Consider the following 144179-nt stretch of genomic DNA (forward strand, 5'->3'; position numbering starts at 1 on the left):
TCCAAGAATGGATGAATGTTCTAGGGCACGGGTATTTTTCAGATTCTGAGTATTGTAAATATTGCTACAATAAACATATAAGTGTAGATGTCATTTCTGTATGTTTTGCATCTCCGAGATATATTCCCAGAAGTAGTATTGCTGGGTCAAATGGGAGTTCAATTTCTAGTTTTTTTTTTGAGAAACATCCATATTGATTTCCAAAAAGGATAAACCAGCTAGCATTCCCATGAGCAGTGAAGGAGAGTCCCCATCTCTCCACATCCATGCCAACACTGCTTGCATTTGTTCTTTTGGATGTGTGCCAGTCTCTGTGGTGTGAGATGTTATTTCATTGTTGTTTTGATTTGCATATCCCTGATGATTAGTGACGAAGAGCATTTTTTCATGTACCTTTTAGCCATTTGGATTTCCCCTTTCAGAAAATTTCTGTTCATTTGATCACCCCATTTTCTGATGGGGTTGGATGCTTTCTTCTTGTAGAGTTCAACCAGTGCCTTGTATATCCTTGATATTAACCCCTTTTCAGAAGGGTATTGGGTGACCATCCTTTCCCATTCTGTAAATTGTCTTTATACTGGGGTCACTGTTTCTTTTGAGGTGAAGAAGCATCTTTGCTTAAGATAGTCCCATTTGTTTATCTCTGTTTCCACTTGCTCGGTAAGTGGTGTTTCATCTTTGAAGATACCTTTAGCTTCAATGTCGTGGAGGATTTTGCTGACCTTTTCTTTGATGTACTTTATGAATTCTAGTCTGATGTTGAGGTCTTTAACTCATTTAACTCGTTAGAAATAAAAATAATAAAAATAAAGTAATTTGAAAATACAAATACAAAGTAGAATAACTAAAATGATATATCCACCAAAATGGGATCACACAGAAGACTTATGCTGAGAAAGCAAAATAATCAGTGGTGGCTTTGGCAGCACAAATACTAAAACTGGAAAGATACAGAGAAGATTAGCATGGCCTCCTGAATATATTCCTTTTCACTCTCTCTCTCTTTTTTGGGTGTTATAGTTTGCAATACAGGTAGTAAGTGGCCATCATGTTTGGACTATAGTTTACTTTTAGCACGCACCCCCCATCCAAAGCGATACTTCCAAGCATCCTTCCCTCAGCTGCCTTTTTCACTGGCATGTGAGACTGGCTTACAAGCCATGGAGGAATCCTCCTGACCCATATCCCTACTATCCTTGGGTGTTAGTCTCCCACTATGTTACTTTATATTCCACAAATGAGTGAAGTCATCCTATGTCTGTCCCTCTCTTTCTGACTAATTTCACTTACATGATACTCTCCATACCGATACACTTGTATACAAATTTCATGACTCCATCTTTTCTAACAGCTATGTAGTATTCCATTGTGTAGATATACCGAGCTTCTTTAATGAGTCATCTTTCTTGGGTACTCGTTTTTTTCCATATTCTGGCTATTGTAAATAGTGTTGCAATAAACATACAAGTGCAGATATCATTTCTACTGTACTTTTTGCACCTCCAGGATATATTCCCAGAAATGCGCACCATATTTTTTAAAAGAAAGAAAGAAAATAATAATAATGAACAAACTTGAAGCTAGATTTCTATAGATAATGTAAAACAGGGACGAAAATTTTAAGAAAGAATTAATGAATGAGTAAATGAATGAATAAAGAAGTCACAGTACACATACATAGTGGCATATTACTGAGCCATAAGAAAAGATAAAGTTATAAAATTTGCTGCGACCTGGAGGGACCTGGAGAGTATCATTTAGAGTGAAGTTAGCCAGAGAGAGAAAGAATGACACAAAATGATCTCTCTCATATCCTGAGTTTAAAGAAACATAATAACAAATACCCAAAGACAATGAAAACTACAAACATGGGAACTGGTATTCAGTTAGAAACATGTCACTTTAGGAGACTGGGGGATAGGACAGGGTGGGGGACAATATTTATGGTTGAGGGAAGCATTCAACTTGTAAGATTGCGCTGAAAGGTGGTAGAGTGTTATGTATGAAACCCCACAGGCAACAATACAGTACTGTAAACTACAGTGCCACGGTGCATATATATATATATATATATATATATATATATATATATATAGAGAGAGAGAGAGAGAGAGAGAGAGAGGGAGGCGGGAGACACAGGACAGCGGGTAGGTGCTGGCCTTGCACACGGCCAACAATGCGGGTTCAATCCCTGGCATCACATATGGTCCCCCAAGCACCTTTAGGAGTGAGCCCTGAGCACTGCTGGGTATGTCCCCCAACAAAACAAGAAACACAGGAACAAGAATAAATTTGAGGGAAAAAATTGCATACTTTCAAGATATTCTGGATAAACTAAGTACCATCAAGTTCATTTCACCTTTTTTAACCTTATTATTGAAAGGTTCAAATTTAAAAACAAAAAGAAGAAAATAGTGTTTGCCTTGCATGTGGCAGACCAGGGTTTGATCCCTGGAATCCAGTAAGGTCTCTGAGAACCATCAGCAGTAACTGCAGAGTGCAAAGCCAGGAATAACCTCTGAGCACCGCCAGGTGTGGGCCCCAAACAAAAACTGAAACAAAAGGTTCAAAGAGACCTTTCCCTGGCCCTGTACTTCTAGTGTTGGTTCAGACCACTGAAAAAATCAAGAAATTTGGGAATGGGGAGATAAAATACAGTATCTCTCCACAATGGAAGACAAGCCAAGTATAAAGAGGAAATTAGCCAAGTTCTTTTACAGACCCAAGTGAAATAAGCATCCTCACATATGTCAAGGACACACACCCAGAGAAAGCCCCGCTGCCATGTATCAGGCAAGAGACACGTTTGCTCATGTCACCTAGAGAACACCCGTGATCTATACCTACGCCGGTGTCCCTGTATGCCAGTGACCTACATACGTACATTAGGATGCAAGAACTGGTCGTATCAGTTGTGTGTGGACAAAGACTTGGCTACACATCTGTGTAGTTTGTTTAACCATGCCAGTGTATTAACCGAGCTTACACAGGAGTCTCCGGACACACACACATACATGTTCTGCATGTGCTCGGCCACACCTAGAGGCGCTCCAGGGGACCAGGTGGCTCTGGTGCTAGAATCCAGGCCACGCGCCCCAGCCCTGTGAGCTACTCTTGGAACTAGGATTTGGGGGGAAAAAAGGTATCTTCAAAGATGACACGGAACTAAACAATCTAATAAAAACAGAGATCAACAAATGGGACTACATTAAACTAAAAAGCTTCTGCACCGCAAAAGATACAGTGACCAGAATACAAAGACTATCTACAGAATGGGAAAGGATATTTACACAATACCCATCAGATAAGGGGTTAATATCAATGGTATATAAAGCACTGGTTGAACTCTACAAGAAGAAAACATCCAACCCCATCAAAAAATGGGGCGAAGAACAGAAACTTTACCAAGGAAGAGATACGAATGGCCAAAAGGCACATGAAAAAATGCTCTACATCACTAATCGTCAGAGAGATGCAGATCAAAACAACCATGAGATACCACCTCACACCACAGAGACTAGCACACATCCAAAAGAACAAAAGCAACCGCTGTTGGAGAGGATGTGGGGAGAAAGGGACCCTTCTACACTGCTGGTGGGAATGCCGGCTAGTTCAGCCCTTTTGGAAAACAGTATGGACGATTCTCAAAAAACTAGAGGTTGGGCTCCCATTTGACCCAGCAATACCACTGCTGGGAATATATCCCAGAAAAGCCAAAAAGTATAGTCGAAGTGACATATGCACTTATATGTTCACCGCAGCACTGTTTACAATAGCCAGAATCTGGAAAAAACCCGAGTGCCCTAGAACAGATGACTGGTTGAAGAAACTCTGGTACATCTATACAATGGAATACTATGCAGCTGTTAGAAAAAATGAGGTCATGACGTTTGCATATAAGTGGATCAACATGGAAAGTATCATGTTAAGTGAAATGAGTCAGAAAGAGAGAGACAGACATAGAAAGATTGCACTCATCTGTGGAATATAGAATAATAGACTATAAGACTAATGCCCAAGAATAGTAGAAATAAGTACCAGGAGGTTGTCTCCATGGCTTGGAGGCTGGTCTCTCATTCTGGGTAACTCAGGGAAGGGACCACCAAGTAAAATGTGGTTGGAGGTCATGTGGAGGAAGGGTGATGTGGGCCGCCGAATACAGACTAGAGACTGAACACAATGGCCACTCAACACCTTTATTGCAAGCCACAACACCTAATCAGAGAGAGAGAACAAAAGGGAATACCCTGCCATAGTGGCAGGGTGGGGTGGGGGGAGATGGGACTGGGGAGGGGGGAAGGATGTTGGGTTTACTGGTGGTGGAGAATGGGCACTGGTGAAGGGATGGGTTATCGAACTTTGTATGGGGGAAACATGAGCAAAAAGATGTATGGATCTGTAACTGTACCCTCACGATGACTCTCTAATTAAAAATAAACTAATAAAAAAAAGAAAACAAAAAAACTATGTTTAAAAAAAGCACAAAGCAGCTAAGTCAGGAGCCGATTTGCCCTTCAGTGGCCAGGCCCAGAGACGTCTAGTTTTTGGGACTCACAACCACGGGCACAGGGGATGGTCCCCTGCCCGGGCCCCTCCTGCCCCTCAAACATGAGTTTGAAGTAGCAGTATGTCAGATACTCTCTGTCACCATGGGTGTCCTGGTGGTTACCTATAATTCCTGGTATCTTGTTTCCAGTGACCTCCCCACCTCCCTTCAACCATCACCGCTGTTGCAGTGACACAAGAGTCCCACACACACCACACAGTGGGGCTTGCTGTGTTCGCCACGTTTGCACTCAGATGGTAGTGAAGTTGCCTTGGTGTTGGCCGTGGCTCGGCAGAGGTCACAGTTCCCAGGCGGGGCGTTTGATCCTGGTTCCAGTATGGCCAGAAATTGCTGGATCAGACAGCAGAGTTGCCAGGATCGTACGCCACGTATGGGGGACGCTGGGGGTAGGGATTCATGGCCTTTGGCCTTTAAAGGCAGGCACTCGGCCCTCCACGATTGCTCCAAGGCTGGGACTAATCCTTTTGATCAGTCTGGGGATAAAGGACCTCAGAAATGAGCTTGTGCAGGTGTGTCTTTAAGATATATGTAGAGGGAAAGTGCTGTGTCTGTGGAACTCGACTCTATAGTTACGTTTTCTTCTTGGAGTTTTGGCCAACCGACCTTTGTTCATGCTGGAGAGATAGCACAGCAGATAGGGCGTTTGCCTTGCACGCGGCCGACCCAGGTTCGATTCCTCCGCCCCTCTTGGAGTGCCCGGCAAGCTACCAAGATTATCCCACCCGCACGACAGAGCCTGGCAAGCTCCCTGTGGCGTATCTGATATGCCAAAAACAGTAACCACAAGTCTCACAATGGAGACATTACTGGTGCCTGCGCAAACAAATTGATGGGCAATGGGATGACAGTGATACAGTGATATATATACATGCATATGTGAAAGACCCTCTTGTAAAAGCAGACTGCTGGATTGGTGGAGGGAAGTAAACACAGGTGAAGGGATTAGTGTCAATACATTGTATACCTGAAACCCAGTCATAAATAATTTTGCAGTTTCAAAATTGCAGAATTTGGAGACAAAATATTTTAATTTTTAAAATCATACACCAGGGGTATATGATGCCACACCAGCAGATCAACCTGTACCTGCAGGGCAAATGCACCAGCAATCTGATGGTGCCTTCAGGCTTCTTGACACCCCCAAATTGCCGTGCCTTTGGCCAGACCCCAACAACTTGGGACCAAGTTTACCAAGAAATTAAACGGCCAAAAGTTAGGTATGTGGGAGCCATGCCCACAAACCACCTCTGGCTCAGCTATATAAGCTCATTTATGGCCTTATCTCAGAGACCCATAGATAAATCTCAAAAAACACCAAAAACCACAGTCAATCTCGAACCCACACATGGCGGAACTGGGGTAAATCTGGAGGGGGGGCAGCTTGGCCTGTGCTTACCCAAGCAGAGCCCTCAGCAGCCGCTTGCTTTCACAATCCAAAATCGCCGCCATACACCCAGCCTGACTCCACTGTCTCAGGACGGACCTCACCAAGTTATAATCTGCTGAAAATTCAGGTATGTGGGTTTTGTGACTGAAATCTCCAGGCTTTCATGGAGGCTACTTCCCCCCACTTCCTAATACACATGGAAACACTAGCAGTCACCCTCACAAACAAACTCCTGCGCCACACTGTCAACTCTATTACTGGCCTTGCTTCAGAGACCCATAAATAAATCTGGAAAGAATTCAAAAGCCAGAGACACAGCAGCAAGTCCCAGAAGACACCACAGAGCCGGAGATCTCTCCGGGCCCCATACCAAGCCAATTTTACCTAGGCACTCCAGATGGAGTAGGTACACGCTCCCTGCCTACTCCAGATGTAATTAATACCGGCAATCAAGCGCTTCCACAAGCAAGGCCCAGGTATGTGGTTTCCAGGATTAAATCTCCATGCTGCGTGGCAGCAGAGGTGCCAGGCTGTCCCTCCTCAGCTCCCTGCCTACTTGTCGCCCTGAATGTCACACCCACAATGTGCCTCTGGGTGCCATATTAGCGCACCAACAGCCCTTGTCTAGAGACACCCAGTTGAATCCCAAAATGGATTAACGCACTACAGAAATGTCTCTGGAACCCAACCATTTATAATCTAAGATTCCAAAAGTGTACGGCTGCAGCACCCAAGATATTCAAAATGAGCAATGGACAATGAATGATCTAGCATCTGCCCCTGGCAGGCAGACTTGAATGGTGGTGGGAAATTTGAGAAAATATAATACCCCCAAGTAGAGGGAAAATATTGGGGAAATTGCCTGCCATGGAGGCAGGGTGAGGACTCGGATGAGGGGTGCAATATTCTGGAAAATTGGTGGTGGAAAGTGTGCACTGGTGGAGAGATGGATGTTTGATCATTGTATGGCTGAATTTCAAACATGAAAGCTTTGTAACTATCTCACGGTGATTCATTTTTTAAAAAAAATAATGTAGAGTTTATGGATGATCCAGATGATCGGAGCCGCGGCACGAGAAGTAGACCCTCCACGCCTAAAGACTGTGATCCTGAGGTCTCCTAACCCATTTTGGCACCAGGGCGGATTCTTGCAGCCATGCATTTTGACTGTGAACTGAGCTACAACCTCGTGTAGCCCGGGGAGGGATTTTTCCCTCTCCACCCCATTTTTCTGAGCGAAAATGGCGGCAGCGGCAGCACCTACGTGGTGAGAGCCACCCTCTAAGACCCCTCAACCCGGAGGTAGGACTTTCTTTAGTGACGTAGCCTGTAGGTGGTCCTGGGAGGGGGGGCGTTCCCGGCGTGCCTTCCGCCCAGAGATAATCCGGAGCCGCGGCACGAGAAGCAGACCCTTCGCACCTAAAGACTGTGATCCTGAGGTCTCCTAACCCAATTTGGCACCAGAGCGGATTCTTGCAGCCATCCATTTTGACTGTGAACTGAGCTAAAATATTAGAAACCCAAAACCGAGCGGCCGCGATAGTCATCATCTCCCCTGAAGTCTCCCCTGAAGACTCAAAGTCTTCACTCTCAGCAATGAAGAGAAATTATTAGATGATGCCTATTCAGCAGGCCTGATTGTTGGGGAAAATTTCCAATCAATAATAATGAGTTCTGTATGGAAATATGGAATGTACTCAAAGTATATAGAGAATAAAGGGAATATCATTAGCTACTTAGATGGGGGGTGGGGTGGGAGTGTGGTGTATTGGGGTTCTTGGTGGTGGAACATGTGCACTGGTGAAGGGATGGGGGTTTAATCAGTATTTGACTGTGACTTAAACCTGAAAGCTTTGTAATTTTTTTCTTTCTTTTTTTCACGGTGATTCAATAAAATATTTCTTTAAAAAATAATAATAATGTAGAGTTTATGACCAATTCAAACAGCTTGATCAATGGCTGAATAAATAGCAGTACTCCTACGTTTAAAATAAATAAAATCATATAAAATAACCTAGTGGGATTCATCTCAATAATGCAAGGATGGTTTGCTACTCAAATTAATTAATATAATATACCACATCAGTAAAGGGAAAGACAAAAATCATGTTATAATATCAATCAATGCAGAGAAAGCTTCAACACCCATTCATGATTAAAAAAAGAAGAATCCTCAATAAAATAGGGGGGAAGGAAGCTTCCTCAAAATAATAATAGGTATCTATTTTAAAATAGCCATAGCTGGAAAGATAGTACAGTACAGCAGGTAGGGCTCTTGTCTTGCGTGCGGATAAGCTCATTCAATTCCCATCATTTCACATGGTGTCCTGAGCACCACCAGTAGTGATTTCTGTGTGCTGAGCCAGAAGTCACACCAAAGCACTGCTGGGTGTAGCAAAAAATACCCAAATATTTTTAAATTAGCCAATATTATTCTTTTCTGTATTATTGTGTCACTGTGAGATACACAGTTACAAAGATTTATATGATTGGGTTTTAGTCATACAGTGTTCCAACCTCGGTCCCTTCACCAATGCACATTTCCCACCACTAATGTCCCCAGTTTCCGTCCCGCCACTCCACACCCAATATTATTCTTTTTTTTTTGCTTTTTGGGTCACACCCGGCAATTCTCAGGGGTCATTGATGGCTCTGCACACAGGGATCACCCCTGGCGGTACTCAGGGGACCATATGGGATACTGGGAATCGAACCCCGGTCGGCCGCTTGCAAGGCAAACGCCCTACCCGCTGTGCTACCGCTCCAGCCCCCCAATATTATTCTTAATGGTAAAAAATTGAAAGCTTTCCTGCTGGGATCATACACAAGGGAAGGATGTCTGCTGTCAACGTTGTATTAGAAAACCTAGCAACAAAATTCTTGCCCAATCAGGCAAGAAATAAAACCAAAGGGTTACAAATCGGAGAAGAGTAATCAAATTATCTCTATTTGCAGATGACATGATGATATACATTGAAGACTCTAAGGAATACACCAAAAATATATCCTAGAAACAACAGACCAATATAGCACAGTGGTTGACTAAAATCTCAATATATAAAAATTCCATCCCATTGAAATAGAATAAGTAAATATAAATCAACAAAGAGGTGAGAGACCTATATCACTAAACCTTAAAACACTTTAAAATGGAAGAAGACTTTAAGAAATGGAAAAGCATTCCATGCTCATGAGAATCAATATTGTCAAAGTGATCATTCTACCTAAACAACTATATAGATACAATGCAATCCCTTTTCCAATTAAGTCAAAATTCTGTAACGACTTAGAATAGCCAATTATAAAGTCTGTGTGAATCATAAAAGACCTTGGATAGCCAAAATCACACTGAAAATTAAGAAACTGGGAAGAATCTCATTACCTAACTCAAAGTTATACTGTAAAGCCACAATGATCAAAATAACATGGTACAGGAAGACAGACTATCTGACCAATGGGTCAGAATAGAATATCAAAAGACAAACTCCAAATAATTTTTAAGAAAGGAACTGAGAGCAAGAAATGGAGTAAATACAGCTTCTGAAATAAATGGTTTTGGGAGAATTGGATATCCACCAATAAGAAATTAAATTTGGATTTATATCTCATACTGCACAAAAAAGTCAAGTCAAAGTGGATTTACAACTTGTAGATCACTTGAATCTAAAAAGTATTTTGAAGAAAATATGACCATTGGTGGCTCTCGGGAAAGTGGGCGGCACCGGCCCTGCTTGCCGCCAAGATGTGATCCTGGGGGCCGCATGTGTGCGGCCTCTCCGCAGTTGCACGAGCATGACTCCAGAGGCCAGCTAAACTACTTTTAGTATAGGCAGCTCCTTGCACAATGTCTCCAGACTTGAGAACTAAGCCGCGGCCCCATGCCTGTCCAAGGAGGGGAAAGGTATTTCTCTCTCACGCGCCTTTTTCCTTGTGAAGGATGAGCGTGGTGACCGCCATATTATGAGGATCACAGATGAGAGTTACAAGCTTGCAATGATCCAATATCTGGAAGAAATTTCCCTGGACTTAGTTTCTAAAATAGAGAAATCCAAAACCGTATCGCGGCCGCACGACCTCATATCTCTTCACAACAGGTCTGACTCTAGTGGGGAACTCCTAACAATAATAGTGAGTTTTTTGTTGAAATATTGAATGTAACCAAAGTAAAGAGAAAGTAAAGTGAAATTTATCAGTTGCGGGGGGGAGGGGCGGGATGGAAGGTATACTGGGTTTTTGGTGGTTTTTTTCTTGTGGTGGAATATGGGCACTGGTGAAGGGATGGTTGTTTCAGCATTGTATAACTGAGACTTAAAACTGAAAACATTGTAATTTTCCACATGGTGATTCAATAAAATTTAAAAAATTAAAAAATATATATATGACCATTGGCAAAGGTTATAGAATAAAAGTTTTTAAAAAGTAGGACTACATCAATCTTAAAAGTTTCTGTGTGGGTAAAGGAACATGGGCTTAAACTAAACAACAGCTGAGTAGGAGAAAATATTGCATTCAACACATCAGATAAAATGTTGATATCCAGAACATGTAAATTACTCACAAAGATCAACAAAGAAAATCTAAAAATTTTATCCAAAAATAGAGAAAGGGACAGGGATAGTGCAGCGAGTATGGAGTTTGCCTTGCATGTGGCAGACATGGGTTCTAACTCCCACATCCCATATGGTTCCCTGAGCACCGCTAGGAATAATTCCTGAGTGCAGAACTAGGAGTATCCCCTAAGAATTGTTGAGTGTGACACAAAAAGCCAAAAAGAAATGGGGATAGCAAATGAATAAAAACTACTCCGAGGAAGACCAACTGATGACCAACAGGCAAATGAAAAAAGTGCTCATCATCACTTATTAGGAAAATCCAAATCAAGACAACAATGGAGTATCATCTAACACCAGTAAGAATGGCACATATCAAAAGTACTGGGGACAATATATTTGCAGGAATATGATAAAAAAGGAACTATTACCACTGCTGGTGGAAATGCTTCCTGGTCCAATCGCTATGGAAAACAGCATGGTGGGTTCTCAGTAAACGCAGAATTGAATTGCCATATGATCCAGAAATTCCACTTTTGGATATCTATCCCCAGTCAAGTATCCTAAAACATGTTTTGATAATCTTAACCAATCATCATTTTTAATCATTTTTTAAAATCATCTTACCTCTGTCTGCTTCCCCCAATCTCTGGCGACCCAGGGGTCACACCCATAAACCACCTCCTGCAGGTGCCATATAATCTCATCAGCCACCATCCAGAACTCACGTTGCTTCTCCCTGAAGAGAGCATAAAATGAGGCCCCCATATCCAAGCCACAGGACTCTGAGCCAGGCTGTTTACACTCGGGACGCCCAAGTGTACACTCGGGCGAGTGAGAGGCCTCCCCACCTCAAGGGACCCAGCCCCGGAAGCCGACTTCCACTACTCAACTGCTGCCATGCTCTAGGTCGCTTTCCACATGCTTGGGCCGAGCCTCTCACATGAGCGAACATATTCCTGGACATATCATCATAGAGGGAAATTTATATATATGCCTCTTGGAGAGCCCAGCAAGCTACCAAGAGTATCCTGCCTGCACGGCAGAGCCTGGCAAGCTCCTCATAGAGTATTCAATATGTCAAAAACAGTAACAATAGCAGGTCTCATTCCCCTGACACTGAAAGAGCTTCCAATTGTTGGAAAAGATGAGTAAGGAGAGGCTGATAAAATCTCAGGGCTGGGACAAATGGAGACATTACTGGTGCTTGCTCAAGTAAATCGATGAACAATGGGATGACAGTGATAAAGTGATCCACAGGATAGAAAGCATTCATTTAAAATTATGTGTACACACCTTATTCATTGCAGCTCTCAGTACTATGGCTAAGATTTGAAATCAACCTAGAAATCCAATGAGAGATAAGCAAATCATGAAGATATGGTATATACACATAGTGGAATACTAAAAATTTTAGGGAATTATGAAAGCATGCAATTCACTGTAACATGGATTATAAAAAATTAAAGCATGCCGACAGGCGTGTGCACTCGTGGGCTCTCTGGGTGGCTTTGTCTCACCACCCACGTTCGGTGCTCTGGAACCGCTGTGTGGGGCTGTTGGTCAAGGGCAGGCTACGGAACGAAGAAGGCCAAACTGGTTGCTTGATCAGTTCATTTCATTTTTTCTCTCTGCTCCTTTCCCTATTCTGGATCTCTCTCTGGACCTCTGGATCTGGCCCCCCAAGCCACTCTTACAGACTAGTTAAATCCCCCCCCCCCAGCATGAGAGGTTTGGGGCATACACATTAGTGTGGTCACAATCAATAGGACTAAACTTTTTTTTTTTTGCTTTTTGTGTCACGCCTGGCCATGCACAGAGGTTACTCCTGGCTTTGCACTCAGGAATTACCCCTGGCAGTGCTCGGGGGACCATATAGGATGCTGGGATTCGAACCCGGGTCGGCCGCATGCAAGGCAAACGCCCTACCTGCTGTGCTATTGCCCCAGCCCCAGGACTAAACTTCTTCTCCCTCAGGGGATGCTTCTCCTAGGACTGATTCTCTTTCAGCAGGAGGATCCACCCAAGGGCGGAGTCCCATGCGTGTGTTTCTCCTCTCCTCATCCACCAAACATATAAGCATTCATAATATTAATCATTTTGTATGGACACAATAATAAATGCATTAAAGCTTATAGAATTGCTCTCCCAGGGCCATCTCGATCTCAGACTACAGTGCTCAGGCCAGATTAGTCTTTGCTATCCCTATCAGGGTCCTAGTCTCGTCATTACTTTTGGATCATGACAGCATTTGTCTATGATCAAGGTCTTAACTTATAGTTAAGAATTAGGCACTTTGGCCAGGCCCATATCTATGGCAGAGTAGCACATAACTCAACGCTTGCCCTGGATCCATCCCGTCCCTCGTCAGGACCCTGCTTTTGGGGTGCTAGGAACTGAGGGCAACTGAGGCTTAAGTGGAGAAAGCAGATGCCTGGGAATGAATAATATTTGAAGCCAATTAAGTCCCAAGTTACAAAAGCATAATATTGTCTTCTTGTGTCTATACAAAAAGGATATTGATTTAAAGTAAATTACTCAAAAGGCATAAGGAGAGGACAACATGAAGAAACAGCGCAAATCCCCACCTCAAGGAGAGGATGATGAAAGGAATTCAGAAACCTCAAAAGGCGTTTCCTGAAAATTTGAATTCAAAGTTGAAATCCTCAAGATGTTCAATAAACTCAATGGAAAGTTCGACAAGTTAAAGGAGGACCTGACAGAAGCAGTACAACAGAAAGCTGAGAAAATACGGGAAGAAATGAGAGCAGAAATAAAAAAAAAAAACTAAAAAAATGAAGATTTCGGTAGATGAAATAAAAATCTCTGTGGCTGCCCTCAACAATAGAATGACTGTAGCGGAAGACAGAATCAGTGAGTTTGATGATGAGCTGCAAGAAGCCTACAGGCAACAACAAACAATGAGAAGAGACCTCAAAATAGCTCTAGGGCAACTCAGAGTCCTAGGGGATGATTTCAAGAGGAACAACATTAGAATCACTGGAGTACCAGAAGGACAGGGAACCAACCCCAACGAAAAAGCCACAGTCAAACAAATGATTCTTGAAAAATTCACAGAGCTGGAGAATGCAGGCATCCAGATTCAAGGCGCCCGAAGGATGCCAGCTAAAAGAGACCCTAACAGAAAAACTCCAAGACATATCATAGTCAGAATGATGGACGTCATGGATAGAGACACAATAATGCAAGCAGCAAGGTTGAGGAAGGAAATTGCATAAAAAGGAGCACCCCTTAGACTCACAACAGACCTATCAGAGGAAACCCTCCAAGCCCGAAGGCAGTGGTGGGATATAGTGAAAAAACTCAATGAAATGAACGCTTCACCAAGAATACTTTATTTGGCTAAACTCTCATTCAAACTCGAAGTAATGATACACTATTTTGGGGATAAACAACAGCTCAGGAACTTCATAGACTCAAAACCAAACCTAAAAGAAGCACTAAAGGGGCTACTGTAAGACAAGAAAACCCCTTACAAGCACAACAAACCCTTACAGAAAGATGGCACAAAATCCCATAACAATAATTTCTCTTAATGTCAATGGTCTAAATTCACCAATTAAGAGACACAGAGTGGCAAAATGGATTCAAAGACTGAACCCAACATTTTGCTGCCTGCAAGAAACGCATCTGAATAACCAGAACAAACACAGACTCAAAGTCAAAGGATGGAAAACAATCCTGCAGCAAACAACTCTCTCAAAAAAGCTGGGCTGGCCTTACTAGTATCAGACAATATAGATTTCAGGTTGAAAAAGATTAGAAAGGATAGGGAAGGCCATTCTATATTAATCAAGGGACATGTAAGGTAGGAAGAAATCACACTCCTAAACGTGTACGCACTCAATGAGGGACCAGCCAAATTCCTACAACAACTGCTAACAGACCTTAAGAAGGACATCTCAAGCAACACAATAGTAATTGGAGACTTCAACACTGCCCTATCACCCCTGGATATATCAAGAATATTAAAACCCACCAAGGAAATACTGGCTTTGAAGGAAGAAATAGAAGAGATAGGGCTGATAGATATATACAGGGCTTTATATCCCAACAAAAGGAAATACACATTCTTTTCAAGTGCACATGGAACATATTCCAGAATAGACCATGTGCTGGGCCACACAACATACCTCAACAGAATCAAGAAGATTGACTTTGTATCAGCTATCTTTTCAGACCATGATGCACTGAAGATAGAAGTGAATCACACACAGAAGCAGAAAACCAAATCAAACACCTGGAAATTAAACAACTCAATGTTGAACAATGAGTGGGTCAGGAAGGAAATCAAGGAAGAAATCAAACGGTACCTGAAAACAAATGAGAATGAAGACATGAACTACCAGAACCTGTGGGACACAGCTAAAGCCATGTTAAGGGGAAAATTTATAGCTCTGCAAGCATTCCTCAGGAAGGAAGAAAGGGCCCACATAAATAACTTGACTTCACAGCTTAAGATTTTAGAAAAGGATGGAAAAAATGAGCCCAAACCAGACAGAAGAAAAGAAATAATAAAACTTAGGGCAGAAATCAATGACATGGAAAACCAAAAGACAATTCAAAAGATCAATGAAACCAAGAGCTGGTTCTTCGAGAAAGTAAACAAGATTGATAAACCATTAGCAAGACTCACAAAGAAAGAGAGAGAACCCTTATAAACAGAATCAGAAATTAAAAAGGAGACTTCACAACAGGAACCAAAGAAATTCAAAATATTATCAGAGACTATTTTGAAAAGCTGTATGCCATGAAACAATAGAACCTAGAAGAAATGGATACATTCCTGGATTCCTACAATCTCACAAGGCTGAACCAAGAAGACCAGGAATACCTGAACAGTCCTATTAATATCAAGGAAATTGAAACTATAATCAAAAGTCTTCCCAAAAGCAAAAGCCCAGGTCCAGATGGACTCACTAGCGAATTCTTTCAAACATTTAAAGAGGACCTGTTGCCAGTTCTTCTCAAGCTTTTCCAGGAAATTGAAAGAGCAGAAAAACCCTCCCAGTTTCTAGGAGACTCATATCTCCCTAATACCAATAGCAAACAAAGACACCACAAAAAAGAAAATTACAGGCCAATATCCCTGATGAACACGGATGCAAAGATTCTCAACAAAATATTAGCAAACAGAATTCAACAATTCATCAAAAAGTTCATACACCATGACCAAGTGGTATTCATTCCAGGGATGCAAGGATGGTTTAACATTCAGAAATCAATCAACATAATCCATCATATCAACAAAAGAAAAGATAAGAACCATATGAACCATATGATCATATCAATAGATGCAGAGAAAGCATTAGACAAGATCCAGCACCCATTTATGATGAAAACTGTCTCCAAAATGGGTATAGAAGGGACGTTCCTGAATATAGTCAAAGCCATCTACTACAAGTCTAGAGCAAGCATCATCCTCAATGGGGAAAAGCTAGGAGCCTTCCCTCTGAGATCAGGGACGAGACAAGGATGCCCACTCTCTCCACTCCTGTTCAATATAGTACTGGAAGTACTTGCAATAGCGGTTAGGCAAGAAAATGGTATTAAGGGCATTCAGGTAGGAAAGGAAGAAATCAAACACTCACTATTTGCAGACGATATGATACTATACTTAGAGAACCCTAAAACCTCTACCAAGAAACTCTTAGAAACAATAGACTTGTATAGTAAAGTTGCAGGCTATAAAATCAACACCCAAAAGTCCATGGCTTTCCTATACGCAAATAATGAGAGAGAAGAAAGTGAATTGATAAAAGCAATCCCATTCACAACTGTGCCTCAAATGATCAAATACCTCAGAATAAACTTAACTAAAGTAGGTAAAGGACTTGTATAATGAAAACTACAAAACGCTACTTCAGGAAATAAAAGAGGACATGAGGAAATGGAAAGATATACACTGTTCATGGATTGGAAGAATTAATATTATCAATATGGCAATACTCCCCAAAGCATTGTACAAATTCAGTGCAATCCCTATAAGGATACTCTTGACATTCTTCAAAGAAATGGAGCAAGCGCTCCTGAAATTCATATGGAACAATAAGCCCCCACAAATAGCTAAGAAAATTCTTGGGAAAAAGAAAATGGGAGGAATCAACCCCCAACTTCAAACTCTACTACAAAGCGGTAGTAATTAAAAGAGCATTGTACTGGAACAAAGGCAGAGCTGCAGACCAATGGAACAGGGTTGAATATTCTGACATACCACCCCAAATATATGATCATCTTATCTTTGTTAAGGGAGCAAGAAATGTGAAGTGGAGCAAGGAAAGCATGTTTAACAAATTGTGCTGACAAAACTAGACAGCTATATGCAAAAAAATGGACTCAGATCTCCACCTATCACCATGTACAAAAGTCAGATAAAATGGATTAAAGACCTCAACATCAGACAAGAATCCATAAGGTATATTGAAAACAAGGTCAGCAAAACCCTCCACGACATTGTAGCCAATGGTATCTTCAAAGCTGACATGCCACTGGCCAAGCAAGTAAAAACAGAGATAAATAAATGGGACTACCTTAAACTAAGAAGCCTCTGCACCTCAAAAGATACAGTGACCAAAGTACAAAGACAGCCTACAGAATGGGAAAGGATATTTACCCAATACCCATCAGATTAGGAGTTGATATCAAGGATATACAAGGCACTGGTTGAACTCCACAAGAAGAAAACTGCCGCCCCGATCAAAAAAATGGGGAGATGAAATGAACAGAAACTTCCCCAAAGATGAAATCCAAATGGCTGAGAGGCACATGAGAAAATGCTCCACATCATCAGTGAGATGCAGATCAAAACAATGAGATACCATCTCACACCACAGAGACTGGCCCACATCCAAAAATACAAAAGCAACCGCTGTTGGCCCAGATGTGGAGAGAAAGGGACTCTTCTTCATTGCTGGTGAGAATGCCGACTTGGAAAACAATATGAACAATTCTCAAAAAATTAGAAATTGAGCTCCCATTTGACCCAGCAGTACCACTCCTGGGAATATATCCCAGAAAGGCAAAAAGATATAGTAGAAATGACATTTGCATTTCTATGTTCATTGCAGCACTGTTTACAATAGCCACAATCTGGAAAAAAAAACGGAGTGCCCAAAAACAGATGACTGGTTTAAGAAACTTTGGTACATCTACACAATGGAATACTATGCATCTGTTAGAAAAGATGAAGTCATGAAATTTGCATATAAATGGATCGACATGGAAAGTATCATGTTGAGTGAAATGAGTCAGAAAGAAAGAGACAGACATAGAAAGATTGCATTGATATGTGGAATATAAAGTAGCAGAGAGGTATAAGCTAATAATGATGCAACTTCTGGCAGAAATTTCTCTGGACTTAGTTACTAAAATACTAAAATACAGAAATCCAAAACCTCACAGCCGCTATTGTGGCCAAACGACCTCAACTCTTTTCATTCTCAGCAATGGACAACAAATTATCAAATGCTTCCTTTCCAGCAGGTCCGACTTTGGAGGGGGAAAACTCCAAACAATAATAGTGAGTTCTTTGTTGAAATATTGAATGTAATAAAATTAAAGAGAAAGTAAAGTGAAATTTATCAGCTACAGAGGCGCGGTGGGGGGCTAGGGGGTGTGGGGTGTTTTACTGTGGTTTTTGGTGGTGGAATATGTGCACTGGTGAAGGGATGGGTGTTCAAGCATTGTGTAACTGAGACTTAAGCATGAAAGCTTTGTAACTTTCCACATGGTGATTCAATAAAAAAATAAAATATTTTTTAAAAAAGGTAATTATTGAGACAGTATGCAGGGCATAGGGAGTATGAGAAGGAACCTAGGAAAACTGTTGGAGAGAAGTTGATACTTGTGATGGGATCAATGCTAAAATATTGTATGCCTAAAACTCAACTGTGAATAACTTTGTAAATCATGGTGCTTTAATAATATGTTTTTAATATATACTTCTGAGTTATATATACTTCAGACTGGAGCAGTGAATAGGGTGTTTGCCTTGCACACGGCCGACCGGGGTTTGATTCCTCCATCCCTCTCAGAGAGCTCGGCAAGCTACCTAGAGTATCCCGCCCACATGGAAGAGCCTGGCAAGTTACCCATGGCATATTCAATATGACAAAAAACAGTAACAAGTCTCACAGTGGAGACGTTATTGGTGCCCACTCAAGAAAATCGATGAACAACAGGACGATAGTGCTACTTCTGAGTTAAGTTAATACACATATGGAAAAATCATCATTGCATTGAATGATATTTTGAAGATAGTGAACCAGGTCTCTAGCAAAACAAGTATATAATTACTAGAAATTGTTTTTGAATATTCAAAAAGTCTGAAAATGTCAAAACATTGAAATGGAGAAATGGTTAATTAAAAAGATAAGCAAAATGCAGTAAGAACAATGACAGTTTGTGGCGGTTGCACCCTGACATGTTTATATCTTCTCCACTACCACAACCCACTCAATGTGAGGGAAACTACTCCAGATATCATCAGGAATACACACGGAGTCCACCTCCACCTAGTTTCAAATCTAGGATAACAGCCTTACTTTGGCTCATTACCGTAAGTGTCTTATTGCATGAATTATATCCTGGGCAGTCATAGAGGACCAGTATTCTTTCCCTCACTCAGTCACTACCTCAAGAATGAAGGGCCTGGCACATAACCTATGTTCAGCCCAGAACACACTGACCCAAATCTCTAGAATGGCAAAGACAACTGACTAAAAGATTCAAGCAAATAGAATCACGGCCTTTTGTTTTGTGCTCAGAGATCTGCTCCAAGATTTGGAGTTTCACTGTACAAAGGGTATACTGATCTTCTTATGCCTTTCACCTTTACAAAGGCATATAAATGTTTTCCAGTGGTAAAGGCAGATATGAGGATTGGAGAGATAGTACAGTGGATAAGGTACTTGCCTTGCATATGGCCAACCAGGGTTAAATCCTGGAATGGGTTTGACCATAAAAGAAATAAAAAATTGGGAAGATTTGAGAAAAAAATCTCCATGGCTACAAGATACTGGTTCACTTTGAAACAAAAATAGGGAAATTCAAGTGTAGTGAATTGTTTAAAAACGTTCTAATTTTACTGGGGAAAATTAGAGAAAACTAGTATCCCTGTTATAATAATATGCTAAGGAGTAGAACAACTAGAAATTTATCAAAGATAACCAAGATAAGATTTATTTTTCAGTGTTTGAATTTGGCCATATCCTTTTCATTAATTTATGACATGGCCAAGTTTTATAGTCTTTAAACAATTAATATGCTGTATCTTCTTGAGTTTTCTATGTTAAACCTATAATCTCATTTGGAATTGACCATAATTTGCAATTCTTTTATGTTACTGTATTTTGCTTACTTTGTTTGATTTAGTTTTGTATTCTTACATTGCTTGTCTCTGGTTTTCGTGTCAAGATAATATTGGCTACAATGAATTAGTTGGAAGCATCCTATCTATGTATATGTATAAAAGATAATATTTGGAGGGCGAAGCGATAGTATGGTGTGTAGGGCATTTGCCTTGCATGCGGTTGACCTGGGTTAAATCCCTGGCATCCCATAGGGTTCTCTGAACACCCGCAGGAGTAATTGCTGAATACAGAGCCAGGAGTAACTCCTAAGCATCCCTGGGTGTGACCGAAAAGCAAATTAAAGTATAATACTTAAATGTCTGTTTCAACAATTTTTGCAGGTAAATTTAAAAAATGGAAATTATAACCTTGCTCACAAGAGAAAAAGAACAAAATAGAAGTCATTGAAGGTATGTATATATGATATTTTCTAGACAAAAGTTTTAAGCTAAACTTAAATATGACGATGTTAACACTGGATAAAATATCTAAAGAGAAGTTCATAATGAAATATGGAATTTGGGGAACTGAGAGATAGTACAGCAGGTATTGCACTTACCTTGCACTCAGCTGACTGATTTCTATCCCTAGCACCTCATATGGTCCCCTGAGCACTATCAGAAGCAATCCTTGAGTGCAGAGACAGGAGCAAGTCCTGAGCAATGAAAGATGCAGCCCAAAATCCAAATTTTGGAGGACTTTACATGAAAAACGCTAGATCTAACAGGTATCTATAGAGCTCTGTACCCATCATAGTCTTCAAATGTGAATATGAAACACTTTTTAATAAAAATAGCTTAAATAATAAATAGGGGATAAAAAATAATTTCAGAAAAATAGCATAAAGGTATAAGGTGCTTTCCTTGCATGCAGCTAACGCTAGACAGATACCCCTGACCACACAGAGTCCCCAGAGCTTCACCAGGATAGACCTCTAATAACAGAGCCAGGAGTAATCCCTAAAGACAACCAGATGTAACCCCAAAAATCCCATAAATTAAAAAGAAATTTTTAGATAAATCACTTTGAAATATACAATAACAAAACTTATAAACGGTGCTCAGAGGAAAATGTAAATGTAAATGCCTATATTCAATAAGAAGTCTCTCAAATCATTACTTTTTTCACTTAAAGTGAAATCTTAAAGTGGATCTAGAAAAAAGAAGGGGAAATTAAATGTAATTTAGCATGTGAGATTAAATAAATATTAAAGCACAAAATAGTCAATGTAAATATAGACAACACAACCAAAAGATCAACAAAACCTTAGCTAGACTGAGAAGAGAAAGAAGGCAACATAACTATCATCAGAAATGAAAGTAGGACATTACTATATTAAATAAAAGATTATAAGAAAATATTAAGAACTCTAAACCTGTCTAGGTAAAATGGGAAAACTCCCAGAAAAACTAAAGTAACTCAAGAAAAAAAATACACAAGACTTATAACAAGAGATTAAGTCAGTAATCAATAAGTATTTCCCTATCTCCTTCCAACCCCTATAAAAACCTCAGTACTAAATTACTTCATTGGTAAATTTTACAATTGTACCAATATTAAAATTAGAATCAGTACTGATCAGAGAAAAAGTACAGAGGTGAAGATGCTTTCCTTGCATGTGAATGACCCTAGTTAAATCCTTCACACCACATATCCTGATCCAGTTCACTCTCTTAGTACCTCCAGGAGTGATCCCTGAGCACAGAGACAAGAGTGATGCTGTAGCAGGAGTGATCCTATGAGGGCAGCACTGACCTAACAGCAAATCCAGACAAAGGCATGACGAGAAAATAAGATCAGGGGCTGAAAACTATAGTACAGCAGTAGGGCATTTGCCTTCCATGAGGTTGACCAGAGTACCAGTCCTGGCATCCATTATAGTACCCTGAGCACCGTCAAGAGTAATTCCTGAGTGCAAAGCTAGGAGTAACCCCTGAACACAATCAGGTGTGACCTCCACCAATAAAAAGAGAGACAACTATATATACATCAATAAGCTTTATGAATATAGATGCAAAACTCAACAAAATACTAGCAAATCAATCCACACACTTCATTTGATTTATATTTACTTATATTACATTTTTCATATGTTGACCCACCCTTACATTGTTGATTTACCTCACTTGGTTCCTTCAATATGTGATATAAATTTTTGAGTTTTGCATTTTATACCAAGACAAAGTGGAATTTATCTGTAATTCAAGGGTGGTTTAACATATGAAAAGCACACTATGAATCAAATGAAATAAAAACATCTCAATTGATGCTGAAAATTATTTTATTAAAACCAGAACCCTTTTTATGAGAAACTTTCAATATATCCTGTACCTTAGATTAGAATGTAGGAAAGTACTTCCACCTTACCAATGAGAACAATATGAATAACATACAAAGAGGATATTTTTCTAATAACATCCAAGAATTGAAGGTATAACATAACAAAAAATGAATTATTTTCCAAAAAATGATGGGGCTTTCCAGGTCCATTTAATTCCTAGAGTGTCATGAATGGGGAAAGTAGAAGCCTTTCAAATGGAAAAAGACATTAAATGTCCCATGTTGGCCAATGTGATGTCTTAGATTCCCAAGAAGCCTCATTCATTGAACTATTAATCCACTAACTTTTACAAAAATCTTCACTAAGTACATGAGAGTAATACAATAAAAATCTCATGACTGATCAATCTGACAGAGGTATCCTACCCCATGTTGTGCTGTGTGGGAGAGCTGAGAAATACCATTATGAATCACTGCAGGTCTCCTAAGAGTACAAGTCGGATTCTGATGAAAGCTAAGGAATAAGTGTCAAGATAGTTGAAAGACATCTCTACAATACTCCAAAGCTTCAACTAATACAATATAGGAGCTAAAGTTGTTCTTTGAAGACTGCAGGTAGGGCATCAGTGTAAAGCGATATCTCCTGAACCACAGAAAATCTGAGGCAGGACTAGAAAGCTAATAGAGTTAATCAGTGAATTGAAATGTTGACATTTATGCTCTGATATGGAGGTAAATTTTCCATGTTTTTGAATTGGGCAGCCAACTGTAGTGCACAAAGAAATTTCACAGTTCATTATGGCTCAGATCCTAAGCTCTGGTATAGGAAAACCCTGTAAACAAATGTTTACAGCAACTTTGCTCATTATTATCAAAATTTGGAAGAAATCTATATGATCTTTAATTGGTGAAGGGTAAATAAACTGTTACATACATAAATAGGATCTTTATATAATCACTTTAAAAAGAAATGTCATGAAGATATGAAAAGACATATGTGAATTTGCATTGTTAAGTGAAAGAAGTCTATCCTAAAAGGCTCCATATTGTATGAGTTCAATCACAGAACATTCTGGGAGGCAAAATTATGGAGACGGTAAATATATTAGAAATTTATAGAGTACTGAGAAGTGAATAATGTGCAAGAAATCAAACTCTTTTGGTTTGGAAGCCACACTATGAATGCTCAAAAGTTTTCCTGGTTTTGCTCTCAAGAATTACTCGTAATGGGGCTGGAGTGATAGCATAGATGGTAGGGCATTTGCCTTGCACACGGCCTACCCGGATTCGATTCCCAGCATCTCATATGGTCCCCTGAGCACTGCCAGGAGTAATTCCTGAGTGCAGGTGCCAGGAGTATTCTCTGTGCATCGCCAGCTGTGACACGCCACCCCCCAAAAAAATAAAATTATTACTCCTGGTGATGTTCTGGGGACTAGATGGGATGTGGAGAATCAAATCCAGGTTGGATGCATGGAACACAAGCATTCAACCTGCTGCACTATTTCTCCATTCCCAAAATTAAAGTTTGCTATAACTGAAAAATAATAAATACATCAAATGAACAACTTAGTGTTCCATCTTGAGACATTAGGGAAAGAAGGATAAAATTAATTCAAAAGATTTGGTCTTCCAGTTCATCTATCTGATTCTATACCTGTGTAATTCTGCTACTGTGTGTTGCTATTGTGTTCTTTAGTTACTTCAATTTTTCTTTTAAAATTTTTTAAATTTTATTGAATCACCATGAGATAGTTACAAGCTTTCATGTTTGGGTTACAATCTCACAATGATCAAACACCCAATTCCCACCAGTGCACATTCCCCAACACCAATATATCGGGTATACCTCCCCCTGTCTCTACGGTGGACAATATTCCCCATACTCCCTTTACTTTGGGGCATTATACCTTGCAAAACAGACACTGAGAGTTCATCATGTTTGGTCCATTATCTACTTTCAGCATGCATCTCCCATAACGACTGATTTTCGTAGTGATCCCTTCTCTATTCCAGCTGCCTTCTCTCCTCCGCTCATGAATCAGTCTTCCAGCTATGGGGCAAACCCCCTGGCTTTTATATCTATCGTCCTTGGGTGTCAGCCTCATGTGATGTTACCTACACTCCACAAATGAGTGCAGTCCATCTATGTCTGTCCCTCTCTTTCTGACTCATTTCACTTAGCATCATACTCTCCATGTTTATCCATTTATAAGCAAATTTCATAACTTCATATCTCCTAACAGCTGCATAGTATTCCGTTGTGTAGATGTACCAAAGATTCTTTACCCAATCATCTGCTTTAGGGCATTAGGTTGTTTCCAGATTTTGACTATTGTGAACAGCGCTGCAATGAATATATAGGTATAGATGTCATTTCTACTGCGATTTTTTGCATTATCAGGATATATTCCCAGAAGTGGTATTGTGGGGTCATATGGAAGCTCAATTTCTAGTTTTTGAAGGACTGTTCATATTGTTTTCCAGAAAGGCTGGTCCAGTCGGCATTCCCACCAACAGTGAAGGAGCGTCCCTTTTTCCCCACATCCACGCCAGCACTGGTTGCTTTTGTTCTTTTGAATGTGTGCCAGTCCCTGTGGTGTGAGATGATATCTCATTGTTGTCTTGATTTGCATCTCCCTGATGACTAGCTATGTGGAGTATTTTTTCATGTGCCTTTTGGCCATTTGTATTTCTTTTTTGAGGAAACTTCTGTTCATTTCTTCTCCCCATTTTTTTGATGGGGTAGGGATTTTTTTCTTATACAATTCTATTAGTGTCTTGTATATCCTTGATATTTATCTCTTATCAGATGGGTATTGGGTAAATATTCTTTCCCATTCTGTGGGCTATTTCTGTATTTTGGTCACTGTTTCTTTTGAAGTGCAGAAACTTCTTAGTTTGTTGTAGTCCCATTTGTTTATGTTTGCTTCCACTTGCATGGTCAGTGCTGTTTCATCTTTAAAGATGCTTTTAGCTTCAATGGCATGGAGATTTCTGCCTACATTTTCTTCTTTGTACCTTATAGATTCATGTCTGATATTGAGGTCTTTAATCCATTTTGATCTGACCCTTGTGTCTGGCATTAGACAGAGGTCAGAGTTCATTTTTTGCAGGTAGCTACCCAGTTTTCCCAGCACCACTTATTGAAGAGGCTTTCCTTGTTCCACTTTGCACTTTTTGATCCTTTGTCAAAGATTAAGTGACCATATATTTGGGGGTCTGTGACAGGATATTCAACTCTGTTCCATTGGTCTACAGGTCTTTTTTATCCCAATACCATGCTCTTTTAATTACTACTGCTTTGTAGTAGAGTTTGAAGATGAGGAAGGTGACGCCACCCATCTTCTTTTTTCCAAGCATTGCTTTAGCTATTTATGGGGGGTTATTTTTCCATATAAATTTCAGGAGTGTTTTGTCTATTTCTTTAAAAATTGTCATGGGTATCCTGGTATGGACTGTATTAAATTTGTTTAGTGCTTTGAGCTTTATTGCCATTTTGATCATGTTAATTCTCCCTATCCATGAGCAGGGGATGTGTCTCCATTTTCTAGTGTCCTCCTTTATTTCTTGAAATAGCGTTTTGTAATTTTCCTTGTATAGGTCCTTCACCTCTTTGGTTAAGCTGATTCCAAGGTACTTGATTTTCTGAGATACTATTGTGAAAGGGATTATTTTTTTAATGTCTCTTTCTTCTCTTTCATTATTTGTGTATAAGAAAGCCATGGATTTTCGGTGTTGATTTTGTAGCCTGCCACTTTACTATATCGACTTATTGTTTCTAGGAGCTTTCCTGTAGAGTCTTTACGGTTTTCCAAGTATAGTATCACATCATCTGCAAATAGTGATAAATCGATCTCTTTCTTTCTTATCTGTATGCCCTTTGATATCTTTTTCATGTCTAACTGCTATGGCCAGGACTTCCAGTACTATACTGAATAGGAGTGGTGAAAGCGGGCAACCTTGCCTTGTGCCCAGTCTTAGAGGGAAGGCTTTCAGTTTTTCCCCATTGAGAATGATACTTGCCGTGGGGTTTTGGTAGATAGCTTTGACTATATCTAAGAAAGTTCCTTCGATGTCCATTCTGCTGAGATTTTTCATCATAAATGGTGCTGACTCTTGTCAAATGCTTTCTCTCCATCTATTGATATGATCATATGGTTTTTATTATTTCTTTTATTAATATGATGAATTATGTTGATTGATTTCCGAATGTTAAACCATCCTTGCATCCCTGGGATGAATCCTACTTGGTCATGGTGTATGATCTTTTTGATGAGTCGTTGGATTCTATTTGCTAATATTTTGTTGAGAATCTGAGAATCTTTGTGTCTGTGTTCATCAGGGATATCGGTCTGTAATTCTCTTTCCTTGTGGTATCTTTGTCTGTTTTTGGTATTACGGTGATATTTACTTCATAGACACTGTTTGGAAGTGTTTTTTGATACTTCAATTTCCCGGAAAAGCTTAAGAGGATTGGGAGTAAGTCCTCTTTAAAGGTTTGTAAGAATTCACTAGTAAATCCATCTTGGCCAGGACTTTTGTGCTTGGGGAGAATTTTCATTGCCATTTCAATTTCTTTGATGGTGCTAGGTCTGTTCAGGTATTCCAGGTCTTCTTGGTTCAGCCTTGGGAGGCTATAGGAGTCTAGAAATTTATCCATTTCCTCAAGGTTTTCATGTCTCTTGGCATAAAGATTCTCAAAGTAATCTCTGAGGATCCTTTGAATTTCTGTACTTTCTGTTGTAATGTCCCCCTTTTCATTTCTAATTCGGTTTATTAGGGTTTTCTCTTTCCCTGTTTTTGTGAGTCTTGCTAGAGGTTTATCGATCTTGTTTATTTTTTCAAAGAACCAGCTCTTTGTTTCATTGCTCTTTCGGATTGTTGTTTTGGTTTCCATCTCATTGATTTCTGCTCTGAGTTTTATTATTTCCTTCCTCCTGTTCGGATTGAGCTCCTTTTGTTGGTCATTCTCCAAGCTCTTAAGCTGTGAGGTTAGGTTACTTATGTGGGCTTGGTCCTTCCTGAGGAATGCTTGTAGAGCTATGAACTTTCCTCTTAACACAGCTTTTGCTGTGTCCCATAGATTTTGATAACTCGTGTCCTTATTGTCGTTCGTTTCCAGGAATCTTTTGATTTTCTCTTTGATTTCCTTTCTAAGCCACTCATTGTCCAATAGTGAGCTGTTTAATTTCCAGGTGTTTGATTTCGTTTTCTGTTTGTGTGTGTGATTTATTTCTAATTTCAGTGCATCGTGGTCTGAGAAGATCATTGATACAATCTTTATTTTCTTAATTTTATGGAGGTATGTTTTGTGGCTCAGCATGTGTCTATCATGGAGAATGTCCCATGCACACTGAAAAGAATGTATATTCAGCTTCTTGAGGATGAAGTGTCCTGTATATAACTACTAAATCCTTTTCTTCCATTTCTCCCCTCAGTTGCTGTATGTCCTTGTTAAGCTTGAGTCTGGTTGATCTATCAATAGGTAATAAAGCGGTGTTGAAGTCTCCCACTAGTATTGTGTTGCTATGGATGTCTTTCTTCAAGTCTATGAGTAGTTGTTTTAAGTACTTTGCTAGTCCTTCATTAGGTGCATATATTTAGTATTGTTAGTTTTTCCTGTTGTACAGATCCCTTTATCAATAATAGATGACCTTCACAGTCTCTTGTGACCTTCTTCAGTTTGAAATCAATGTGGTCTGATACTAAGATGGCTACCCCAGCTTTTTTATGGGAGTTGTTCGCCTGTAGGATTGTTTTCCAGCCTATGACTTTGATCCTGTGTTTGCTCTGACTGTTGAGATGTGTTTCTTGCAGGCATCAGAATGTTGGGTTCAGTTTTCTAATCCATCCTGCCACTCTGTGTCTTTTAACTGGTGTGTTTAACCCATTGACGTTGAGAGAGATTATTGTTATGGGGTTTTGTCCCATTTTTCTGCTGAAGTTTGGTGTATTTGAGGGTCCTGTCTTGTCTTAAAGTAGCCCATTCAGTTGTTCTTGTAACCATGGTTTTGAGTCTATGAAGTTCCTGAGCTGTTGTTTATCTGTGAAGCTGTGTGTTGTTCCTTCTATTATGAATGAGAGTCTAGCTGGGTAAAGTATTTTTGGTGAGGCATTTATTTCATTGAGTTTTTTTCACTATATCCCACCACTGTTTTGGGGCCGTAAGGGTTTCATCAGACAAGTCGGCCGTGAATCTTAAGGATGCTCCTTTATAGGTAATTTCTTTCTTTAATCTTGCTGCTTTCAGGATTTTGTCTCTATCTAAGGTTTTGGTAATTTTAGTCAGGACATGTCTTGGGGTATTTTTATTTGGATTTCTACTAGCTGGTACCCTCCAGGCATCCTGAATGTGGTCACATGTTTTCTTCAGCTCGGGGAACATGATAGCAATGATGTCTTTGACAGTTTCTTCTTCATCAGGATTTTCTTCCTGTCCCTCTGGGACTCCAATAATTCTTATATTACTCCTCTTGGCTTCATCACGATCTTCTCTTGCCATCTGTTCCTGGATTGTCAGTCTCTTTTCCATTTTCTGTGTTTTCTAGAGAGTCTCTGGACTTCATCTTCGAGCTCACTAATTCTAGCCTCAGAAGCTGTTACTCTGCTGCTGAGGCCATCCAGTGAGTTTTTTAATTCACCTACCAGATTTTTCAAGTCTGACATTTACATTTGTATTTTCCGCATCTCTACCTTCAAATCTTCTTGTATTTTATTGGTATTGTTTTCTATTGTTTCTTTCAGCTCCCTAAACATCCTTAGTAGCTCCTTTCTAAATTCCATGTCAGAGAGGTTGTATAGCACTTCATTGCTGGTGGGGTCTTCTCGGCTAGAGCCTCTTCAACAAGTAAGCTTGGCGGGGATCTACGTTGCTTTACCATTGTGACCAATGTGGCTCAGCGTTCACACTCACTGTTACTATTCTGTTTATGATGCAATATTAATTAAGGTGGGATTAATGAGATATTGGCTAATGTGTTTCTGTTGGTTAAGCTAACCTGGTGAAAGTTCCAGCTAAGAGGGTAACTTCTGGTTCTTGTGGGATATGGAGGGGAGAGAATAATTCGCGGCCCGTTAGTGGCCGCGGCTCCGGCAGGAGCCACGAACTGTGCTGGAACCTGAATAGGGTGGCAGAGAGTGAGTGGAATTATTCAGCTTTGGATGCGGTGTGGTGTCCCTCAATTCCCGTCCCCTGAAGACCAAGGGTGAAAACCAGCTTTCCTGGGAACCGGGTAAAAAATGCGACCCTGGGCAGGAGCCCCGACCCTGGCTGGTACTTGAATAGGGTGGCCTACTTCAATTCTTTATGTATGAAAACTATCATCCTCTGAATCAGTTCTTCTTTGAGTTGGTTGAATTACTCATCTAGTGATTGCTTAATTTCACTGGCTAGTACTTTATTAATCTTTTGTTGCAAATGTAGTAAGTTGATTTCAGTACTGCACCGACCAGGCTCAAGAATTTTAATGGGCTTTAGGGTTTTCCTGAGTTTCTATCTTTGTCTAACACAGCAGTTGTGTTCCTTAGTTTCCCCATTGTTCTTTGAGGTTTTTTTGTTAATGTTGTAGGTTTAGATTCCCAGTTACTTAAGAACTGATATGTTCTGTTGTTTAAACCAGAAGGCTACTGGTTGCTCAGATTTTTCCCTTTTCTATGCTGTGCTATTAGGCAATGACAAAGGGGTTTGAACTAATCACTGTTTAGTTGACTGATATATATGACTGTATAAGGTCATGGAAGTATGGGTGTTGCATTCATTGTCTTCAATATGAAGAGTATGTTCAGTAATAATCTTTCAGGAGTGCGTTAGTGTCCCCACATTTAGGCGTTTGGGGAATTAAAGCTGATGTTAGATGGGCTGACTTCCTAATCTAAGGGCTGGGGTCCATGAGGGAGAATCAACAGGATCCTGGGAACAAGACTTTCTATACAGAGTCTGGCCCTGGTGAGAGAAAGCAGATGGGTGAAGTCCCTGTGCTCAGAAGCACACACCTGAGTTTGGAGAATTAGAGCTGATGGCAGACAGGGTGACTCCATGATATAGGGGCTTGGGTTTGTGAGGGAGAAATCCACAGGGTTCTGGGCACAGGACTTTCTGTCCAGAGCAAATAAATATATAGAAGAGATAAATAATGATTAGAGAAAAAATAAAGACAGATGTAAAAAAAATCACCAATTGGCTCTTCGTAAAGATCAACAAAATCAACAAATATTTAGTTAGAAAGACTAAGAGAGAAGACACAAATTACTAAAGTAAAGAATTAGAGAGAATGTTTCACACCAATTTTTAAGAAACAAAAAGAATTATAAAAAATGACATGAAAATTTGTATGCCAACAAGTTAGATAAGCAAGATAAATTGGATAATTGCCTAGAAAGATATACACTATTGAAAATTACTCAAAAATAATTAAAAATGTACATAAAAACCAAAGAGGTTAAATCTCTAATTTAAATAATGTCTAGCTTCTTTCATTTCTTTGCTTTTCTTTGGGTCACACCTGGCTGTCTTCAGGGCTTACTCCTGGGTCTGTGCTTGGACTCACGACTGGTGCGCTCAGGAGATCATATAGGGTGCCTAGGATCAAATCCAGATCAGCTATGCAAGTCAAGTGCCTTACCAGCTGTACTATCTCTCCAGCAATATTTCTAACTTCTTATAAATAAAAGCCAAAGACTAAATGGTTTTGTTTTACTAATGAATGCCATGCAACTTATTTAAAGGTTAAAAATTTCTTTTTCTAATAAATTAACACCAATTCTTCTCAACCTCTTCCCCCAAACAGATGAGTCTCTTCTGTCTAATTCAATAAAGTCAAGTAATATCCTAATATAAAAATCATTAAAAGATATACAAAAAATAATATACTTTTTAAATTTATTTTCACTCAGGAGCCACACCATGCAATTATGAGGAGCTACCGTGCATGCAAGGAAGAGCTTTAATACTGGTACTATTAGCTTTCTGATCTGAGACTAATAATATTTAGGAATATAAAAAAATCAGAAAAGTGTCAGTCCAGAAACAAAGAGAGTATAATACAAGTTTAATTTACTCTAGTATTTCAAGCTTAGCTCATTCAGGTTCCATGTATTCATTGTCTGTGTGAATTTCAAATTTATAAAATAAAGAAAAATCAAAACAATAAATTGCTGTTTGACGTGCACAAAAATAATTTTAAAGGGAGTTTTTCATCTATATCTGTGGTGTGATTTTTGTGCATGTGTTTGTTTTAATGTATGTGTGAAAATATGGATATGTACAAGAAAATAAAAGACATGAATATAGTAATTTTATGCTTAAATGTACATGAATTATTCTTATCAATTTACTATTTCTGAAATTTTATTTTTAAAAATGTAATAGAAATGTGTCATGGTTTATTTTATAAGCATCAAACTCCAGAAAGTTATATAAATTTCAACAGGAGAAATGTCACTACAATATTCTAAGATTCCTATACTACATGATAGACAAATATTTGTTTCCATGACCTTTAGTATAGATTTATATACTATGTATTCTCTTCACCCTAGTGAAGATGGTACTTATGACTTGCTTCTAGCCAATAGAATATGACAGGAGTAATAGGATGATACTCCTTTGATTGTGTAATGTTATATTACATATATTGCAAATATGATGAAATGACACTCCCATTTTTACCTTGTTTTGTACAAGGTTTTGCATCAGAAAAACAGTCTCCTGCAAGTTATGAAGAAACAGATACTAGTTGCCTATGGAAGCAATCAAATAATAAGAAACTAAACATGGCCTCTGGGAACTGAAGGCCATGTACACCTGACAGCTAGTAAGAAACAAAAACCCTAAATCAATTAGTCATAGCAAATAACTTATTCTAATAAATTTAATTATATTGGAAGAATGCTCCCTTCCGGGAGAAGCAACCGTGACTTCTGGATGGTGGCTGATGAGGATATTATCTTCTCCCGAAAGAGAGCATAAAATGAGGCCCCCATAATCATGCCACCAGACTCCATGCCAGGCTGTTTTCACTCGGGGAGCCCCAGAGGAGGGCGGTGAGAGCCCTCCTGGCCCCAAGGGACCCAGTCCCGGCAACTGACCTCCATAACCCAACCGCTGCCATGCTCCAGACTGCTTCCCACACGCTCAGGCCAAGCTTCACGTATGAGTGAACATATTCTTAAACCACTCCCTACTCATTTTCCATAATCATCACACCATATTTGATTGGAGGCAAGATGGCAACGACACCACCCAAACCCCTCATGCTCTCCCGAACCCGGCTCACCATCTAGCCTTAGAAAACGTGCAGCTCAGCACACCAGGCATGGAATTCTACGCGTGATCCCTGCTGGAACTCTGTGCATGATTCCTGATGGACCGGCAGCTGTTTTGCAAGAATTGGACAGAATGGCATTGGCAGGGCGTGCTGTGGGACACAAAGCCATGGCAGCAGTGTGCGCAGTGGCTCATCCACTGTGGGGTGCTGTCAGCCAACCACCAGGTGACCTGGGACTAGACACAGGTGTTCGACCTGACACAGACCCTCCAGTATAGGGTCCTGCTCTGCCAGCTGCTCAACAACCTCTGGGCGCACTCCATCAACCTCAAGGAGATTAACCTGAGGCCACAGATGTCCCAGGTGCTGCCCAGAGACTCAGGTAGGTACAAGTTTGTCAGTATGCAGATTGTTACAACATCCCAGTCGACCAAAAGCTTACATTCGGTGGACTGGGAATACCTATAAAGGTGATTAGAGGCCACCCCAAAAGCCTCCATCCCTCTTGGAGAGCCCGGCAAGCTACCAAGAGTATCCCACCCACATGGCAGAGCCTTGAAAGCTACCCATGGCATACTCGATATGCCAATAACAATAACAATGATGGTCCTCATTCCCCTGACTCTGAGAGAGCCCCCAATATGTCACTGGGCTACACCAGCACACTACAGGGATGGAGACATTACTGGCGCCTGCTCAAGCAAATCGATGAACAAGGGAATGACAGTGATACAGTGATATTGGAAGAATGTTCTTCCCTAGTTGATCCCCCAGATGATAATTTTTCTGGAAATAATCTCCAGCACACAGAGAAAAATCATTTTATCAGGGCTGTCAATTTTATGCATATAATCCAGCATCAGACTGAACATTGTAATTAACTGTGAAAGACTGAACATTTCCCCTCAAAGATTGAGGGAAATGTGAGAATCTTTTCTCTAAATCATCTTATATTATATAATATTGGGTAATTTGACTACTACAATTAGGTAAGAAAAAGTGTGCAATAATTTGAAAAGAATATTTGTCATTTTTTGCTGATTATGTAATTACATAGAAAATCCCGGGTAAGCTACACTTCTACAACTAATAAGTGAGATCATACAAGACATAGAATACAGGAGTACAAAAATCAATCCTACTTCTATATACCAAGAAAAACTTGCAGAACGTATTATTTAGATCCCTCTCATATGTGGTACTTAAAGATACACAGCAAGTTACCAACAAAGGTCCAAAGGTGATATAATGGGAGAATTGATCCACACAGACTAGATTCGGGGGCAGGAGGGTGGAAGAGGTGAGAGGCGATGGTATTAGGGTCAGGAAGTGTGTACACTGGTTATTGATGTGCTGGTAGAATTATGTGAATGATAAAAACATTTGTTAAAGTTTAACATATAAGCATAAATTTCAAGTTAAAATTAACATGAGTGCCAAAATAAATAAATAAAAAACTTGAAAATATTAAAAAGTTATGGGAATTTTTGATGATGTTTACCATAACCATGTTGCCAGACACTGCGCCTGGCTATTTCACTCAGGGCGCCCTGGAAGGGGGAAGAAGAGACCACACCCCACCCCAAGGGACCCAGAACCAGCAGATAAAAACCTCCAGAACTCAACTATCACCATGCTCATAGTCCCTCTCCACACGTTTAGGTCGAGCCTCACCCATAAGTGAACCTATTCCTGGACCTCAAGGCATGACACTTCATACCACACAACCTACCCAGACTCCAAGAGTGCTGCACCACATTTGATGGGGTTCAAAGTAGGAAGCAACCAATCTTAGAGGGAAACATTTTTCACCGGTCGTATTCCCCTAACCCTAAAAAGAGCGTCCAATCATTGGGGAAAATGAGTAAGGAGAGGCTGTAAAATCTCAGGGCTGGGACAAATGGAGATGTTACTGGCGCCCGCTGGAGTAAATCGATGAACAACAGGATGACATTGATACAGTGATAAACACACACATATGTATATATACGAAAGCACACAAAGCTCAACCTTTAACAACATATTGGTGATCTCTTATAGAAGGGCTTAATAAACCCTGGGTGAAATATAAAAATCTTCACAATCTTTCCTCTAAGGATACTTTTTGTAGCATTTTCCGCAGTTTTTTATACCAAACAATGCAAAATATATTATTTAGGCTCTGCTTTGGGGCAGGGATTGGGGTTCAGGATGGAAACATCCAAATATGGTGGTGGGAAGGTCTAATGGTGGTAGAATTGGTGCCTAAGTATTAATGTAATCAAATATTGTGAACTACTTTATAAAGTAAAAAAAGAAATTTAAGTTCTAACTTTTTTTATCCTTCCTATCCTTAGAAAAAATATCCGAAAAAACTGAAATTGTCAAGCTTTCTTTGACTTACTGTAGAACTGACATTATGGGGAAACTACTAAAAACTGAAAAGATGGACACATTTGAAAAGTTACAACACCGGAAATGTCTAATTAGAGCAGAATCCATCAGAGTCATTGGTTAGTGGAACATTCACCTAATAAATTTGAAAAATTATTGGAAACTGTACTGGTGTAATAGTGATAACCTCATTAAATTCACAGTCTTTGAAAGGCTCACACATCTTTATGTGTTCCCCCCCCCCAATGAATCCCATCTAGTTCTCACAATAAAGATATGAGATCCAAGAAAATTCTTCCCATGGATCTGTAAGAAATACCAGAAGAGTTATCATTTTGAAACATACACAGAATCGTATCCATAACAAAATTTAACTCCTAAGATTCCCTCTTTTCCAGTGCACAATTCTGAAACTTTGTCACAGCTAAGGAGATCATTCCTCTCTATTCCAGCAAACTGACACTTTCTCTCTCATAGAGGAAAAAAGTCAAGGGACTAGGCAGATATGACTGGTGGAATACACCGATTCAATCCTTGACACCATGTGGCTCGAAATAAAAAGGGAGAGATAAAGAAAAGAAAGAAAGAAAGAAAGAAAGAAAGAAAGAAAGAAAGAAAGAAAGAAAGAAAGAAAGAAAGAAAGAAAGAAAGAAAGAAAGAAAGAAAGAAAGAAAGAAAGAAAGAAAGAAAGAAAGAGAGAAAGAAAGAGAGAAAGAAAGAGAGAAAGAAAGAGAGAAGGAAAGAGAGAGAAAGAGAGAGAGAAAGAGAGAGAGAAAGAAAGAGAGAAAGAAAGAAAGAAAGAAAGAAAGAAAGAGAGAGAGAAAGAAAGAAAGAAAGAAAGAAAGAAAGAAAGAAAGAAAGAAAGAAAGAAAGAAAGAAAGAAAGAAAGAAAGAAAGAAAGAAAGAAAGAAAGAAAGAAAGAAAGAAAGAAAGAATTGCAAACAATTAGCATTCCAAAGTAAATAAATATTGGGAACACAACACAGAAACAGGTGGCAGAAGGGAAAGATTCTATGACTACAGAAATAATTGCAAAGGTCGCGTCCCAAAGACATATTATAAGAATTTATCAGAAAATTATAGTTATAAAATATACTCCCTTACTACACCATGGCACCACACATCAAAAGACTCCATATAATAACATATAGGGCTCCATAGAATAAGCCCTTTTATAATATGGATTACAACTGAAAGGGCTACAAGACACAGTCTTATTTCAGAGAAGAGAAACACAATATCATTAGGAAAACACGAACAAGTATACAAGAAAAATTCAACTCTTCAGGCATTTATAATTAAGCAAACCTTAAACAAAGCCCAAATCCAGGCCATATTAATATTTAGCATCTGATTTGAGATCCAATTGCCTAATTCCTATTGCTAGACATAATGCTCAGGGTTTTTTGTTTGTTTGCTTTGGCGCTACATTCAGTGGTGTTAAGGATTTACTCCTGGCTTTGCACTCAGGAATTACTTCTAGCAGTCTCTCTGGATCATATTGGATGCCAGAGGTAAGACAAATGCCATACCTGCTCTACTATCCCTCCAGTCCCAATATAATTTTCAACTTTTAACAAAAATTATAAGACACACCCCAAAGGTAAGAAAAACCCCTGGATGATGAGACATATCAAACATCAGAACAAAATCAGAACAAGTCAACAGTGTTTTATAGATGTTGTAATTATCAGCAGTAATTTTCAAATAATAAAAGTTAATATGCAAGATTTTAAATGGAAAGAGTCAATATCATGCGAGCACTAATGAACAATGTAAGCTGAGAGATGAAAATTCTAAGTAAGAATTTTTAAATGCTGTAAGTAAAAATCTTATGACATAAATTAACATAAATGAAGAATACCTCTAATGGGCTTATCACTCAGTTGGACACACCTGAAGAAAGAATGAGTCATTTTGAAGCTAGGTGGATAGAAGCTTCACAAGATTAATGCAAGAGAAAAACAGGAAAGAACATCCAGGAGCTGTGAGGCACTTTCAAAAGATTTAATATGTATAAATGGGTGACCATAAGGAAAAATGGAGCAAAATAATTATTAGAAATATTAGTTCAAAGGATATTCCAAAATTAATGCAGACACCAAGTTACAGAATCAGGAGAAAATAAAAGACAGAACAAACTGAATACCAAACAGAATAAATACCTAAAATACCATGCTTGGGCATGTTGTGTCCAAACTGTAACATGTCAAAGACAGAATTAAGAAATAAACGAGAGAGGGAAAACTTCATCATATAGAGAAACAGAAATAAGATTTAAGGTGTACTGACAAAAACAGATCAATGGTGTCAAATATTTCAAGTTTTCAAAGAAAAAAAAACGTAAACATTAACTTGAAATTCTATATTGACTGACAGAATCTCTCATAGGAAAGAAGAAATTAAAATCTTCACAGAAAAAAAACAAATAATGTAGGAAATTTATACCAATAGCAACAATGCCCTCCAAGAAACATAAAATATACTCTTCAGGCATTAAAAAAACACAATGTAGTTAATAGGAAAACTGTTCGACACAACTGAGTTCGGAGTGCTGGGGATCTTAAGAGAGTGAGATAAGTACACTGGTTAGGGGTGTGCTGTCAGAATTACACATATGATAAACCTTTAATAATCATACAACCACCTTCACACACTTCCTTCTTATTGTGGTGAGTAGAGGCTCACTCTTTGGGTGGGTGTTTGAATGTCATCTGTAATGCACTACTGTGAAAATAAAATGTATAAAAGAAGGAAAAACAGACATATCCACTATTATAGTTGGAGACTTCAACACCCTCTGTGACTAAATGATATATAAAGCAGGCAGAAAATCAGTAAATATATAGATGACCTTCATACCATTATTAATCATCTTGATCTACTTGACATTTATTACATTTCACATTTTATTGTTGTAGTACTGAAGGTAACATATTTACAACGGTGTTAAATTTTATGATCTTTATGTACACTTATCAAATCTCAACAGCTTTGAAGTGTGCAATACCCTCCACCAATGCTCTGTGGCATTTATTAAATACTCTATCCAATAGCAGGATACACATTTTTCTCAAGTACACATTGATTATTAACCAAAGTAGATCACAGCTGGGATGTAAAAGTACCTAAAAATACAAAGTAGGCAGAGATGCCTCTGGACCCCACACCAGGCTGTCTATTCTAGGGCAACCCAGAGGAGGGGGTGACTCTCTCCACCTACCCCACCAGAGCCTCAGCAGCCAAAAACCTCCAGAACTCTATTGCCACCATGCTTATGGCCAATCTTCACAGACTCAGACAAGCCTCATCCATGAGTGAATTTGCAGAAAAACTCAGGTATGTGGGCTTTGTGGCTGAAATCTTCAGACTCACAAGGAGTCAGGAATGGGCAATCTCCCCCGTCTCCCTGTTCTCCTGGAAGCCTGACAATCACATCCAAGAACTGTCTCTGGTGCCATATAAGCTCATTAATGGCTGTAATCTAGAGACTCACAAATAAATCTCAGAGGAGAGCAACAAGCTGCAGAGATGCCTCCAAACCCCAAAGTCATCATCCAGCTAAAACATTAATTCCAGCTATATCATCCTATTTAAAATTTTAGAAATCCTGGAGCTTATATTCTACCTCTGATGTACCAAAAGTAGCACACTACATTTAATGGGGTGTAAAGTAGAAGGCAACCAATATGATATATATATGTATATATATACATATGTATATGCACACAAGGCTGAACCTGTAACAACATGTTAATAATCTCTTATACCAGGGCTTAATGGGTCCAGGATGATATAAAACAATCTTTGCACGCTTTGTTCTAAGGATAAGTTTTTGGAAGTTAGTGGATTATTCATAAAAATTAATACAAAATAAATTATTTAATTCCTGCTTTGGGGGCAGACTTTGGTGGGGGTATGGAAAAATTCAAAGTATGGTGGTTGGAAGTTGTAATGATGGGATTGTTGTTGGAATATTGAATGTAATAAACTATATAAGAAGCTAAATGATCAAAGCACACAAAATATATTCATATATAACAGTGAAATGAACTAGAAATCAATAACAGAACATAGAAATTTTTCAAGATCTTTAAATTAACCTCTGGCATAAATAACTCATGGGCAAAGGAACAAATATCTAGGAAAGTCTCAAAATATTTAAACTAAAAGGTCATAGGTTGGAAAGATAGTACAGCATGTAGGTCACTTGTCTCACTGATTGCTGACAAGGGTTTAATCCGCAACACCCCATGCAGTCCTCCAAACCCCATCAGGAGTGATCACTGAGTGCAAAGCCAGAAGTAAGCCCTGAGCATCACCCAAATCAAAATATCAATGTATCACTGTATCACTGTCATCCTGTTGTTCATCGATTTGCTCGAGTGGGTGCCAGTAACATCTCCATTCGTCCCTGTCCTGTCACATGTTAGTGTAGCCAGATGGCGTACTGGGGGCTCTTTCAGGATCAGGGGAATGAGGACCATCATTGTTACTGTTTTTGGCATATTGAGTATGCCACGGGTAGCTTTCCAGGCTCTGTCCTGTGGGTGGGATACTCTCGGTAGCTTTTGGGGTGGCCTCTAATCACATTTAGATTAGTCCACCGAATGTAAGCTTTTGGTCGACTGGGATGTTGTAACAATCTGCACACTGACAAACTTGCACCTGCCCGAGTCTCTGGGCAGCACCTGGGACAACTGTGGCCTCAGGTTAATCTCCTTGAGGTTGATGGAGTGCACCCAGAGGTTATTGAGCAGCTGGCAGAGCAGGACCCTATACTGGAGGGTCTGTGTCAGGTCGAACACCTGTGCCAAGTCTCAGGTCACCTGGTGATTGGCTGACAGCACCCCACAATGGGTGAGCCACTGCATGCACTGCTGCCATGGCTCTATGTCCGACAGCACTGCAACTTGGCCTGGCCTGGCCAAGGCAGGCAGAGACACTGCAGCCGCCGCCAATGCGATTCTGTCCAAATCTTGCAAAACAGCCGGTAATGTCCATCAGGAATCATGCGTAGAATTCCAGCAAAGATCACATGTAGAGTTCCATGCCTGATGTGGGGAGCTGCACATTGTCTAAGGTGAGATGGTGAGCTGGTTTCAGGAGAGCACGAGGGGATCGGGCAGCATCAGCGCCATCTTGCCTCCAATCAAATATGATGTGGTAATTATGGAAAATGAGTACGGAGTGTCTTATGAGGTGTTGCACAACTGCAAAAGCAGCCATGCAGCTTAGGAATATGTTCACTCATCTGAGACTTGACCCGAGTGTGTGGAAAGTGGCCTGGAGCATGGTGGAGGTTGGGCTGTGGAGGTCGGCTGCCAGAACTGGGTCTTTTGGGGTGGGAAGGGCTCTTATCTGCCTTCTTTGGGGTGCTCCAAGTGGAAAAAAGCTGGCGTAGAGTCTGGTGGCATGGTTATGGGGGCTTCATTTTATGCTCCCTTCTGGGAGAAGTAGCCATGAGTTCTTGTCGGTGCCCTATGAGGAGACTATCTGGCTCCGGCAAGTGGTGGCTTATGGACATGCCCAGAACTCATGGCTACTTCTCGCAGAAGGGACCATAAAATGAGGCCCCCATAACCATGCCATTGGACTCCGTGCCAGGCTGTTTTTACTCAGGGCGTCCCAGAGTGGGGCAAGTGAGAACCCTCCCCACCCCAAGGGATCCAGCCCCGGCAGCCAAACTCCAAAGCACAACTGTCACCTCGCTCCAGGCCACTTTCCATATGCTCGGGTCAAGCCTCACACATGAGTAAAGTCCATGGAACCCAGGTAATGTGGAACTTTGTGACCTTGGACTCTGGATTCAATGGGACCCGGGAACAGAGATCATCTGCTTGCTTCCCCCAGTCTCCGGCAGTCCAGGGGTCACGCATATAAGTCACACCCAAACCAAAGTATCGCTTCTATCACTTGTCTTCTTGTTAATCTTCGATTTGTCCGAGTGGGCGCCAATAACGTCTCCATTTGTCCCTGTCGCGTACTAGTGTAGCCCAGTGATGTCTGCTCGCTCCAGAAACACGAAGAGCCTCAAACTGTTCATTCAGGGATATGAGGAAGAAGTCGAATGAACTCATTGGTGGGTGGCCACGCGGTCTTTTGATGTCCCTTGGAATCCAGTTGTTACCAACTGCTCTAGTTCAGCGGTTATCTCTGAAGTGCATTACATGTCCGGCCCATCTGATTTTTGATGTCTTGGCAAACGAGGCAGTGTCCCTGATTCTTGACCATCGACGGAGGTCAGAACTCCGGATTCCTTCTCTCACTTGAGTGAGACATGATACTCCTAGCATAGCTCTTTCGATACCTCTTTGGGATACACGAATAATGTTCTCATCCTGTTTGCGTAGGGCCCAGGTCTCCGAGGAGTATAGTAGTGCAGGAAAAATGGTGGAATCAAAAAGATGTGCCTGGAGCCAAAGGTTCTTCGTCCTCTTAACCACTTCTTCTTCCCTTTTGTTCTCTCTCCTGTTTGATATTGTAGTTTGCAATAGAGCTATTGAGTGGCCATCATGTTCGGTTTATAGTCTACTTTAGGCATGCAGCTTTCAACCCGAGTGGGTCCTCCCAACATTCTCTAGTAGGTGTTCCCTTCTCTATTTGAGTGCCTTTTCCCCCAGCATGTGAGGCCAGTTTCCAATCTGTGGGGCAGACCTCCTGGTTCTTATCTCTACTGCTCTTGGGTGTTAGTCTCCCATTCTGCTAATTTATATTCCACAGATGAGTGCGATCTTTCTATATCTGTCTCTTTCTTTCTGACTCATTTCACTCAACATGATACTTTCCATGTTGATCCACTTATATGCAAAGTTCATGGCTTCATCTTTTCTAACAGCTGCATAGTATTCCGTTGTGTAGATGTACCAAAGTTTCTTGAACCATTCACCTGTTTTGGGGCACTCCGTTTTTTTCCAGATTTTGGCTATTGAAACAGTGCTGCAATGAACATACAAGTGCAGATGTCATTTCTACTATACCTTTTTGAATCTTCAGGATATATTCCCAGGAGTGGTATTGCTGAGTCAAATGGGAGCTCAATTTCTAATTTTTTGAGAATCATCCATATTGTTTTCCAAAAGGCCTGAACCAATGGGCATTCCCACCAGCAGTGAAGGAGGATCCCTTTCTCTCCACATCCGTGCCAACACTGGTTGCTTTTGTTTTTTTGGATGTGGGCTAGTCTCTATGGTATAAAATGATATCTCATTGTTGTTTTGATCTGCATCTCCCTGATGATTAGTGATGTAGAGCATTTTCTCATGTGCCTCTGAGCCATTTGGATTTCTTCTTTGAGAAAGTTTCTGAGCTTGTAACTATCTCACGGTTATTCAATAAAATTAAACAAATTAAAAAAAAACAAGAGAAAGTTTCTGTTCATTTCATCACCCCATTTTTTTGATCGGGTTGGCAGTTTTCTTCTTGTGGAGTTCAAGCAGTGCCTTGTATACCCTTGATATCAACCCCTTATCGGATGGGTATTGGGTGAATATCCTTTCCCATTCTGTAGACTGTCTTTGTACAGTTGTCACTGTTTCTTTTGAGGTGCAGAAGCTTCTGAGCTTAAGATAGTCCCATTTATTTATCTCTCTTTTGACTTGCTTGGCCAGTGGCGTGTCATCTTTGAATATACCATAGTTTTAGACATACTATGTTCCAGATCCAATCCCAGTACCAGCGCCCTCTTCCCTTCACCAGTGTCCCCTCCCACCCTTCCCTCCACCATGTTTTCTCCCTTGCAATCAACCCTATCCCCAGCCTGTTGTCTTGACAGGCACATTTTTAAGTTGGCTGCTGAAGTTTGCATCTCTTGTTTTCAGGGTTGTTGACTCTGTAGTTTGAATATTTAGCTATACCACTCCTTTACAACACCTTTGTAATTAGATCCACTTAATCCCTGCTTCCTGTTGTGTCCAGTCTATCTATTTCCGACACCCCCTCCAGGTTTCTTTTCTTCTCTACCCTTCTTCATCCTATACTCTGGGCCAAGGATGATCTAGGCATCCCCCACTTTCAAATATTTCATTCTTTCATCCAGTTATTCTATATTTGACCTATAAGTGGGATCATACAGTGTTTGTTCTTCTTCTGTCTTATTTCATTAAATATAATCTCTTCTAGTTTAATCCACCTTGCAGCAAATTGCATGATTTCATCTTTCCTTACAGCTGCATAGTATTCCATTATGTATACATACCACATTTTTGTGATTCATTTATCTATTGTTGGACATCTAGGTTAATTCCATATCTTAGCTAGTGTACTAAGTGCTGTAATAAATAATGTTGTGCATATGTCTTTTTGAAGAAATGCTTTTGTGTCCTGAAGCTAGATAACCAGACATGGAAAGTCTTGATCATGTGGCAGCTCAATTATTAGTTTATTGTGATATATCCATATTGTTTTCCATAAAGGTTGCAACATTCTCACCAAAACGGATTAAAAGTTCCTTCCACCACACCACCATCAATACAGATTGTTCCCAGTATTTTTTTTTGCTTTTTGGGAGTCACACCTGGCAATGCACAGGGGTTACTCCTGGCTCTGCACTCAGGAATTATTCCTGGCAGTGCTCAGGGGACCATATGGGATGCTGGGACACGAACCCGGGTTGGCTGCGTGCAAGGCAAACGCCCTACCTGCTGTACTATTGCTCCAGCCCCTCCCTGTATTTTTGACATGTGCCATTCTCACTAATATAAGATGGCATTTAATTTTCCTCCTGGTTTGGATTTCCCTAAAATTAAGTGATGATGAGCATTTTTCTATGTGCCTATTAACCTTCATCACTTGGTCTTCCTCAGAGAAGTCATTTTCGCTACACTTTTTTGATGAGGTTCCTGGATTTTTTTCTTGATCTTTTTAAATACTTTATATATTGTGGATATCAACCCTTTATCTGATTGTTGAGCGTGAATATTTTCCCATTCAGTTAGCTGTATTTTAGTTTTATCCTGTGTTTCATTTTCATTAAGGAAAGTTTTTAATTTGATATAGTTCCATTTATTTCTTTTTTATTCTGTTTTCTTTGTCAGTAACATTGTATCATTGAAGACAACTTTGAGGTACAGGTTTTGGAGCATTCTGCATATATTTTCCTCAAGGTATAGATTCTGGTAATTTCTAAGTGAAACCATGCCCAATGATGCCAAGGAAGGATGGAAAAGGTGCTAAAAAACTAAATGCAAGCATGTGAGACCGACTAAGGTGTGCATAGTTTGTCTTCCACATAGATAATGTTCAGGTTGCCTAGGATGAAGACAAGACTTAGAAGATAAAGGAGACTATTGAGCTGTTCTTTATTAGGGAAATTGACACAAGGTCACTTCTCTCACCCTCCACCCATTGTTGAGTAATCAGAACTGTGAAGGGATGTATGGGAAGCAATTTAGATCAAGAGAAAAACTTTGTTTCAGGAAAGACCAGGAGATAAAGGTAAAACTCTGAAACCATCTGCTTTCCTGTTACCTGGTTTATTTGTTGCTTCTAAAATTAAGCGGAGAAAGAACAAGTCAGCAACTCCTGTGACACATTTCACTATTTTCACTACACGAAGTCTTTGAATGGCAATCAGAAATCCTGTCCAAAATTAATTATTTCTCTGTATAATACAAATGTAATACTAATCTTTGAATAATCTTCAAAAGTGTTTTTATTAGCACCTCTTCCAAAGTAAATTTTCTCACCAAACCAACAACCAAAGGGCATATGGCCCTCCACTAAAGTTTAATCCAAATCTCTAACCTCAGAAAAGTTCTTTCCCAGTCAGGCCCTGCCCTGGGCTATTCACAAAACAAGAGAGTTGGAATGAATAGATAGTGCATTTTCCTCTGTCTTTGATATGGCAGACCCAAATGCAACTGCTAGGATGTGTGCTGAGATATCATAGTTAATATCTAACCAATTTTCTAAATGGATAGATGATATATAAGGAATTAACCTATATCTTGCTTCTTAAAATATAAATTCCAATATTTCTGAAGATGCACGTGCATCTTTGTGTCAGAGGATGAATCCTAAAGTGGATGAGCCAATTTAATCAAGGAAAGCATGCCAGATTAGCAGGCTGGTAGCTTTTCCCTTAACAAGGTTATAAATTAGTTAGATTATTTGGCCTATGTCTCATTTTTCTTAATGAATATAATTGAGGATAACTATAGCATGTCTGTTGGAATTTCTGTGACTATTTGAAGGAAAACAAACATTATTTTTGGTTTTGTGGCCACACTCAGCAGTGCTCGGGGCTTACTCCTGGCTCTGTTCTCAGGGTTCACTCCTGTTGTGCTGGGGGACCACATTGGGTGCTGAGGATCAAATTTGTGTTAGCATGTGCAAAAGAAAAGAAACATCTGTACTCTCTCTAGCTCCAAAATCTGTTTAGTAGCTGGAGAGATTCTAACAAAGTGCCATACACTTTGGAAGAACTCAATGTGTGTTTATTATAATTATAATTCTTATTATAAAAATAATGACTACTGTGTAAGTGGGGCTGGAGCGATAGCACAGTGGTAGGGTGTTCGCCTTTCACACAGCCGACCCATGTTTGATTCCTCCACCCCTCTCAGAATCCCAGCAAGCTACCGAGAGTATCGCACCTGCACGGCAGACCCTGGCAAGCTACCCGTGGCGTATTGGATATGCCAAAAACAGTAACAATAAGTCTCACATGGAGAGACGTTACTGATGCCCGCTTGAACAAATCGATGAACAATGGGATGACAGTGACAGTGACTGTGGTAGTGACCCAGAATTATGACGGGTTTTTGAGGGGTGGGTTCTGTCTGTAAAATTCTATGCAAGGAAACATACAATAACAAAGTGTGCAAAGGTAAATAAAAGAGACCATTCCATTTTCTATTCCTACAAGAGGAAATTTCCAAGCAGGTCACAATATCTTAGACATCAAAAAAGTTAAAGTTCCCAGGGATGGATAGATAGCACAGTGGGTAGGGTATTTGCCTTACACATGGTTGACCCAGGTTCTATCTCCAGCAGCTCACATGGTCCACCAAGCTTGCCAGGAGTGATCCCTGAGGAGCACAGAGTAAGCCCTGAACACCCGTAGCTGTGGCCCAAAAACAAAGAAAAGGAAAAACTGATAAAAGAAAAATGTCAAAAGTCCCATAAAACAAACAGAAATATGTTCTGTTCCTACCCTTAGAAATCATATTTTCACACATTTCAAGGTTTACACTTTTCAGCAATCCAGGCAAGATTTCTTAGTTGAGAACTTCTAGTGATATTTCTCTATCCCTCATCCCATCATTTCCCTTTAGCAGTTTTGCTGTTAACTTTGTTACTTAACCCTAATCTTCATCCCTCCCTAACTGGCTACTCTATTTAAACCATACCATTCTATTTATTCAGTTATAGACATGGCCCTTTATTCCATTCTACTCCCTTATTCTATCTCACTCAATCCCTTTATTCTCCATCACCCTTCCCCTATATTCCATGAGACTTCTCCCATCTATCCCTAACCACGTGATTCCCTACATTTCACATGCCTCCAACCCTCTATTCCCTATAATGCATTCCCCTTTATTCCAGGAGTCCCCCCTCCTTTACTGCTTTTGGTGCATTTCCCTTCAGTCCCCTCAGTCCTGCCCTTAATTCTCTATCATGGGCCTCCCTTTATTTCACTATTCTATATCATCTCTCATTTCTTTCCCCCATCAAATGTTCCCTTTTATTACTCAACACCATCACCCCCTTTATTCTTTCACATTCCTATTTATTTTCTCTCATGTGTTCCTTTCTATTCCACATCATTTGTCTGTTACATGCCCCACCATGTGTGCACTTTATTCTATGTCTCCTCTCAAACCCTTCCCTTTTCATTTTTACAAGGTTATGGAAAAGGTTATGGCAGAGTCTCTTGCCTCTGTGCCTGGCTGTCTTCACTGGGGCCTCTCGGAGGATGTGGATTGAGTCTCCCTCCCCACCCCGAGCAGAGCTCCAGCTGCTGAAGACTTCCAGAACTCAGCCACAGTCATGCTCTAGGCTACTCTCCACATGCTTGGACGAGCCTCACGCATGAAGGAACTGGCAGAGGAACCGAGGTGTGCAGGATCCGGGGCTGAGATCTCCAAGCCTGCTCAGATCAGGACTGGGCCTCTTCCACCCAGATCCCCCATTTTCCAGTAGCTAGGCGGTCACACCCAGAAACTGCCCCTGGCACCCTGTAATCCCATCAACGGCCAACTACAAAATCAACTATAAAATCAATACCATAAACTATAAAACCAAGCTCCTGGAAGACATCTTATAGCTTAATTCTCCCTCTCAGAGAACCTGGAAAACTACCAAGATTTTCCTGCCTTCATGGGAGAGCCTGAAAAGCTCCCAGTGGCATATTTATATGCCAAATACAGTAACTCATTCTCCTGGCCCTGAAAGAGCCTCTAATGCGGCACCATTGGGAAGGAAGAGTGAAGAAAAGCTACTAAAATCTCTGCCCTAGGACTAATGGAGACGTTACTGGGCCAGCTCAAGCAAATTGACGATCAACAGGATGATAGTGATAGTGATAGTGAAGGTTACGATAGTTGTTTTTAGGTATAATGTTCTAGCACTAATCCCACCACTAGTGTCTACTTCCCTCCACCACGGGTTCCCCAGTTTCCCCCCATGCCCCATCCCAGCCACCTCAATAGGCACATTATGAAGTTTGGTGGTGGCAGTTTGTATCTCATGTTTTCCGTGCTGTTGAGTCTGTGCTTTAAATATATAGCTATACCACTCCTCATATTAACAATATACTTGAGGTCCCTGACCTTTATTCCCCCTTTGCTTTGTTTTCTCATCTTCCTTGCTCCCTCAATTTCTTTCCTTCTGTGCCCCATTTCTCCCTGTACTTTAAAGTCAAGTCAAAAAATAACCTCTATTCCCCACAACATGTTCCCCTTCATTCCCCTCATTCTTGCCCTTGAGTCCCTATCATGAGTCCCCTTTATTCCACATCACCCTCCCTCTATCCCTACCACATGTCCCCCTTTATTCTGCATCATTCTTTCTCTTTATTTCATGTCACCCCCTTCCCCCTTCCCCTTTTCCCATTATGAGTTTCTTTTTACTCCATGGCATCCTGTTCCTTTAATTCCAAATCACCTTTCCCTTTATTTTCTATCACCTTCTCTTTATTTCCCACCACCCTATTTAATTTATTCCAGGCAAATTCCCCCTTTGTACTCCCTCATTACCTGTTTCCTTTATTCCATATTCTCCATAACACTTTTGCAAAGGTGTCTCTCCTCTTTTGTTGCAACTGACTCCTCCCCTTTGTTCAATTTCTTAACAGCCCTTCATCACTCTCCCCTTTATTCCACTCCATTCTTTTACACATTTTCACTCCTCCCTTTATCCCACATCACATTTCCCCTTTCTTTTAACCTTTCCCCCTTGAGCCCACTCAGAGCTACCCAACTAATCAATAAAAATTTCAAGTAAAAAATAAACACACAGCAAACCATGAATATGCAGCTATCACAATACAGAGGTTTATTAATGATTACATGCCAGAGAAGTTTTAAAAATCACAAATCTTTGAGCTCTGTAGATCTAACCCATTGAGTAATGAATTTCCATCCCTCAATACAATGCGTTACTCGTTCTACAGACCATAACAGTTTTTACCCATCAATATCAGCTACAATTTTAGTTGTCATTCACAGCACATATCTGTGTGTTATGAGAAAATGTCCTACAAATTTGTGCCATCCTGAAGGGAGGCGCTACCAATGTTGATAGGTAAGAACAATTGTAGTCAGATTACTTTGACTACTTGTAACTAGGTGTCCATACCTAGGTAGGTGTTTTGCTGACAATGGTGTGTGCATGCCAGCTCTCTGTGAAAGAGGTCCAGGTAATAAAAGTCAAATTGATCCTCTTAACTTTTGACTCTAAAAAAGTTAATTAGATTTACACTTGTGCTTTCCTTGTACAAAATTTTGGGAGTGGCTGCTTGAGAGACCATTGGTCTAAGTAATTTGGAAAAAATATCCTGAGGTGGCAGAGTTGTTGTGGTGATAGATCTATGAATACATATTACATGGTTTAGCATTAATTGTCAGCTGTCAGAGGACTGACCTAACACCCTACTGTGCCTCTTGAAGGCCTTTCCAATGGAGCTCTTGGGAGGAAGTTAGAAAAACATGCAATCCCCTTTGATGGAGGGAAAGCACCTAGAGATTTGTGAGCTTCTCTGGGACAGGTGTTTACCACAAATGTTACATCAATTAAAGGAAAGGCTGTAGCGATAAAGCCAGGATCAGGGATAAAAGAGAAAGGCAATGTAGCACCAGGGAGACTAGAAATGACACAGAAACAACTCTGCTTTTACCAGCTGAAGAGACCAAGCAGCCCTTGTGAAGGGGCTGATGTTCGTTTGGAATTCTCAACCTGACTGGAGCATCAGGTGGAAGTCCTTCTCATCCTCAAATATTTACATTCAAGGCTTTCCTTAATGTTTCCTGTGACATCTCAGGTCTACTCCTGCCCTTTCTCCCTGTCCGGCACCATATAAAAGGAAAACATCTAAGCAAACAAGGAACCGATGCCAGTTTTGGCCTCCTTCTCCGGGGGCATATGGAGCAATGGGCGCTCTTGCTCCAGAATGAGGGGTTTGCCCACTCCTTCCTCATCGTCATGGGAATGGGCAGTGCCGGGAGGCACAGCGGGCTCCTCAGAGGAACCTGGAAAATAGTAACAATGTTAACTCCTTGTGTTTTTAGATTTTACAATTTGCACAGTACCTAAAGGACTAAAGACCTAAATTTGAACTTTGAACACCGCATAAGTCAAGAAGATAGTCCCATTTGACAGGTTAGAAAAGCAAATTCTAACATTAGAAAATAAAGGTGCAAGTCCAGGCCCACTGTGTTAGCTAGGAGAGAAGTAGGTTAGAAAGCAGAAAGAGTGCTGACAGTGCTTAGAGCAAACGGACAATACCACTATCAAGGCAGGGAAGCGGCTGACCTCCTAACAACCACCACCACCCTACTACTAACCTAACTAATTTTACTAAGAAAATGAGTAACAAAGGTGGAGCCAGAATCTTACAGAATGTCATGAAGGGGAGAAAGCAGCTGCCACTCTTCAATGACTCTGGAAAGGACTTGTAGTCCATGACTTGACCAGGCTGAGACTTGTTTTTAAGGATGATGGTATTTTCAGGAAACATAACATCTGTATCTTCTTTATAGAACTGGATTGATTTTGGATTCTGAACTTCTTTAGGATCAACATCATCAGGCACTGGGACTGATTCCATATTCATGATTTCTTCAAGATTGATGGCCAAGTATGGTTGAAGGTCTGGAATTGTGTTGAGAATGGAGACATCTTCAGATTCTGGAGTCACATTGTTACCTGCATCTTCCTCAGAAACATTAACTTGGTCTTTCTGAGGATCTACAACTTCACTGTGATTTTCAGCATCCTCAGGCTCTGAAACCATGTTGTGTACTGAATTTTCTTTATGATTAGGGCTTTCTTCAGAGCTGTGGACTTCACTGGCATCCGAGGTTTCTTCATCTGCTGAGGTGTCTTCATAATCTGAGACTTCTTCACTACTTGAGACCTCACTGACCTCTGAGGAATCTTGCTGGTAATTAATATCATTAAAATCTAGAACAGCTTCAGGGTTTATCACAAGGAGAGCTGAAATCACTTCCGGGCTGGAGTCTTCTTCAGAGCTTGCAACTGCATTGACTACTGGCACTCCTTCGTGATTTGTATTTTCTGAAGCATCATTAGAGACTTCAGGAGTTGGGACCTCATCAAAATTAGGATCTTCATCAGCATACAAAAGTCCATTAATTTCTGGATATTCTTCATGATTTGGGGTATCAAGACCACCAGCAGGAATACCTGGAATATTTTCAGATTCTGGACTATCATCGACCACTGGGGCTGCTTCATGGTCTGGAACTTCTTCAGCATTTGAGGCTTCATCATTCAAGATTTCATCATTTGGAACATTATCACTTGGAATCTCGTCATTTAGGACCTCATCATTTGGAACATCATCAAGAGCTGGCACTTCTTCAAGATTGGGGTCCTCTTGAAAATTTAGATGTTCATCATCTGAGGCATCTGCATGCTCCTCATCATTATCTGAACTTTCATTACCATTTGGGATGACATCAAGATAGGGAACTTCTGCAAGGTCAGGATTTTGATCATTTACAAAAGCTGGCCCTTCCTCAAGATTTTGGTCTTGGTGCGCGTCAGGATTTGGGATTTCTTGCAATTCTGGGATTTCTTCAGGTTCTGGGTCAGGAACCATATGAAAATATGGCACTTCTTCAAATCTTGGAGTTTCAATGAAATCTGGATTTTCAAGATCAGGCCCCAGAATATCTTCAAGAGGAGGAAGATCATCAAAGTTCAGAATTTCATCATCATCATCATCATCATCATCAACATCTTCTTCATCAAGCTCTGGTATGCCTTCAAGATGTGGAACTTGAATCTCAAGATCATTTGATATCTCAAGATTTTGGAATTCCCCAAAGACTACTCCTAGATTGAGATATTCAAATTCTTGCTCTTCATTGACTGCGACATCTTGAAAAAATTCATCTTCATCAAAGACCTGGCCTTCGGGAAGGGCCTGACCATCACCACAGGACTGACCATCACCAAGTGCCTGACCTCCGGCAGGAAACTGACCTTCATCCAAAGGAGTGCTTTGACCTAGAACAGCAGCCCGAATTTCAGCAGAATTTTCCACAGGGTCAGAAAGTAAAGAATCCTCTTCCATCTTAATCTGAGCACTCCTGATTAAAAATAAATGAGAAAAGTAAGTTAATTTGTATACTTGTGTTAATTAATAGGAGGGTGGTCAGGCTATAGAAGCTCTCATAGGCTAAGAGTAAATAAACCAAGAAAATACTCACTGAATTTTCCTCAGTTTCCTGCGTCTGATAAAATCAATGGCTTCAGGACTGGATTTCCACACACGTTTAGCAACCTGCCTCTGAATATGGGGAGGCACCTGCAGGAAAATTAATAATGTTAGCCTTTATCAAATATTTTAAATGTATATTCATCTCTCTCAATTACCAAGGACTATGACTCTCTAATAAGTGAGGGCCAGCTCGAGGGTGAGAAATTTTGTGACTACTTTGATCACCCTCAAGAATGCACACAATTCAACCCTGTCTTAAAAACTGAGATCTGTGAAACAAATGTGTCTGGACATCCCACCTACCTGGAACAGAACATCCCAGTTATCAATCATGGCACGGACCACATTGACAGAAGCAACATAGTGGTCAATCCCCAGTTTTGTCTTCCTTGACTCTCTCTTGCCAAATCTTCCCTTCTTTAGAAGAGCAGATCCAAACACCAAGGCCAAATTAGTGGAAGTCATACGGTTGCCAAAAACCTAGAAAACATAAAGCAGAAATGAATTTAATTTGAGGCAACAATAGAAGTGGGCCAAATATAAATATGTCCCTTAAAACCCCCCATCCTTTTCCCAAAGATACTCACCAGTTGCCCATCCATGCCAATCACATCCTCACAATGCTCAGTGACACTATGGAGTGCCTTTAAAAGGCGCTCAAGGGTGTCACTGTGGCATGGAGGCATGAGATAAACTAGCAACTGGAGGGCAGAAAGCTGGTCTTGTGGCCTCAGAGCTGCAGAAACAAAAACAAAAACAAAAACTCTCTTTAATGAGCTTGCCTTTGCAGCAGTCATATACCAAAAGAGATGCAGTTCTTTTTCAAAATGACTGGGAATTTTGAAAAAAGTGTACGGGCAGCTTGTATTTTCTCATATCACTGGAACTTAGGAAGTTCTTCTATCAAAAAGAAACAGATCCCCACCCTTTACAGAACCTGGGTTCTGTAGAGGATACCCAGAGTTTCAAGTAGCTGTATAGAGATTCCCACACAACAAATGTATAATGCTCAAAGGTAACAGATAGTATAATATTCAGAGAGAAAAGGAAGCAATCTGGTAAGGAGGGGGGTTCATTTCCCACTATTTATTCTCTCTTTCTTCTTGGGAGTCCCGTAGTTTTAGACTTCTGACCCTAACCCCATACATTGCATGAGTTTATCTCTGTTTTTCTTGCCATGTCTGACAAAGGGGAGAAGACTCACTGGCTGTCATGAGGAAGGACATGTGCAAATCATCTGGTATCAGAGAGTCTTTCATGTCGCGAAAAAACTCCGTAAGGAGTGCTGCCACATCGTGCACATTCTGAGAGTCATCCAGCACTACATCCAGACCTCGATCAAATTCTTCACGGAGCTAGAAAAATAGAGAGATAACATGTATTTTCTGCTCTCCTTACCACAGGGGTCCTCCTCCCCATTCTTTCAATATGTCTCAAGCTTCAGTGAAGTTATCTGGAAATATGCTGAGGCAGAATGGGTAAGAGTCTAGAAAGAAAATATTGCTCTTCCCACCAACCTTGACACCCTCCTCAGATCAACAGACCAATCTTCCCCTCCCCCTTCTTTTTCTTACCCAAAGAAGAAAAGTGTAGTTAAAGTCTACTCACCTCCTGCACTCTCTCCTCAGAGTACTCTTCTGTGAAAATTCCCACTGCCCTTAATCCTGAAGTTGAAAAAAATAGGAGGGTGCTAAGCAAATCCAGCTTCCTTTCTCCTCACAAGTCCACCCTCCTCCCCCTCAACATCTTCATCCTAACTTCCAACTCCTGGAGGGTGGGGGGGAGAGGAGGAGGGAGGGAATGTTGCCTTCCCTACATACTTCCATTCCCATTCCCCATCCCTCTCCTCCCTTTTCCCCACTTCTGCTCTTCCTTTTGATTCCCCCCACCCTGATTTGCCTTTGAAGTGCTTCCCATCACTTTTTACCCCCTTACCATGTTTTTCAATGAAACTGCAGCAAACCTCCACAATCTGGGGGATTTGTTTTGCAATAGGATTGAGACTCATCTTCCTCTTGGACCCCAGCAGGCGTTGGCCAATTGGAAAGGAATTCTTGGAAAGTTGCAGGGTCTGCAGCAGCAGAGCCCCATCTTCCAGCTCAGCCAGGCTATCCACAGATATAGCACCCTGTGAAGCAAACCAGACTATCTTACAATGGGAGAACAAGAGGTGCCACGTTGTCGCTTTTTAACAGGAGATTTTCCCTCCCTGACAAGCCCATTAAAATGCCCCACCATTACCCCAAACCTGTTCTTTCCTTCACTACCTCCCCTGGCCTCCAGACACAGGCCATGACTCTCTGGCCCCACTTCAAGAAAGACCCACCCACCTTAGAAATGTGGCGGACTCGAAGCAACAGTATTGCTGACCTGGGTTTCATCCCAGGCACTCCACATGGTCATACACACACCCCGCCCCCCAGCCTCCTAGAGTAATCCCTGAGAGCAGAGCCAGGAGCAACCTTGAGTACCTTGCAGTGTGCCTCCCCCCATAAAATGGAAGGTTTTACTCACTCGACGACCCCGGCGAGTGAACTCCTGGGGCAACGTGGCCCTGGCCCAACGACGACTGAAAAAGCGCCGAAGATTTCCAAACATTCTTTGCACCACGTTTCCCCGACGACGACGGCGGCCTGAAATCTGACGGTTCTCTTCTTCCACCTGCATGGCAGCGATTAGTTCCAGATGCTTGCGTCGGGTGAGCTCGTTCACCAGCACCTCTTTCAGCGAGACGCCAAACGTCTTGAGCGAAAGGTCTGGGGAGTCAAGGACAGAAAGTATAAAAAATGGCAAAGCTCCACTGCACTGACAGCAGGAGGAACTGCAGGGCCTGTAACTCGCTAAGCCACCACTCTCAGTCAGCCCCTCCCGCTACAGAGAGGCTGTGTCCCTCCCCCAGGGCGCGATTCCAAAAGACCCTGCCAGGTTTTGGCAGGACTCAACTGCACTCAACTACCTAGAGAGATCCCGGGTCTTTAATTTCTATCAGGGGTGACCTCCTTTAAAGTTCATTTTTAAGTGAGAGCACCCACCCCAAAGTGATTCAGACAGATTTGATGGAACTGTCGCTATGCTTGCCAGCAGCAAGTTCGACATTTCCTGAAATCATCCTTTAAGATGTTTTGGAGGGCAATGGACACCACCCAGTTTCGAGGAGTCAGGGATACCTTATACGAAGGGTGCATCATTCCCTTTCTTCACTAAAGAAAGCATAAGAACCCCTCACCTCTCTCTTGTCCTCTTAGAAGCTGAATCCACTTCTCCAAAGTGTTTGGACGGTCAACGGGCAACGCTTTGGAAAGAGAAAAAGAATACATGCATTCACCCACACAGGATTTGATAAGTGACTAAAGCATGACAGTACATAGATCTGCAGAGATGGGGGAGTGTAGAGGTAAACAACTCATTTCAGCCCAGGGAGAATGTTTGCTTTCTCCCAGCCTCAGTTTCCCCATTTGGAGAACGACCGATCCTCTCATCTCCCACCTATAACCAAACACGGAACCGAATCAGGCAACCTAAGATTCCTCGTGCGCATGGTGCCTCTTGTTATGCAGCAGTAATAGCTCAGCCCAAGACTTAAGACAAACATTTCCAGGGCTGTTTGGTACGCGAACTCTGCAACAGGCATGGGGAGGAGTTCTGCCTACTGTGTTGCTGTGAGTTGGGGGTCGCCAAGTTACTGCGTGCGCGCGCGCACTAGCGCTAGGTCTGCCGTCGGCTCCCCGCGCTGCGGCGGGAGAAGACGCGACACCGCAGTCCCTGCGCTCCGACCCCCCACAGCCTCCGTCTTTCTCTTCGGCGTCCGCTGCGCCGACCTAGAACACCCCCCACCCTATCCATTTGCATTCATTGCCTCAGAGACGACCTTCCGCTTGCGCGACCCCTTCCTACTCCCCAGCTCTCCTTTCCAATTTGATCAGCGACCCAATTTGATCAGCGACGCACTCCGGAAACCTCTCCTGGACACACTCCACCCAGCTTGAGAGCGGAGTCCCGCTGGCTTCCGTACGAACAGCCCAGGTGGGCACAGCACACCGCTCACCTCCCGCAGCCGCCCCAGGAGCCCACACAGACCTCCCGCTCTCCACCGGGGATTTGGCGCGTGTCTCTCAAACCAGCTGGTTAGTTCCTCTGTTCCCGTCCTCTATCAGAGTGTCCCTCTGCTCCATCTAAGTGGTTCTCTCGTACCTCAGTGAACGCATCTTCACCTGTCCTCTATCCACTTGTCTGTCCCCGACCATCTGCTTGTTTTCGTTCTGCCCCTCAAACACCCCCCTCCCCCAAATATTCAATTCAATGCAACTAACTAATCTTTTACCTCTTCCACAATTCAGTATAACCTTCAACTTACACTTGCTCAATTCCCCAGGCACCCGGAGTATCTGATCAAGTCCTAGGTTAGGCACTAGCCTCACCCACTCTTCTGGACCCCCAACTTTTCCCGTCCCGCCTCGCCTCGGGGGGTCCCCTCGCCCGAAAACGAGGACTCCACACCCGGGACACTCCTCACCTCTCTCAGGTCTGAATTCGGAGAGGAAACGTCTGGCCACGAGTTCTTGGTAAGCTGTCTCTTGCAGTTTCAGGCGCTCCAGTTCCGAGAGATTGTGTATTGATACCATCATCGCCCCGCCGTCTGGATTCTGTCCCGGGGCTCCTCCCAGGACATTTACTAAAAACATGAAGGCAGAAAATAAGACCAAAAAGAGCATGAATGTGGTCCATAATACACCTTCTACCCTCCAAAAAGGAGAGCGATCACCCATTCTGGACCCGGGTGAGAATCAAGACTGCAGGGTGAGAAGACTGAATTGTCACTGGACCTAGTGGAGGGAACTCTGAGGGGAGGGTGATAAAGAGGGAGGGAAAACTGGGAGGTGGCTTCACCCTCTAGCAGAGCTGCCTCTGGTTGCTCGTTAAAAAGAAAAAAATTCAACTTAAAAAAAAAAAAAAGGTCCAGCCCAGAAACTACAGTCCAGGAAAGAAAAAAAAAATCTGGAAGAAAAGTAAGAACGCAAAGAAAATGGTGAGGGAAAAATAAGCAACCACATTTTTATCACAAGTTAAAATGAATATTGAGACAAAAATAAGATAATATTTTTCCATGACTTAGAGTATTTGTGGGTCTTATATTTATTTTCAGTGATAAATCTCACTACCCAAGTTAGGTAAAAATGTGCACTTTCCTCACTAGTTAAGTTAGGTCAGTAACACTGTAAATTTGTACTACTCTTCCAGAAAGGAACTGGCCACATGAAATTGATCCAAAAATGTTCCTCGTGTCTTTTTACCCAGGATTTCATCTCTTAGAAATCTATTCTAATGAAATTATCTTACAGAAAAAACATCCACGAGCCATACAGTAAAAAATTAAAGAGGAAAAAACTAGTCCAGCAAGTTATACCCATTATGGACTAGTTATACCCATTATGACTAGTTATACTCATTATGACTAGTTATACCCATTATGAAATGGCCACTGTATTGAAGTGCAGTCAATCAAGTGATGTTTGTAGAGAGTTTTTAAGCAACAAATACAATGGCAACATATATTTTTAAAACTGAAAGAAATGCACCCAAATATCAACCATATCTGCATTGCGTTTGACTTTTTGTCTACTACCAGAAATTTCACAACTTGATTGTATTATTTTTCAGGGAAATAACATCATATTGTACCAAAACAAGAATTATTCCTGGGCCATTTCCAGTAAGACTTCCCATGTAAAAATTGATGGTCAGTGTGAAAATTAACTTATTGTACTGACAAACCTGTTTTATGTGTCCCTTCTTCCATGGCGCTTAATAAGTAATACAGCTGCCAGACCACACATAAATCCCCAATGGAAATCTCCCTGAACCTCACCTAGCATCTTTTACTGCACATCCTGACACTTATTATTCATTTCTTCTCTCATTCATTCATTCATTTTCAAAAAGAGAATACTGTTCAAATTCCCATTTTTTGTGCCAAGAACTAGAGATTCAACTATGAGCAAAATAACAGTAGTCTTTTCATAAAAGATTTAACAATGCAGTGGAGGAGATACACAGGTTAGCAACAAATTAGAAAACTGTGTGATAAGTCAATCGGCCAAGATATAAACAAAGTACAGTGAGAGGAGAAAGGATGAAACATCTAAGTCTGCCTGGAGATAGTGAAGTTGGGGGTGGAGGGAACTCACAGAAAGAGAACAGCTTGTGCAAAGACAAAGAGAGGGTGTTATATTCTTAAAGCTGTATAAAGGGGATGGAAGGAGATCAAGCTGGATAGGCATGGATGAGGTCATGAATGGCCCCATAAGCCGTGTTAAGAAGCCAGACTTTCTTCTAAAGGCATAGGGAACTACTGCAGTGTTTTAAGCAGGGAATGACAGAATCAAAGCTGCAGCTTGCAAAAATCACAGAGAACAGTGAAAAGCCTGTTTTGGGTAGAGAACCTAAAGGAGGTAGATTGTCTAAGAGGCAAGAGAAGCTGACATGAGTCAGTGTCACTTGGGCTGGATAGGGAGAAGATTTTGGAGTAAAACCAAGAGAATTCAGGGAGAAATTAGTTTTTGTAATAGGAAGGAAAGAACTTAAGATAGCGTCAAAATTTATGATTTGGATGAGTGCGTGTATACTGATTCCTGACAGGCAAGATTATTTGGGACACAGAGAATTTAAAAAGAAGGGAGGTGGTCACATGCCACTTTTCTGAGTTTCCTATAGTCTTAAAGATATTCTGCGTATCTTGAGAGGGGTGCTTAAGTTCCAAAGATCAGATAGTGTGACTGTAAGAGTGAGGATAGGTGGAAATTTATCATTCAAAACTCCATGTAAATGAGCTTTTCCCCAAAAATCCTTTTATCTTCCAAAGTTATATTTTGCTCAATTTACTTAATGGCCAAAGTAACACACACACGTAAATAAGCATAAAGTCAACACAAATAAGCATTAATGTCAACACACATAAATAAGCATAAAGTCAACACAAATGACAGATAACTGAAGTGCAGTTATCTGTGCATAAAGTGCAGAAAGAATAAGGAATCTTTCTTGAAAATATTTAACATGGATTTTCTAAAACTCTTTAAACTTCAAAACATTATTCCCTGAAAGAGAAGTGAATGCCTAAGCCCACCCACCAAATCACATCCACAAAGTGACCATTTTAACCAAAGGTAGTTACCCAACACCAAACCATAGTTCTAAGTCTCTCCCAACCCATCATTTCAGGAAATCAGTCCAAAATCTATTGGCTTAGGGTTTTATCCTGATACACACAATATAGTTCTGGCCTAATTTTCAAACATTGATCCCTACTTCCCTTTACCTGAATTCACACATGTTGAAAACCAGTGTTAGAACTATAACTATTTTGTCTAATTGAATTACCTCATCTGATTATCCAAAGATATACCTGGTTCTTCTGGTTCTTTAAAGCAAAGATCAAGATGAAAATCAATCCTCCACCCTCCAATAAAATAAGGTAAGAGCAAGAAAACCTCAAAACTGCAGCAAAAAGAGAAAAGCCTTTGAGAAATGAGTCAGCCTACATGCTTAGAATTTCGAAGGAAATCAAAGTCCTTAGAATAAATAGTTTGTCATTGCCTCATGCTTAGAGATACAGTGCTAAAGTTAAGAGTAATCATATGCTTCAGTTCTGTCAACAAAATTTACATTGTTTTACTTGTCTTAAACCCTCTAAAGGCACCAGTAAAATGTACAACAGAGGAAGGCCAGTGTGCTCAGAAAAGAAACAGGTAGGCTGAGTGAGGAGGGGGCATAAGTTGGCAGTTTCAGCACTACTAATGAAATATATAACAAGTTCTTGAGAGGGTTAATATCTCAACCTGACTACAATAAGAGGCTCTTCACAGAACAATGTACAAAGACATCTCTGACTTCTATGTTTCTTCTCCCCCTTCTCCCCATTGCAGCATGCCACAGTGTTGCCCCAAAGTAACCATTGCCATAATAATGATACCCAAGAAGTAATCAGAAAGTAAGGTCTTGATTTTCAATCTAGAATGCTGTATATTTGCAAAAATAATATCATTTGACAAATATCTGTAGTAATCATTGCAGGTAAAGAGGGTAGAACTGAATTCCAACCCAGGTTCAATTCCCGGCATCCCATATGGTCCCCCGAGCACCGCCAGGAGTAATTCCTGAGTGCATGAGCCAGGAGTAACCCCTGTGCATCACCGGGTGTGACCCCAAAAGCAAAAAAAGAAAAATATGTGAACTTGGTGACAACCTCTATAAAATGCGAAATTACATGGTGCCCATTCAATTGTTTGTGTAGGAATTAAACAAATAAGACATGTGTGATAATTAGCTTTGACTTTTTTTAAATAAACATGTTGGGGACCCAAGCGATAGTAAAATGTGTAGAGCACTTGCCTTGCATGTGTTTGACCTGGATTCAATCCCTGGTACATACGATTTACCAAGGACTACCAGGAGTGACCCCTGAGTCCAGAGTCAGAAGTAAGCTCTTGAGCACTTCCAGGTACGATCAAAGAAATGAAACCAAAAACAAATCCAAAGTAGCATGTTGATTGAACGGCTCTTTGCAAAAGACCTGAGTTTATCAGCAAATACCAGACTTCAAAAGTAATTACATAAGATTAGATTTTGTAAGCCTGAAGAGATAATCTAGTGTGCGGGTTGCTTACCTTGTACATGGCTAACCTGGATTTGGTACACAGTATTTCATATGATCACCTGAGCAGCACCAGGAGTGATCCTTGATTGCAGAGGCAGGAGCAAGCCCTGAACACATCCAGGAATGATACATAAACTGTGGCTGTGTGTGTGTGATTTGTATAAACACTTCTCAAAACTATTTGTTCAATATCAACTAAAATTTTATTTTATTTGAGGGTTTGGGCCACACCCACTGATGTTCAAGACTTACTCCTGGCTCTATTCTTAGGGATCACTCCTGGTTACCTCCAGGAGCCATATGGAATGCCAGGGATCGAACTTGCATTGACCTCATTCAAGGTAAGTGCTCGACTATGCTATCATTCAAATTAGTGAAATGCCTATATATCTCAAAATGACTCCTTTCAAGACATGCAATTTTACATTGTAATTAGGAAAAAGTGTAATTTCACTTGTATCAATAAGACAACTAGTATATTAGCTTATACCAAGAGAGAAATTTTTGAAAAATAGCAGAGGGACCCCAAAAATCAAGTTTCCAGCAACTCAGAAAGGGGGAATACGTATGAATATCATCAAGCTTGTTGCTCATGTCCTCTCTAAATGCACAGTACAGATGGAGAAACAAATTAACATCAGAAAGGTCACCTACTCAAACATTGTAAGGATAAAAATGCTTTCAACTAAACAATAAATCCTTACCCTTCACAATTTGGAGGACTTATTTTTTTCTATCATCACCATCAAACAGATAGGGATGAATAATACAGTGTTCAAAAGTAAACACGTATGAGAAAAAAATGAGACTTTAATGGTACCATCATTTGAATTTTTCTAAAATGGGAACTTGATGGTACTATCCAAATTTTGCTCTAATCTTCTCAAGATCTCCCGAGGGATTAAGAAATGCATAGTGGACAATATTTGGCACCCAGAAATCATTGCATCTATGTCATTCTAATGTCTACAGGTATTGACAATACATAAAGGCATCCCCATTTATATATCACAACATGGGGAGGAAATAAGGCTCTAGATAAAAACACTTGGACACCAATTTGGTGTGCTGGCACATTGCCTCATTCATTGCTGAGCATTAATGTGTTAGCCTTTAAGTTGTTATCTCATAACCTCCATTTCACAAAGCTGCAGCAGCAATGAAGTAAATGGATTATTTTATCCTAAGCAATTGTGATGTCATAAGATAATTAAATTTGAGGACTGCATTCTTCAATACATGGAATCACTTCATCATGCCAGAGTAGAAGACCATAAACTAGAAGTAAATAGTACTGTTAAAATAATTTGAGAAAACTGGCTTCTAAATATTTTAGGAAATTCTTGGAATATTAGAATAGGGCACATAAAGATAAAACAGGACGAGAGCACTTACCTTACATGTGGCCAACCCCAGTCTGATCCCTGATACCACACATGTGGTCCCTTAATAATTGCTAGAAAAACTTCCTGAGCACCAGTCCAGGAGTAATACATGAAAACACTCAGGTGTGACTCAAACCATACCTCCGAAAAAAGAATATCATGAGCTGGAGATAAAATGGAAATTTTCAAGTAGTCTAAACAATTCATTCAGAAAACTAGGATAAAGATATGGTCAGGGCCCAAGACCACACAGCAATTTGTTCGAAGAAACTAGAGAAGAACCTATTTCTTCATGGTTCTTTGGTCCTTTTCACGATCCCAGCTTTGCTCTTAATAGCTGAAAAATAATAAATAACTAAATAATAAAATCAAAATAATGGACACAAAATCAACACCTGATTGGAAAAACTAGAGAAGATCATAGCTGAAGGAAGACAGTCACCAAAATTGATAACTTTTGTTAAAGAAACAGTCATTATTCTATAGAACATATGATACCTCTTTAAAATTATATTGGTTGAGAAAACAACCCTGACAAGAAAGATAGTTCAATGGATTGAGTACATCCTTTCCATGCCGGATGCCAAGATTCTAACTTCATTGCTCCCCAAGCACTGCCAGGAGCAATGTTGAACACAGAAATAGCCCCCAAAGCACCACCAGGTGTACCCACCAAAAGACTATAAAATAAACAAACTAGATCCCCATATAGTGAAAGGTAATCATTATGCTATAAATGGCATAAGATTAGGGTAAAGAAGTTATTGTGATATCAAATAAAGATACAGATATTGCCACTATTATCTTAGTATGTGTTGATATGTATGAGAGCATAGGTATCACAAGCTGTATCATCACTTATCTTTGAAGTATTTTTCTTTTTCTTTCTATTGCTATTTCTACTACTACTTTGTGCTGAAAACATATTCTATTAATAGGTGACAATTTTAAAAAATATACAGTATGCTTTTCAGTTTCTAAATATTTTTCTCTATGTCAAGTATTTCCATTTCCTGGTACATAGGAGATGCTTAATATGTTTGTTGAGATCATTCATATTCATAGGATTATAAACATAAAGGCTATAGAGAAAATATATAGGCCTCATCATTGAAACAGCTAATCGTGATTCTAATAAATGAATTATGCCATTAACCATCCTTGAGAAGGAGATAGGTGGAAATTATATTTCCCCATTTTATAGAAAACTACAAACTAGGACTCTGGAGAAGCTGTGACTTTCCTGAATTTGTACATAAATACCATGGAGGAATATAATTGAGAAGAGTGCTGTTCCTCAGGTCAGACTTCACCCTTCCCACAAATTCAAGGCATTTACATTTTTGTGTTCATCACCAATGTATGGTACCTGGAACTGGGACTAAATAAGTGGAGGTTATCATATTTCCAAAAGATGTGGCTAGATTCTTGAGTTCTTTTGCATTTGGGTTTGGTTTCGGACCATACCTGGAAATGCTTAGGGGTTATTCCTAGCTCTGCGCTCAGGAATTACTCATGGTGGTACACAGGAAACCATATTGGATGCCAGGGATCAAAACCAGGTCAGGTACATGCAAGGCAGATGCCCTACCCACCATACTATCTTTCCAGCCCCAGATTCTTGAGTTTCTATTTGTATACATTTTATTGGTAAATCTGAGTAAAGATAGATGGTTGATTTATTAATTATAATCATTATTCATAGAAAATATTTGTATGGTATATGCATTTATATAATTATAGACTTTGAAGAGAAAATGGGAATACAGAGGAGAAGGTGGATTAAAACAGAAAGGCACCAAACACCTTATGTATCCCTTGCACCATATGTGTCATCCTAGCTAACCCCCGAGTTGCCATTCTTAAAAGTGCTTGAATGAAACGTGGGTTTAAATCCCAGCTTCACCATATATAAGTTCATGCAATCATCAACTACATGACTTAGAGCAAATTAACTCACTTGTCTTATACTTAGCTCCATCATCTTACAAAATAAAAATTCCTATTAGGTATATCAGTAGTTATGATGAATAAAATAATTTTTTATAAAATTGTTTCATTTAGGGGCCAGAGAGATAATTACGCAGGTAGGATATTTGCTTTATATGCAGCTGACCCAGGTTCAATTCCCAGCATCCTATATGGTTCTGCAAGCACCTCTAGGAGTAATTTCTGAGTGCAGAGCCAGGAATGACCTCTGAGAACAACTGGGTGTGGCAAAAAAAATAGTTTCATCAACAGGGTGTAATGAAACAATTCTCTAAAGGGTGCTTTTTCAAGGTGAGGAACAATACACAAATATAAAATTTGGAGGGAAATTTTTTCCGTCTCTCTCCCTGTCTCTGTGTGCATGTATCCCCATCTCTGCATGCGTGTATGAGTGTGTGTGAATGGGAGAGGACATACATATAAAAAACATGGAGATGTAAGTGTGTTGGGGGGGTGTGTGTATATTCATGGATGTCTGTGAGAGAAAATGTGTATTTGAATTGGAGTGTGCCCTTCTGATGGGAGCAGGGCTTGAGTTGAGATGTGGTAGATGAATCAGACATGTGGATACATGCACCCAGAAACAGGGAGAGAGACAGAGACAGTGACAGGAAGGCTAGTTCTTTATTCATTACAAGTGAGAAAATGAAAGAAAGGAGATTCTGAATTAAAGGCTGAGGGGCTGGAGTGATAGCACAGCGGGTAGGGCTTTTGCCTTGCACGCAGTTGACCCGGGTTCGATTCCCAGCATCCCATATGATCCCCCTAGCACTGCCAGGAGTAATTGCTGAGTGCATGAGCCAGGAGTAACCCCTGTGCATCGCTGGGTGTGACCCAGAAAGCAAAAAAAAAAAAAAAGGCTGAGAGGGTCATCAAGTTTTTGCCCCTCCAACATTTCAGCTGGGACTTCCATAGAGTGGGTATGAGAGAAAAGACCAAAGGGGATATTTACCCCATACCATACCATCTGTGCTGATCAAGGAGCTCTTCCGAGAAAAGTTCTCAGAGCCTATGCTGTGTGGTTCCTCTCTTCCATCTTTGTTCACCCGCCCCCATAAGCTTCTCATTCATTGAACCTTTCCCAACACTGACAGCTTTGCTAGTTTTCAAAATCCTGTTGGAACCACTGTCATAGAAGCTTAAGACTGTGGAAAACTGTTTTCTTGAGGTAATTTTCATTATACGAAGATAATTTAAAAATATATTTAAATAGACTTAAAAACCATTATAAGCTTAACTTTTTTCACCTCAAAATTGAGTATCTTTGCTATGATGCAGAAGAAAACGTCCTAAACTAGGACTGAGAAGGCCCATCTAGTTACTTACTTAGCAGCTCAGTGACTTGAGTACTTAGAGAATGACAGACATTCTCTAAACCTAAAATATAACTAGCATAATTTATGATTTTCCTATTAATCTAAGAACTCAAGAGAAACATAACCCTTGTGTTTGTAGATACCTTGATTTTTCTGAATTTAGCCAGGTCCAGGACCAACTGCTGCTTGCTATTAGAGAGAGACCTCGCCGCCCACTTCCCTTTACACTCCCCCAGCAGTCTAAGGGAACCACATACAGCTCTCCCTCTTCCCCACTCCTGAAACCCTAGCTAGGCAGCCTGCCCTATACATAGAGTTAAATGATGGCAGAAGGGATGAAAAGTAGGGCAGAAGGACCAGACAGTCCACAGACAACTTTGTACCTTCCAGTTCTCAGGATTATTGGGTCCTGCCAGGCTTTTTACCCCTATGTGGCTGAACCCACAAAGTTAAAAAAACCCCATGGCATGCAAATGCCACTCCCCTCCAGAGCCCCCTCTGAGAATTCCAAAAACTCTATCTTGTTTGCTTGCTCTGGGTTTGAGGGAAGGGACATGAAAACAATTTGCTCAGCACTTACTGGCCACTTTCCCTCCCCCTTCTCTGGATTTCTTCTCAGAGCTCCCTCATCCTTCACTTTGTTCCCAAGATGTTGCACACAAGTCCTGAAAGGCCTGTCCCTGAACTCACTAAGGAATTCATCTGGGTCCCAGGATGTGACTGGTCCCCTGGTCAGTCCTGCTGCCCGACACACTAAGGCTGGACCTTGACCTGTGCCACTGGCCTGGGGAGAGCTTCTTGGAGCTTAATTCTGCTGCTCACATCCCCCTCTCGTTGTATGTCTTTCCTTGGTGAGAAAGGGGCTGATGCACTGCAGTTTTCCAGCTACAGAAAGCTCAATGACTTATGCAAACCTGTTTGCTAAGTTCCCAAGGCTACTCCCACTGTTTCTCCTTGCACCCCACAAATGCCATTCCATTTATTAAAAGCTAATCTCTTCTTCAAGATTTCACCCAAAAGCCCCTCCTGCTGGGTGTTGTGTATTTCTCCTCTCCTGGCCATGTGACATGATTTCCCCTTGCAGGTGAAGGAGTGTTAGGTTCAGATGGTTAGGAATAGGGGGTGAAATAATCATAGCGCCAAGTAGAAAAGCCTGAACTCCTTGATAACAGCACACCAGATTATTTGCTACCCTTCATTTTTCCCTTCTGCCCTGATTTGCATGACTTGGGTGCAAAGAATGATACTTTTGCTAGCTGTGGGCATACAAGGACTTCAAAGAGAATTCCTCCTCTCTTCTTTGCCTTACACTATTCCAGCTCCTTGTTTCCAGTCCTTGAAAGGACCCCTCTATTCCAAACTTAGAGACAAAGAGATCATTTTGTTCAAAGTTTAATGAACAGCAAAAGCAAACATGCAAACCTTACAAGGGCCTCTACTTCTCTGGATGAGAATAGTCTCAGTAATGTCTCCCACTCCCACCCACTCTATTTCCTTTGCATATCTTGGCACCTTGAGAAATCAGAAGGCTATGCATCTGCCTAAACCATCTTACCTTCAGTCTCTCTTATAAAAATGCACTCTAGTCTGCCATTATATATACAGGGCACTATTCACTTAAGCAAAACTACCTTATACACAGGTGCTAAATATCTTCATTTGATGCAAAGAAGGGAGTTTGGTGACAATTCGAGACAACATGTAGGAGACATTAAATACACAATTATACTCCTTTCCCATTGAATTTTTCCTCTCCTGGATTAAATAAATGAACAAACAGGGAGTGTGGAGGATACATTAAAAGAGCAATGGGGAGAAAAGAGAAGAGAAAAATGGAATATTTTAGACACTGGTGATGGAGGTGTGAACAAGAGAAAGGGAAATCTCAAGGCATGGAGAGAAAGAAGAAAGAGGAAGGGAGAAGTGAGAGGGAAACTACTGACTCCAGGCACACATAGGTGCTGTACAGTGGTGCTGTTTTCATTTTAAGTACAGCTCACTACAATCACTCTTTCCCTCCCCTTCCCTCTTCTTAATCCTCAGTAATTAGATGCACCTTAACCAACAAAAGAATGTTATTTGTGGTGGTTTTCCCTTACACTGAAAAAGAGGATCTTTTTCTTCCCTCTTGCTGAAAATGAGCTTAGGTGCAGCATTTTTACCTTCCAGACAGAGCACCAGAGCAGGAGAGGGGGAGAAAAGGAGGGAGCGGTTGTTTGAGGCTGGTCCAGTTTGTCCTTGGCATTCTTTCTTTTTATCTGGTTTCTGTGAGACCCCTTTTTCTATCTCTGGCCGCTCTGTTCCTCTCCCACTGCAGCATCCTGCAGCCAATTCCTCCTCCTCTGTGATAAGGGGCTGTTACCAACGTTCATTTCTCCCATAATGTTTCTTTTCTAATGAAATTTTGTGTTGATTTCTAAGAACAAAAATTTTAGACTGATATGCCAGGGATCAATTTCAGTTGAAGGTGGAGGGGAATGAATTGTTAGAAAACGTACAAAGAGAAACCCTTGCAAGTGACCAAACTGCTGCCTTGACAAGCAAATGAATACAGGGTGGCCTTGGGGGGAGGGGTGTGTATCTGGGAGATATGAATTGAACTTGAGTATATAGGGAGCCTATTTATGCAGAGCACTGACAGCTTGTTCGCGTAGGTTACAGTGATTGCCTTGGTAACATACATGCATAAAAACTGAAAGATGTATTAGATGGTAGATCACTGAATATCATTCAACCTCAGCTTTTTCTGGAATAACAATGCTCACCTCAGAACATTGTAGGGAAAGTGGGTAAAGTAACTTTGGTAGCATGTTTAGTGCAAGTCTCTATTCAGAGCCTTTTGATCCCTTAACTTCTCAGCTGAAGTTGGGACACAAGATGGCAAAAGATTTACTTGACATCACACAGTATATGGCAGTCAGGACTGGAACTCCTCTCCCAAACACATACACATGCTCGCTTTAGAAGAGTCCCTACTCTAATTCTTCCTCGAAGGATAGCATGGAATATCCTTTAGACATGGCAGGGAGGGAAGTGGGGAAGTGCGTTAGGAGCAGATTCTAAGTATATGTATAGAAATGTTCTATCCCTTAAATACCAGTTTCTCTGGGCTTGGTTTTCTACCCCATCCTCCTTCTCATCAACACTCAGGTAGTCTCCCCAAGTCATCTTGAGGACTGATTCATCACCACTTTTCGCACCACCTCTGCTGTTCAAGGCTGAGACAGTGACTCACCCCATAGTTGGCCAGGACCTCTGCCCTCCAGGAAAGAAGCTTTCATTTTAATTGACTGCAGACACTGCAGTGAAGATAAAACCCTTCCAGACAGACTTTAGAGCTGGAGAGCTTTGAGAAGAAATGACAGCTGCCCCTCCATGCAAAAATTCATTGCCTTCCATCCCTACAGTGCCTGGGGTGTCACTATGGAGTTCTTGTCTTTGGATGCCTTATAATAATACCTTACATGCTTGCGAGTCACTGATTTTACCCAGTGCATCTCTTTGCCACAAGTACATAACCTGTGCTATGTCTGTCTGACACTGCTGAGATATAAGGTAGGAGATGTCCCTGGACCCCAGCGAGTGAGTGCTCACAACAATTTAACAAGTTAAATTGGTAACCTGGAAAGAAAGAAAGAAAAAATGCAGGTAAGGAGAGTGAAATAGGAAAATCCTGCAAGGGCCACACCTGATGAACTAAAAGTCCTCTCCACAGTTTCATCGACTAAGTTATGATCTGAAATTTTTTGTGGCTAGTGAGTAACGTCACTAGAACCACCTGTGCAGTTTGTTTTCCCTTTAAACACAAGATATAGCTTAAGAAAGGGGGCTCACTTGATCTGCAGTCCATTGTCTACCTTTCTGATCTGGCTTGGGGAGCATCTAAAGTATCTCCTTTACTCAGACTCCCAAACATTTATCACCAGTGACAGAAGAAAGATAACGAGGAAAGAGTATCTGGGATTTTAACTTGGAGAAGCACTTTGCACACAATTTCTACTGTAAACTCTGCAAATACCCCCATCGCCTAAGCCAGGGACTTGACAGTAGCCAAACTGGGATTCGAACTCCTGCCTCCTCTAAACTCCGATGCTTGTGCACTTGCCGTGGTGAGCACTTAATACAAGGAGCTGCAATAGGGCATGGAGGTTAGAGTGCAGTCCCTCAGTATCTCACCTTCACCTCCTGTCCTCTGCAAAAATAAGAGGGGGGGAGACTAGACAAGGACCCGAACCTGGTACTCCTCCGGCCACGGACTGTTCTAGAGTAGCCTCTGTAACGCAGTACAGTGGGAAAGGAACTTAGAGCTTCCCTAACGGGTCTATGCCTGCAGAAAGACAAACCGCCCTGGCGACTTCTACCCCCTTGCCTCCCTGCCTCCCAGGTCCAGGACGCTGTAAGCAGAAGCGCTCCTGCGCTAAGAAAAAGCTCACTGATTGCCTGAGAACTGTCGCGGTCCGGTGCGAGGCTGCAGAGCAAGTGTAGTATATCTGGTAGCAAACACCGATGGAATGAATACTAATAATGCCCTACTATGCATATAGGATTGGCTCTTGGCTAGGTGGCTTATAACAACCCCTGCTTTTTGTTTGTTTGTTTTGGAGCCACACACGGCGGTGCTCAGGGCTTAGTTTTAGCTCTGTGCTCAGGAATCGTTCCGAGTCGGGCTTGGGGACTATATGGGTTGCTGAGGATTGAACCTGGGTCAGCGGTGATGGGCAAGCGCCGTATAGTATCCCTCCGACCCCAGCCGTGGCCTTTTAAAAAAATCAGAAAAGTGTTGCTTTGCAAAAGCAAGTCCCCATTAAGAGAAGTCTTCAAGCTAGAAGCACTCGCACAAAAAGCTCGTCTGTAGTTCTAAAATCGTTACTTCTTGAAACCCAGAAAGCTTTAGAGCCCGGTTTGTTGACTAAGCTCCTTTGAAGAGAACATCCCCGGGTCCCCACTCCCCAGTAGGGCAGGAATTTAGGCAATGAAGGGGAGTGGGGGAAGGGTACAGCAAAGTCAGCCTTTCCTGGGGCCAGCTGTCCTTGGAATCGGTCCCCACAGAGATCTGGAGCCTGCCACCCACCGGCAGAGTCCCGGACCTTCCCATTTTCCTGGGAAGGTCTTACTGAAACCCGCCAGAATTCAATTCATTCACATCTTTTGTTTAGAGATCAGGAGAGGGAGTGTTAATGAGGGCAGCATCCCGGGTCAAAGAGAAAAGCTCCTGGTTGTCAGGGAACCGCCTCTCTGCCTTCCCTGCCCATCCCCCTCCTTCTTTCCCCTCCTCCCCTCATCGCCCCCTTCTCTTCCGCCCAAAGGGAAGGAGGGGCGGGCTGTGTGTGTATGTGTGTGTGTGTGTGTGTGTGTGTGTGTGTGTACGCGTGCATGCATGCATGTGCGCGTGTGTATGGGAGCTCCAGGGTGCGGCAACTCGGGGCGTGTGCTTGATGCAGGGTATGTGTGCACAGGGCATGGTTTAGCCCTAGCGATGAGTGTGGAGTTGATTTGATTTGCATCCGGTCGTGAAGTGTGCCGTTTGTGCGGTGTTGGTGCTGGTGCAGTCATGCTTGCAGGGTGTGTGTCTCTGCCTGGTTATTACAGTGTAACTGTGTCAGTCCAGCCTGAATGTGGGTGTGTTCAATGTAGGTTTCTGTCCGGATTTGTGGTCCTGCTGTGGTGAGTGTGTATAGATGTCTATGTCTACAATGTATGTGTGTATGTGCCCCTTGGTCCTTGTATGCCTGTGTTTGTGTGGGAGGGGGAGGGGTGTCACCCTTAGATGTGCTGACAAGGTGGGTTTATAAGTGGGGTTCGTTGTGGTGGGTAGTGTGTGTGTGGTGAGCAAGGTTGATTTGTGTGATAGCGTAAGGTGTATTCACAAGTGGGGTGGAAATTCATGTGGACTGTGTGCTTGGATGGAGTGCTCAATGGAAGTATGCAGCCTAGTGAATGGAAGGGTGTGCTAGTGTGAGAGCATGGGGTTCACTAAAAGCACCCAGGGCAGTGTGCTTGGGTGTTTCTGTGAGTGATAAGCTTTCAAGCACCAGGACTGGGACGGACAAGAAGGAAAGTAGGAGCCTGCGACCTGGGCAGGGTCCCCTGCTGTCTTGGTACTCCTCAGTCCACCTGAGACAAGGTGTGAACTTACCTGGATGCTTAGAGGAAAGAAGAGGAGGGCGCTACTCCTAATTGCCCAGGTAGGGCCCCTAGGGCATGTTTCAGGGGCTGGTGGGAGTTGACTTGAAAGATTCTTTGTCAATTATCCAGACAACACCCCATCAAGGAGATCCCAATTCTGCCCAGCTAAGCCCTAACTCTTCCCCCCCTCCACCTCCCATGAGTCACACTTCCTTGGCTTTGTGGGGGCAGACCTAGTTGCCTGAAATCCTTCCTCCATGCTGCCCCCGCTCCTGACAAACTCCTTCTTACTGTTAAGATTTAATTCAATCAGAAAACTTTCTCTGCTTTTCTGTAGCATTCCTTCCCTATGAGGGCTCCCTCCCTGGAACCACCATAGTTAAATTCTTTCTATTTACAGTGCCATGATTTTACCTAACTGCAATTATTTCTTTCCTTTAAAATTGGATTTTTGTGGAGAATGCCTGCTGTATAGTAAGAATAATAGAATGGTGATAGCAACATAATAATGTTACCAGTTATGAAGCACTTAATTGTAGCACTGTGCAAAGTGCTCTTACCTGTACTCTCTCCTTGGGTGTACACAGTGATGCTGAGATAGACCGTGCTATATTATTCCTGATTTACATATTACAAAACAAGCTCAGAGTAGCTAAGAAATCTTGCCAATGTCGCACAGCCAGAGCTGATATCTAAACTTAGGTATGTCAGGTGTCCTAGACATTTTTTTTATCAGATAGTGTCACCAAGAAAAGTCCCTTGATTCTGGATAGCCACTGAAGTCACTATCACAGTATTGTTTCCAAACAAATCTTTCCTTTAAATTTACCGTCAGCTCCAAGAAAGTGCAGCATGATTGTTTTCTTTGTCTCTCCGACATCTGATACCTTCCCTACCTAATTACCTGCTTTGTTGACACTTCAAAATCTTTAATTACTCTAGGCTCATAAGTAAAGTACCTCATCAGCTTCAATTCTGGGAGCTCTCCTCAGGCTGGTGCTGAAGACAAAGTACAGAATGAACAAATATTTTCTAACCATATTTTCAGGGGAATTGGATGTGGAATGAAATAGAGGAAAGGGATGCCGATGGAGTAAATGAATGATTTCATAGCTTCCCCAGACCCATTTCTTACATCTTTACCACCGAAAAGTTGCATGAAGTATACTTCAAATAAAACAGGCCATCTCCATATCAAACAGAACATCGAGAAATAAGCAGGGGCTTCCTGGGAAAAGATTCTTGAATGGGACACACTTGGTATAATTCCTGATTTTGAGGGAGCACTGTGTTTGCTTAATAGGATTCATGCTGCTCTAATGCCTTCCAAGCAGCTTTATCTGAGAAACTCAAATTAAAACTATCTATCACATATGGGGGAAAATATTTTGGGGGTTATCAGGCGAATCATAGCTAAAGGACTTCTAGAAGCACTGGCTTCTAACTCAGCCCCTGGGGAATCAGCTTTTATTGTTGCAAAGAGGTTAGGGGGTGGAGAGAGTGGGACAATTCAGTGGTGGTGAGTCACTTTGCTACTTTTCAGGGGGCAAACAAGGAGCACTCTTAAATTGCTACTGTTAATACTCTGACCTTTCAACTGGCAGAAATAAGCCTGGTGTGAGGAGAAGCAGCTAGAAAGTCCATAAAGCTTTCCTTTACCCCTTAGCTGGCTCTGCGCTCAACCCCCTCATCCTGGGTGAGCAGGTGAAGCATTGCTTAAACTGCTGTGTAATCAGAAAACCTCCTTTGAGAAAAATTGGCGGGTGAGGGTGTTAGCGTCGAGAGTGGCCGGCCAGTCCAATCCACACAGGACACAGACTAGCTAAAGCCCCTTGGTAAATCCATACGGGGAGTTTTATGCGAAGTTTGTTGTATACCAAAATTTGGTGTCAGGCTCTTGCCTATCCTGCTACTGTGCAGCTGTGGGAACAGTCTGACACCTCACCTCCTCTGAATATACCAATGGCACTTTTACTCGCTCTTAGTCACACTGTGATACTTCCTTGCTTCCTTTGAAGACTCCTGCCTCCCACTCTAGTATGCACATGCATGCGTGCACAAGCACACATGCGTGCACACATACACACACATACACACACCACTTGACTACCTATCTGAATCTTATTGTGAAAATCTCACCTGGATGCTTGCAGACTGTTTCACTATACATCAATTATCCTATCTGTGAAATGGGGCACACCTTCAACTTTGAGGGAACCCAGATATTCAACCCTTACCTCCAAAAATGTAGCCCAGAACCACAGGTTGTAAACTACTTTAAGTTTCTCTTCTCTCTCTCTCTCTCCCCCCCTTCTCTCCGCCCCTCTTATCCGCATAATATCATAATATGAGAATTGTTTGGAGATTTGTAAATGTTGAAAACATTTTAATAGCCCCATTATTGGCAAGTGAAAATAGAGACTCTCTTCCCTCCCCTCCCCAACACCACCAGACCCCACCTTAAAACATGAGCCAGTAGGGGAAGCGTGCAAAAATAAGATGTTTATTAAGGAGAAAGCACTTGATTTCTCTGTATGCCCTTTAAAGATCAAGACCTTGGCATTTTCCATAGGATCAGAAGGAGAATGTAGGTTTTGGATCGAGACAGCTTTGAATTTGTATTTCAGTTCCATCACTTACTGTATGCTCTTGGGAATGTTACTTCATCTTTGAATCTCACTCAGTTTTCTCATTTGTGAATTGGTGATGGTAACACCTGCCTTAGAAATACTCAGATGACTGTCTGAGATAAAAACAGGGAAAGGACTAGCCACATATATTCATTTCCACCCTCACTTTATCTCCACCGCTCTCCTCATATAACGCAAAATGTCTCAACCAAGAAAAGTGTTCAGATCCACCAACTGAAATGTCATTTTTCCTCATTTCTTGCTTGTCTAACTCTTAAAATAGCCCCTATTCTTATAGGGTGATGTTTTAATCTGCCTTAATGCAATAACAGAAGAACTGGACCTGAGGTCCAATTCTCACTCTGCGGTTTGTCCTGGCAGTGCTAATGAGACCAAGGTATCAAGTGTAAAACTTCACACAAGAAAGTCTCAAACTACCTGCCCTGTGTCTAGACAATGTCCCTCCCACACACACCCCAGCAATGGCACTACAGACCCAGCACCATTGGCTTTCCTATATATCTGCATTGTGCTACAGAATATGACAGAATATTTCCTGAACAAACTGCACTATATAACGCCAGGTGTTTTTGTTTACTTGCTTGTTTTTCACTTCTACCTAGAACTTTACAAGGGTCCCCAAGGCCACCTTTTATCTAGCCACCATCAGGGTTGAAAAGAAGGTGGGATGATTAGGTAAGAGGTTATGGATCACTGAGATATGCTTTGCAGAACTCAAAGTACAGCTCCAAATGCTTTTTATTTATCTGCTCACAATTAAATGAAAATAAAATGTACCCTTTCCTATAAAAGGAAAAGTATGAGATCCCATTCTGGGCCCTTTCCTCCTGGTGCTGTTGCCTCCCTCTAGAGACAGAAGCATGTCACTGCATGCTAAAACTGAATTTACGTATGGAGCAAAGGAAATTAAGAAGTCGGAGGTACATAAGTTAAAAAGTTAAGAAATTGGAGGTGGAGATGATCCCAACAAGGACAAAGAGGCTACAAAGTTGAGAAGTATTTGAAATTTGTGGCAGTAAAAGCTTTGGCATGCTGGGCTATAAATGTTCCCAGTTATTAAATATTCTCACATCCTTCCTCTCCTTATACCCTTTTATTCATTCTGTTTCATACTCCTCAGTGATCCTATATTCCATGTACAAGACTATCTACTAGTTATTCCCCCTGAGGACTTTGGAAATAATCCCTGCCATCTGTCTCTGATGCGGTCCTGAAGTCTCTGTTTTGAGGAGGGGAGTGGGAGAGCGTTACAATCAAGGGTCAGCCAGATCAACAGAGTTTATAGTTAAAACTGAATTTCAGGATAGACTTAAAATACTCAATAAACTTCTCTGAGCACAGAGACCTACAGGGTGCTGGGACTCGTTGCCAATCCAGAGAAATCTCCTTGGTTTCTCTGAGATGTGACAGTAGTTGCCAAGGCTTATCAGATATGCCATTTACCTACTTCTCTTGATGCATGGGAGAACAAATGACACTGCCAGAAGGAGACAGAAATTGTTTCCTAGTGACTCAGAGTCCTAGCTACGAGGCCACAGACAGCATATGTATTGCAGCTTCCTGTTGAAATGTATACCTTTTTACAGATGGAAATCTCAAAATAATCAAAAAGCAGAATTTGGAATCTGGGCAAGAAAACATCAACATCATTAATGGCCACCTGGCGATATGTCTGCTGTATGTCACCACCCTGCTAGGAGCTTTGCAAATGTGATCTCTTTTAATCTCAATAAGCTTGCAAGTCATACCAAAAGGGGTTGTATTCCATTAGCCACTGTGTAGCAGTAAGCTAATGACTAAACTTCTCTGAGCCTTTGTCTTCATTCACTTTTTTTTGTTTTAAAAAATTATTGAGACCTAAATAACACGTAACATTATAGTCATTTCAGGTGTGTACTATAATAACCTGATATTTGACTGCATTGTGAAATTATTACTGCAACCAGTTTAGTTACTATTAGTTACCAAATTTAAATTTTAAGATTCACTTTCTTGGCTCTCTTGACAACTTGATCTGTTGTCTTTAAAATGAACATAAAATGAACATAATACTTACCTCAAAGTGTTGTCAGAAAAATTAAATCAGATTTTTTTATGCAGTGATGGTTACATGATAAACATTTGGAAAGTAAGTGAAGCATATCTTCTAAGACCTGATCCATAGAAGGCATTTAATATAGTAGCTATATTAATAGTTATTATTAACTACTTAATGACTTATAAGTATTTGAAACCTAGAAATGTAAGCATCATTATATCATTTAAAGGGAGATTAAATAACATGCTCACTGAAACACTCTAAGGCAGGCTTAGGAATTCAAACCAGTTCTGCCTCCCCATGCCTTGTGTTAGGGAACGTTTTAAGGTTAGGGAGATCCCATTTGACTTACCTGACTTGGGTATTGCATTTAAATTAAAATTTGAAGGAAAAAAATCCCCTTTAGACTAAACAATGTGTTGTGCAATTCTAGGTCATTTTGTGAGCTATTTACACATCATAGGCCCACATTGTCACTGTCATCCCTCATTCTGTTGCTCATCGATTTGTTCGAGTGGCCACCAATAACATCTCTCATTGAGAGACTTATTGTTACTGTTTTAGGCATATCCAATACGCACAGGTAGCTTGCCAGGCTCTGCCATGCGGGCTACATTCTCTCCGTAGCTTGCCGGGCTCTCTGAGAAAGACAGAGGAATCAAATACGGGTCGGCCGAGTGAAAGGCAAAAGCCCAACCGCTGTGCTATCACTCCAGCCTCACATTAGCCTTTAAAAAAATCTTTCATCATTTTCAGAGTAATTGAAAAAAGAACATAAAAAATTTTAAGAACCAAAAAAATAACTATTATGCCACCAACTTAATGCAATCTCTTCATACTGTTGCTGAATTTGCTTCCAATATTTAAAAATTCATGCTTGACACAGTTAAAATTATACTATTTTTCCATACTGCTACATATTTTTCTATAAGCATTATTTTTTAGGTAGTAGACTAGTCTATCAAGTGAATTGGTCATATAGTTTATTTAACCATTCCATTGTTGAACATTTAAGTTGTCTTAGTAGGTAAGTGTGAGAAAAGGAATAATGTTGCTTTCACCATTGCCATAATCACCCTCAGGGACCTTGTGTCCTGCTTTATCAGTGCCCAGTATCTTTCTGTCATTTGATATTTAAGCTTGATGAATGTCAGTTCCATTGCTGGAGCCGAGGTCCATTTGCAGGAGTATTCTTTTCTGCCAGTTTTCATCATGCAGACTGCATTTTTATTCTCATGGTGGGTCAAGTGTGGGCTAAGTTAGAAACCTAAGCTTTCAAGTGTCACAATTTTTCCTGATGAACATGCATCAGTGGGGGTGATCCTTTGATTCCATGACCAGGGAATGAGGAGTCTCACTGGTAAACTTGGCCAGCTCTGGAAAATGATCCTGTTGCAATTCAGTCCAGACTGGCCTCAGCAAATTGACTGGGTCCCACCTCCAAGAGAATACAAATTTGTATATAAAATGGGCCTCAGAGTGCCTTCAGCTTTAGTTTTGGCTGCTTCACATAAGTACAATCATTTGAGCCTAAATCCCAAGCCAAGAGTGAACTGAAGAGAGAAATAAAATTGGGCCAATTGTGCTGTCCAGTTCCCTGGGAAAGAAGACCTTTCTGGGGACCCATTTTTTCAAGACCTCAATGAAACCCTCCCAAATGCCTTCATATGGTTGCCTAATGCACACTGTCACTTCAAAGGGTTGCTCTGATATAACAACCATCCCCTTGAGTAGGCATGGCAAGTAGATGAGGAAATATTTAAAGTACCAGCCCCCAACCTTCCCTGCACAGTCAGCATCCAGTTACCTCTGACCTGAGAATTTCTGAAAGGCCTTTGAAGGGAGATAGCAAGGGCAATTCGAGCCCCCCAGAATATCAATAGCTATCCACAAGGGTTATTTGTGTAACCTTCCATGTTACACAAAATTTCTCTGGAAGGCATTGAGTGGGTTCTCATCTGATCAACAACAGCAACAAAAAATATGCCTAAAGATGGATGACATATTTCAAAGTGATATTGTAAAACTTGTAAGATCATCCGTAGGAAGGACTGAATCTAGGGCCCAGCCACTGGGAATTACTTGGCATATATCAACTGCTGTTATAAGTAAACATAAATGGTATAGGCAGTGGTATGCCATTGGTGTGTGGGATAGAGGCCTTACCAGATGGGAAATGTGGTAGCTATCTTGCAAATGGCTTCCAAACAACAATCAAATATAGACTAGACACTCCAAAAAGAACCAGGATTTTTTTTTCTTTTTGGGTCACACCTGGTGACACACAAGGGTTATTCCTGGCTCTGCACTCAGGAATTACTCTTGGCAGTGGTCAGGGGACCATATAGAATGCTGGGAATCGAACCCGGGTCGCTGCATGCAAGGCAAATGCCCTAACCGCTATGCTATCACTCCAGCCCCAGGATTTATTTTTTTAAAGAGTGACTTCAGCAGAAAGTAATCCCAGTATAAATAAGTTTTTGTGTGAACTCATTGGTACCAACCCTATTTGTGTGTGGTGTATACCTGTGTGATGTAGATATAGTGTGTTGTGTATGAAAGTATATAATGCATGTGAAGTATTTGTGTTTAAGTGTGCATGGAGCTTTCTATTTAGGTATATGTATGTGTGAGTATATGTGTATTTCTGGTTATGTATCTATATACCATGGGCATGACATGGACTTCCAAAAGAGGGAAAGTCAGTTATCCTGGACTATATTTACAAGGACACAGCTGGAAATCCTCTTTTTAGCCAGGTCTTTGGGCAGTGAAGCTTGGAACATGTTCAAAGAGGAGCAGCTAGATGAGGGTAGGAGACTTGTAGCCATGTCACATGTTAAACAGATGAAGGAACTGTGGAGGTTTACCCTGGATAAGAACAGGAGGGAGGGAAGAGGAGGGGTGGGCTGTCACTGTTCCCTTGGAAGAATCATGAAGGTCAGTGCCAGGTCCAGAAAGAGATTTGGAATCAGTTTAATTAAAAGTCCTAATATTTTATTAATCATGGCTATCATTTGATAAGGATGGGCTTACTTCTGTGATTCTGACCCTCCTCCCCAAAGGGTTATTCATAAAGGAGTTTTCCCTATTGTTCTCATTGAAGCCCACACCACAGTTTGAAAAACCAGGCAGGGTTCCCTAAATCCTTCCCTTGCTTTTATTTTTGACAATAAAGTGTTTAAGCTGTAAAGCCTTAAAAGGCATTTTTATAAAAATTCCCTTACTATTTTCAAGTTACCAGAATATAAAAATCTTGGCCATAACTGTATACAAAACAATGAGATAGATATTAAGCTCTCTGTGTAAGCAGATCTTATTCCCTCTCAGAGACCTGGTAGCCTATCAGAAACTGTATTTGAACTTGCTAAACAGGCAGCAGTTCCTTAGCATTAGATTAGAACTCCTAGGATGGTTCTTTGGAGTATGCTGGGGCTGGCCAAAAGGAAAAATTGGTTTCTGCTGAATTAAGTTACTGAGTCCTCTCCTCTCCCTGCCTCTTCGCTCCAGACTATGAGGGGGCAGAGGAAAGAGGAGACAACCCCAGGTCTGGTCTTTGGCTGGTAACCAATGACGCACTCTCACCAATATAGATTTTGGAGGTGGAGACTATGGGAAAACAGGTGGCAGTGGGGGCAGGTGGCAGTCTGGAACGGGTAGGGTCTGCCAAGGGGAAGTGAAGGACATTGTGGGCAGGGGTCTTGGGAAATTCTGAAAAGCCCCGCTCTGTTTCCTGGAACTTTTAAGAGAACAAAAGAGCATTTCCCAAACGTGCCTTGTCAAAGCAGCTCCAGGAAGGTGGTGGCCTGCTAGCCACATAATTGAACCCATGTTGTGGTCTTTGCACATCTATGCCCTCCACAACACAGGGACAGGGCAACCAAACATTGACCTCAAGCACAAAGCAGGAACCCGAAGAAAGCCCCTTTCAGCCCTCCACAACTGGCAGTGAGGGGCAGTGGGCAGTGAGTAGAACCTCAACTAAAGCAGATTTGCTGCCAACAACCTTGTATAACCTTGAGCAGGCCGTTTCCGTCTTCAGACTTGTGTCAGCATCTCTTAAAGGAAGGGGTTGAATTTGAAGACCCTAAGGGGCCCCTGCTGATGCGTTGATGGGACAAGCCAGGCAGACTTTCAGGCAAAAGAACCAACACTCAGTCCCCCCTCCCACCCTCCACGCGTCTTTCCCCAAGCGACCCTGTGTACCCTGCAGGGAATATTCATCCTTGAGCCTTCAGGGACTTTGGGTTGACAGGCGGTGCCCAGGGCGGCCGGCCCCAAACTCTGGCCGTCTCTGCGGGCGCCTGAGCCAGCGACTCCGCCTCCACGCTCGCCCAGCGTCCGCTGAGCCCATAGCGCGATTGCCTGGCGCTAAGGGCAGAGCTGGTGCTTTAAGCGCGGCTTCGACGGGGCAGTCTCGGGAATCGGGAACAATTAACTAAAAGCCTACGGAAAGGAAGGTGGAGAGACTGGGGGACTGCAAGCCAACCCTCAGGGTGCCCTACCGGGGCCAGAGCCCACGGAGATCCACCCATTCCCCCAATCTCCAGGATCAAAGCCCCCTCCAAGACCCTCCAACTCGGGGCTCCCCACTCACCACGGCGGGGGCGGGGCACAAAGGCAGAGGCGAAAAGGCAGTCCAGAACCCACGCCATGACCCGCGCTGATTGTCCCGCTGCGTCCCAGCTGGATTCCGCGCCGTCCCCTGCACTAGCGGCCCTAAGTAGCCCCCAGTGACCACGCCCTGAGCCGCACCCTGCACCCAACTGAGCGTGTCTCGGTCACCGGACACCTCCAGCTTGTCACAAAGGGGGCAGGGCCTTAGAAGAGCCCCCTCCCTCCTTCCAGCCGGAGGAGAAGCGGCCAGTCCCACAGCCCCTTCCCCCGGTTCCGAGGAAGGCCGGGACACCGTTTCCCACCGGGGAAGCTGTGACACTGAGTTCAGAACCTTGCCCCTTCCCCCAGGAAGCTCCATCTCAAGGAAGACGTCATTTCAGTCCCAGCGAACCCCAAATCTCAGAGGAAGGGAGCGTGCCTGCGCCCCAAGAGCCCTTCATCGGGCACACTAAAGCAATCTCCCCACAAGTTGGAATTTGAAGGAGATGGGGTGCACCTGATTCAGGGAGCCTCATCCCTAAAAAGTCTCTTCTGAGAGGAGACATGATCTCAGCCCACAGAAGGCCTAATAAAGACCGGAAGGGGTTTCTGCCCCAGGAAGCCTGAACGCTTTAAGGAGACACTTGCTTCCGTCTGTGGAAACCCAAGACTTTATAGAAGGCATCCCTTCAGTCCTGGATAGCTCAAAATCCGATTTTAGGTCACTGCCAACGTCCAGAGGACTGGATTTGTTTTGCCCACACCCTTCCCTCCAAGAAGTCCACAAACTGAGTTACTTTCCTGAACTTACCCCAAAGATCCAGCAGGGAATAAGTGGGTTTTGGGGGGGCCTGGGAATCTCTGTTTTGAGGGGATGGAGCCTCATCTGAGGTAAAGGTACACATAGACAAGTATGTGTAATTGCAGGGTTCCCCCTTCAGTAAGTATTGGCTTAAGGATTCTATTGTCTGAGCTGTTGCTCAAGGTACTCACATAGGAGTGGGCATCGCCATTTATTTGGAGAAAGAATTGGATATTTGACCTTCCAGTGGGAGTGGCACTGTATAAAATTTCATTTCACTTTTTTCAGGGCTTTGTGTTGTAAATGTGTTTTTGGTTTGGGGGCCACACCCAGCAGTGTTTACTCCTGGCTTTGTGCTCATGGATCACTTCCGACAGTGCTGGGGGACCATATACAATGCTGGTGATGGAGCCTGGGTCAGCCACATACAGTGTAAGCACTTTTACCCCGCCATATCTTTCCAGCCCTTGTATTTTTTAATGCTTAAATACAGATGGGAGACACCATAATAAGTTGAGTTGGGAGCATCTTGTAGTGGTAAAATATGAACCATGTTGAGCAAGAAAAGCTTCTGAATGGAATTTCCTTTTCTATTCAAGTGGAGTGGGGTGGAAGGTGCATTTATTTCTCCCTGAATTTGTATACATTGGCATTTGCATAGATTGCATATATTGAAATCTGTATACATTAGCATTTGTGTAGACATGTCCTATGCCTTGTTACTCTCAACCAAAATGTTAGTGAAGAGGTAAAAAGAAATAAGAAAACTCTTCTTCCATAGCTATATTGTAGATCTGAGGAATAGAAGCAGCAATTACAGGTCATCTGAGGAGAACAGTTATTACATTTGCTAACAACAGATACTAACACATTAACTCTGAGAAGGGGTGCATAAAATTGGAAGATTGAAACTTTCTTTCCCATGAAGTTTATAGCAAATTAGAACTGTGGTGAAAGTTTAAATGTGCTTTCACTGTCAAAGGATGGCATTTTCCATTTTTTTCTGGGAAACATGATATCTATTTGTCTTTCCACCAACTTCTAAATTATTCCCAATTTTATGCTTTATATTTTTCTGACAATTGTATGCTTTTGCTTTCTAACAACAACCCCAAAAAAGCATTCAACAAACCTTCTGTTTTAGTAATTTCTACTTTCCAAATACCTGGTCACCCAATCCTCACAAGTTTAATATCTAGAAATGTCCATTTTGGAAGCCTGTAGGGATAGTACAGTAGTTAAGGCACTTGTATTGCACCCAGTTAACCTGGGTTTGATCCCGGCACATCACATGGACCCCTGAGTCCATCAGGGGTGGCCCCTGAGTGCAGAGCCAAGAGTAAGCTTGAGCATAGCCAGGAGTGACCCAAAAACTAAAAAAGAAAATGTCAAATTTTAGTCTCTGGATACTGAAATCACAGTCTTACCTTTTCCCATGAGTTTATCCAACACCAGCTTTGTAATTAGCTTTTATTCCAATTGAATGAGGGCTTTTTGCATCACTTTTTTGGCTCTCAAAATCTGTCTTCATGGTTCAATCCAAGGGTCACCAGTAGCTCAAGTGGCTCTGCTGCTTGGGGGACTCAACTTGAGATACAAACTCATGCACAACTATTCTTTGTTGCCTTTCCCTTTAAGAAATGCATTTTGGTTTTTTAAAAAATAAGCTAAGGATTCTCTAGACATAGATTGGAAGCCCAATTAAAGCTATTTGATTTGGGGACAATTATTGAACTTCTCTGAGGTTTGGTTTTTCTTTTCTGTGAAGTGGGGATATTAATAAAACCAAAGGATATTCTTTTGAAGAATGAAAGAAAGGGGAAAAAAGCAGGCAGAGTTCAAAATTCTTCAAAAAATCATGCACTAGCAGTTCTCCTTCTTCCTTTGCTTTGATATACCTCTTCTGCAAGTTAATTAGTATTCTGTTCCCTTTGAAAATACTTACCCTTAACTAAAGTTTATGTAACAGAGAAATTCATTCATTCACCAATACAACCATTTATTCAACAAATGTTTATTAAATATCTTCTGTGGGCAAGATATTATACCATGTAAGTAGTGTTAATTCATTCAATGAATTATTTTAGTTCATTTAAAATTATTTTCAATGTATAATTTGTATGATTAATTTGAAAATATACTTTTGACTATCCTAAATAAAAAAGATAAGGTGCAAAATGTATGCACACTATAGTAAAGAAAGTGCAAATAAATAATTATCTTGTGCATTGAAAGAAAAAAGTCTAGGAGGAAACATATCAGCATTTTACTAGTAATTGTATTTAAGCAATGTAGTTATAGGCAATTTTTAACTTTTATCATTTCTATATTAGTATCTTCCAAGTTTTCTTTAATAAATACATATTATTTCCTGGAGTAAGAAAAAACTGCTTAGAGAGAGAAATTCTGCAATTGTACTGAATAAAATATGAGCTAGGCTAGAGAAGGGAATCACAGGCAAATATTTGAGCTGGAGTTGTGCCACTGTACAGGGCATCCGGATAGGTTTTGGAGATTCAGAACAAGCTGAAACTTGACCTGTGAGTAAAATTCTCGACTCCCTTCTTGTGCGAAGGTACATAGGTAAACAGCCATGTCTTCTCCTTTTCGCTGATCTATAAGTTCGAAGCATGCTGCTGAGTAGCCAGGAGCCTGCTATCCTGGACTACTAGCACACTTACCCTAGTCTATACACTCAAAAACACACATTTTGCATATTCTCACTGAGACAGTCCAAGTTCTATACCTTGACACACATTGCTGCCTTTAAAAGGTCTGTCATTGTAATTGCAACTAAAAAAAAATCAAGCACCTTTCCTTTTACCTAGGTCATTGTTTTACTGAGGTCTTGTACAGGAAGAAATAAGTTCTAACTAAGAAGTCAACATCAGTATCACTATCATCATCACTATCATCCCGTTGATGGTCGATTTGCTTGAGCAGACCCAGTAATATCTCCATTCGTCCTAGCCCTTAGATTTTAGAAGCCTCTCTTTACTCATCCTTCCCAATGGTGCCCGTGCCACATTGGAGCCTCTTTCAGAGCCTGGCAAGCTCCCCATGGCGTATTCATATGCCAAAACCAGTAACTAAGAAGTCACAACAATAAAAGCAAGTTTGAAAACCTTTTGACTATGAGGAAAAGAAGGATCCAAATCTTACAATTTTCTTAGAAGCACAACAGTGCTTGGCACCCAGGCAAAAAGTTGACTAATCAAATGGGATGCCAGGAATCAAAGGCCCATAAACCTTGCTATAGGTCAAGGTTTTCTGAAGTAAGATCCATTTGCATAGGACACAACAGAATCATCTGACATAGTCTGTAACACTGAAAATTCTCTGGTTCCATTCCACACCTACCATGCAATAATTTCTAGGCATGGGAACCAAAATATATCACTTTTTACAAACTCACCCTTGGGTGCTCTTATAGCCAATACAGAATCTTGAATATAGAAGAATGAAATATTCTCCTGAACCCCCCCCCTCCGCTGTTTCTTCTATTGCATGCCAGCTGCGGAGAACTCTGAGACAGTGTTCTCAGTCTTCTAGAAAAATTCATTACTTTTTTTTTAAATTTTCCACACCAGGCACATTTCATTTCATTTTATTAAGTTGATCGACAGGAATTCACTGGTTTCCTCAAAAATAATCAGAGTTAACATCTTTCATTGACTTTCTAGTTAAAACAGGGGGAGGGAAGAGCTTTTTATATGTGATTGTGTTGAATACTAACATAAAGGAAAGGAAGTAGGTAATGCTGCTTCTTTATTTTTAATACCATTCGACTTGCTCTGAGTATGTAAAATATAGTATAGATTGAGATTGAGCAAATCTTAAGATTTGACTTCTAAAGTGAGTCTGGTTAAATTCAAAATAAACACATTCCAATTGTTGATGTTTTCTAAGAATCCTTATGTATGTCTATATAGCATTTTCACAGTCATGCTCTAAACTGGATCTATACTTATTTGTGCTTTTTAAAAATTGAATTACCGTGAAATACATTCACAAAGTTTTCATTATTGAGTTTCAGTCATACAATGTTCCAACACCCATCCCTCCACCAGTGTACATTTCCCTTTACCAATATACCCCCCCATCCCTCCTGCCATCCTCACTCCTGCTCAGCCTGCCTCTATGGAAGCACTTTCTTCCCTCTGTCTCTCTCTCTCCTTCTCCCTTTCCTTTTGGGCATTATGGTTTGCAACACAGATACTGAAAGGCCATCATGTGGGTCTTTACTTCTTAAGGGAGATTCCTTATATTAGATGGGAGGCTGCTGAAATACAGTGAAAAGAAGATGTCATTTAAATTTAAAATTATCTGGAGTGATTGCTGAATTACTGGTTGAATGAAAGTATGGTTTTCTGGACCTGAGTCCCAGACTCTTCCTCAAGAAAATGGGAATCCCAGTACCCCTGCATGCTTCCCTCAACAGGTTTCTATGAAGGTCTCTGATAATTAAACAGTAACATTTAAAAGAACTCTATCCCATTCGGGAATAACATTTAAAAAAACCTCTATCCCCATCCCATGGAGGAAATTACCGTTATCCTCATTTTAGCAACTGTCTTCATAGTTGCTTTTTGAGAAGTCTTATCAGAATGTCCACACATTGTGTGCAGGGATTCCATGTTCCCTTAAAGGTGCTATAAGCATAAGGATCTCAAGACCCTATATCTTTGCATCCTTATTTTTCTTTGGGAAAGATTTGCCTAGGTTAACAATGGTATCTGTACAGAAATGAAGGGGGACTTCATTTTACCTCTTTTAATCTCAAAAGGGTCCACAGGTTCTCATTTCTCAAATGAGAATGCAAAAGAGACACATGACAGTCCTTCAAAACTCTTTAGTATTCTTAGAAAACATTGATTTTGTATTTCTTGCTTGATTGCTCTGTTTTGTTTGTGCTACCAAGGATCAAATGCAGGACCTCACACATGCAAATCAAACACTCTATCATTGAGCTACATCCCTGGCCCCAGGGGGCATTACATTTACATTGGACTCTACAGTCCAGTCCTATTACTTGCAAAGATTCCTTTTCACCAAACCTGAAAAGGTTCCATGTTTGTGAAGTAGAAAGGGGAGACAATTATCCCAAATTTTAAGTTAGAAAACCTGAAGCTAAATGCAATGAGCTAGTCCAAAGTCCTGCGGGAGGGGAGGGGTGAGGTGAGTTGAGACCAACCACCACATCTTTCACTGCCCCCACCAGCCAGTTCTTTCCAATACTCTTGACTATATCCCAGGGCTGCCTGTCAGTGTTCTGACACCACTCAGGAAAATGCAAGTTTCATCCTGACACCGGGATGACAGAGCAACGATTATGCTTCGGTCCCCAAGGAGGCAGAAAAATTGCTTTTAGTTGACAAGTGGATCTCCCACACACCTACCCCTCTGGTTGAAGGAAAAGATAAAATCGAGTGAAAAATCCCAAATGCTCGCTTAATTTTGTAAAGTATTTTTGCTCTTTGAGGTTTGGGATAGGAAGGATGAGAGAGTTTTCCAACCCTAGACGTCTCCCAGGGAGTGGGGGAGGAAATAGTAGTTAATAAGGAGAAACACAGAAGGAAATATTAGAAAGAGAAAAATTAGAGGTCATCTTTTAGTTTTGTGTATAATAAATAATATAAAATGGAATTACTGAAAGGAAAGAAGGCTATAAGTAACAAATATATGTCTATCCCTTAGAAAAACTGTAAGAGACACAGGACACTGAGATTTACATTATAGATAAAAATTATGTAACTTCCAGTAACAAATATTTAGGGGACCATCTACTTCCACATGTTCCCAGATATATGCAGGCACGAAGTCATAGAAATATTGCTTCTGAGATACTAGTGCTGAAGGTCATCTCTGCAAATCACTTGCCAATGTATGTTAAATTATAGAAACTCCCAGCGTGTTCTTAGATCATTTTCACATGTGAACCTCATACAACTTTAGGAGGCTGTCATGACAGAAATGAGCACAACTCCCATCTTAGAGATGAAAAAGGTGAAGCTTGAAAAAGGGAAATGACTTGCCCAGGCTTATTCTAATGCTTTATTTTACTTTAGTTTTTTATTTATTATTATTAGTGAATCACCGTGAGGGTACAGTTACAGATTTACATATTTTGGTGCTTGTGTTTCACTCATACAATGCTCAAGTACCCATCCCTCCACTAGTGCCCATTCTCAACCACTGATGATCCCAGTATCCCTCCCACCCCCACACCTCACCCCCCCCACCCCACCCCGCCTCTGTGGCAGGGCATTCCATTTTGTTCTCTCTCTCCTTTTGGGAATTGTGGTTTGCAATAGAGGCCATCATGTTCAATCTATAGTCTACTTTCAGCACTCATCTCCCATCCTGAGCGGATCCTCCAACCACATTTTACTTGGTGTTCCCTTCTCTATCTCATCTGCCCCTTCCCAGCATGTGAGGCCGGCTCCCAAGCTGTGGAGCCAACCTCCTGGTACTTATCTCTACTCTTCTTTGGTGTTAGTCTCCCATTCTATTATTTTATATGAGTGAAATCTTTCTATGTCTGTCTCTGTCTTTCTGATTTATTTCACTTAGCATGATACTTTCCATATTTATCCACTTTGCCATCTGATAAGGGGTTGATATCATATAAGGCACTGGTTGAACTCTACAAGAAGAAAACATCCAACCCTATCAGAAAATGGGGCAAAGAAATGAACAGAAACTTTCTCAAGGATGAAATACGAATGGCCAAAAGGCACATGAAAAAATGCTCTTCATCACTAATCATCAGGGAGATGCAGATCAAAACAACTATGAGATACCACCTCACACCACAGAGACTGGCACACATCCAAGAGAACCAAAGCAACCACTGTTGGCGTGGATGTGGGGAGAAAGGGACCCTCCTACACTGCTAGTGGGAATGCTGACTGGTTCATCCATTTTGGAAAACAATATGGATGCTTCTCAAAAAAATAAAAATTGAGCTCCTATTTGACCCAGCAATACCACTTCTGGGAATATGTCCTGGAGAGGAAAAAAGGTATAGTCAAAATGACATCTGCATTTGTTTGTTCATTGCAGCACTGTTAACAACAGCCAGAATCTGGAAAAAAGGTATGTTCATGGCAGCACACTATTTACAATAGCCAGAATCTGGAAAAAAAAACCGGGTGCCCAAGAACAAATGACAGGTTAAGGAAACTTTGGTACATCTACACAATGGAATAATATGCAGCTGTTAGAAAAGATGAAGTCATGAACTTTGCATATAAGTGGATCAACATGGAAAGTATCTTACTTTAGTTTTGTTTTGTGCTTGAACCAATACTTATATCGCCTTTTCTTATGCTTGGCTTCTTCTTCTGTTTCCCATACCCAGACTGAAATCTGTTCTTTTTTTGTTATTTGGGGGAGACTTTTGGGTCACACCCAGTAGTGCTCAGTGGTGCTCATGGGATACTCATGGCTCTGTGCTCAGAAAGCATGAATGTCCCCGGGGCATGATACTTTCCAGATTCTGGCTATTGTAAATAGTGTGCTGCCATGAACATACCTAAGGTGCAGGAGATCAAACCATGGTTGGTCTCGTGCAAGGCAAGTACCTTAAACTCTATTCTACTTCTTTGACCCTGAAATCTGGTCCCCTTTGAATTCCAGATACTGAGGACTTTCCTGTATCTGAGACTTTCAAAGCCCTTAAAAGTTTCCTACATAGAGTATCCTCATTTTTAGGAGAAGCATGACGAGGCATTTAAGAGTGAAGTGTCATAATGTCTGCAATATACATTCAATAAGTGAAAATAGATAGGGAGAGAGAGAACGTGGAAATGTGGCAAATTGCTGATGAGGGTACACACAAGTATTTTTTCTGCTTCTCTTTCTATTTTATTGTATGTTAAGTTTGAAAATATAAAACCTTAGGGAAATATCCTCATATAAGCAGCCACTTCACATTCTTTTTTTTTTCTTTTTGGGTCACACCCGGCGATGCACAGGGGTCACTCCTGGCTCTGCACTCAGGAATTACCCCTGGTGCTGCTCAGGGGATCATATGGGATGCTGGGAATCGAACCCAGGTCGGCCACGTGCAAGGCAAACGCCATACCCGCTGTGCTACCACTCCAGCTCCAAACATTCTTATACTAAAATATGGGACCAAGGGTATAGCACCTCCTCCACTGTTCCACAAAACAAATCACTAATTCAGCAAGAGAAACCAGATGGAACCTACCATGTACCATTTGGATGTCTCAGATGGAGCTTGAATGTTGAGATATGGCTGCATGCACTGAGTGAGATTGTGTGTGTGTGTGTGTGGAGGGAGGGTTACAGTCAGAAGGCAAGTGGGGACCCCAAAGAAGTTCCTTAAATTCTAGTCAAAGCTGCAATATTTCTAGAAAGAATATTTTTAATTTTAGGATTCTTTGATCAGGGTAATAAATTTCATTGGAGAGAGTTTGGCCTCTACATTCCAAGGTGGCATTACGTTCTAGGGAGAGGAAGTGATTTACCTAACATCGCCCAGCACATTAGTAGTCAAAATGGGACTAGAAGCTGAGTATCCAACCTACTGGTTTGAGGTTTGCTCCACTATCTCATTCTGTCAAGGTGGGAACCTTGATTTATGGGTGTTGGAAAGGTCACCTACCCACCCTAGGGCTTTTGCTCTTCAGCTGAACATGGTACTTGGGGAATTTGTTGTCAGTGAGACTCCATGCCTCTGGGAGCAGAGCACTGGAATATGGGATCTGTCACATCCCATTGGGATGAATGACCTCATGCTGAAATTGTGACAACTGGATCAGTAGAATCTGAGAGTGCCACCTGTAGAGTCCATCCTGGTTCACTTGGCTTATGCACCGTGGATGGTCAAGGAAGAGGCAGCCATGAAAAATGTCCTGAACACTAGTTGTAGGAGACTTTTCCACCTCTCTCAGACCCTAAGTGATTTATTTATATACTCGGTCAGACACTCACAGGATTGGGTCATAACTTAGCTTGGCTGGACTCTCCTGAAGGATAAATGGCAATGTTTTGTAGTTTTTTTAATTGGATCACCATGAGACACATGGTTACAAAATTGATCATGATTGAGTTTCAGTCATACAATGTTTCAACACCATTCCATTCACCAGTGTACATTTCCCACACCAGTGTCTCCAGCTTCCCTCCTATCCCCACTTCTCTTCCCTCCTCCAAGATCACACCTCTATGGCGGACACTTCCCGCTCCCCTTTCTCATTTTTCCTTTTGGGCACTGTGGTTTGCAATATTGTTACTGAAAGGGTGTCATGCCTACCCCTTTACCTCCTTTCAGGACTCAATTCTTGTCCAGAGTGATCATTTCCAACTATCATTGTCATAGTGGTCCCTTCTCTGTCCTAACTGCACTCCTCCCTTTGTGGCAAGCTTCCTATCATGAACCCAGTGAGAATGCCAACTGGTCTAGCCTTTTGTGGAATAGGGACATTTTACTATGAAGATTGATAAATCACATTAGTAGCTGTGGGTGGAAGCAGACAGAGCAAGCAGGGAGAGGGCAAAGGGAAGGGAGAAAAGCAAAGGGTAGGAGAGGTAAGAAAAAGGGAAAAAGAAGATGCAATGAAGGAATTTTCTTGCACACTGCTGAAATCTCTGAACCTTCATTTTCTCTTTCTTTTAATCACTCTCTATATTAATTGCCATTTGTCAATGCAAGGAAGTCTTTCTTCACTGTGACTCAATCTTGGAACAACCAAAACCCTAAACAGGGAAGGAATCAGAACTCTACCTAGATACCCGTTTTTACCTCAGTGCTGAGTTGTGCTTCTCCCCTGAAGTCTTACATCTCAGGTATGGTGGATGCCCATGTATAAACACTAAAAACCAAGGGCAAACGATGCTAAGGATTAACTATCTGCCAAACTACTTTGGACCTGACACTCACACCCCTGACTTCCGGGGTTCAGCCTTCTCTCTTACTTTCAAGAGCCTTGGATTTATGTCTGTGCCACTCTATTCTACAGTTTCCAGGAGATTTGTCAAATTTATTGCAAACCAAGGTACAAAGTAAGGGGGGAGCAGAATCTCCTGACCCCACACTAGGCTGTCTTCACCGGGGCACCTAGAAGGGGGGGTTGAGTTTCCCGCCCCGCCCCAAGCAGAACCCTGGCAGCCAAAATCCTCCAGAACCCAGCTGCAGCCATGCTCAAGTGCTCAACGCCACTCTCCACATGCTTGGACGAGCCTCACCCATGAAAGAACAGGCAGAGGAACCCAGGTATGTGGGACCTGTGGCTGATATCTCGAAGCCTGCTCAGATTGGGACTGGCTCTCCTCCACCCAGTTGCCCAGTTTTCCAGTAGCTTGGCAGTCACACCCACAAACTGCCCCCAGTGCTATGTAATCCCATCAATGGCCAAGATCCAGAGACTGTAAAATAAAGCTCCCAGAGGAGAGCGATGCAGTATTTCCTGGAGTATGTGGTTGCATTCACGGCAGTGTGACCGCTTATACTCTAGCCCACTGATGTACCTAACATAGCATACATTTGTTTGGTTTTAACATACTTCCTTGCATTCTCTTATATATGGTCCTAAATGTCTCCAGAATCAAATACAACAACATTTACACACTTCCCTCTTATTGTGGTCGAAAGATGCTTGCTGGTGGGGTGGGTGTTTGAATATTATCTGTAATGAACTATTGTGATCTACTTTATGAAAATAAAATATATAAAAATAGCAAAAATAACAAAGTATGTGGGAGGGGTGCTACCAGAGACAGAAGTTGCTACCTAGAACCAAAGAGCAGCCATACCAGAGAGGAAGGATGGCAGCTCTCATATCAGGTGTAGCAAAGGCATTTAATGCATTCAACAGGCTAAGTTTGCATGTCAAATTGAAGATTAGGATATAGCCAGAAAGTTGTTCTTTTGCCCTCTATGAAAGAAACTTGGCTAGATGACCACTATCTGGGTCAGCTCTACCTTAACAAAATAGAGGACAATTTGAGTTTCTGAGTGACTGTGGATCCTTACTTTGTTTTAAGAAGGGGAACTTGGAACTTCTTCCAGAAGAGGATTACACTGTGGAGTCTGCATACGGGTGTTAAATTATAAGTTCTTCTAGATAGCCAAAATCTGGGACCCAGTATCCTAGGATATGAATCACAGCTCTCTCCAACCTTCAAAGGGAATATAGTCATGACTATGCCCACCCCAGATCACAATGTTGCTGTTCTCAGACACTGGCCTGAAGGATAGAGTCAGGAGGAGTGGGGATATTAGGGCCCAGAGCCAAGTTCAAGTACTGAATACAAAATTTTAGTTTCTCTGGGGGATTTTCCCCTTTGCTCTACACTGAAAAGAAGAAAGGACTGTTTCTGTTACCCTCCTCACTGAGTAACTGAGCTTAGCCCCTCCTGCTGCTGTCATGAGCTCAGAGAACAAGTGGCCTCTCATCCTGTCTATCCTAACTTTATTTGTCTTCTTTGCAGAACTCGACATTGCAATTGCCTCTGTTTACTCCCCGTTTATTGAAACACTCTATGTTTTGGCTTGAGAACACTCTGCTATATTTGTTTTCATATCTCCTATTTTTTTGCTGTGCTGCATTCTCCTCTGGTACCCTACATGGAAGTCTCCTTCTAGTTCCTATCATTCATGTCCTATCCTAGCATGGAAGAGCTCATTCCTTATCCCTCAGAATCATCCACAGCACCCAAAACAATATCCTGAGCTAGTAGACAATGTTTACCTAGTTGGTTAATATTTGTCAATTGCACAGATCCTGGTACATAAAAAAATGTTTATACAAAGGCTATTATGTGCATCCTCCAGTTTCCAAACATGTCCTTTATATTTACCTGATTCCATCTTCATAAATAATATTTTGAAAATGATTCTTTATTATTCATATTCTTATACGAGTGAGTAGAGGAATGGAGCTAATATTTGCTTTCTGCATATTCTGCACAAAGTGCTTTATAAACATTTAAATATTCACCAAGGCCCTGTGAAGTAGGTGTTCTTAGCCACATTTTACAGATAAGAAAACTGAGGCGGGGCTGGAATGATAGCACAGCAGGGAGAGCGTTTGCCTTGCACGCAGCAGACATGGATTCGATTCCCAGCATCCCATATGGTCCCCTGAGTACTGCCAGGAGTGATTCTTGAGTGCAAAGCCAGGAGTAACCCCTGTGCAACTCCGGGTGTGACCCAAAAAGCAAATATAAATAAATAAATTTTTTAAAAAAGAAAACTGAAGCACAGAGAGATGCCCGGGATCACTAAGACACTCTAATTTACCTCCTCTGCTTCTTCATTGTTCTGTAAAGTTGAGCATATCCAATTCAGTGAGGAATATTGGAGAAGCATATGAAAAGCATAACAAAGTGATATTGTAATTATTGTTTACATCTATGCATTCGAGGGGGGATTATTCCTATGAAATTTAATGGCAGGCTGACAAAGAGCTGAAGAAGAAAATAAAGCCCTTCTATTTCCAACTATTCTTTGCTTCCCCATTTCATGTTAAAAATAATAGGAAATAATTGCTTAGTTACTAACTGTGGGCCAGCACACACTATACTTGTTTAATACTCTAAACTTGTTAATACTCTAAACAAGTATAGTTCATGCTTTCTTATCCTTGTCACCACCCTAGGCCATAGGGGCTGATTATTATAGCTTAATTTACATGTAAAGTAATTACATCTCACAGAGTTAAGTAATTCGTTCAATAACCGCTGTTTTGACTCCACAGCTAATGTTCTCTCAACATGACTGGGATGCTTTTCCAAGGCAAGAGGGAACCTCCATTCAGAGAGATAATGTGATGTCATATCTCCTGTCTCTGTATCTTACTTGTTTTTTTTTTTTTTTTACTCTGGGCCTGCTGCTTGCCTCTCTTTGAGGATGGGACTGCTCTATATTATCAGAAATCTTTCTATCTGTGCTCTATATCCTCAAGCACAATATAGGTTCTGCCAAACTTCTTTAGACCCCCCACAGAGAGTTCTCGTTAAAACCTTGTGTGATAAGCACAAGGCACTCCTCAGTGGAGAGAATTATTAATAAACCATCAGGCAAAGCCCTTTTCGTCTCCAAATGAGTTGAGCCTTCGGTGCTTAGGAGATGTATCAATTTCTCGCTTTCCCACAGCTTGAAGTCATGAGCCCACACTCCCCGCCTCCACATGGCATCCATTCTCCTGGGAGGTTCAGTAACGTCAGAATTTTTTCACTGAAAGGTTGAATTATGTGTGTGACTTTAGGAGGATGAGGTCTCAGTAAAGGGGAAGAAGTATTCAGGCTGTGATTTTTGCATGCAGGTGGACCCTTGGGATGTTTCTTGCCATGGGAGATAATGTCTCTATCTCTAGCAGCCACACAATATGCTCTAAAGATTGCTAGTGTTATTATTAGAAATATTAACACTCACTCTTAGAAATATTAGCACTCATTTGTATAACAAAATTCCATTTATGCATAAGGCTCTGGCAAAGAATTTATGCATAATGCCTCTTGCAGTATTCTGACTTTAATATTCACCCCCCAAAACCATCTTCTGTTCATATTTTGAGGAAAAGAGCTTTCCCAAAGGAAGCTATCAGTTGAAATCCTGAAAAGAAAATGTTAGCTAGCTAGAATAGAAGGCCAGCAATGATCCTGCTGAAAAAACATGCCTTTGAGTTTATTTAGAACTTGAATGTAAATCCTTCTCTTTACCTGCTTCCAGAAACAGCAGGGCCCTCCTTGTTCAAAGAGAAACCTCAGCTCCTCTTACCAATAGGAGAAGGAAAGAAATCGGAGTGCAGGGGGTAAGAAGAGGTGGACTGGAAGTAATGGAGGGAGGGTGGGCAGGGATTAAGGGCCTTTGGTACATAGATGGTGTCGAGGAGTGGAATAGCTAAATATCCTGTATGCCAGAGTCAATGCTTTTAAGCAGGAGATCCAAACCACAACAGCCAAACTTAAAATTGTGCCTGTCAAAGAGGTAGGCTGGGGCTTGTGGTAGATGTAAGGGAACCTGGGGACACTGTTGGAGGGAAGTTGACACTAGCGGTGGGACTGGTGCTGGAACATTGTATACTAAAATTAATTATGATTAACTTTGTAAATCAGAGTATCTTAATAAAAAATAAAAATAAATGAAAATAAAATAATCTGGATCAACGATACCTCTGATACATTACATTAAAATGATTTGAATATTTTGAAAAGTAATTTTAAAAAGTTTCATCTTTGGGACCAGAGTGCTACGAAAGCTGGGAGAGCATTTGCCTTGCATGCAGCCGACCTGTATGGCATCCTATATGGTCCCCTGAGCACTGCCAGGAGAATCTGCTGACTGCAGAACCAGGAATAATCCCGTAGCATCATCAAGCATACCTCCCCCCACAAAAAACAGTTCACCTTCCAGGACCCAGAGAGATAGTACAGCAAGTAGGGTGCTTGCTTCCCTTGCATGTAGCTGACACTGGTTCCATCCCTGGTGTCAAATAAGGTTCCCCAAGCGCTGGCAGGAGTGACCCCTGAGCTGAGAGATCCCTGAGCCAGCAGTAAGGCCTGAGCGCTGCCTGCCAGGTGCGGCATAAAAAACAAAACAAAATATTCACTTTCCAGGTCTCTTTTCCCCATTGATGGTCTCAAGGACATCTCTTGTGGAAACTGGCTCAACAATAGTCTCTGCCCCTCCCCCACCAATTTTCTCATGCATTTGTATGAGTTCCCTCTGCAGCCTGCAGAAAGGCAGTAGGAATAATCATAGCTGCAACTCATGGAGCTTTTACTATGAGTCAAGCACTAAATTATGCACTTTACGTACATGATTTCTTTCATACCCATAATAGTCCTTTGAGAAAGTTTTAGTAGGATCTGCACTTTACGGAGGAGGACATTGAGGTTCTGGGTGAGGAAGAAATCTGCCAAAACCCACACAGGTAGATAATGCAGTGTCAGCATTCAAACCCGAGTCTACCAGACAGTGAAATTCTGTGAGATACTGTCTCTCCGTATTGACTTCTGTTTCCTAGATGGGCACAGTGAGATTCCTCAAACAGAAAGCAGTCAAAGGAAAGACTCTCAGGGAGACAGAAAAGGAGAGTTTTCCTCCCCATTCTGCCTGTAACAGGCGACATGATTCTGGGTGAGTCACTTAAAAGATCCTGCTTCTGAATTTGCAAACAGGGTCCAGAGTGTGGGAGACTCAAAAATGATGAGCTGTGGAAGGTTATTCCTGAAAAATTTATGTTTTAAAAGCACCATGCAAATGTGAAGTGCTCCTCATCATAATCCTTAACATTATTATTCCAGTTATTCATCTACCAATGAACCTGGGATAGAGTCCTGGCTCTGCCCCTGAATCCGGGTGCTCTTTAGGTGCAGAGACAAATGGTCTCAGGGAGTCAAGGTGATCCATTATCCGGATATGGATTATTTCTCAGAAGTAAATCGTTAGCCCTGTCGGGCGGCTGATGAATTCTCCCACTGCACCTTGGGGGCTCATCGCTCTGCATGGGACGTGCAGGGAATACAAACAGTGACTGGAGTTGCAGTGGAACTGCAGACAGGGTCCTGGGGGCAGGGAACAAGTAGGTTCAGGTTAGATTCCAAGGAGCAGTACTGATCCCAATCATAGTGACATGACAGATAGTGATCCCTACCTATAGCACTATCCAAAGCAGAAAATGGGTAGTTTCTCTCCCAAAGCCTGAAGCATCCTTAAGGCAAACAAAGCACATAAAAGTCAACAGATTCGTATATAGAAACAACTGACGGATTAATAAGAAGAACAGGGAAAAACAACATAAATAGGAAAACTGAAATGGAGAAAGGCAGGTAGGGATAAAAACAAGGACAAGTACACACATATACAGAGAGAGAGAAAGGAGAGAGAAATAAATTAAAGGTCATAGATATTAGATACCTGGATTAGGAGGAATCTAGTAAATAGGAAAAAAACAGAAGAAAGAGCTATGAGGAAAGGGAGAAAGTAAAGAGAAGGTGAGAGTAAATCTTTAAAAAAAACACCAAGATTCAAAAAAAATTCCTAAAAGTAAAAATATACACAGAAAGAATTAAATAAAGTAAAATGTATTGATAAATCTATGGATTCCTAGAAAAACTTTGTAACAGTTTGTAGTAAGTAAATAAAAATATCATGTCACTCCTGTTAATCAGTCTGTGGGTTAGTGGGCCATCCTTCCCAGAAAACAGACATATGTTTCTAGTTAGTTTAAGTGATTATATTCAAAGGACCCTTCAGGCAAGAGCTTATTTCGTTGTTTTTTTGTTTTTTGTTTTTGTTTTGTTTTAAATTTTTTTTATTAGAGAATCACTGTGATGTGCAGTTTCAAACTTATGAACTTTTGTGTTTGCATTTCACTCATACAGTGATCGTTTACCCATCCCTCCACCTGTGCCCATTCACCTCCACCAATGATCCCAGTATCCTTCTCACCACCAAGCCCCCATCCACCACCACCCCACCCTGCCTCTGCAGCAGGGCATTCCCCTTTGTTCTCTCTCCTTTTGGGTGTTGAGGTATTGAGTAGCCTTCATGTTCGGTCTATAGTCTCCTTTTAGTTCGCATCTTCCAAACTGAATGGGTTCTCCCAACATCCTCTACTTCGTATTCCCTTCTCTATCTGAGTTGCCTTTTCCCTCAGCATGTGAGGCCAGTTTCCAAGCTGTGGGGCATACCTTCTGGTCCTTATCTAATACTCTTATATGTTAGTCTCCCACTCTGTTATTTTATATTCCACAGATGAGTGCAATCTTTCTGTCTATCTCTCTCTTTCTGACTCATTTCACTCAACATGATACTTTCCATGTTGATCCACTTATATGCAAATTTCGTGACTTCATCTTTTCTAACAGCTGCATAGTATTCCATTCTGTAGATGTACCAAAGTTTCTTTGGGCATTCTGGTTTTTTCCAGATTCAGGCAAGAGTTTAAATGATGAAATATCAGGTCCTCTGTGGTTAAGACACATTTCAGATCTGTTTTGACTCCTACTTTAGGACTTGGGCTCCCTCACCTATTCCAGCATCCTTTTTACCTCACCAAACATTCTTTATCTCCTCTTCAATTTGAGGCAAATGAGAAGGAAAGACTGAGCAATGAGTTCCAATAACTATACCCTCAATTGAATGAGACAAGCACATATGATTTTTACTGTATAAGAAGTGTTCCAACATCCAGACTGAAATGAAATCAGGAACAACTTTGTAACTATGTACCTCACAATGAGTCAATTTAAAATGTAAAAATAAAATAAAAGAAGTGTTCCTTGCAAAAGCAATTTGAAAACCTCCGGTTATACAAGGACAGATGATCTTTAAGGGTCCTGCCCAGGAGTGCATGACTAAGAGCTAATTTGTTCAAATATAGACCCTCAGTAATTGGACAGACCTTGATTAAATTTTCTGAGCCAAATGTGACGTCACTGTCGGCCCCAATAATATTTATCTGTGGCCGCAGTCTATTGATTTTGTATAGTATCAATATTTCTTGGCACAGTTTCCAGTGCTGACTATAGACTCATGATTATGTGAAATATTCAAGATTGAGATGCCCTCCCAGTTAAGCCACAGATGGTTGATGGTGTGTTTATCTGCCTTGGGCAATATGTATCAGTCCCTTTGGCTTGTGCTGGAACATGGAGAGTGAAACAATTACCTCTAAAAGGAATATGATGCTTGGGTAGTAGATCAAGTTGGCTCAAAGCTAACAGATCACAAAAAAAAGCCTGAGTGTATGAGTTTTGCTTTGCTCAGCTCTACTTGGATGCTATAATATATGCCTTAGGGCTCCTGTCTCATTTCATATTCATTCATTCATTTATTCTATAGTGAGTTCTTTTACTGTGCCAAGCTGTGTGCCAATGCTAGAAGGGATACAAAGATAAACAGATACAGTCAGGAGAGAAATAACAAATATCTCTCAATAACAAAAATCTCTCAAATATCTCATTTGTGAATCAGAATTCTGGTATAGTTACGGGCATTATAAGGGCTAAAGCCAAGAAATACTTATGATGTTCAGCATCAACAAATAGGCTATGAATAAATATTTATGAGAAGAAATAGTTTTATTGGAATATTACTGTATATGCATGCTTTTAATTATTCCCACTGGCAAAACTGATGAATCAGAAACTCTTTTGTATTCAATATTCAAGATGCATAGCATTATTATTATTAGTTCAGGTAAAATAATCTGATTTTTAAAGTACAATTCTAAGCAGTACAAGTTACCCTAATAGTTTTTATTTCTCTTTTAGTTACACTTTCTTGGTGATAGAGTTTGTTGCTAATGGTCTGAGAACACTGGTTATTTTTTTTTAGATAATTAAGGTGTTTACTGCAAGAGAATGGAAGATTCATCACACTCCTTGATGCTGCCATGACACTGACCCTGTTATTCTCAAGTAGAAATATACTTGTATAAATTTGTTTTCTTAGTCATCCATCCTTTTATTTAAAATTTTATCCATCTAACAGTACACCATGTCCCTTATTTGAAGTATATACAGAAGCAGATATGGGGACATGGAGAAATTTAGACATAGACCTTGCCCTTGAAGGGCATATGCTTCAGGAGAGAAATAACAAATAACTTGAGATATTTATGATGAATGCTGTAACAAAGGTGTGGGCAAAGAAATGCTTCAAAAAACCAGGACTAAAAGTTGAAAGTAGCTAGAGAAGCTTTAAGAAACATATCACCATAGCGGGGGTGGGGAGGTATGAAGGTCAGTCCAATTAATCACTGTGAAGGTGTTCAAAGCCAACCTAAAAAAGTTCTGTGTTTTTTTTTTAAATCAAGAGCATGCATTAGTCAGAACCACAGCCAACTTCGCTACAGCAAGAAATCAGTTTGTGTCTGGGTTTAACCAAGAAAGAATTACATAAGTTTAACTCCTTCCATTTAAGATGAAATATACTCACTCCTTAAAAAACACTATCATGACTGGAGAGATAGTGCAGCAGGTAGGGTACTTGCTTTCCATGTGGCTGACTGAGGTTTCAATCCTTGACATCCCATATGGTCCCCCAGGTCCCACCAGTAGAGATGCCTGAATGTTGAGCCAGGAGTAACTTATGGACATCACTAAGTGTGGCCCCCAAATCAAACAATTTTTTAAAAATGCAGTAAAAGGTATGGTCAGAAATCAGTTATGGTGCACTAAATCTAGCTTCTCAAAATCAGACTTTCCTTGCCCACTTTATAAGCCTAACAAAGTGCTTCTCTCAAAAGGACAAAATAATTTTAGTATTACTGGGTACCATGGAGGCTTTCAAATTATTCACATTCCAAAGGAGACTTAATGATTTCCAAGATAATTGGTTGTAAGAATAAGACCTTCTAAAAACCCAGCAATAGAATATTCGTGATGCCATGGGATGATTCAGAGCATTTGGCTTTAATTACTTTGATTTTCCGCCAGGATTTAATATATGAATATTATATTGCTATCTTCAATTTAATTTCTTGTGTAAATGGATTGTGGCAGAATCTCGTAGTACTGGAACTGAAACATAATTCAGCATGGGAGACACTATCTTAACTCATCTCATTAGTTGGGCCACTTGTTGTCCTTCAGGCTTTGACAGCCAGGAGATAGGAAAGTAGCAGAAGTGATGTGATATCTAAACCTGGGTCCAGACAGACATGAGCCATAGTGTCTATTTGATTACATTGTTGCATAGACATAGATAGAACTGAATTTTCAGGAGAAGTAAAACACCCACTCTAGCCAATATGCAGATTCATTTCCAGGTCTTTTTTAACATACTGTAGTGCAGAAAGATTGAACACACATGGAAAAGACTAAGTTCTAGTTCTAAATTGGCCGCTAACTTCCAATATGATCTTGAGCAAGTCCTTTAACTTCTTGGAATTTTAATTTCCTCATCATTAAAGAGAGAATTATGTTATCTCAAAATTCTTTTAAGGGTGAAGTTTTTTGACCTATAAGTAGCACAAGACAAATCCAACAATCTTGGCAACATGGTTGGAATAAGGTTTTTCTATCCAATCTGTGAGTACTACGCAGTTCCCTAATGATAGGCAAAGTTCAGCAGAAGAAAAGAGACATAGTGAATATCATTGGGGGGAGATGGTAAAAGAAGGATTGGTAAAGGAAGTAGCCCTGCCACATTATTGAAGTATTATCTAAGACCTGGATGAGCTTATTTAGACCTTAACATTTGGGCTTGAGGAATGGGATAAAAACTCATGGTATCACTGTCATCCCATTGTTTATCGATTTGCTCGATCGAGCACCAGTAAAGTCTCCACTGTAAGATTTGTTGTTACTGCTTTTGGCATATCAAATACGCTACAGTAGCTTGGCAGGCTCTGCTGTGCAGGCGAGATATTCTCGGTAGTTTGCCAGGCTCTCCGAGAGAGGCGGAGGAATAGAACTCGGGTCGGCCATGTGCAAGGCAAATGCCCTACCTGCTGTGCTGTCGCTCCAGCTCACTGAAAGGATAAAAATTAGAGGAAGAAATTGGGACTCAAAAAGTATTAAATGGGAATTAGCATAATAAGGAATGCATTTGTAAATAACAGACAAAAAGTCTGCATGTAAAATGTACAATAAGCTGCAAATATGTAAGAAAACAAGGGAAAAAGATTTAAATGCTTTAATAGGAATTGTAGAAAAGAGCCTATGCAAAAGACCAATAACTGTATGAAAATGTGATCAACCTTAAGACTCAACAGCAAAATACAATAAGTCACAACAAGATATCACTAAACACCCACCAGAATAATTGTGACTTTAAAAACTGACGTTATGGACTGGAGCAATAGCACAGTGAGTAGGGCGCTTGCCTGGCACATGGCTGAACCAGGCTTGATTCCTCAGTCCCTCTTAGAGAGCCCAGCAAGCTACCGAGAGTATCCCACCCCCACAGCAGAGCCTGGCAAGCTACCCGTGGCATATTCTATATGCCAGAAACAGTAACAACAAGTCTCACAATGGAGATGTTACTGGTGCCCGATCGAGCAAATAGATGAACAATGGGATGATGGTGACAGTGTTATTCTGAGGGTGAATAGTGGTAGTAGAGCGTGTAGGGTATTTTCCTTGCACATAGCCAATTTGGATTTAATCTCCAGCATCCCATATGGTTTCCCAGCACCACCAGGAGTAATTCCTGAGCACAGAGCCAGGAGTAACCCCTGAGAATCACTGGGTGTGGCCCAACCTCCCAAATAATTAAATTAAGAATAAAAACTGACAGTATGAAGTATTGATAATAATAATGAAAGAATTCAAATTGGTGAACTGTTTAGCAGCAACTACCAAAATGGTTGAATTCATCTTCCACAACAAATATTCAGATTTCAGTGACTATGTATCTCTAGTTTAGTGTAGAACTAGATGTTTTTACTTCCAGTCACCCCAGGGTAAAGGCTACTAAATCTTGTGTTGTGATGCCTGTGGGGCTAATCAGAGCGTTCCAGAAAAGGCAAGCAAGGGAACAGAGTTTGAGTCAAATCAAACTTTCAGGTTCCTGAACCGAGAAGATGCCAAAGAATCTTGGGAAAATTCAGCGGAAGAAAAACCATACAACGATGTATAGTACAAATACCTAGAGAGGAATCTCCCTGGGAAAGGGGCATTTGAAAGAGTTTAAAAGGATCAACCACCAAAGTACGTAAAGGAATACACATGATAAATTTTCAGTGCCTGTATTGCAAACCATAACGCCCAAAAGGAAAGAGAGAATGAGAGAGAGAATAACAGTGCCTGCCATAGAGGCAAGCAAGGGGAAAGGGGGAAAACTGGGGACACTGGTGGTGGGACACTGGTGAGGGGATGGTGTTGGAACATTATATGACTGAAACCAAATCATGAACAACTTTGCAGCTGTATATCTCATGATGATTCAATTTTTAAAAAAGAAGGATCAGTCTCAAAGCTTCAGGGACACTGGGCTGTTTGGTCTTAGTTGGTACTGTGACTTAGAAGTTTGTTAGCTCCCTCAGAAATGACCCAGGCTTTTCAATCTTAGAAAATGTGGCTGATATATCTAAGTCTCTTTTAGCTCTAATTATCATTACCACTGAACCTATGATTTTCTTTTTAAAATATTTTTCTTTGGGGGAAGGTAGGTTATTTGGGCCATATCTGACAGTGTTCAGGTACTACTCTCAGCTTATTGCTCAGGGACCACTAGGTGATACTCAGAGACAATTTAATACCAGGGTTTCCACCTGAAACTTCTATATCAAAGCATGTATTCTGGTTCTTTGAGCTATCTCTCCATCTTCATTTTGCTCATTACATTTCTAGAAGCAATTAATACATGTTTCTTGCTGACAATTTGGAAAATCATATAAAAACATGAATGTTTACACTTACCTGTCATTCAATTTTCTGCAAGCTTGAGTTTATTTTCATTACTTATTAAATATTCCTTCCTTTAATTTTTCATCTTGGCTTTAGCATTATTCATACTTTTGAATTATTAGTTTATTGAAGTACTCTTGAGTACTTCACACGAAGTACTACATACTTCTCACAAGAGTATAGATTTTATATGTTTTAGGGGTCAATTTTACCACCACTACAAAAAAGTGCCAGTAAACCTCCATAACAATCTATAACACCTTTCTCTTTATAAAATTGTTATCATAGAGTTTTGTATTCTGAGTGATATACATATATATAGAGAGTGAACATTTCCAAGTCATTTCAAAAGCTATGATTCTGTCTGATTTGAATATTTACAAAAAGTATAAAATGGAATCCCTTGCCTTATGAAATTTACATCTGGTTAAAGAAGATTTATACAAAACCAATATTATAAATTGAAATAAAACGAAGTGTCATTTCTTTGGAAAAGCTAGGAGAATAGCAAGAATTCAAAGGAGGAAGATATTGCTATGGAAAACCATAGCAAGGGAAAGCTCTCAGGGAAAGTAGGACTTAAATTCACCTTGAAAAAATTACTGAAGGGTAATATCATTTTATATCATTTTATAAATAAATACTTTGGGGAAAGCTGGACTAAGAAATCAGATGCAGTTATGCTTTCTGGTGTTCTGAATTCCTCTGGCCAGGATTTCACCATTCTCCAGTGGCTAATCTTACCTATGAGTCCACAAACCCAGGTTTCTAACCTAAAAGAAATTTGGAGAATGAATGTGTGAAAAATGAAGCACTTAGATCAATGTATCATAGCTTAGGCTCAGATTTTTTTCAGTTTAGCAATTGACTTGTTTCTTTTTGCATCTTAAACACAGGTGTTTCAAATGTTATGGTACTAATGGTTAGAGTTGCCAATTGGACAACTATGTATATTGCTCACTACCTGACTCTAGTGCTGTGGTAACAGTAAATTCATTTCTGTGGCATGGTGATCACAATAAAAGAAGAATTAGATAATGCTTATGGTACAACCCTCCTTTATCCACTGAAAACATAGTTGAAAATTCATAAAGTTCACTAAACCACATATATATTCTGAAAAGTATACCTGTGAAACAAGGAAGAAAAACAAGCTTGAAGAAACTTGTAGAAAGATATCTCTATATGACATATACCACAGCTAAAAATTCAGTTGTGATGTATCTTAAAGTTCTTTGCCTATATTCAGGACATTTGGTAACAAATAGTTTTATTGACCTTCAACCGAATTCTACTCTGAGTTCAACCTCAGTCTTGTTGCTCTGTAAAATGGGAAGCATCCAAGGTTTCCTTTTAGCAAAATCCATGTTTGGTCTATGAATTCTTTGAACCTTCACAGCCTTTCTGATTTCAGGAATCCCCTGTAAATGTGTAAGCAACACTAAGAAAAGTACATCTTACCCTTTTTTGCCAGTCATCACCATACCCAGGAATCCAAGTCCTTTAGGGAATGAAACCAGGAGAAAGATCAGGCCCAGCCCAAGAAAAGAAACACAAAGAGGTGAAGTGGGTGGGTCCCCATGAGGAGACACCAATTTAGCAGAGGGAGGATCTTGATACCTCCTCCTCTATCTGCTTCTCCCCCAAGTGTTCAGCTGCAGGTTATACTTGAGTGCGTGTCTATGGAGATGCCTGCTCACAACAATCTACATGGCTGCCAGCTTGCTATTTCAAACCAATTGGAGAACTCGAAGTGAGGTGAGGTACCCTGAGGCCAATCATAGTGGAAGTGTCTCTTTAATGATCACAGAGACTGCATATTTGGCTTCTCCTCATTGGTTCAGGCCAACTGAAGTCTGTCTGGACTCTCAGCCAATGCTGAGCTACCAGTGAACAGGAATAGATTCAGCTGCTGGATGCTGTTTTCTTCTGAGGCTGATGGGTAGCCCTGACTCAAGGAATCTCTCTTTCTGTCTATCTGTCTCACCCTTGTCACCTCTGACTGAAAACTTTTGCTCTGAAGCACAGAAGGTATGAATAATGGGGCCTAATTAAGGCAGCCTGATGAGAGATAGGAATGTGGGAGACCAAGGGCCATGCCCAGATTCAGTCCCTGCAGGTAAGTGAAGGTGAACTGCTAAAGGGAGATAAAAAGCATGTAGAACTGGAGGGAGTGGGCATTGTAGGCTAGAAGTCCAGGGAAGATTCTAACAGATCCAAATTATTACTTTATTCCCTTAAGCCATTAATAGTAAAGTGATTTGTCTATAAACTTATAGTGCCTTCTCTATTCTTACTTAGTCTGGAAAGAGTTATTTCCAAGAGAATGAAAGAAGTTTGTTGAGTGTATGCAAGATCCCAATTGGTACCAGCTATATTCCTTACTTCAGAATGCCCACAGTGCTGGAGATAGATTTAACAGCTCTGGACTCCAAGGATCTATGTGTCCCATGATTTTTGCATCCTGTATCTCAGACTCCAATTTGACTATTTCTGATATGCTTCGAGAAATGCAGAGGCTGTAGGGTGAGCCCTGAGTAGACTGAGTAGTTGCTGCTTTTTTCCCTGACCACTGACATTAATGCAAGGGCAAAATTCTGAACCTTAGCAGCCATTTAAGTAATGCATACATAAAAGAAACGTAATAGACTACGAGTTTCAGGCAAAGTCTTCAGGCAAATATTTCTATTCCAAGAAACTTTCAGTCATTTATCAAACATTTTCTGAGTCTACAGAGAAGTACTCTGCAAGATGCAAAAGTGAGCAAAGAGGAGTAAGACACATAGACTTTTAGATAATACAACTAAGACAAGGCTAAGGGAGGAGTGTGTTTTGATCACTGGGATATACTGGTTTATGTCCTTCAGTGATTGCTGTTATAAATGGCTTTAGAATGATCCAGAACTGGTCCTCGATAAAACCAATCAGAAAATGTCTGTCACTGATGACCTTAAGGTGCTCCCCTTTAACAACTTTCATAAAACAATTCTGCTACAAAATTGCTATAAGACCTTGGGTGAGTCTATTGTAAATTTCCTCTTCCTAATAAGTAGCTTTGGCTAGAGGCTGTGAAACTCTGTTCAAATCTGATAGAACAACAACACTTAAGAGTCTTTAGTAATAGTCATTTACTCCTTAGTACACCTTTAAGTATTTATGTTACTTCCCCCTGGGTTTAAGTACATTTTACACAAAAAACCCTTTAAATTAATTTTTTTCTCCAATTGTAGAATGAAACTCTACCAATTGGTAAAGGAATTTCAAGGATATACCTACAATGGGGACCAGAATTCGGGGAAGAGGAAAGGGGTATAATGAACCTCCCTAATATCCGGACATTCTATTTCCCTCAGAGTGTAGAGCTTTGTGTTCCATGAAGGCTAATTCCAAATGATAGCTACTGATTAAAAAGAATTATTTGAATAATAAAGTCTTCTTTGAGGTTTGTAATACTTTAACACCAAGCAGCTTTCTGACTACATATTATACAGGACTAAGATGTAGAAATAACAGAATTATTTCCCATTAAATTACTCTTCCTTCCTGTCTATTTCATGTTCTTTTGTAGTCTAGATATCAAGTCTATTGGGCAAACATATTTTGAATGATATAAGGACAGTAAAAGAGTGATTGAAATGTGCATCATTCCCTAAATACATTTGATTTTGAAAGATATCTAATCAATCAATCTTGCTCCCTGTCTAATCAAGGTAGCTAGAAGAGGCAAAGTAAAACTTTTGCATTTCACTTCAAACCAAAATAGAAAGCCAAAGGAAAAGTGGAAAGGGGTGGAATCAATGACTCCAATCAATGTTCTATATTAATATTTTTATATGATAGCGTTGATTTGCAGCTGACCATGTGCCAATTGGCATCTGGAAAATATTACTCAATCTACCCAATTGATGTAATAATTGGATTGCATATATGGCTCCTCTTCACTCACTGCCAGCTCAAGAGATAAATGTTATTGGTGAGCCAATCAATCTTTTCCCCCGTTAAAGTTTCAATCTGCATCAGCAATTATATTATGGAGATAAAAAGTCACCCAAATGAGAGAAAACTAGCAAAAATGAATTTGGGAGAGGATTATACCGCACTATTTTCCCAGCAGAATTTATATGATTAAGATCTGGGCAAGTAAATAAAAGGATCCAACTAGACATCTTATTTTGGGTCAAAAAACTGAAAAATACTGGAGACATAGTCTACAAGGTTTAGCATTCTCTAATATAGTTATATGTTTCATGCATAAACCAGTTAATTAAAGTGAAAAAATTATAAGAAAGGAAAGACTTATTAATATGATGCTTATCTTTCTAATAGGCAGAATTATGTTTTATCTCCAATAATCCATGTCCTATTACTCAGATCCTGTGAATATTACCTTGGGTGGACTTTAGTGATTAACTTGGGGATGTTGAGATATTATTTGGGTTTTCTGTATAGTCCTGAATGCAACCATAAGAATCCCTATGAACATGGAACTTGAGTCAGAGGAAAATTATAAACAGAAGAAAATAAGGCCATATATTCAGGTATGCTGAGACTGAGAGCCACCATAAACTGGAAGAGACAAAATACATATTCTCCTAGAGCCTCTGGGAGGAATATGGTCTTACCAACACCTAGGTCTTGGCACAATGAAACTGATACTGAACTTCTAATCCCTAGACTGTGAGATGATATATTTATATTGCATTAAACTTCATAGATTGTGGAAATTTGTTACATTAACCATAGGAAACTAAGATACTCCTCTTTTACTAAGCTCAGTTCACAGGTAGAATGATAAAACAAAACCTTCCTGTTGTAGTAGGAAAGGTATCAAAATCTTCCTCCACCAAAAATATGAGTTCCATTTATCACAATGCAGTATTAAACACTAGGAATCCAAAGTTCACATATACATGTAGATATTTATGCTTTGGGTATAACTATTTTTGCTACTATATTACAAATAGTGCACATAATCCCTTGTTTTCCATTAATTGTTTTTCATGTAATTTTTGTATCCAACTACTTCTAGCCACCAACAGGTTTTAGAAGTACAGAGAGGAACACTGAGTAGGTAAGAAAATAGAGTGAACATGTATTTGAAGCCACAATTGGGATCAAATCAAATTTGTTTTAGTAATAAAACTAAGTAGAGCCCTTACAAATACAAGACAGAGTAAAACCAATTTAATTTACTCTTCTGATAAAGTCACAAGGCATGTGGATCGGGAGAATGTTATAAACAGGATATATATGGATTTTAACAAGACTTTTGACTGGCTCACATGATTCTTTCCCATGAATAGATGATGTGAAAAGAACAGTCTGCAGGTGAGACATAAGAGCCAGGAAGATGGTGCTGCTATGTGAATAGGGGTGTCTAGCATCCGATTATATATCTCTTACGTAAGTTCCAGTCAAGCCACCATTGCATTTAAAAATTGTAGTTGAGGTAACATGGTTACAATGGTATGGTGTTTACATGTATGATTTTGATGTGCAAGTTTTCTACTCCCCTACCACCAGCAAAGTGCCCAACACCCTTCACCACTGGCCTATTGTCACTTCTACATTCACTTTTCCTCTTCTCCCTTTCTCTCCCTCTGTACCACTCAGTAGTATCATTTCTGCAATCAAAATCCAAGGGTTTTTGTCATACTGTCAATTTACTTGCTTTCTTTACATACCATATATGAGTAAGATCGTCACCATTCTTAATTAAGGTTCAGATGGAGATCAAGGTAGCATGTTTTCTGAGAGGATACTGAAACTGGAGGGTTCAGCTGACAGACCGGTTGTTTGGAATTAGGATACAAAGCAATAGCAGCAGCTGAGACTGACTTACGGTGACCTCCATGGAATGCAATGTCCAGAACTAAGAATCCGAAGTTCACTTGCACAAAGACAGGTTTATATACAGAACAGGAATCAGTACAAAAGGTAGAGAGGTCAGCAAGTGGGCAGCATGATGAGTCAGAAGAACATGATGATGTTCAGAAGGCTGGGGGAAAAAAGATAAATGTAGCCATGTAGCCAGAGTGTGTCTCTACAAAAACAGAAAAATGTGGTCCCACTTACATATTACTGTTTTCCTGAGACTATTTAGAGTGGAATGCTGTGAAATATTTTTTTATCTCCAAGATATATTTTTCTTAAAAAGAAAAAAAATAAAACTTTTTATTTTGTAATGCTCCTGTGTCAGTGATCACCAGAGATAATTATTTATCATTTTCCCCGAGCCAAATAATTTTTTAAAGTGCCATATGTTAGCACATTTAAAACTCACAATAACCCTCTGAGATGGGAACCATTATTATTGTCTTCATTGTTGAGAGAGGGAAGACAGGTTCAGATAACTTTTCAAAGATCACATAGTAATTAAATAATATAGACTGGATTTAAGTTCAGGCTTCTCAAGTGCTACAGCCTGTACACCATTTTTTTTAGGCACTAAATTTATATTGTTAATAGTAGGGTTTCATGCCTAAGCGATTCCAGTACCACACCCTCCACACTGTCTCCTTCCCTCCACTATTGTCACAGTGTCCCGCTCTATAATATTCCCATCCCTGTCCTCCCTACAGTGATATGCTTTCTACTAAAGAACAATTCCCATTTCCTATTGCCTATAGTATTTGTTATTTCTTACTATCTTTCTTTATACCCCAGATATGAAGAAAAACAATCTGTCCGTATATCTCCTGAGTAAGTTCACTCAGCATGATACTCTCCAAATTCATCCTTAAAGCATCAAATTGTATGATTTCATATTTTCTTATAGCTGAGTAGTATTCCATTGTGTATATGTAACATATCTTCTTTATCCAGTCATCTGCTCTTGGACACTTGGGTTGTTTCCAGATTTTGGCCATTGTGAATAGTGCAGCAATAAACATAGGAGTGAAAGTTTCTTTTTAAAGTTGTTATTGACCAGGGTTGGTTGGGTGTACGGCAAATGCTCTACCTGCTGTATTATTGTTCTAGTCCCCCCCCTCAATAATAATTTTTGTTAAAGGAAGGAGCATTTGTTCAATACTGAAAAGTGAATGTACATTTAGTGGCTCCCATCCATCTTGTGCATCTCTTTTGTAATTTAAATTATAACATTAAAGGCAGATGCAGCATAAAAAATAAAGAAATAAAGTTGCTATTGATTGAGATTCTGTAATTTACAATACTGTTAATGATAATTTCTCATGGAGGAAAATATTTCTACAAGAGTTTGGGGGCCCTTGGGGTAGATACCAAGAAGTAGAATTGCTGAATCATTTAGAAGCTCAATTTCTAGTACTTCGAGAAGTGTTCATATTGTTTTCCAAAACGTTTGGCCAGTTGACATTCACACCAGCAGTGAATGAGGATCCCATTAACTCCACACTTACACCAACATTGGTTGTTTTTGTTCTTTGTCATGTATGCCAGTCTCATTGGTGTAAAATGATACCTCTTTTTTATGTTTGGTTGGCGGTTCTATGATAATAAGTTATTGAGACCATATTCCATATAACTCTTGGCCATCTACATGTCATCCTTGAGGAAGTATTTTTCATATTTTCCCCCCATTTTCTGATTTTTTTCTTTTTAAGTTCTACCAGTGTGTTATATATGTTGTATATTAACTCTTTGTCAGATTAGAGGTAGGAAAATTTTCTATCAAAGTCTGTTGCTTGTGTTATTATTCTGGTCATCATTTGTTTTGAATTACAAAAGCATAGTTTGATGTATTCCCATTTCTTTGTCTTTGCTTTCATTTACTTTTTCAATGGCATTTAATTATTGAAGGTACCTCTATGTTTTTCTCATATAATATGTGATTTCAGGCTGATATTAAGGTCTTTAATCCATTTTTATCTTTATTTTATTTTGTTTTTGTAATTGTTTAATCCATTCTTTTAAAATTTTTTAAAATGTTATTGAATCACCGTGAGATAGTTACAAGTTTTCATGTTTAGGTTACAACCTCACAATGATCAATCACCCATCCCTCCACCAGTGCACATTCCCCACCACAAATATCCCGGGTATACCCCCCCTTTCCCACCCTCCCCCTGCCTCTAAGGCAGACAGTATTCCCCATACTCTCTCTCTACTTTTGGGCATTATAGCTTGCACACAGATACTGAGAGGTCATCATCTTTGGTCCATTATCTACTTTTGGCATGCATCTCCGATCCCAACTCGTTCCTCCAGCCATCATTTTCTTAGTGATCCCTTCTCTATTCCATCTGCCTTCTCCCCTCTGCTCATGAAGCAGTCTTCCAGTTATGGAGCAATCCCCTGGCCTTTGTATCTATCGTCCTTGGGTGTCAGCCTCATGTGATGCTACCCTACACTCCACAAATGAGTGCACTCCCTCTCTGTCTGTCCCTCTCTTTCTGACTCATTTCACTTAGCATGATACTCTCCATGTTTATCCATTTATAAGCAAATTTTATGACTTCATAATCTCCTAACAGTTGCATAGTATTCCATTGTGTAGATGTACCAAAGTTTCTTTAACCAGTCATCTATTTTAGGGCACTCGGGTTGTTTCCAGATTTTGGCTATTGTGAACAGTGCTGCAATGAATATATAGATACAGATATCATTTCCACTGTTCTCTTTTGCATTCTTGGGATATATTGCCAGAAGTGGTATTGTGGGGTCATATGGAAGCTCAATTTCTAGTTTTTGAAGGACTGTCCATATTGTTTTCCAGAAAGGCTGGACCAGTCGGCATTCCCACCAACATTGAAGGAGCGTCCCGTTTTCCCCTCATCCATGCCAGCACTGGTTGCTTTTGTTCTTCTGAATGTGTGCAAGTCTCTGTGGTGTGAGATGCTTAATCCATTTTTATTTGACTTTTGTGTATGGTGTTAGAAAGTGGTATTGCATGTGACAGACTAGTTTTCACAAACCATTTGTTGAAAAAGTTTTCCGTTTCACTTCATACTTTTTCCTGCTCTATTGAAAATTAACTGAAAGCATATGAGGATATGTTGACACTCTATCTGTCTGAGAGTCTGTCCTTATTCCAGTATCACACTGTTTTGATTACTATGGCTTTATAGTATAATTGTAATTTCGGGAAAAAGATGCCTCTCATCTTCTTTTCCTCTAAGATTTGCTTAGCTTCACCACATTGTGGTGCTTTGGGGACCACCTCATTAGGAAAACTCTACATGTGAGTTTACTGAATCTCTATTATATGTTATTTGTATTAGTGGCCATAAAAGAGTTACCTTATAGAAACACTTCTAAAAGCCTTTAATATGCTTTATTTGTCTCCTAAGAGGTTGTTTACTCAAACGATCCTTAACCTCACATTTTATTTTTTCTCATGAAACATTTCAAGGAGTGTAATATTTGTGATCAAATATGGTACACTTTTGTGTTACACAGTTTGTTTTCCAATTAATGTTTCTAAGCTTCGACTTAGTATATTATAAAAAGTATATGGACTGAGAAATGTAGCTTTGTGGTGATATAAATTGTTCTTGATGCAGGAAGTGAATGAATGTCTATATTACTATAGTTTTAGGTAGAACAAGGGCATGAGTACTTTGGTCAGAGAAGAATTTCATCTTCCTTCCTTCGGCTATCTAATCATATTATCCTTATGCACTCAATGACATAAACTCACAGATCAATGAAATATTTGCCTGGGATTCCCAGTGATCTGAGTAACCAAAGAACTAAGCCACGTGTGTCCACTGCTCTATTCCACCTCTCAATGATGAACTGCGCCACCATACATGTTATAAGTTGATAATAGGTGAATGTTTATAGGGAGTTTATTCCATATAGATTTGAAATCTTACTCCTGCTACTTCATTCTTCTAATTTCTGTTGTTTATAAAATTATTAAGAATAGTCAAACATCAGGGCTGGAGCAATAGCAAAGTGGGTAGGGCATTTGCCTTGCACGCGGCCAACCCGGGTTTGATTCCCAGCATCCCATATGGTCCCCTGAGCAACGCCAGTAGTAATCCCTGAACACAGAGCCAGGAGTAACCCCTGTGCATCGCCAGGAGTGAACCCCCAAAAAAGCAAAAAAATAGTCAAACATCTGCAGGATAAGAAATAGCTTACGATGGGAAAACAATATGATAAAGTAAGTTTGTAAGTTTGTTTTTTAAAACTGTGAGCATAGAAAAAGGCAATATAAGTTTTTGCTCTTGATTTCTACTTATTATCATAAAAGTCCATTTTCCCTAACAGATTAGTTCATAATGGTCACTAAGAGTTGAACTGGAGACAGTAGAAAGATGCCTAAAGAGGAAATGACAGTCTCGGGAAAGTAAAGCAAAAGGAAAGATTAGCAGAGAGGCATCTTTCTGGATAGGATCATCTCCAGTGAGTAGACAGTGTAGGTGTAGTGTACTTTATCTATAAATCCTACACTCTCTCAAAATATCAAGATAATCACTTTTTGAATATTTCGAAATAATCTTACCTTTAGAATCTCAAAGTATCATCCATTCAGTGGTAAGAAACTGATGGGCCATTGATACAAACTCTATGTGACATATGGGGGAGTTGAAAGCTTAGATTTGTTTGGAAAAGGGCCTGTGGAGTCCTTTATAGTAGAGAATGATGCAGTACAAGGCATGCTGGAAAGCACAAATTTATACTTAATGGAGTCTAAAACATGTTAAATTGCATATTAAAAAGCTAGATGGAAACGTGTATCTAATATCAAAAGTTACCTTTTGAGAGGTTAGATTATGAATGAAATGTTTTTCTTTATACTTGTCTATCTTTATACATAAGGGAAAGAATTAAATGTTAAAGATATACAGACATCAGACTCAAGTTCAGGATTCTGTCTTTGCCCCTGCACAAGTTTCTTCACACTCTGGAGACTGCTTCTACAATCTTCCTCAAAATCCTAAAGTTTGGTGAAGATATTAATGTAAAAAGGGAGAGAGGAAGAGAAGAGAACAGATTGTAGGAGAGGGACAGAAAGAGTATGGGAAAGGAAGTAAGAAAGGAGAGAAAGTGGGGCTGGAGTGATAGTAAGGTGGGTAGGGCATTTACCTTGCACACAGCCGATCCAAGTTTGATTCCCAAGCATCCCATATGGTCCCCCGAGCACCACCAGGAGTGATTCAACTGGAGTTGAACTCTCCCAAAATCATTTATCCTTTCCTTTATCCATGCACCCACTAATTCTATAAACATTTGTTGAATATGTCTATGTACTATGAGCTATGCTTAGTGCTGGTGGATAATGCACAAGGAAAAGAAGGCATGGTTCAGGCCCTCAAGGAGTTATTCCAGGAACAATCCAGAAGAAAGAAGTTGGAAAGAAATTTCTAGGTTTAAATACATAATAAAGCAGAATTCATGCTGTGAGAATGCAAAATACTCTACTACTATAAAATGTTCATTTGTTCTGGTTTGGTTTGCTTTGTTTTATTTCACTTTGTTTTATGACACCTGACAATGCTTAGGCATTACTCCTGGCTCATAGCTCAAGGATCACTCCTGGCAGGGGCTATGAGGTCTATAGGCAGTACCATGGATCAAACCCGTGTCATCCGTGTGGAGGTCAAGTGCCTCACCACCATATTATCTCTTCAGTCCCCAATACTCTAAAGTGAAGAGTCATTTCTGTTTGGAATAACTAGAATGACTTCATGATGTGTAAGCTTGACTTTGAAGAATCTGCATGAATAGTAAATGGGTGGGAGTGGGGATGCTGCCATAAAAAAGGACAGTCATGTGACAGACACTGAGGTAAGGCATCAGATGGGGCAGATGAAAATACATTTATAATCCTATTTTGATGAAGCTAGGATTGGCCTTAGAATGTAAAGTAAGCTAGTAGGATAGGTATGTTTGCAGGTCCACCTCCCAGCCTTCTCAGAGGCTAACCACATAACTGCATGAGGTAGGGTTTGTAGAAGGTAGGAAAGTTTCGAGTGGATCAGAGAGACAGTGATATATTTAAGGTACTTGCCTTGCATCTAACCAACCCTGGTTCAAATTCCACCGCCACGTATGGTCCCATGAGCATCAACAGGGTTCACTCTTGAGTACTGTCAGATGTGTCCTCTCCCCCCATTAAATAAGAGAAGCGTGTATGATGCTCCTTAGGAACCATAAGCCAAGAAATAAAAGGTAATGCCAATATGATCTCTAGAAGAGGAACATTTGTAGTTAGACTCCATAGCAGGGCGGTTAATATGTCACACTATTTTCAGAGAAAAGCCTTTAGATCAATGAAATTCTTGCTTTGGCATCTTCTTCAGTTCAGCCTCCATGCCTTTACTTATGCTACCTCCCTGAACCTGTAGGCTCTCTCCCACAAATCATGCTGGCTAAGAAGGCTGATTAAGTTTTCAAGTTTTCCATGCCCCCTTCTCTTTGCCTCCCTGATCCTCAGTTTACTATATTTAAAATCATATATTTGTTTCTACTCTTTCCTTTCTTATTCCTCCTTGGCTAACTCCTTTATCCTTAATACTTTACATGCTTAAATCTATAGCTCTCTTCTCATAATTGAAACATAAGTTTCAATTGGTTCACATCAGTAATTTTTGAAATCATACATATCATCTGAGCTTCATATCCATTTATTCAGCTTCCTACTAGATATCTCTACCTTGATATGCCATAGTTAACTCCAATTCAAAATAGTTCATCACTCCATAAAATATATTGTCCCTTATAAAAATACTTTTCTACATACTTATAGTCCCTTACAAACATACAATCTACTATCACATGACCTATCATACAATAAGCACTTGGAATTTTACCTTGACTCATTCCACTCACTGTCTCCCAAATATCCCAACAATCAGCAATTCTTTAAGTGTGTACTCTTTGTAGCATCAACGCAGGTTTTCTTCTCCAGTCCCACTTCTGATCTCTCAACTAAATTGAAAAAATTAACTTCTGATTTTTTGACACTGTACCATGCATCACAATTTTTATCCAAACCCTCAGCCACTAGTAATCAAGTATCTCCTGGTCCAGGAAGCATATATTGATTCCTTACAACTAGTCCTTTTCATATGCTTACTTACCTTTAAAGTATATTTCCAAATATCTTAAAGTGATGATATGTACTCTGTGTGTAAGAGAAAATAAGTATAAGAATGTCAGTGCTAACAGTAGTATTTTCCAGGTATGTACATTAGTGGATAATTCTGATGTAGATATGTGCCCAGGGGGTTTAGGGTGGTCTTCAAGAGAAACAACAACTTTGGCAAAGCCAAAATAATCTACCTCCAAATACTGTGAATTTTCTAGTTTTTACATTTTCTGGGCTTTCTCACCAAAGTTGTGACCCATTACTGCAGGGATTTGAGAAATAAAATGCATCATTAATCAAAATTACTTTTCCTTAAAATAAAATATTAGCTCTGTTGGGTAGTTAATTGTTTTATCAAAATGAATAGATCATATTCTTTTACAAGGACTTCAAACACTGATCTCCTAATAAGTGCAGGAATTATAGTTAATTTAGCTCAAAATTTAATTATAATGAGTCATACTTCACAAAGCAAGGCACATAGGGGCAAAACTGGTGAAGGTCTATCTAACTGACCTTGAACCTAGATCTCCTGCCTCCTTATAAGTGGAAAATTGGAAATCCCTCCTATTTGTGAGATAATAGGGTCATACAAACAAAAACCACCCCTTCTTCCTCGGAGATTTTTACTGGAAAGCCTGCCTTAATCAAATCTTACAATGAGAAAGCCCAGAAGCAGTTCTCCCCCTGGAATCTGCCTTCCAGATCTTGTTAAAGTATTAAGCAGTTGGATTTAAAGAACACTGCTACAAAGACCCAGGCCAGGACTCAGTAGTGAGGAATTGCTTGAAACCTTACAGAATTTCAAGAATGCATCTAAATCCAGGTTCAGACACTCTTGGAGTTGACAGAGACTTAAAAGGTCAAAAATTCCTCCCGGTGACACTGACCTGCGTCGTCTCATTTTCTTGATTGCTCACAGAATTGGGCATAATCTTTCAGGTATTTTCTGAGTAAAACTGGACAATAAGACTTTTTCATTTGTAATTTTCCACTTAGAATAATGAGTTTTAAGAAGTATTACCTCTCGAGAAGTTACTGGCATCTAAATTATTATCTCACAGGTTGTGCTAATTATTTTTATACATATGGGGGCTGGACTTGATTGCATCACTTAATTAAAAGCTTCTAAATTCAACCTTTTATATTTAATCCATTACTCCGGCCTTTATATCTTTGGGGAACGTCCTTTCTTTCTTTGCCATCTGTAATATTGAAAATCAGTCCTTTTTCTGCCTGTTTTCAAGTTATTTGTATTTTATCATCACCACTTCAAGAGACACTAAGCTCTATATATTTATTTACTGTTTGAGGTATGAAGAGGGTTTCTTATTTGACTTTTTCTTTTCAGGTTGTAGGTTGACTTCTTCTCTTGCTATTCTGGGCTTAAAGAAAATTTTTGTTCTAAGCATTTCATGATGATAGACACATCAGATTTCCTCCTGCTCTGTTTTCATTATCGATTGCTATATAACAAGCCACTCACATTTTAGTGGCTGACAGAAATAGCTTTATTTTATTCATGATTTTATGGATGAGGCATTTTAGAAGTCCTTGTCTACTGGTTTGTCTGTGATTTATTTGGAATCTGCTAAAGAAATGTGAAAGAACACATACTTTTCAATATAGTTTCTTCACCAAATATCTGGTACCTCAAGGATTGGCACCTTAGCCTACCTTTGTCTCTCTCCCCATAACATTTCATCTCTAGAGTATCTCCACATTATTTTATTGTTTTACAAAACTGATCTCAGGGTAGTAATATGTTTTATGATTTTTGAGATGTAGAAATTGGAAACAGTGAGAACAGTTAAGAGACATTATAAGAAGATATTCTAATAATGCTTTTATTACTATGAATGTAATGTTATTAAATTTTGGTTATCCAAACAATCACATATCCCATGAAAATACAAAAAGTAGAGATGTAGACTCTGTCTCTTGATGGGATAATAGCATTACAGGACAGTATGTTGAATCAGAGATATTGTAGCTATCCTTTGAAAGCTATCTCTGGAAACATTCATTGATTATTGATTTCATACTTACTCTTACACTTTTAAAAAGTGGAAAATCTAGGGGTAGATCAAAATGATAAAATGTGACAAACTAAATCTACAATCTAGTCTAGAAACATACAGGAAGAAATATTCAAGTAATTGAGGTAATTTAGTTTTAAGACAGTATCATGTAGCCGATAAAACAAGAGTTTGAAATCTTAAACATTTGACTTGAAGCTCTGCTTCATCTCTTAACAACTTTATACTTATGAAAAAATAATTGTGCATTAATAAAACTTTACTGAATACTTTTTATATGTTGGGTACTGTACTTGAAGTCTCTGAATACAGAGAGAAAAACAAAGTTAAAACTTTTAAGAAAGCATAAGTACAGTAATAAATACTAATATGAACAAATATTTGCAATAGAGTTAGGAAGTTGCATAATAGAGGAACCATATACTTCAATGATTCAAAAACCCTAGGTGACTCAGGAGATGCTTCCTGGAAATGAACTCTTGAACTAGGTCAGAAAGGATAAATAAAGTCTAGCACACAGAAGATGAAAAGAATAACTTAAAAGTAGGACTTAGAGTCCAAGCAAAGATATAAAGGTAGGAACAACATAACTTCTTCAAGAAACTGCAGTCATCATGTATTATTTGAATGGAGAATCTATGAAGACTTATGTTAATGAAATAAATAAAGGCTTATGTTAGTCTCTGTTTCTAATGTGAAAAAATTTGGACTATGATTTCTTAGACACAGGGAACTTAGAAAATGACATGATCATATTTGCATAATAGAAAATCATTCTGCATCAGGAAAAGCAAAGATGGGAAAGGTTTATAAAGTCATGGAGAATGTTGCAGTAATATAGAAGAAAAAGATTCATTAATTTGCAGTAGCTATATTATAGAGAGAAGCAGAAGAACCTGAGTCATATTAAGGAGGTAAACTGACATAATCTAGTTATTAAAATATGTTCCATTTGGACAAAAGGGAGGTTCTCAATGAGATCCATATTTGTTATTTGATAACTAGTCATTTAGCATCACTATTTACTATAAGATATAGAAGACATACAAGCTTCTTTTTAATTTTTTGTTTGTTTTTTGGCCACACCCAGCTGTACTCAGGGATTACGCCTAACTCTCCACTAAGGAATTACTTTTGGCGGTACTTGGGGGGCTGTATTAGATGCCAGGGATCAAACCCAGGTTGGTCGCATGCAAGGCAAGTGTCCTATTCTCTGAACTATCGCTCCAGCCCCCCTTTTTAAAATTTTTTTATTTAAAAAAATAAAATAAAAATATATTTTTATTTAAAGAACTGTGATTTACAGAATTATTTGATAGTTGAGTATTAGGCATACAATATTCCAACACCAATCCCCCTACCATGTCAACTTTCCTCCACCAGTGTTCCCATGTGGAACACTGTGTTTTTGTGTGGAACCAGTGTTACCATCCCCTTACACCCACCTGCCACCTTAACAAGCACATTTTAAAATTCGGTGGCTATAGTTTAGATCTCACGTTTTCAATGTGTTGCTGAGCCTGTGTTTTGAATACATGGCTACACGACTCTCCACATCACTGGTATACCCAAGGTTCCTGACTCCTGTTCCCTCACTACTTCCCATTTTCATCTTCTTGCTTGATTTCTTTCTTTCTCTGTTTTTCTCCCTATTCTCAGGCATCAAGGGTCACCTAGGCATTCCCTCATTTATTGCATACCTCCTCTGGTTATTCTATGTATCACAGATAAGGGATCATCCTATGTTTGTCCTTTTTATGGCTTAATTCACTCAACATGATATATTCTAGTTCCAAATAAATTGCAGCAAATTGCATAATTCTATCGTCCCTTTCAGCATATAGTATTCCATTGTGTATGTATACCACATCTTCATAATAAATTCACCTGTCTCTGAACACTTAGGGTTTATTTCATATCTTAGATAATGTACTAAACACTACTATGAACAATGGTGAGCATGTCATTTTGAATGAATTTTTTTTGTCTTGGGGAGATATGTTCAAAACTTGAATAGCTGAGTTCTATGACAGCTCAATTCTTAGTTTACTGAGAATTTTCCATGATGTTTTCGATAGAAGTTGAACCAGACAATGTTCCCACTAGAGATGGATGAGAATTTCTATTTCATGACATCCTTGCCAACACAGATTGTTCCCACTGTTTTTGGTATGTGCCATTCTGACTGGTGTGAGATGATATCTCATTGTTGCCTTTATTTGAATTTCCCTAATGATAAGTGATGCTGACGCTTTTTCAAGTGCCTATGGTCATCTGCCTATCTTCCTCTAAATGTCTATTTGTTTTCTCCTCACATTTTTGATAAGTTTTTATTATTTCAGTTAATTTTGTGAATATTTTATATCTCCCAGATATCAACCCTTTAATGTGTTGAGTATGTTCTTTCTCCATTCAGTTACCTGAATTTTAGTTTAGCCCATGTATCTTTCACCATGCATAAACTCTTTAATTTTATATAGTCCTATTTCTTTACTTTTCATTCTGTTGCCTTTGTCAGAATATTGAGACCATTGAGTCCAAATCTTGAAGCATTCTGCCTATAGTTTCCTCAATCTTCATATATTTCAGTCTAACCTCAAGGTCTTTTACCCACTTTGAATTGATTTTTGTGAGGAGAGATGAAGTCATGAAATGTGCTTATAAAAGGATATACATGGAGAGTATCATGCTAAGTGAAATGAGTCAGAAAGAGAGGGACAGACACTGAAGGACTGCACTCATTTGTGGAGTGTAGGGTAGCATCACATGAGGCTGACACCCAAAGACAGTAGATACAAGGGCCAGGGGGATTGCCCCATAGCTGGAAGACTGCTTCATGAGCAGAAGAGAGAAGGCAGATGGAATAGAGTAGGGATCACTAAGAAAATGATGGCTGGAGGAACGAGTTGGGATGGGAGATGCATGCCAAAACTAGATAATGGACCAAACATAATGACCTCTCAGTGTCTCTGTTGCAAGCCATAATGCCTCAAAGTAGAGAGAGAGTATGGGGAATATTGTCTGCCTTAGACGCAGGGGGAGGGTTGGAAAGGGGGAGTATACTCGGGATATTGGTGGTGGGGAATGTGCACTGGTGGAGGGATGGGTGTTTGATCATTGTGAGATTGTAACCCAAACATGAAAGCTTGTAACTATCTCACAGTGATTCAATAAAATTTAAAAAATTTTTAAAAAGAAAAAGAAGAAAATAATTCACTAAAATTCAGATTCTTGTGCAAAAAAAAAGAATTTACTTTTGTGTAAGGTGTGGTAGATGGGCCCAATTTTACATTTTTACATGTGGATATCCAGTTTTCCCAGCTCCATTTATTTAAGATGCTGTCTGTACTACATTTCGTGCTCTCAGATTTTTACATAAAATTTGTCCTTGGATATTAAAATCTGACCTGTTGGTCAGTGAGTCTATCCTTAGTCCAGTAATCTGTAGTTTTGATCACTGTAGCTCTATAGTATAGTTTAATATTAGATAATGAGATAGCTCATACTTTCTTATTTTTCAGTATGACTTTGGTTATTCAGGATCTTTTATGATTCCATACAAACATTATTACCATCTATTTCAAGTCCTCAAAGAATATCTTCTGAATTTAAATGGGGATCGTTTGGAATCTATATAGTAGTTTAGGTTGGATAGTCATTTTGATAGTATTTATTCTTCCAATCAATGTTCATGGATTTTCTTTCTGTTTCCTAAGTTCTTTTTCACTTTCTGAAATAATTTAAAGTTTTCATCGTATAAATCTCTTACATCATTTGTTTATTCATAGATACTTGACTTTTTGTCACTATTTTATTTATTTTTTTTTATAATTTATTTATTTTTAATTAGAGAATCACCGTGAGGGTACAGTTACAGATTTATACACTTTTGTGCTTATACTTCCCTCATACAAAGTTCGGAAACCCATCCCTTCACCAGTGCCCATTCTCCACCACCCGTAAACCCGGCGTCCCTCCCACCCTCCCCACTCCCATCTCCCCCCCACCGCACCCTGCCACTGTGGCAGGGCATTCCCTTCTGTTCTCTCTCTCTAATTAGCTGTTGTGGTTTGCAATAAAGGTGTTGAGTGGCCGCTGTGTTCAGTCTCTAGCCCTCATTCAGCCCGCAACTCCTTTCCCCCACATGGCCTTCAACTACAATGTAGTTGGTGATCGCTTCTCTGAGTTGCCCTTTCCCCGGAACGTGAGGCCAGCCGCGAAGCCATGGGGTCAACCTCCTGGTACTTATTTCTACGGTTCTTGGGTATTAGTCTCCCACTCTGATATTCTATATACCATAGATGAGTGCAGTCTTTCTATGTCTGTCTCTCTCTTTCTGACTCATTTCACTCAGCATGAAACTTTTCATGCCCATCCACTTAACTACAAAATTCTTGACTTCCTTTTTTCTAACAGCTGCATAGTATTCCATTGTATAGATGTACCAAAGTTTCCTCAACCAGTCATCCGTTTTGGGGCATTCGGGTTTTTTCCAGATTCTGGCTATTGTAAACAGTGCTGCGATGAACATACATGTGCAGATGTTGTTTCGATTGTACTTTTTTGCCTCTCTGGGATATATTCCCAGCAGTGGTATTGCTGGGTCAAATGGGAGCTCAACCTCTAGTTTTCTGAGAGTCGTCCATACTGTTTTCCAAAAGGGCTGAACTAGCCGGCATTCCCACCAGCAGTGTAGAAGGGTCCCTTTCTCCCCACATCCTCTCCAACAGCGGTTGCTTTTGTTCTTTTGGATGTGTGCCAGTCTCTGTGGTGTGAGGTGGTATCTCATGGTTGTTTTGATCTGCATCTCTCTGATGATTAGTGATGCAGAGCACTTTTTCATGTGCCTTTTGGCCATTCGTATTTCTTCCTTGGTAAAGTTTCTGTTCATTTCTTCGCCCCATTTTTTGATGGGGTTGGATGTTTTCTTCTTGTAGAGTTCAACCAGTGCTTTATATACCATTGATATCAACCCCTTATCTGATGGGTATTGTGTAAATATCCTTTCCCATTCTGTGGATAGTCTTTGGATTCTGGTCACTGTATCTCTTGCGGTGCAAAAGCTTTTTAGTTTAATGTAGTCCCATTTGTTTATCTCTGTTTTTACTAGATTGCTTAGTTCCGTGTCACCTTTGAAGATACCTTTATCTTCAATATCGTGGAGGGTTTCGCCGACCTTGTCTTCAATGTACCTTATGGTTTGTGGTCTAATGTTGAGGTCTTTGATCCATTTTGATCTGACTTTTGTGCATGGTGTCAGGTCAAGGTCTAAACCCATTTTTTTGCATGTGGTTGTCCAGTTGTGCCAGCACCATTTGTTAAAGAGGCTTTCCTTGCTCCATTTCACATCTCTTGCTCCCTTATCAAAGATTAGATGATCATACATTTGGGGTTGTGTGTAGGGATATTCCACCCTGTTCCATTGGTCTACGGCTCTGCCTTTGTTCCAGTACCATGCTGTTTTAATTGTTACTGCTTTGTAGTAAAGATTGAGGTTGGGGAGGGTGATGCCTCCCATCATCTTTTTCCCAAGAATTGTTTTAGCTATCCTTGGACGTTTGTTATTCCATATGAATTTTAGGATTGCTTGATCCACTTCTTTGAAGAATGTCACGGGTATACTTATAGGGATCGCATTGAATCTGTATAATGCTTTAGGGAGTATTGCCATTTTGACAACATTGATTCTCCCTATCCACGAGCAGGGTATATGTTTCCAGTTCCTCATGTCCTCTTTGATTTCATGGAGTAGCGTTTTGTAGTTTTCTTTGTAAAGGTCTTTTACTTCCTTGGTTAAGCTGATTCCAAGGTACTTGATTTTCTGGGGCACGATTGTGAATGGGATTGCTTTTTTCATGTCCCTTTCCTCTGCCTCATTGTTTGCATATATGAAGGCCATGGATTTTTGGGTATTGATTTTGTAGCCTGCAACTTTACTGTATAAGTCTATTGTTTCTAAGAGTTTCTTAGTAGAGGTTTTAGGCTTCTCTAGATATAGTATCATGTCGTCTGCAAATAGTGAGAGTTTGATTTCTTCCCTTCCTATCTGGATGCCCTTAATCTCTTTTTCTTGTCTAATAGCTATCGCAAGTACTTCCAGTACTATATTGAAGAGGAGTGGTGAGAGTGGGCATCCTTGTCTTGTGCCTGATCTCAGAGGAAAGGCCCTTAGTTTTTCCCCGTTGAGGATTATGCTTGCCGTAGGCTTGTGATAGATGGCTTCGACTATCTTGAGGAAAGTTCCTCCAAACCCCATTTTGGGGAGGGTTTTCATCATGAAAGGATGTTGGATCTTGTCAAATGCTTTCTCTGCATCTATTGATATGATCATATGGTTTTTGTCTTTACTTTTGTTGATATGCTGGATTATGTTGATTGATTTCCGAATGTTAAACCATCCTTGCATCCCTGGGATGAATCCCACTTGGTCGTGATGTATGATCTTTTTGATGAGTTGTTGGATCCTATTTGCTAGTATTTTGTTGAGGATCTTCGCATCGGTGTTCATCAGGGAAATTGGTCTGTAATTTTCTTTCTTAGTGGTGTCTTTGTTTGCTTTTGGTATTAGGGAGATATGTGCTTCATAGAAACTGTTTGGGAGAGTTCCTGTTTTTTCAATTTCCTGGAAAAGTTTGAGGAAAACAGGCAATAGGTCTTCTTTAAATGTTTGGAAGAATTCGCCAGTGAAACCATCTGGGCCTGGGCTTTTGTTTTTGGGGAGGTTTTTGATTACATTTTCAATTTCCTTAACATTGATGGGTCTATTCAGGTATTCCAGGTCTTCTTTCTTCAGTGTTGGGAGATTGTAGGAATCAAGGAATCCATCCATTTCTTTTAGGTTCTCCTTTTTTGTGGCGTAAAGACCTTCAAAGTAGTCTCTAATGATCTTTTGAATCTCACTGGTTTCTGTTATGATGTTCCCCTTTTCATTTCTGATTCGATTTATTAGAGTTTTCTCTCTTTCTTTCTTTGTGAGTCTTGCTAGCGGTTTATCAATCTTATTTATTTTCTCAAAGAACCAACTCTTTGTTTCATTGATCTTTCGGATTGTTTTTTTGGTTTCGATGTCATTAATTTCTGCTCTAATTTTTATTATTTCTTTCCTTCGGTCTGGTTTGGAGTCCTTTTTCTGGTCCTTTTCTAAGGTCTTGAGTCGTGAAGTCAAGCTATCTATGTGGGTCCTTTCTTCCTTCCTGAGGAATGCTTGGAGAGCTATAAATTTTCCCCTTAACACGGCTTTAGCTGCGTCCCATAGGTTTTGGTAGCTCGTGTCTTCATTCTCGTTAGTTTCTAAGTATCTTTTGATTTCTTCCTTGATTTCCTTCCTGACCCACTCATTGGCCAACATTGAATTGTTTAGTTTCCAGGTGTTTGATTTGATTTTCCGTGTTTGTGAGTGGTTAGCTTCTATCTTCAGCGCATCGTGGTCTGAAAAAATGGTTGATACAATTTCTATTTTTCCGATTCTATTGAGGTATGTTCTGGGGCCCAGTACGTGGTCTATTTTAGAAAATGTTCCGTGTGCACTGGAAAAGAATGTGTATTCTTTCTTTTTGGGGTGTAAGGCCCTGTATAGGTCTATTAGGCCTCTCTCTTCTATTTCTTCTTTCAGAGTCAGTGTTTCCTTGTTGAGTTTTGTTCTTGTGGATCTATCTAGAGGCGATAAGGCCGTATTGAAGTCTCCGACTACAATTGTGCTGTTAGTGATGTCCTCTTTGAAGTCTGTTAGGAGTTGTTTTAAATATTTAGCCGGTCGTTCGTTAGGAGCATATACGTTTAAGAGTGTGATTTCTTCCTGTTGTACATATCCCTTGATAAACAGAAAATGACCTTTGCTGTCCCTTTTGATCTTTTTCATCCTAAAATCTATGTTGTCGGATACCAGGATGGCCACTCCAGCTTTTTTAAGGGGGTTGTTTGCTTGGAGGATTGTTTTCCATCCTTTGACTTTGAGTCTATGTTTACTCTGTTTGTTCAGGTGTGTTTCTTGCAGGCAACAGAATGTTGGGTTTAATTTCCGGATCCATTTAGCCACTCTGTGTCTCTTGATAGGTGCATTTAGGCCATTGACATTGAGAGAGATTATTGTGATGTGGTTTTGTGTCATCTTTCTGAGGGATTTGTTATTCTTATGGGGCTCCTCCTTGTCTTACAGTAGCCCCTTTAGACCTTCTTTCAAGATTGGTTTTGAGTCTATGAAGGACCTGAGCTGTTGTTTATCCGAGAAGTAGTGTATGGTTCCTTCGAGTTTGAGTGAGAGTTTAGCCGGATAAAGTATTCTTGGTGAGGCATTCATTTCGTTGAGTTTTTTCACTATGTCCCACCATTGTCTTCGGGCTCGGAGGGTTTCTTCTGACAGATCGGCCGTAAATCTGAGGGGTGCTCCTTTGTATGTGATTTCCTTCTTTGACCTTGCTGCTTGCAGAATTGTGTCTCTATCCATGGTATCCGCCATTCTGACTATGATATGCCTTGGGGTCTTTTTATTCGGGTCTCTTTTTGCTGGTACTCTTCGGACTCCTTGTATCTGGATGCCTGCCTTCTCCAGCTCTGGGAATTTCTTAGCAATGATATCTTTGACTGTGTTTTTTTCATTGGGGTTGCTTCCCTGCGGTTCTGGTACTCCAATGATTCTTATGTTGTTCCTCTTGAAGTCATCCCCCAGGGCTCTGATTCGCTCGATAGCCATTTTGAGGTCTTTGGCCATGATTTGTTGTTGTCTATAAGCTTTCTGCAGCTCATCTTCCAGATCACTGATTCTGTCTTCGGCTGTAGTCATTCTACTGTTGAGGGCTTCTAGTGATATTTTTATTTCATCTACCGATTGCTTTATTTGTGAGACTTCCGTTCGAAGGTTTGAAATTTCTGCTCTCATTTCTGCTCTCATTTCTTCCTGTATTTTCTTGGTAGACCGTTTCAGCGCTTGATTCATCTCCTCCCTTAATTTATTGGATGTCTGTTCCATATTTGCTTGGAGTAGGTCGACTCTCCTCCATATTTCCTCTCTGAATTGTTTATCTGAGAGGTCGTAGATGTTGGGAGCCTCTTTTGAGGTTTCTAGTATCTTTTCTTCTCCCTCTCTTCGTGGAGGGGATTTTCGCTGCTTCTTCATATTGTTATGGAAGTATAGGATTGGAACTTTGTAGGTGTTTATTCCTCCTACCTCTTGCTGAGAGAAGGAGGGGCTCTGTTTGTGCTATTTCTGATGGCAGCTTTATTCCTACTCTAGAAGTCTTCCTTACACTCAGCCTTTTCTTTGTGATTGATGTTGGGGCCTTAATGAAGACTTAAGGCTAAGTTGTCTTTACAAAAGCTTTGCTAAGCTTCTCTTATTCACTGATAATTTTTCTAAACTTAGAGCTAATAGGCTAGGTCGCATAAGTGTATGAGATGTGTTAAACCGATTTTCAAAGCAAGAAGACCATACCTAATGTGCTAAGGTAGGAGATAATAACTGCGGCCGCATTAGCGGCCGCCGCTCTGGCAGGAGGCCACGCCCCTTTTTAGACCACGCCCCTTTCAGGCCACGCCCCCGTTTCTTCCTAGCAGGGGCTCCTGGGACAATGGTCCCAGGAAAGCCGGGGCGGTGGGACGCGGGAAGTGGCGGCGGCAAGGGTCCCAAGTCCCGGCGGCCGCGTGGGAACCAGGGGCGCACTCGGGAGGCGTGGCTGGGAGTCTCCTGATTACCTGGGAAAAGGCCGGGTTGGAGGGAGCCGGGCGGACGGGAAAGCCGGGGCGGTGGGACGTGGGAAGTGGCGGCGGCAAGGGTCCCCTTTTGTCACTATTTTAAATAATATAGACTCCTTGATTGTTTCCTCCTCTGATTCATTCTTAGTATATAAGTGTGCGACCGATTTTTGTATATTGACTTTGTAGTTTTCCACTTGGCTGTATTGGTTTACTGTTTCTAGGTTTATTGCTTAGGAGTTTTTTGTGGATCCTTAGGTTATTCTAGGAGTTGTTTCTAGGAGCTTTTTTTGTGGATCATTGGGTTATTCTATGTGTACTATCACACCATCTTCAAATACTAATAATTTGACTTATTATTTAATTTAGATAACTTTGAGTTGGCTCTCTTGTATAATTTCTACAGCCAGAACTACTAACAGTATATTGGATAAAAGTGGAGAAAGTAGACATCCTTGCCTTGTACCTGAACTTAGTGGGAATACCTTCAGCTTAACACAAATAACAGTGGTAAAAAATCCTAAATACTCTAAAACAAAGCTCCTAGAAACATTCAATTCTAATAGTAAAGTGGCAGGCTACAAAATAAATACACAAAAGTCCATGGGTTTGCCTTATACAAATAATAAATTAGAAAGAGAGATTAAAAAACAATCCCATTTAGAGTTGTGTCTCAGAAAATCAAGGTGAACGACCTATACAAAGAAGCTACAAAACATTACATCAATAAATAAAAGAGGATATGAGGAATGGCAACACATCTTCTGCTCATAGATTGGGAGGATTAATACCATGAAATAGTAGTACTCCTCAAAGCACTGTACAGATTCAATGAAGTTCCTAAAAGAATACCCATGTTATTTTTTAAAAGAAATAGATCAAACACTATTGAAATTTGTATGGAACAATAAACACCTCTGAATAGCCAAAGAATTTCTTGGGAAAAAGAATACAGGAGGTATTACTTTTCCCAACTTCAAATTGTTACTACAAAGCTGTAGTAATTAAAACAGCATTTTATCAGAATAAAGACAGATCCTCAGATCAATGGGATAGGCTTGAATATCCTGAGACAGACCCTTAGGGATATGATCAGAGAAAAAATATGAAGTGGAGCAAGGAAAGCCACTTCAACAAGTGGTGCTGGGCAAACTGGTAGCTACATGCAAAAAATATAAATAAATAATTCAGACTTCTTTCTAACACCATGCACAAATATCAAATCAAAATGGATTAAAGACCTTGATAGCAGACCTGAATCCATAAGATACATAGAGGAAAACATAGACAGAACTGTCCATGATATTGAAGCTAAAGGCATCTTCAAGGTTTAAATACAATTGACCAAGCAAGTGGAAGCAAAGATAAACATATGGGACTACATTCAACTAAGAAGCTTTTGCACTTCAAAGAAAATACTGCCTAGAATATAAAGACATCCAATGGGATGGAAAAAATACTTATTCACCACTCATCTTATAAGTGGTTAATATTTAAGATATATAAGATATTGGTAGAACTTTACAAGGAAATAAAGACATTCAACCTGATCAAAAAAGGGGATAAAATATTAATAGAAACTTCCTCAAGGAAGAAATACATATGGCTGAAAGGCACATGGAAAAGTACTCTCCATCATTAACAGGGAGATGCAAAGCAAAACAATAATAATATATTATTTCATGCCACAGAGACTGGCACACACCTAAAATAACAACCAGTGCTGGCATGGATGTAGAGAGAAAGGAGCTCTCAACCTCTGCTGCTGGGAATACAAATTGGTCCAGACTTTCTGGAAAATAATGTGGAATGAGTCAGAGGAAGAGGGTCAAGCATAGAATGATTGCACTAACTTGTGGGACATGAAAAAACACAATAATACACAGAGACATATAAACAAGAGCCAGAAGGACTGGTCCATGGTAAGAAGCCTGCCACAAAGGGGGAGGGAGAGTGCAGCTCGGACAAAGAAAGGACCACTATGACAATAATAGTTGGAAATTATCACTCTGGACAAAAACTGGGGGTGAAAAGAGGTTTGCTTGATTTACATGATACATTTTCAGTAACAGTATTGCAAAACACAATGCCTAAAAGGAAAACAGAGTGAAAGAGAAAGAGAGAGAGACATAGAGAGAGACAGAGAGAGAGGAAAAGTTTCAGGCTATAGGGGTTGGGATAACAGGCTGCACGGGAGGAAAACTGGGATTTTTAGTTGTAACTGAAACTCAATCATGAACAATTTTGTAACTGTATATCTCATGGTGATTCAGTTAAAAAAAGTACAACAGAATGATGCTGGTGAGGCCAGAGCAGTAGTACAGAGGGTAGAGCATTTGTCTTGCATGCAAGAACCCCATCTTTGATAACTGGCACCCCATATAGTCTTCTAAACCCACCAGGATTGATCCCTGAGTGAAGATCTAGGAGTAAACCCTGAGCACCATCTAGTGTGGTCCTAAAACAAAAAAGGGATATTGACTGTGGGCTTATTATAGATGGCCATTACTATCTTGAGGAAGGTTTCTTCTACCGCCATTTTATTCTCGGCTTTTATTATGAATGGATGTTGGATCTTGTCAAATGTTTTCTGTGAGTCAATTAATATGATCAAATTATTTTGATCTTTCCTTTTACTACTGTAGTGGAGATAATAGTTTCTTTATAAGCCAAAATAGCATTGATCAAGACAAAGAAGATATCAAAAAGCCACTCAGAAATAACAGAATATTAAATAGTCTAGAATATAAACAGAATTTTAGCAGTTATCAGGATAGAAATGGCAACTGGAAGTTCCATAAGTGGATTATTGTTCAAGGTGAGAAATTAAAGAGGTGCAATTGGTAAGATCTCTGGTGAAACATTGGAATGTAATATAAGGGGTAAGCTGAGGAAAAGGATCCAACAGGGAAAATATTAATGGACATGAAGACATAGCATTAGAGGTTATCCAAATTCAATAAGAGAGGGAAAAAATATGTCAACATTGTAAAGGACCATTTTCATCAGTCTGGTGAACGTGTAGCTTAAGCTCCCTACAAAGAGGAAGGAGAACAGAAGAAATATTGAAAATATTAATGCAAAACTAATATATATATATGTTCATTTCAGTATTTAATATAATAGCCATGATATAGAAACAATCCAAATGTTTAACAATAGACAAATGGATAAAGAAATTGTGGTAAAGCTGGAGAGATAGAACAGATATTACACACTTGCATTGCATGTGACCGACCTATTTCAATCTCCAGCACAGACAGGAGTGATCGCTGAGCACAGAATAAGTCATGCCTGAACACCCCCAGGCATGGCCCCCAAAGAAAAAACAATTAAGAAATTTTGGTATATATAAACAAAAGAATACTATTCAACTGCAAGTAAAGATGAAATCTCGCAGTTCCTTGCAATGTGGATAGAACTCCAGGACTGATGAAATAAGTGAAATTAAAAACAGAGGGAGTCACAAACACTGAGTAATCTCACTCATCTCTGGTATATAGAGAAATAAAACAAGGGAATGGATAGCATACAGTTGTATCAAATCCTTGGTCCTGGACTATAGAACTGAATATAACAGGCAAAGGGAATATTGGGGGAAATAATTAAGTAGACTGGAGGAGACATAGAGACATTGTCAAATCTGAATGTCCCTTTCACCAGTACTGTTCAACATTGTATTGGAGACTATTCTTAAATAGATGAAAAGTTTAGAAAAAGGGAAAAATTGGAAGTATGTTTTATTACTATACTTACGTACATCTTTATGTATAAAAAAATAAGAAGTCTATAAAAACATACTAGAAGTAGTAGTGACTTTAACAAAGCTTCAGAATATACAGTCAGTATAAAAACAGTTATTATAACCTAGCAACAAATAAAAGGAAATAGAAAATGCCTGGAGCTACACAGATAGTGCTTGAAGGTAACGACTGGCAAGGTGCTTGAGTGTCATTATTTGTGGGTATCAGAGGTCCTGCAATGCTGGGAAATGAATATATGTGCAAATAATGTGTAAGTAGTGTGTAATAATATGTAAGTAATGTGTTCCGCTATCTTTGAGCTCTCTATTCAGAACATTTCAATATTATTATTTCCAATAGCACTGAATGATAAAAAATTATTATATTAAATTTTATATTGGATATTTTTGATAAATTATATGGAAGACATATAAACAACATAATGTTGAGAGAAATTTTAAAAGACCTAAAAATGTAGATATATACCGTGTCTGCTGTTCATAAGGTTCAATTTTATTCAACTCATCAAATGCTCTCCAATGATATAGAAATTTGTCAGAATAATAATGGAAAACCAATAGCCTCCTCTGTATATATTTACAAGTTAATCTTCACTATGTAGCAGGGGAATATTTTTCAACAAATGATACTAAAACAACAGGATGACTATGCAAATTGAAATCTCACAGAACTGAAATTATCATGAGGGGAGACTGGGGGCGGTGTAGATTGAGGTGGGTGGGAGCACTCAGGTGGAGGGTGTGGTTTTGAGACATTGCATACATGAAATGCTACCCTATCAGTCTTGTAAATCAAAGTACCTAAATTAAAATTTTAAAACATTTAAATGTAATCTCAGCCCTCATCTCACACTATATACAAAGGAAACCCAAAATGGATCAAAGACTTAAAATAAGAGCTAAAGTTATAAAAATGTGTAGTGGACACATAGTACCAACTCTAAATGTACTGCATTTGTGAAATATTTTTCTACCTAGAATAAAGTAAGGACAAATTATCGAAGAAGAATTGATAAATAAACATAATGAAACCAAAACTATCCTCCCTCCAAATTACTTTCCATAGATTGCAAAAAAATACAAAGCACATGTCCAGTAAGTAACTATTGTATCTGTAATGTATAAGAACTTTAACAAATCAATTAGTACACATGTAACAAGAGTAAAATGTGACATATAGGTGAGAAATAAGCACATGAAAACATTTTCAACATCATTAGTATATAGAAAAATACAAAACAAAATCTACAATATAATAACACTACTACACTCCTGTTTCAATGTTGGTAAAAAAATAATTCTCACTTCCTCAGAATATAAAAGCTGGGCTAGAGAAACAGTATAGGAGGTAAGGTGCTTGCCTTACATGTGGCTAACCCTGGTTCAAGACCCCAGCAGCACATACAGTCCCTGCAACCCCTGAGCACAGAGCCAGAAGTAAGTCCTGAGGACTGCTGGGTATGATCCCAGAACAAAACAAAAGGCAAAAATGATATAAAACCTTATATTCACTTTGTGAAAAAAAGTTTGGTAATTACTTAAAAAGTTGAGTATGGGAAAATGTTGGAGGGAGCTTAAAACACTAGGAACTTCATTACTATTTGTAAACTATGATGCTTCAATTTTTTAAAATTTGAAAGTAAAGTGAAAAAAATCTTAAAATTTGCTCATTCTTCTCCTATGAATTTATCCAAGAGAACATAAAGCTTATATTCATTTAATGACCCACAAATGTTCATTGCATCCTTATTAAAAAACATCATCAAATGACAATTCAAATGTTTACCAACAAGTAAAGAGATAGATTGCAGCATAGTTTTATGTTTGAATGTTATTCTGTAGCATTGTAGCACTGTCCGTCTTGTTGTTCATCAATTTGCTCGAGTGGACACCAGTAACGTCTCCATTGTGAGATTTGTTGTTACTGTTTTTGGCATATCTAATACACCATGGGTAGCTTGCCAGGCTCTGCTGTGCAGGCGGGATATTCTCGGTAGCTTTTAGGGCACTCCGAGAGGGATGGAGGAATCAAACCCGGGTCGGCCGAATGCAAGGCAAACACCCTGCTCGCTGTGCTATAGCTCCAGTGCACAAGAATTTTATTCAGTAATTTAAAAGAGCAAATAGGTAGTACATATACAACAAGAGTGAATATCACAATAATTATCTTGAGTAAAATAAGCTAGATCGATAAAGAATGAATACTGTCTGACCCTATTTATATACATTTCTACAAAATTCAAACTATTCTATGGGTTAAAAAATCAAATTGAAGAGACAGTGACAGAGAACTAGAAGAAAAGTATCTGTCACAGGGGCAGTCTGGGGGCAGGGGTGAAAGAGAAACTGGGGACATTGGTGGTGGGAAATACATACTGGTGGAGTGATGGGTGTTGGAACATTGTATGACTAAACCCCAATCAAGAACAACTTGTAGCTATGCATATATCTCATGGTAATTTTTTTTTCAAAAAGCAAGTCAATGTTTTCTTAGTAACATGATAGAAAATGTTTAGTCTATAAGGATTATCTCAAAACTTTTGTTGGTGGGCCCAGAGATGGCTTATGCATCTGACTTTGGTTTTTCTGCCAGCACCAGAGCCCCTAAGCTGCCAGTTTTGCTGAGTGCAGTCCTGGAGAGTCCCCAGAACCACCTCTAAGTTAGCTTAGGTAATCCCCAGAACCAGAGGGCGTACTCAGTATTGCATCTCTGGGCTCCTGCATGGCTGAGAATAGCCAGATGGACCCCCAGTTTTCCTGAGCATCACTTTGGAGGCAGACCTACAAAAAATTGTTGGTGATTCACTACCTTGATTAGGATGACATTTTAATGGATGTATAAATATATAGAATTTATCAAAATGTTTATTTTTAATATGTGTAGTTTGTTATTTGCCTAAAAAATCTATAGTATAAAATAAGATCAGAACAAAAGAGGAACCATAGCAAGTGCAATGCCAATGGTGGAAGGTCAGATGACATTGAGTTGAGAAAAGAATAGGAGATGAAAAAAGAAAATCTGACTATAAATTGCCAAAACTTTAAATATAAGACATCTTTAATTATAGATGGAGAAGAAAAAACTCTCAAGAAAACATTCCTAAAGATGGAGACAATCAAGCACATGAATAACTTCTGTAAAGAGACTAGCAGGAGTCTGGAGAGATAGTACAGCATGTATGGTGCTTGCTTTGCACATAGTTGAACAGAGTTTGATTCCCAACACCCCATGTGATCCCCAACCAGGTGTGATCTATGAGCACAAAGCCAGGAGTAAACCTTAAGTACAGCCAAGTGTGACCCAAAAATTAAATAAATAAATAAACTAGTAGGCAGGTTGGAAATAAAACAGATAATAATTTAAACAAGTATACCAAGGGGATAAATAATGAGTTCATGTTTTGCATTCAGGAGGTCCAGGTTCTATCTCTGGTACATCCAGTGTCCCCCAAGCACCACAGGAGCATCCCCTGAGGACTGAGCCAGGAGTAGCTATGAACACTATCAGGTGTGGCCCCAAGAAAATAAAACTAATAATAATCCAAACTAGGTCCTAAGGGAAATATATTTGGAGGGAGAAGATTCAGAACAAAAGTAGAGGAGCTAGATGAAAGCCAATTTTTAAAAACTTAAAGAGAAAAATGAAGTAAGAGATGTTCAAATTAAAGAGATATTTACAAATGCGGGGATAAAGAGTTTGAAGACACTTCAATATCCTCTGAAGACATTAATAGTCTGAACATTAGTTGGGTTTGCAGGTGGAAAGAAGATAAAATGAAGAGGGCTTTCACTTGAAGTGATGAAGAAACTTGAAGTACAACTAGGATGAGAAAAGGGAGAAATAGATTACCTGGGGCTTTTGAAAAGATATCCTTAGGGACCATCTGAGATTGAAACCAATGTGGTACATCAATGTTTGAGGTGCTCCTCCATTCTCCTTCACTGGACTTTATTAGACATAATAGAAACCAGTGGTTTGGAGGAACGTAAAGCTCAGGCTTAAAGTATATTGAGGGTCCAGATAGCACAGTGGGTAATTGCCTTGTTTCACAGCTGACCTAGATTTGATCCTCAGTACCTCATATGGTTCTTTAAGCACTTCCAGGAGTGATTCCTGAGCACAACTGGGCATGACTTCCCAAAACAAAACAAAAACAAAAATAAAGTATAATCATGCTATTTGGAGGGCAGGTAGATGAAGAGATGCTGTCAGTTTAAATAAATGTGCTCAGTATCCTGACAAAATAAAGAAGGAAAGGGGAAAAGAATCATTTTAGGGGGCTGGAGCAATAGCACAGCGGGTAGGGTGTTTGCCTTGCACACAGTCCACGTGGGTTCAATTTCCAGCATCCCATAAGGTCCCCCAAGCATCGCCAGGAGTAATTCCTGAGTGCAGAGCCAGGAGTAACCCCTGAGCATCGCCAGATGTGACCCAAAAAGCAAAAAAAAAATCATTTTAAATACTTGAGTTCTCTGTGAAGCTAAAGCAAAGACATGGAATCTGGCCATTGCTAGGAGATTTTGATCACAATGGGATATTTGAGTTGAGACATTATTAGTGAATCCATTTCCAGGGATCTCAAATAGCAGGTGATGGTTGAGTTGGCAAGAAGTTAAAAGTCAACGCTGTGAAATCAGAATATGGGAAAGGGGTCATCCATATGAATATTGAAGTACTGAAATACAACTCGGAAGAAAATGAAGAAATAGAATACCTGGAGCATTTGAAAGCTAATCGTCACCTAAGTTTATGGCAGGACCTGGGGTATCAAGGACGCAGGAGAGCCAGCTCTCAGAAAATTGTATGAATGAATAAAAGTACGTGGCCGACCCAGTTTTGATCCCCGGCATCCCATATAGTCACCTGAGCACTGCCAGTAGTAATTCCTGAGTGCAAAGCCAGGAGGAACCCCTGAGCATCTCTGGGTGTAAGAAAGAAAGAAAAGAAAGAAAGAAAGAAAGAAAGAAAGAAAGAAAGAAAGAAAGAAAGAAAGGAAGGAAGGAAGGAAGGAAGGAAGGAAGGAAGGAAGGAAGGAAGGAAGGAAGGAAGGAAGGAAGGAAGGAAGGAAGGAAGGAAGGAAGGAAGGAAGGAGAAGAAGAAGAAGAAGAAGAAGAAAGGAAGAAAGGAAGAAAGAAAGAAAGAAAGAAAGAAAGAAAGAAAGAAAGAAAGAAAGAAAGAAAGAAAGAAAGAAAGAAAGAAAGAAAGAAAGAAAGAAAGAAAGAAAGAAAGAAAGAAAAATAGTCCTTACAAAGGGAGGTAGACATTAGTATATCAGGGTGCCCTGTGCCTCAAAGTTATCATGCCCTTATTTCTAGTGAAAAAGCATCATTACTATGGAAAGAATCATCTTAATTTGAGTAAATTGTAGGGAAGAAGTTTTTAACACAGTCAATTTTGTTTTTCTCTTACACCAATTTTGGGAAGAATTGATTTGAGCATTTAAGCTTGTTGAATCTCTGAGAACAAATTAAGAAAATGGATTTAAGGTTCTGAACAAAGTCTGGCACCTAGTAACTGATCAGAAAATGAAAACTCTGAATATTAACATTATACCCTTGATTTATTTGACCCATTAAGTACTGCTATTTCTTTATAAGGCTTCTTCTATGGACTAGGGTATAAGACACAGATCTGTCTTTGTAAATGACAAATCCTCAGACATCTAAAGAAATCCAAACCTTTCTTCGCCTCTTGACTAAATATTCCCCTTCTCCCAATTTCTCCAAAGATCTCCTTTCCATAATATTAATAGTAGAACACATAATAAACTCAATATTGGGCCTGATATATTATAGTTGCTCAGCATACTTTCTTTCTCTTCTTGCTGCATTGGAAACCATTGGTACATATATAACTCATAAAATGGTGCAGGTGTGAATATATGTATGTATATTTATATATGTATGAATACATATAACTTAAATGCCAAGACTCAACTATGAATAACTTTGCAACATCATGGTGCTTTAATAAAAATATTTTTATATGTCAAGGCTAGGTTCAATTTTGAGAATCTATTATGAATTTATTGAGAATTGGCAATCATGGCATACTTTTTTTAATCTTTTAAATTTGTTATTGGCTTACAGCAATATTGCTGAACATGAAATAAATCCTGGATCCTTGTCATTGCTTCAGGACAAATGCCTTTATTATTTTATTAGTAAAATCCAGTGAGCAAAGAAAGTGTTTTATGCTTAAATCTGGCATACCCACTTGCAGCTATAACTCTGGAATTTTCCTGATCCATCCAGTGCATTTTCCCCGTTTCTCATCTTTGTACCACCATAATGAGAAACCAGTAAGCTAAACAAGTCAACTTTGACAGTGAATGTGTGCCTTCTCCCTATTCGTTCTCAAATTATATCTTACTGTCACATGCAAAGCTAAGCAGTAATTGTGTACAATGGAGTGGTGGACAGGGTCATCAGAATGATTCCGCTCAAGATGATTATGAGCACTAGTCAAGAGAAACAGAGTCACTTTAATGTTAAAATACCAGTTTGCATTTAGAAAAGTTTATCTCCTGTTTTCTAGCACTATCTCTGATTTCCAAATATCTCTGATGAACACATTTACTCTCTTCCCACTCACAGCTAGTTTCCTCCATCTTGCTCTTTCTCCCCAGACCCAAAGAGCTTGTCTTTATTTTTGTATTGTTGGCAGGGTCACGCCCAGCTGTACACAAGGGACCAAAACTGGTTCAGCCACATGCAAGGTAAGCCACCCTATTTTTTTTTTAATTTTTTAAATTTTATTGAATCACCGTGAGATAGTTGCAAGCTTTCATGTTTGAGTTACAATCTCACAATGATCAAACACCCATCCCTCCACCAGTGCACATTCCCCACCACCAATATCCCGGGTATACTTCCCCCCTTTCCCACCCTCCCCCTGCCTCTAAGGCAGACAATGTTCCCCATACTCTCTCTACTTTGGGGCATTATAGTTTGCACACAGACACTGAGAGGTCATCATCTTTGGTCCATTATCTACTTTCGGCATGCATCTCCCATCCCAACTGGTTCCTCCAACCATCATTTTCTTCGTGATTCCTTCTCTATTCCATCTGCCTTCTCCCATCTGCAGTCTTCCAGCTATGAGGCAAACCCCCTGGCCTTTGTATCTATCGTCCTTGGGTGTCAGCCTCATGTGATACTACCCTACACTCCACAAATGAGTGCATTCCATCTATGTCTGTCACTCTCTTTCTGACTCATTTCACTTAGCATGATACTCTCCATGTTTATCCATTTATAAGCAAATTTCATAACTTCATATCTCCTAACAGCTGCATAGTATTCTGTTGTGTAGATGTACCAAAGTTTCTTTACCCAGTCATCTGTCTTAGAGCACTAGGTTGTTTCCGAATTTTGACTATTTTGAACAGTGCTGCAATGAATATATAGGTACAGATGTCATTTCTATGCGCTTTTTTGCATCCTTGGGATATATTCACAGGGTGGTATTGTGGGGTCATATGGAAGCTCAATTTCTAGTTTTTGAAGGACTGTTCATATTGTTTTCCAGAAAGGCTGGATCAGTCAGCATTCCCACCAACAGTGAAGGAGCGTCCCTTTTCCCCCTCATCCACACCAGCACTGGTTGCTTTTGTTCTTTTGAATGTGTGCCAGTCTATGTGGTGTGAGATGGTATCTCATTGTCGTTTTGATTTGCATCTCCCTGATGACTAGTGATGTGGAGCATTTTTTCCCATATGCCTTTGGGCATATTTCTTTTTTGAGGAAATTTCTGTTCATTTTTTCTCCCCATTTTTTGATGGGGTTGGAGGTATTTTTCTTATTCAATTCTACAAGTATCTTGTATATCCTGGATATTAGTCCCTTATCAGATGGGTATTGGGTAAATATTCTTTCCCATTCTGTGGGCTATTTCTGTATTTTGGGCACTGTTTCTTTTGAAGTGCAGAAACTTCTTAGTTTGTTGTAGTTCCATTTGTTTATGTTTGCTTCCACTTGCATGGTCAGTGCTGTTTCATCTTTAAAGATGATTTTAGCTTCAATGTCATGGAGAGTTCTGCCTACATTTTCTTCTATGAACCTTATAGACTCATGTCTGATATTGAGGTCTTGAATACACTTTGATCTGATTTTTGTGCCTGGCATTTGACAGAGGCCAGAGTTCATTTATTTTTGCAGGTAGCTATCCAGTTTTCCCAGCACCACTTGTTGAAGAGGCTTTCCTTGTTCCACTTTGCATTTCTTGCTCCTTTGCCAAAGATTAAGTGACCATATATTTGGGGGTCTGTGATAGGATATTCAACTCTGTTCCATTGGTCTGCAGGTCTGGTTTTATACCAATACCGTGCTATTTTAATTACTACTGCTTTGTAGTAGAGTTTGAAGTTGGGGAAGGTGATGCCACCCATCTTCTTTTTTCCAAGGATTGCTTTAGCTATTCGTGGGGTTTTATTGTTCCATATAAAATTCAGGAGTGTTTTGTCTATTTCTTTGAAAAATGTCATGGGTATCCTGATAGGGACTGCATTAAATTTGTATAGTGCTTTGAGCAGTATTGCCATTTTGATAATGTTAATTATCCCTATCTATGAGCAGGGGATGCGTCTCCGTTTCCTAGTGTCCTCCTTTATTTCTTGAAGTAGTGTTTTGTAATTTTCCTTGTATAGGTCCTTCACCTCTTTGGTTAAGCTGATCCCAAGGTACTTGATTTTCTGAGGTACTATTGTGAACGGGATTGTTTTTTAATGTCTCTTTCTTCTCTTTCATTTTTTGTATATAAGAAAGCCGTGGACTTTTGGCCACCCTATGTTCTACACTCTCTCTGGCCCCCAAACTTCTGTGTTCTTTAATCCACCCTAACTCCTACTTACCAAGCCATCATTTATGTATATTTACAGCACTGAGATTTATTTTATTGAATTTTGTGATGTTCCTCTTCATAAAAACTGCTCCAATGCACAACCTTCTTGCATTGTAGTAGTATTTGGATCCAATTTGACCTTATTCTCTTTCTGAGAACTAAGATGTGGGGCCAGAAAGATGGTATGGACATTAAGGCACTTGCCTTTCAAATGGCTGACCCTTGTTCAATCCCTAGCACCACATCCCCACCCTAAGTACTATTAGTAGTAAATTCTGAGCACAGAGTGAGGAGTAATCTCTGAGCACCAGAGGATAGGGACCCAACCCTCTCTCCCTGCATCTAATTAGGTAAGGCTTTATTTTGAAATATAATTTCTTCCCATGGAAATCATCTTGAATAATCACACACCATTCACATAGTCCTGAGGTAGAAACTAAGGTATTCTTTTTATTTTTTTTTTGCTTTTGGGGGTCACACCCAGAAATGCACAGGGGTTACTCCTGGCTCTGCACTCAGGAATTACTCCTGGCAGTGCTCAGGGGACCATATGGGATTCTGGGAATAAAACCCAGGTCGGCTGCATGCAAGGCAAATGCCCTGTCTGCTGTGCTATTGCTCCAGCCAGAGACTAAGGTATTCTTTATAGAATTATATAGTTTATATTTTAAAGGGTACTTTTATAGAAACAAGAATTGAAATGCAGTAATGACCCACTAAATTGATATTTTTCTGGTTATTTTGACCGTTGCATTCACATACTGAATCACTCATATTACTTGATTAATGACACTCAGTTGCTTGTAACAAATATTCTGTTTTGTGCTTTAGTTAGTTTTATTTGGGGATGACTCTTAAGCAGTATTCAGACAGCCTGAAAGCTATTACTGGTGATACTTAGCCAATAGGACCAAAACAGTTCAGTGCTAGGGCTCTGTAATGTGGTGTAGCTCAGGTCCTGGTTGCGATGCGGTACTAGAACCACCCAAGCAGTGCTGAGGGCCCGCCAGAGCTATATCCATCAATGATGTAGGAGTATGCATTGCAGGGATTCAATTTGGGTCCTGGTGAATGCAAGACATGTGCCTGTTGATCCTTGATCTAATTCCCTAGCCTGTAATTACTTTTATCTTTTCCAAACATTTCCCTTCTGTCCTATAGATATCCATTATAATATCAATAAATACCCTTTCAATTTATCCATCATCTATAATTATATTAATGTGATTTTGACCTTTTATAGTGCTTGTGCACAGATTCTGTTGCACAACATTGCCTTTATTTTAAATGAATCACCATGAGATACAGTTACAAAGCTTTCATGTTTGAGTTTCAGTCATGTAATGATCAAACATCTATCCCTCCTCCAGTGCACAATTTCCACCACCAATGTTCTCAGTATCCCCCCACCGCTCCCCCTGCCTCTATGGCAGATAATTTCCCCATACTCTACCTAATTTTAGGTATTATAGTTTGCTATACAGATACTGAGATGTTATCATGTTTGGTCCTTTGTCTACTTTCAGCACCCATCTCCCATCCTGAATGATCCTTCAAACCATCATTGACTTACTATTTTAGCTAACCATTATTTTTATTTAAGATCTATTCACGTTGTCGTAAGTCTTTGTTATTGACTGAATTTTTTCATTCCCCTAAAATGTGTATGTTGAAGTCCTAAATCGTATTATAATGGTAGTTAGAGATGAGGTTTTGAGACATGTTTGAAGTTAGGTGAGATCTTGAAGTGGTGGGCTCATGGGAAATTAGTGGCCTTTTGTTAAGAAGAGACATCAGAGTGTTTGCTGTTTCTGCCACTATGGACACAAAAAGTAGCCATCCGAAACCAGGAAAAAGAGCCTCCATCTCACCAGAAGCTGTGCATGCTTTCAACCAAGTCTTGGACTTGCAGCATGCAGAGCTTGATAACATAAATGTCGGTTGTGTAATCCATCCACTCTATGGTATTTTATTATAGCAGTCTGAACCAAGACATAAATCTAATCCAGTTTTCTCCAGAGAGGATTATACTGCCCTTTAGGGTTGGGAGAGATACTGGAACAATCCAGGATTGGGGGTTGGGGGTGGGTGGTGGAGTACATAAGTAACTTCAAGTGCAACGGAAGAGAGTTGTCGCTTTTATCACTTCAACAAGATATGTTTCCATGGGGCAGAGAGTAGTTTTTTCTTAAAATGTGTTAAGTAGGACAAATAATGTTGGGAATCTCTAATCTAGACTATTAAGTATTCTTGACATATGTATATATCACACTTTATATATTCAGTTCCCTAGTTATAAATGTCCAGGTTGCTTTCAGTGCTATCACAAAGAATGATTCCATAAACATCCTTGCACATGTCTCTTAATGAATAGAATATGATCCAGAATTCTAAACTTTGTCATAGGGTTTAAACATAGTTAATTTTATTAAATTTTTCCAATTATTTCTCCAGAGTGACTTAACCAGTTTTCAATCCCACCAGAAGTACTTGAGAACATATGATGCCCAGTAGTCACCTGTTCATAATTTATGAAAAATTGGGTTTTTAACTTTTTTATTTTTTGATTTTTGGGTTACATCTGGCTTTGCTCGGGGATTATACCTAGTGGGGCTCAGGAAACCACATGTGATACCAGGAATCGAACCAGGAATAGGCCCATGCACCTTAACCCAATACTATTGGACCTGGGTTGACTTGCTGTGAGTGATAGAAGTTTTTCTGCATATTTTAGAATTTAAATGCTTTTTAGATAGATGATTTGTAAATGTGTTCTCCCATTCTGCTCATTGCTGTTCATTCTTTTCTTGCTTTATGGAAAAGCTTTAGTTTGTTGTAGTCCCCACTTATTTATTTTGTTGTTGTTGCTTGTGCTTTCGGTGTCATATCCAAGACATCATTGCCAAGATCAGTGTGTCAACAATCTTTTCCTATATGTTTTTTCTAGGAGTTAAATAGTCACTGAAATTTTTAATAGGGTACATCTCACATTAACTGTTCTTGCCACAAAAAAGGGACAAAAGTTCTCCCTGCCATAAGCACATATGCAAAAATTGGTAGAATACATAGCTTAGATTGACTCCTCTGCAAGGATAGAACACAAATTTGTCATGCAATTCATATTCCTAAAAGGCGTGAAAAATAACTGAAACATCGAATGATGTAAAGAATCCATTAAAAATTATTTTTCCTCAAAAATGAGTCATGGGAAACATTTATTTTTGGTTT

The 144179-nt window shown here is 40.1% G+C and overlaps 1 protein-coding gene and 1 pseudogene across 2 annotated transcripts; one reads left to right on the forward strand and one right to left on the reverse strand.

Annotated features, from left to right (window-relative positions):
- Positions 1-913: 913 nt before the first annotated feature.
- Positions 914-1008, forward strand: LOC129400561 (U6 spliceosomal RNA; annotated as a pseudogene).
- Positions 1009-48281: 47273 nt separating this feature from the next.
- Positions 48282-105174, reverse strand: ARHGAP36 (Rho GTPase activating protein 36). Of its 2 annotated transcripts, XM_055122039.1 has the most exons (12): positions 105061-105174; positions 56222-56380; positions 54935-55000; positions 54223-54464; positions 53644-53836; positions 53317-53372; positions 52913-53063; positions 52296-52444; positions 52012-52188; positions 51698-51795; positions 51471-51577; positions 48282-49489 (listed from the first exon to the last, which is right to left on the reverse strand). In XM_055122039.1, the coding sequence occupies exons 2-12, from the start codon at positions 56331-56333 to the stop codon at positions 49332-49334; spliced, it is 1509 nt and encodes a 502-aa protein (XP_054978014.1). In that variant the 5' UTR covers positions 56334-56380; positions 105061-105174; the 3' UTR covers positions 48282-49331. The 2 variants fall into 2 exon arrangements, with proteins under 2 accessions (XP_054978014.1, XP_004606480.2); XM_004606423.2 differs by lacking the exon at positions 105061-105174 and having other exon boundaries at positions 56222-56420.
- Positions 105175-144179: the final 39005 nt, after the last annotated feature.

Source organism: Sorex araneus, chromosome X, assembly GCF_027595985.1.
Source record: "Sorex araneus isolate mSorAra2 chromosome X, mSorAra2.pri, whole genome shotgun sequence".
In the NCBI taxonomy this organism is placed as follows: domain Eukaryota; kingdom Metazoa; phylum Chordata; class Mammalia; order Eulipotyphla; family Soricidae; genus Sorex; species Sorex araneus.

Coding starts and splice junctions, on each gene's coding strand:
- ARHGAP36 (XM_004606423.2), bottom strand. CDS start 56,420: ATGCTCTTTTTGGTCTTATTTTCTGCCTTCATGTTTTTAGTAAATGTC. Junction 53,373..53,643: donor CAGTTTCATTGAAAAACATG/GTAAGGGGGTAA, acceptor TTTCAACTTCAG/GATTAAGGGCAGTGGGAATT. Junction 49,490..51,470: donor AAGCACTCCTTTGGATGAAG/GTCAGTTTCCTG, acceptor ACTATTTTCCAG/GTTCCTCTGAGGAGCCCGCT.